The sequence below is a fragment of the Mus caroli genome, unplaced genomic scaffold (genome assembly GCF_978045245.1).
Source record: "Mus caroli unplaced genomic scaffold, Mus_caroli_1 scaffold_1, whole genome shotgun sequence".
In the NCBI taxonomy this organism is placed as follows: domain Eukaryota; kingdom Metazoa; phylum Chordata; class Mammalia; order Rodentia; family Muridae; genus Mus; species Mus caroli.
Window position 1 is genome coordinate 3,327,557 of NW_028227256.1, and position 144,179 is coordinate 3,471,735.

The 144,179-nt window shown below is 38.8% G+C and overlaps 1 protein-coding gene and 1 pseudogene across 4 annotated transcripts; one reads left to right on the plus strand and one right to left on the minus strand.

The window, feature by feature from the left end:
• Positions 1–19,971: 19,971 nt before the first annotated feature.
• LOC147005995 (uncharacterized) lies at positions 19,972–24,841 on the minus strand (annotated as a pseudogene). Its single transcript, XR_015046658.1, has 2 exons — positions 23,975–24,841; positions 19,972–23,297 (listed from the first exon to the last, which is right to left on the minus strand). The product of XR_015046658.1 is annotated as an uncharacterized LOC147005995 (transcript).
• Positions 24,430–85,703, plus strand: Rb1cc1 (RB1 inducible coiled-coil 1). Of its 3 annotated transcripts, none has more exons than XM_021181217.3 (24): positions 24,430–24,707; positions 39,365–39,474; positions 41,364–41,478; positions 47,129–47,255; positions 47,391–47,561; positions 51,283–51,485; positions 52,916–53,342; positions 57,496–57,666; positions 58,185–58,369; positions 58,549–58,735; positions 58,816–58,897; positions 58,989–59,050; positions 61,184–61,287; positions 61,534–61,660; positions 61,745–63,636; positions 72,271–72,436; positions 74,141–74,249; positions 74,331–74,571; positions 75,856–75,904; positions 76,876–76,923; positions 80,053–80,111; positions 81,957–82,093; positions 84,184–84,254; positions 85,020–85,703. In XM_021181217.3, the coding sequence occupies exons 3-24, from the start codon at positions 41,408–41,410 to the stop codon at positions 85,095–85,097; spliced, it is 4,767 nt and encodes a 1,588-aa protein (XP_021036876.2). In that variant the 5' UTR covers positions 24,430–24,707; positions 39,365–39,474; positions 41,364–41,407; the 3' UTR covers positions 85,098–85,703. The 3 variants fall into 3 exon arrangements, with proteins under 3 accessions (XP_021036876.2, XP_021036993.2, XP_085691602.1); XM_021181334.3 differs by having other exon boundaries at positions 81,957–82,084; XM_085835476.1 differs by lacking the exons at positions 72,271–72,436; positions 74,141–74,249; positions 74,331–74,571; ... (4 more) ...; positions 84,184–84,254; positions 85,020–85,703 and adding an exon at positions 64,038–72,259.
• The last annotated feature ends 58,476 nt before the right edge of the window (positions 85,704–144,179 follow it).

Sequence of the window (144,179 nt, forward strand, 5' to 3'; positions counted from 1 at the left end):
AGGCTCTCTAGAATCTTAGTAAGTTTTCTGTTTAGTTGAAGTATAGTCAGACAATTTAAAAATGTTTAAATGTAATACAGGCAAGTAAAACTTTTGGAGGGTTAAAAATAGTCTCATGAGCCGGACGTGGTGGCGCACGCCTTTAATCCCAGCACTTGGGAGGCAGAGGCAGGCGGATTTCTGAGTTCAAGGCCAGCCTGGTCTACAAAGTGAGTTCCAGGATAGCCGGGGCTTTACAGAGAAACCCTGTCTCGAAAAACCAAAAAAAAAAATAGTCTCATGAATAAGCAAGCATTCCATTATTGAGGTCTGCCCCACTAGCATAGCTGTACCCATTTTGTTCCATGCCCACGAGCTATTTCAGATTGTTGCTATAATACACGTCAGTCAATAACTTAATTCAGAGCAAGGCCATGCTAACTACATATCCTGTTATGTTCTGTATCTTATTAACTTCCACAACTATAAGCTTTACATAGGACCCATCAAATTAAAGGTCAGTGACTAGTATTTGCATATGAGTTCATTATGATTTTTGTGGAGTTTGTCTTTATAAGCTGACACAGAACAATGCCCGGGGTTGTAACCTCAGCCCTCAAATTCTGAGCTACAGCCCTGATTGATCAGTCTTAGGGTATGTGTTCAACAAACCATCTCTATCTGACTGAGATTGGTGTTTGTTTTTTGTGGGACAACAAAAATAAATAAATATAAATCTTGTGACTAACACTGTAAGAGTGTTGGAAATTTCTATTAAAGTGACCTCTGGTGTTACAAAGAAAGGTATGCAGTGTGTTAGCCATCCGTCTCTCTCCTGGTTTTGTTTGTTTTTTGAGATCAGAATCTGGCTTAGTAACCAAAGCTGAATGTCTGATCCTCCTATTGCTAAGCACACACTATCATGTCTGGTCAGATCTCTATAATCTTTTGGTACAGGGTCTCACTGTATTGTCTTGACTGGCCTAGAACTTTATGTAGACCAGCCTGGCCTCAGAATTCAGATCCTTTTGCCTCAACTTTCTAAAAATACTGAGATGAGAGACCTAAACAAACCAACAAACAAAAATCATGCATACAGGTTTAATCCTAGATACAATTGTATAATGACAGGTTTTGGTTTTTTGAGACAGGGTTTCTCTGTATAGCCCTGGCTGTCCTGGAATTCACTTTGTAGACCAAGCTGGGATCAAAGGCATGAGCAACGACACCCGGCTTATAACGACAGTTTTTACTCTATTTGTTCACAAATCGCATTGTAATTTTTGTAACAACAAGAATAGGTGATACCTAATACAGTTCTTTCTATTTTTAGGGGACAGAATTCCAATCCCATTGGTAATATTTAATCTTTACCATAACAAGACAGTGGTTTAAGACAGAGTCAGATAAATAACCTTTTAAAATATAACTTATATAAAAGAGCTCAATTTCCTTTTTTGAGCCAGGTAGTGGCCTCAACTATGTGATACCCTTGATTTTTTTTTCTCGAATACTGGGTTATGGATATGTGCCATCTATCGGCACTATCTCTCCAACCCCAAGATTTTCATCTTTACAAACTGTTTTATTGCTTTGTATCATTAACTGGTAAAGAAATATTTGAAAACACAGATGCCTCAGGCACTTCTAGTTTATGATTGGGAATAGAGTAAGTGTTCAGATAAAGGCTGGGTGTACTGATTAATGCCTTTAATCCCATTACTCCTAAGGTTGAGACATGGAGATTATGACTTGGAAGCTAGAATGGGGCTATAGAGACCAGACCTGACTCAGAAAAAAATGAACAAACAAACAAAAATAGACTAGAGAGATGGCTCAGTGGTTAACAGCACTTGTTGCTCTTGCAGAGGACCCAGGTTTGCTTACCAGTTCCAGGGAATGTAATGGGCACAGGATGTACCATGTGCAAGAAAAACATTAATACATACGAAATAAAAATAAATCTTAAAAAAAGCACAAAAACAAAAATAAAAACAAAATGAAAATGAGCATAGGAGGAACATACAAATGGTTTGCAATTCTGTGAAGGTCCAGACAACAACAACAAAAAAATGACATGCAGTTGGTAGATAGATACCCCACTCCACCCCCAACAAAACAAAACAAAATGTTCCTGGATTGACAATTTTGAGGGCACAAAGAGTTCCAGAAGAGCACATGCTGAATACTGTCATGTATTTGAAAGAGGAAAGGGTGTTTATCTCACTAACAATGGCTGGCTATGTTAACAGAGCACCTACTACATGTGAGGTGCTACATTCAACTCTTTATAAATATTATTGTTCATAGCACACTCACATTTTAGAGGAGGACAGACTAAGGCATATAAAAAGTGAGGTACTTTTTTGTTTTTGATTTGGAGGCAGGGTTTCTCGGTGTAACAATCCCTGGTTCTCCAGGATTCGATTTGTAGACCAGGCTGGCCTTAAAATGTACAGCCTCTGAGGTCTGGGATTAAAGGTGTGCGCAACCATGCCCAGCAGTTAGGTACTTTTTTTTGGAGATCATTCATCTGCTATTAGGCATAGGTAGAGTCTAGAGCCACCTTCAACTCTTGCTCTCTGCAGTTTTTAATGCATGTAACTTAAGACCACAGCAACGTAAGGACACTTAGAAAACGTAAGAGGCCTGCAGCAAGGTCCAGAGAAGAAGTTTCTCATTTACTGCTACTTATCTTGAGAAGGTAGCTTTGTGAGAAGCCATACTGCTGCTACATACTCTCAACCTTGTGTCCCACCTCATGCCTCCCCTCCAGCCAGGGAAGGTCCTTTGTGAGAGTTTAGGAAAGTCTCTGATGCATAGATTCTGCTTCAAGGCTCGAAGGTTTCCAGGAAGTTGCTCCACGTGCCCAGAGTAACCTCCTGGTAATGAGCCAAGGTCACAGTACTTCTGTTTTCTATAAGTGTCTTAGAGTTAATTATATACATTGTATAAGTTCCTTGGGTTTTTTGTTTGTTTGTTTGTTTTGTTTTTTGTCCTGGATGCATAGGATTTATCTAAAATTTAATGTCTCTACTAGTAATAAACAACTTTTTATCTCAAAATAATATTGCATTAGCAGCTACTGTTCATGCTATTTACTGCAAATGAAATACTTGTGTAGGATAAGCTAGAACTGCTACTTTTAATTTTAATTTAATATTGTAATCAACTGCCAAAGTATTTGCCCTTCAGGCTGCCGTATTTGTATGTTCTCAAAAACAAACAAACAAACAAAAAATCAAAAAAAAACACCCAACAACAACAAAATAAACAAAATCAAAACCATAGTACCTGACTTTTTCATTCTTTCTAATATATCATCTTGCCAACTGCTTTAATTTTCCACTTAAATATGTTTTCTACATATCCATACTGATATATGTAGGTGATTCTGGTTTGTGTCCTTTGATTTATTACAGAGTGGTCTTCAACTGTGTGAATGTACTATGGTTTATCCATATTCCTTATGAAGGACAGTTAAGGTTACTCTTTACACTATGTTTCAAGAGCTCCATTGGGACTTGTTATAGGAGGTGAACAAGGCGACTGCAGAGTTCCAGTATGCTATGAGATGAGGAAAAACATGCATAGCATAGCTGTAATTATAACTACAAGAACACCTGTTACAGTGTCTGATCCATAACAGGTCTTTGTTGAGTGAACTAACCATGAATCAGTAAGACATTGAATGCAGGGCATGCTGAGTGTCATGGTGTGGACACGTGTCAGACGGTGGCTGATATCCTTAGGAACTGCAATGGCTAAGGGAAGTAGTCATAGGTATAGCTGGTGTTCTCCACAAAGTCCAACTGTCTGAGGTTGTTTAAATGCTAAGATGGACAGGTTAAGAAGGAATAGTCTTTTATTTTTGTTTCCAATGGAGGCTTGAATATAGGGCCTCTTATTTTTCAGGTCAGTGTAGTACTACTGAGCCACATTTCCAAGCCCTGTATAACCTTTTATTGGTCTTGGACTTTGGTTACACTTTCAATTCACAACATAAAAAAAAAAAAATCACTAGTCAAAGAAACTACATCAAGAATGGTTTTTCTAGGGGGGGGTGGTGGCGCTCGCCTTTAATCCCAGCACTTGGGAGGCAGAGGCAGGCGGATTTCTGAGTTCCAGGCCAGCCTGGTCTACAAAGTGAGTTCCAGGACAGCCAGGATGACACAGAGAAACCCTGTCTCGAAAAACAAAAACAAAAACAAAAACAAAAAAGAAAGAATGGTTTTTCTACTCTAATGTAAATAGTGCCCCGTGAAACTTTTTTTTTTTTTTTTTGAATAAAAAAAGTAGTCACAGCTCCCTAACAACGACCACAACCAGACAATCACTCTTCACACTCAGGAAACAAAATGGAAATAAGGAGAAGCAGCACCAATAGTTTATTGGTTTTGGTTGATATTATACAATTCAAAGTTTTCTCAGTAGAGTTAAACATCGTGAAAAACATAGGGGGAATGTAACAGATCTGTAGTTTTCTATCATGTGAATAGATACTTTGAAGCTAGGCTAAGGTAGTCAGAAAATGTTTAGAAAAATGCTGTAGTTCTGAGGGGCATGTGGACAAAGACTGATAGGACTGAACTTCCTTTGTTTGTGTCTGGGTCATGGTTTACTATAATTATTTTGAATATGTTATTAAACTCTAGGGTTTACAGTGCTCAACTCAATTCACAGCCTTATGAATTTACTCTATATAACACCACACAGGGAAAGCTGAGTTCTTGTATGTGTGGATCAACTATGTAAGACTTCAGATAAACTTAGCAAAAGAGTAAAATGAGGCAAGGTGTGTGGTTCACACCTTTAATCCCACAGGCGGTTGGTTCACTGAATTCAAGGCCAGTCTGGTTTTCATAGTAAGTTTCAGGACAGCCAGGGCTACACAGAGAAACAAACCTATCTCAAAAAAAAAAAAAAAAAAAGACACAAATATTTAATTGGTGATAACACTAGCAATACAACTCAGCACCAAAAACAATGATTAAAAGATGTGCTAGATCAAAGCTTAGTCACTTACTAATATTCAACAGAAAACTAGGCCATTGGTTTATAAACTAGGCAAGTGGTTCTCCATCCTGTTTTGAATAGAAGAGATATTTGACACTATCTGGAAACAGTAAAGGCTGTTACCAGAAGGAAAGTTGCTACTTAAATTAAATGGTGAGGGGGCTGAAGCACACTTAAGGACCTTAAGTTACGTGAGAGAACTGCCCAGCAAAGGGTTAATAGGGCTATGCAGAAAATGAAATGAGATTTTTTTTTCAGGCACGGTTTCTCTGTAGAGCCCTGGCTGTCCTGGAACTCACTTTGTAGACCAGGCTGGCCTGGAACTCAGAAATCTGCCTGCCTCTGCCTCCCGAGTGCTGGGATTAAGGGCGTGAGCAACCACACCCGACATGAAATGAGATCTTGTCTTCAACTTCTTAAGTATTTTTCAGGGAGGCCTACTTCACTACCCTGCCTGGATGGGTGCCACACAGTCAGCACAAAAGGAAACAGGACCTGTCTTTACTGTTTTTGAGAGGATGTTTTATTCACTACCTATCTCAGTTTGGACTGTGACTGAGGGCCCTACTGATTTCACCCCTAAATGCTGGAATTTATAAGCATGGGCCACTATATCTGCCTCTTCATGACAGGTTAATGATAACTTTAGACAATGTGCCCCTTGCTGGCTATCCATTCCCACACAAAAATCTGGAGTTCTCATTCACTACTCTATTTTGTTCTCTTTAGTGTAGTAGATGCATGGGGGTTAAGTCTAAGCTGTCTTAAACCCCGCACACTGGTGGTTAACTAAGAGTTGACTTAGTAAGGGTGGTTACTGATGTCCAATGAATCTCTTGCTTATCTATTTTTCAAAGCAATTTGAGCACATTTACCATTCACCAGCTAATGTTTTGATGGCTTCTATTCTAAAGACAAGGTTTCAGGGGTCAGTTCTCTATGCTATATGGTTCTGGGGATCAGCCAGTTTACCAAGCTGGGCAGAGCATGCCTTACCTGCTGAATTATTGCAAAAGTCCTTTTAAAATTATTATTTAAAAATTACATTTATATCAAGGCAGTGGTGATATGCCTTTAATCCTAGTACTGAGAAGGGAGAGACTGTAGGATCTCTGTGAGTTCAAGGCCAGTCTGCTCTACAGAGTGAGTTCCATGACAGGCAGGGCTTCAGAGAAACCCTGTCTCAAAAACCTAAACCAAAAAACTTTACACATTATCTTATTTTTTTTATATAGGTACATGAATGGAGGTCAGAGTTAGTTCTTCTATCATGTGGTCTCAGGAGTCCAACTCTGGTCCCGTATTTCATCTGCACCATGGTTGGTATTTTACTAATGTAACTGTTCTGTGTGTCAGGAAATATTGCGTTATCTCAAGCACATTTCATGTAAAAGGAAAAACTTAATTTCTTCTTTTCAAGATTTTATTATAGACTCTGAAACTAGTTCATTGAAGTGTTTATTTTCTTTATTATGCTCATTTAGTGTGTGTGTGTGTGTGTGTGTATAAGTTACAAGACCTGTGTCTGTCATCTTCTTCCACCATGTGGCTCCTGGGGACCAAATTCAGGCAACCAGACTTGGTGTCAAGAACCTTGACCCACTGAGTCACCTTGTCAACCTCACACCTTTTTCTTCTTTCTTTCTTTTTCTTTCTTTCTTTCTTTCTTTCTTTCTTTCTTTCTTTCTTTCTTTTTCTTTCTTTCTCTCTCTCTCTCTCTCTCTCTCTTTCTTTCTTTCTTTCTTTCTTTCTTTCTTTCTTTCTTTCTTTCTTTTCCTTTTTAGATTTATTATTTTTATTTTATGTGAATGAGTGTTTGCCTGCATGTATGTGTTGTGGCTTGCAGAGGCCAGAAAAGGAAGTGAGTGCTGAGAACCAGATCCTCTACAAGAACAGCAAGTGCCCTGAGGTTGGTTGGTTTGTTTGTTTTCCCAAAGACAAAGTTTCTCTGTGTAGTCCAGGCTGTCCTGGAACTCAGTAGAACAAGCTGGTTTAAAACTCAAAAGATCCTTGCTAAACGCATGAAACTCAAGAAGAATGAAGACCAAAGTGTGGACACTATGCCCCTTCTTAGAATTGGGAACAAAACACCCATGGAAGGAGTTACACAGACAAAGTTTGGAGCTGTGATGAAAGGATGGACCATCTAGAGACTGCCATATCCAGGGATCCATCCCATAATCAGCTTCCAAACGCTGACACCATTGCATATACTAGCAAGATTTTGCTGAAAGGAGCCAGATATAGCTGTCTCTTGTGAGACTATGCTGGGGCCTAGCAAACACAGAAGTGGATGCTCACAGTCAGCTATTGGATGGATCACAGGGCTCCCAATGGAGAAGCTAGAGAAAGTACCCAAGGAGTTAAAGGGATATGCAACCCTATAGGGGGAACACATGATGAACTAACCAGTACCCCGGAGCTCTTGTCTCTAGCTGCATATGTATCGAAAGATGGCCTAGTCGGCCATCACTGGAAAGAGAGGCCCATTGGACTTGCAAACCTTATATGCCCCAATACAGGGGAATGCCAGGGCCAAAAGAATGGGAATGGGTGGGTAGGGAAGTGGGGGGGGGTAATGGGGGACTTTTGGGATAGCATTGGAAATGTAATTGAGGAAAATACGTAATAAAAAATATTAAAAATTAAAAAAAAAACAAAAAACAAACAAAAACTCAAAAGATCCAACTGCCTCTGCTTCCTGAGTGCTGGGATTATAGACATGTGCCACCATCAACCATCTGGTTCACTACATAGCTCAGGCTGTCCTGGAACTTGAAATCCTAAATGCTGGATCATAGCCTTACCTTACTGTGCACACCTGAAGGATTTAAGTTTCCAAGTCCTGCCTAGGAATAGAACTGCCTTCTGTTTTAAAAACAGGGTCACAATATCCCAGGCTGCCTTCTAACTACCAAGTATGCAAGGATGAGCTTGAAGTTCTGAACTTCCTGTATGCACCTCTTTTAAGTATTAGGATTATAGGTCAGCCTATGTCTGGGTTATATGGTGCTGGCCTCTGATTCCAGGGTTTTTGCATGAGTACTTTGCCAATTGTTGTGTGTGTGTGTGTGTGTGTGTGTGTGTGAGAGAGAGAGAGAGAGAGAGAGAGAGAGAGAGAGAGAGAGATGGGGGGTGGGGGGAGCCCAGGCAGAGTTCCTTTATGAAGACCTGTTTTTTTCTGGAATTTGCTCTGTAGACCAGGCTGGCCTTGAGCTCACTGATATCCATCTGCCTCTGCCTCTGGAGTGCTGGTATTAAAGGCGTATGGCATTGCCTTGCTTCTTACATTCTTTAAAAAACATAAACCTTACTAGCTGATATGAGGCCCCCAACACACATGACTTCCAGGTCTGTGTTCATTCAAAGATGTCACATCTAACCCTCAAGAAGTCGGAGGCCCCAGGGAGTTTAGAAGTCAGGTGAGGTGGGGGGTCGGGGCATCTACGTGGAGAAGGGGTGGGGAGGAGGTATGGGATCTGGAGCCTTCGGAGAGTAGGATGTCAGGGAATGGATTATAGAGTGTAAAAACTGAATTAAAAAGAAAATTAAATTAAAAAATATAAACCTTTAAAATTGTGTGCATATACATGTGATGGGTATTGGTTATCAACTTGATTACATCTGAAATAAAATCACAGTTGCTGTTTACTGGGTACACCTGTGAGGTTTTTTGTTTTTTTGAACTGGATGATTTGAGGTAGCAAGACCCATCTTAAATCTGGACCACATTTTTTTTTAAAGATTTATTTATTTATTTATTATATGTAAGTACACCATAGCCGTCTTCAGACACCCCAGAAGAGGTAGCAAGACCCATCTTAAATCTGGACCACATTTTTTTTTAAAGATTTATTTATTTATTTATTTATTTATTATATGTAAGTACACCGTAGCCGTCTTCAGACACCCCAGAAGAGATTCAGTTATCATTACAGATGGTTGTGAGCCACCATGTGGTTGCTGGAATTTGAACTCAGGGCCTTCGGAAGAGCAGTCGGTGCTCTTTTTTTTTTTTTTTTTTGTGGTTTTTCGAGACAGGGTTTCTCTGTGTAGCTCTGGCTGTCCTGGAACTCACTTTGTAGACCAGGCTGGCCTCGAACTCAGAAATCCGCCTGCCTCTGCCTCCCGAGTGCTGGGATTAAAGGCGTGCGCCACCACGCCCGGCTGCAGTCGGTGCTCTTAACCACTGAGCCATCTCTCCAGCCCAATGGATCACACTTTCTGATGGCAATCTAAATAATAAGATGTGGAACAAGCTTGCTCTTTGCCTTCACTAGCATTTGAGCCCATTTCTTTGGGATTCTGGTGTATAATGGAGACAAGCTGACATGCACACACGCACACAGATATTCTATCAGTTCTGTTTCTATAGGGAATCCTGTAAGTCTCTGCATGAGTACATGTACACAGGCACCCAAGGAGTCCAGAAGAGGGTGTCAGATCCTCTAGAACTGGAGTTAGAGGTGATTGTGAGCAGCCTGGTGTAGTAGGTTCTAGGAACAGAACTTGGAACCTCTGTTTGCAGCAATATGTGTTCTTAATCCACTGAGTCATCTCTGCAATCCCCTGCTTAAACTCTTCTATCACATATAGTCTGTTGTTTGAACATATAATTATATTTGTTCACCCATTCATTAGCTAGCCTACGTGGACCTTCCACATTTTAGCTGTTGTGAGTTGTATTTTATAAGCATTTATACACATTATTATTATCATCATCAGTATTGGTGTTTTTGAGTCAGGGTCTCTCTACATAGTCCTGGCTGTCATGAATTCACCATGTATTTCAGGATGGCCTGGAACTCACAGAGATCTGTCTACCTCTGCTTCCTAAATGCTGGAATTATAGGCGTGTTCTACCATACCCAGAATTTGTGCCATTTTGTTGGTGATACTTCTCTGGTGGTGGAACTGCTCTTCCATGCACATGATCACAGGGGTACAAACTACCATAGGCATGTCATGTCTAGAAAACAGCATGCACAACATCTTCTACCCCTTAATCTCTGGCTTTTTCCATTCTCTACAATGAAATATTCCTTAACCTTGGAGGGGGTGAGACAGATGTCTCACTTATGGCTGAATATCCGTCACTCATTTATGTTTAGTACTTTGGTCCCTTGTGAGTCCTCAGTCACCATTGGCCATTGCAAAAGGAAGCTTCTCTGATCAAAGCTGACAACCACATTATCTATGGGGAATAAACACAATTATTTAGAAGGGAATTTGTCAGGTGTATCATGTCTATTTAGCAAAACAGCTATAGTTTGCAAGCTAGGATATATGAACTTCCAGCCATGGGCTTTAGCCAGATTTATAATACAGCTGTAAATACCCTCCTCTGGAGCAGGCCTGAAAACTAATCAGAAAGTCATTGGTTAAACTCATAAAAGATTTTCCACTATTATACAAGTGGGCACATGTTACCTGGCTGGTCAGTAATAAACCCTATAGGACCCACAGCTGAGTAAGGCCTGATGACTTCTCTCCTCAGCAGCCTGCATAGCCCTTTCTGATACTATGAGGACTAACCAGCAACAGGGAAGCTTTTCCTGTTTGATCTCTCCATGCTTTACCACGACAGAATGTGAAATACGGAAATTAAAACAAAACCCATTGCAATTTAACGAAAGCTGGCTAAGGTTATTTCTTGTTCATGTGCATTACTTATTTATTTATTTTTAATTTTTTTCTGTGTATCCCTGGCTGTCCTGGAACTCACTCTGTAGACCAGGCTAGCCTCGAACTCAGAAATCCACCTGCCTCTGCCTACCCAAGTGCTGGGATTAAAGGCATGCACCACCACCACCCGGTGCATTATTTTTTAAAAAGTGATCGTAAAATGGGATTTCAAAATTATTATTGAGAACATCATATATGCAAAGAAAAGAAGCAATTGCATAAAACCTGTCTTTGATCAGAAAGATCATAAAACCTGGCTTTGATCACTTCTTCCAGAAGTCTGGGATGGATATAAAAGAATCAAAGATGGGAGAAAACAAAGGTGCCAACCCATTAATATAAATGGGTAAAAAATTATTAAGACAAAATCAGATAACATAACAACAGAATCTGAGGAAATCAAAAAACCTTAGATCTGACTACAAAAGCCTATACTCAACAAAACTGGAAAACCTAGATGAAATGGACAATTTTCTGGACAGACACTAGGTACTAAAGTTAAATCAGGACCAGATTAACGATCTAAACAGTCCTATATCCCCTAAAGAAATAGAAACAGTCATCAATAGTCTCCCAACCAAAAAAATGCCCAGGACCAGATGGGTTTAGTGCAGAGTTGTATAAGACCTTCAAAGAGGACTTAATTCCAATTCTTCTAAAACTATTCCACAAAATGGAAACAGAAAGTACTCTACCCAATTGTTCTATGAAGCCACAATTACTCTGGTACCTAAGCCACACACAGACCCAACAAAGAGAACTTCAGACCAATTTCCCTTATGAATATTGATGCAAAAATATTCAATAAAATTCTTGCAAACCGAATCCAAAAACATATCATTACAATCACCCATCATGATCAAGTAGGCTTCATCCCAGGGATGCAAGGATGTTTCAATATACAGAAATCTATCAACATAATCCACTTTATAAACAAACTCAAAGACAAAAAAACTACATGATCATCTCATTAGATGCTGAGAAAGCATTTGACAAAATCCAACACCCAATCATGATAAAAGTCTTGGAAAGATCAGGAATTCAAGGCCCATACCTAAATATAATAAAAGCAATCTACAGCAAACCAGTAGCCAACATCAAACTAAATGGAGAGAAGCTGGAAGCAATCCCACTAAAATCAGGGACTAGACAAGGCTGCCCACTTTCTCCCTACCTATGCAATATGGTACTTGAAGTTCTAGCCAGAGCAATTAGACAACAAAAGAAGATCAAAGGGATACAAATTGGAAAGGAAGAAGTCAAAATATCACTATTTGCAGATGATATGATAGTATATATCAGTGATCCTAAAAATTCTACCAGAGAACTCCTAAACCTGATAGCTTCAGTGAGGTAGCTGGATATAAAATTAACTCAAACAAATCAGAGGCCTTTCTCTACACAAAGGATAAACAGGCTGAGAAAGAAATTAGGGAAACAACACCCTTCTCAATAGTCACAAATAATATAAAATATCTTGGTGTGACTCTAACTAAGGAAGTGAAAGATCTGTATAATAAAAACTTCAAGTCTCTGAAGAAAGAAATTGAAGAAGATCTCAGAAGATGGAAAGATCTCCCATGCTCATGGATTGGCAGGATAAATATAATAAAAATGGCTATGTTGCCAAAAGCAAGCTACAGATTCAATGCAATCCCCATCAAAATTACAACTCAATTCTTCACAGAGTTAGAAAGGGCAATTTGCAAATTCATCTGGAATAACAAAAAACCTAAGGTAGCAAAACCTTGTCTGGTGGAATCACTATCCCTGACCTCAAGCTCTACTACAGAGCAATTATGATAAAAACTGCACGGTACTGGTACAGGGACAGACAGGTAGATCAATGGAATAGAATTGAAGACCCAGAAGTGAACCAACACACCTATGGTCACTTGATCTTTCACAAAGGTGCTAAACCCAACCAGTGGAAAAAGACAGCATTTTTATTTTGTTTTGTTTTGTTTTGTTTTTTCGAGAAAGGGTTTCTCTGTGTAGCTCTGGCTGTCCTGGAATTCAATACGACAGCATTTTCAACAAATTGTGCTGGCACAACTGGTGGTTATCATGTAGAAGAATGCGAATTGATCGATTTTTATCTCCTTGTACAAAGCTCAAGTCTAAGTGGATCCACATGAAACCAGAGACACTGAAACTCATAGAGGAGAAAGTGGGGAAGAGCCTCAAAGATATGGGCACAGGGGAAAAATTTCTGAACAGCACAGCAATGGCTTGTGCTGTAAGGTCAAGAATCGACAAAAGTGACCTCATAAAATTGAAAAGCCTCTGTAAGGCAAAGGACACTGTCACTAAGACAAAATGGCAACCACCAAATTGGGAAAAGGTCTTTACCAATCCTAAATCCAACAGGGGGCTAATGTCCAATATATATAAAGAACTCAAGAAGTTGGACTCCAGAAAACCAAATAATCCTATTAAAAATGGTGCACAGAGGTAAACAAAGAATTCTCAACTGAGGAATACTGAATAGCTGAGAAGCACCTGAAAAAATGTTCAACATCCTTAATCATCAGGGAAATGCAAATAAAAACAACCCTGAGATTCCACCTCATACCAGTCAGAATGGCTAAGATCAAAAACTCAGGTGACAGCAAATCCTGGCGTGGATGTGAGAAAGAGGAACACTCCTCCATTGATGGTAGTATTGCAAGCTGGTACAATCACTCTGGAAATCCATTTCAAGGTTCCTCAGAAAAATGGACATAGTACTACCAGAAGATAAAGCAATTCCTCTCCTGGGCATATACCCAGAAGATGCTCTAGCTCGTAATAAGGACACATGCTCCACTATGTTCATAGCAGTCTTATGTATAATAGCCATAAGCTGGAAAGAACCCAGATGTCCCTAAACAGAGGAATGGATACAGAAAATGTGGTACATTTACAGAATGGAGTACTATTCATCTATTAAAAACAATGAAATTCTTAGACAAACTGATGGATCTGGAGGATATCATCCTGAGTGAGGTAACCAATCACAAAAGAACACACATGGTATGCACTCACTAATAGGTGGATATTAGCCCAGAAGCTCAGAATACCCAAGATACAATTCGCAAAACACATGAAACTCAAGAAGAAGGAAGACCAAAGTGTGGATACTTTGATCCTTCTTAGAAGGGGGAACAAAATACCCATGGAAGGAGTTACTGAGACATAGTTCAGAGCAGAGCATGAAGGAATGACCATCCAGAAACTGCCCCACCTGAGGATCCATCCCCTAAACAACTACCAAACCCAGACACTCATGCAGATACCAAAAAGAGCTTGCTGACAGGACCCTGATATAGCTGTCTCCTGAGAGGCTCTGCCAGTGCCTGACTAATACAGAAGTGGATGCTCACAGTCATCCATTGGACAGAGCACAGGGCCCCCAATGAAGGAGCTAGAGAAAGTACCCAAGGAGCTAAAGGGGTTTGCAGCCCCCTAGGAGGAACAACAATATGAACTAACCAGTAACCGCAGAGCTCCCTGGGTCTAAACCACCAATCAAAACAAACAAACAAGCAAACAAAACCAAACAAACTTGGAGGAAATTGTGGTTCTAGCTGCATATGTAGCAGAAGATGGCCTAGTTGGACATCAATGGGAGGAGAGGCCCTTGGTCCTGTGAAGGTTATATGCCCCAGTATAGGAGAACGACAGGGCCAGGAAGCTGGAATGGGTGGGTTGGGGAGCATGGGTAGTGGGAAGAGGATAGGGGATTTTCAGAGAGGAAACTAGGAAAGGGGATAACATTTGAAATGTAAATCAAGAAAATATCTAATAAAAATTTAATATAAAAATTACCACATACTTAGAAAAAAGTCAACAGAAAAAATTATTAAGAAATATTTCAAAATTATTTTTAAAATATTGTTTTAAGTCTAAGTCAGTGTTTAAACTCATACACATATAAACACCACAGATTTTAAAAAACTGCTGAGGTTAGTTTCATATTTCAAGGAATAGTGATTTAATTCTAGGGTGTGCTGGGGAATTCATACTTGTTTTTAGAAAAGAAGTGACACCTGTTAAAGACTGTACACGGTTCACCGATTAATTACAACTTCTGTGATTGTGGAGAGTTGAAATGTTGTAGGTGCACAGTCATATTATCAATGGCAATCTTTAGTTCACACATTCAGTGCCCCCAAGCTTCCACTAACCCAAAAGCTGAATCCAGGGGGTAATATTGGAGACCTACAGAAGAGATTTCTACACTTTCCTGTAGCCCAACTAGCTTGATGTTGCTACCCACTTATTTGGAAAATCCCTCGATTTAGGACTTTCTATTGTTTTGGAAATAGAAATGCTTTTTAATCATATCCCCTGGAGCAACCTGAACCCATGTTCTCTGGTGAGTCAGGGTTACATTTCTGAGGTAAGAACTGAGTTTGTATGAATAATTAATAGACAGCTATAACTATATAATCTTACATGTAATGGACAGAATCAGATGACACAAATTTACGTGTTCCCAATATCATTTTAAGGAGAATTTGCAGGATAAGGTGGTGCAAATCTGTAATCTCAGCAACCAAGAAACAGAGATAGAAAATCAAGAGATTGAGCTTAGCCTGGGCTACATAGCCACTCTAAAAGAAAACCATAAACGACAGCAAGAAGGCTTGATAAATTGCTTGCTGCCAAGCCTGAGGACCTGAGTTTGATTCTCAGAACCCATAAGGTGGAAAGAGAAAACCAATGCCACAAGTTGTTCTCAGATGCACACACTTGATATATAAGTGCTTTAATGTTGTTGTTGTTGCTTGAGACAGTCACACTATGCAGTTTTGGCTGGTGTGATGGCTATGTTCACTGTCAACTTGACTATATGTGGAATGAGTGACAGTCCAGAAACGGAGCACATTTGGGATCTGGATCTTGATGCAGATCTTGAGGCAGAAGGCACAGGCTTTCAATCCAGATCTTGATCTTACCATGTTCTCTATCATTCTGAAGCAGCTGGCTTAATACAAAGATAGAATAGCCTTTTGAAGATACAGAAATGGTGCCAATTAGGTGGCAGCAGCCTGGAGGGCTGGGGCAGGCTTTTCCAGAAGGTGGCATATGCTTTGAATCAGCACCCAATATATGGTAGTTTTTCCTATTGCCACAATAGGTTCAGGAATCAAGGGGTTGAAAAGGGAATTCTCACTATCTCCCCTAGTAACCCACTGGGTAAATTTTTGCTTCCTGTTCTCGAAACCCTAGGTTCTGCTGACCTAGAAGCTTTGGTACCAAAGTGGAGAGTGCTCCTGCCAGGAGCTACAAGTATTACATAAACCTGAAGGCTCTGATTTCCTTTGCTCACTTTAGGCTTCTAATGCTCTTAAACCAACAGGCTAAAAAAAGAATAACAGTGTTAGGAGGGGTAACAGACCTAGATTACCATGGAGAAATTGGATTGCTTCTCTAAAACAAACATAAAAAGCATCATATTTGGAATGCAGGAGATCTGTTAGGGCATCTCTTGGTACTACTATATCCTGTGATTAAAGTCAACGGGAAACCACAATAGCCAAATCCAGGCAGGATGACAAAGAGAAGCACAGACCCATCAGTATTTAAGGTATGGTCCACTTCTCTAGGAAAAGGGCTAAAACCTGCTGAGGTGCTTGCAGAGGGTGGAAGGAATTCAGAATGGATAGTAGAGGAAGGTAGTTAGAAATACCACAAGGCCACAAGACTAGTTGCAAAAATGAGGATTATAGTTGACACGAGTGCTTCTATTGTATTTTATTTAAAATAGATTTGTACAGATGTTTGTTTTCTTTAGATTTTTTTTAAAGGTTTATATATTTATTTTTAAATTTGGTTTTTTTGTTTTGTTTTGTTTTGTTTTTTGAGACAGGGTTTCTCTGTATAGCCCTAGCTGTCCTAGAACTCACTCTGTAGACCAGTCTGGTCTCGAACAGTTTATTTATTTATATGAGTACACTGTTCCTGTCTTCAGACACACCAGAAGAGGGCGTCAGATTCCATTACAGATGGTTGTGAGCCACCATGTGGTTGTTGGGAATTAAAATCAGGACCTCTGGAAGAGCAGTCAGTGTGTTCTCAAGTGCTGAGCCATCTCTCTAGCCTTCTGTAGATTTTCTTATCATACACTGTAGCATGAATTAAGAGAATACTAATAGGATGTCCCCCAAGGGACAATGCCACCTATTATAAATTTATATTGCCTTTTTGGTTGTATGAGGGTAGTTACATTATTTTAGTGGTAATTATGACCTAGTTAAATACATAATGTATTTGCAATTGTACATGTTTAGTATTATTATGACCTGGTTATTGTTTTCATTTGGATATTATCCATGACATAAGGAGATATGATTGTGTGTCAAATTGACAAGGGGTAGATTCGTCAGGCGTGGTGGCGCATGCCTTTAATCCCAGCACTCTGGAGGCAGAGACAGGCGGATTTCTGAGTTCGAGGCTACAAAGTGAGTTCCAGGACAGCCAGGGCTATACAGAGAAACCCTGTCTCGAAAACAAAAACAAAAAACAAAAACAAGACAAGGGGTAGATTAGATCACTACTGTTGGTTGTCAACTTGACTATATCTGGGATGATCTAAGGTCCAGAAGTGGAGGGCACTCTTGTGTTCCAGATTTTGAGGCAGGAAAATAACACACCTTTGATCCGTAAAACAGGCTTATGGTCTGGATCTTGAATTGGGAAGACTCGGGCCTTTAATGCAGACGCTAGGTGGGAAGACACACCTTTAATCTCAGCCATACCTTCTGCTGGAGCCTATATAAAAACAATGAAAGAGGAAAGGTTTGTTCTTTCACTGTTGCCCTTGTCTTGCTCGGACATCCACTTCTTCTCTGGCACTGGTTCCTGCTTCTTCAGAATTCCAGCATATAATGAAGACCAGTTGAGAGGACTTTCCATTCAAGCTCACCATTGTTGGTTTTGTTGGCCTGCATCCTGTAAGTCATCCTAATAATTACATTCTGTGTCTGAAGAACCCTGACTAATACTACTGGCCTGTAACCCAGAGATTCACCAGCCTCTTCTGCCTCCCAAATTCTGAGATCAGGGGTATTTACCACCACCCCTGGCACTAAAAATGTGTCCTAATACAAGAAAACAACCAAACAACAAAAATATTTTGATATAGTCCACATGTAAATGGACCCCACCTTTCCCAGATCCTATATCTCACCTAACTTATCAGTTATGTATGTGTAAGCAACGTACATAATTTTAAAATAAGTTTAAGGCAGACTGAAGAATGATAAATTCAAATTCTCAGACAAAATCTATAAAAGTTCAGAAGGATTTGGGAGTAGGTCTGAATTTACTTGAGGTATGCAGTTTAAGAGGGTGTGAGCCATCCATGGCTAAAGGTTGGGAGGTTCCCAGAACTACTTGCATTAACACTTTCTCTGAGAGGGCTGAGAGTGGAACTCAGTAGGAAGATGCTTTAAGCAGAGACTAAAGGCCCTGGATTTCATTCCTACCATTATGCAAAATACACACATGTATACAGGTCTCCCTAGAATTCCTGTCTTATTAGTAGTGTAATTAGTGTGTAACATTCAGAATGGATGCTTTTTAAACAATTTGTTCTAGTAACAACCATAAAATAAAAGTCATAGAAAGGATTAAACTTTTAAGAATCAAAATTTAAAGAAAATCTATAAAACCAAATCATTAAACTATTCAATATTTTTTTTTGTTTTTGTTTTTTTTTAAGATTTATTTATTTATTACATGTAAGTACACTGTAGCTGTCTTCAGACACTCCAGAAGAGGGCGCCAGATCTCATTACGGATGGTTGTGAGCCACCATGTGGTTGCTGGGATTAGAACTCTGGACCTTCGGAAGAGCAGTCGGGTGCTCTTACCCACTGAGCCATCTCACCAGCCCTTTATTCAATATTTTTTGTTGAGAGTTACTATATAGCCCTATAGGCTAAGGTGGCCTCAAGTTCAAGAGTGTTAGGATTAAAAGCAAGTGCTACTACACACTTTTTTTTTTTTAAAAAAGATTTATTTTATGTATATGAGTGCACTGTAGTTGTACAGATGGTTGTGAACCTTCATTTGGTTGTTGGGAATTGAATTTAGGACCTCTGCTCGCTCTGGTCAACCATGATTGCTCAGGTCAGCCCTGCTCCCTCTGGCCCAAAGATTTATTTATTTATTTATTATTATAAATGAGTACACTTGCTGTCTTCAGACACACTAGAGGGCATCAGATTTCATTATGGGAGGTTGTGAGCCACCATAGCTGGCAATATCTTTTAGATTTTTTTAAGATCTGTTTTGTTTTTGTTTTTGTTTCTTTGTTTTTTTTTTTTTGTTTGTTTTTTGTTTTTTGTTTTTGAGACAGGGTTTCTCTGTATAGCCCTGGCTGTCCTGGAACTCACTTTGTGGACCAAGCTGGCCTCGAACTCAGAAATCTGCCTGCCAGCCAAGTGCTAGGATTAAAGGCATGCGCCACCACCACCCGGCAAGATCCGTTTTTATTTTACATTTGCACCATGAATGTGACTCATGCTTGCAGAAGCTATAAGAAGGCACTGAATCCCCCAAAACTCGAGTTACAGATTGTTATAAGCATCTGTATGGATCCTCTGCCAAAGCCGTAAGCACCTTTAATTGCTAAGTCTTCTCTCCAGCCGCTATTTAAGTTTTTATATCTTCCTAAAAGTTATAGCTAACCATATCACTTATTAATTTTTAACATCTACTAATATTTTATAATATTGGGGATCAAATCCAGTGCCTTACACACTACCACTAAGCTATATCCTAGGATCATTACCAATTCTGAGAAAACATCTGCAAAGAATACAATCATGTACTATATCATACCTTTAAAAAACAATTGTTCATAGCAAAATATGAATGAAAGCCAGGTGTGGTGGTGCACGCCCTTAATCCCAGCACTTGGGAGGCAGAGTCAAGCGGATTTCTGAATTCGAACCAGCCTGGTCTACAAAGTGAGTTCCAGGACAGCCAGGGCTTCAGAGAAACACTGTCTTGAAAAACAAAACAAAACAAAAACAAAAACAAAAACAAAAAAGCAAAATATGATCATACTACTGGACATTCAGTTTACGTGGAATAACATGTTCTAACATAGTAATAGTTTTGTGAAGTTTTTGTTGTTTAGGAAAATCAAGCCAGATGTGGTAGCAAATGCCTTTAATCCCAATATTCTTAAGGGAGAAGCAGGATTTCTAAGCTTGAAGCTACTCTGTCTGGCCTATATATAGAGTTCCAGGACAGCTGGGAAAACCACTGATCAAGGTATTTTTTCCTTCTTTTTTTTTGTTTGTTTGTTTGTTTTTTCGAGACAGGGTTTCTCTGTATAGCCCTAGCTGTCCTGGAACTCACTTTGTAGACCAGGCTGGCCTCAAACTCAGAAATCCGCCTGCCTCTGCCTTCTGAGTGCTGGGATTAAAGGCGTGCGCCACCAAGGTATTTTTCAAATTGATGAAAACATTGGTATTATAGTACAGTAGGAGAAGCCTTTACTATAGGTCTGAGATGTTTGTTATCTGATGTCATTCTTTGATTTTAGGTTGAAGGAAGTGAGCCATCTGTTGGGATAATACATTAGAAAATGTGTCACATATGTCACAAGACTGGAAAGTCATACTGAGGTAGGCAATGAATAACTAGTAAGATTGTTAGCCCAAAATAATTTAGCTCTGAAGTTGCACTATCCCAGCTCTCCACAATCAGCAAGTCTCTAATCAATCCTCTATACCCTTTAAAAAAAAAAAAGATTTATTATTATATGTAAGTACACTGTAGCTGTCTTTAGATGTACCAGAAGAGGGTGTCAGAACTCATTTTGGATGGTTGTGAGCCAACATGTAGTTTGCTGGGAGAAAGAGGGGAGGGGGGAGAGAAAGAGCACATCCAGCGAGGGTGGTGCAAAATGTATGGATTATATAGGGAAGAGTCTCTAGGGGAAGAACAGTCCAAGCTCCTAAGCTAGAAAGTTCAAAGTTGGGGGCAGGGTATGCCAGGTAGGGACTGAGGGATGCTGGGAGAAGCTGGAGGCCAGGTCTGCTTTGGTATGTAAAATATGCACTTCAGCCCCTTGTCCTGGGGTCTGAAGACAAACAGTTGTGGCTAGGAGTATCACTGGTATCAGGTGATGGAAGCCAGAGATGTCAAAAATCCGAAAATGTGGGGCTAGAGTGGGCTCTAGACTCAGCCACCTAGAGCACTGGCTGCTCTTCCAAAGAGCATGTTCAGGTCCCAGCACCCATAGCTTTCTGTAATTCCAGTGCCAGAGGATCCAGTGCCATCTTTTGTTCTCTAAGCATGAAGCATGCACATGGTGCACTGTTGTCATACATGCAGAGAGAATACCCAAATAGAATACTAAAATACATTTTAAAAAATCATAACATCCACAGAATGACCTGTGAATTAACTGAGCTATTCGCTGCTCTATGCCCACAAAACAGTTCTATCACTGAGAAACTTAGTTTACTTCTAAACTTTCAAGTTCATACCCTTTTAAGACCTTAGTTTGAATTGATACCAAAGTAAGGGGCAGGATTGTGTAGTATGGTTATGGCCTTAGAACTCACCACCTGGTTTTACTTTTACACTCCGCTAAGGAACACTAATTAGAAGTGTATTGATTGGTCTTCATAAATCAATCCCTCATCTGTAAAACTGAGGGTAAATGATAAAATCTAGATTAGTTAAGACAGCTAAGTAGAACTGTAATATAAAATCCAAGAGACACAAATTTCATATTTTCAATAAAAAAGTACATTTTAAAAATAAACAATAACAAGCACTGCCAGAGTATGAAATCAAAATATAGTATGGATCTCAAGATCTGGCTCCTGTCACAGAATCAAATGTTTTTTCAAGCTATTAGATAATGATAAAAAAATCAATGGTGGGTCAATACTAGGATTGGGAGAATAAAGAATAGAAAGTATTACTGCCTCAGAAGCAACTATCCTTGCACTTTTGTTTGAGTGGCCTTTAAGACATCTGAGGGCAAGAATTTTTCATAGAAACTTACTTGGCTTTAAATATTAAAATTTATACTAAATATTAACATTTAATATTTACAGAATTTATTGCATTCTATAATATGCCTCATAATTTGTGTCATTCTCTCCAGAATCCTATGAATTTTAAAAATCCATCCAATTTAAAGATTCATAAGAAGAGGAGAATTTAATCAAGTATAGTGTGAGATGAGTTGGTACCTAATCCCAATCTAGACAAGATATGTTGTGCTATGTTCAAGTTTTATCCATTTACAAAACAAAACCACTGACAATCCTTAGGAAGGGAAGAGACATAAGTGGGTGGTTCTTGATAGAAAAATAATGAGTGCTAATACAAGGCCAGACAGAAGAAGAGGAACAAATGTTAGTTGGGTGGGGTTAATATTTAAAGAGGAGCTTACAATCAGCATGTTAAACACTTAAAAGATCCAGTTACAGACATGTCTGGTAAAGACTAGGAGACACTGAAGTTTAAGCTGAGAAAAACAGACTTAAAAATTCAAATGATTTGCAGTACTCAGACTGCATAATCCCTCCACAGTTATAAAATTAAAAAAAATTCACTTTAAAAATTACATTTGATTCAATTGATTGCACACACATACATGTGGAGGAATGGAGTCAGTTCTGTTCTTGTTAAAAAGCACTTTTAGTTATTCCTTGAAAATTCACTGAAGCATTGACAGATACTAAATTAAAAATTTAGTGGAAGCCAAGAATATAAGTAGTCTTATACAGAAACCAATCTTCACATCACCCACAGTATATTCTAATTGAGAACTGGGAAAAAGAATACAGTAAATGGATGGGAGTTTACAAGCAATAGGATAGAGATAACACAGGAAGGGGGAAGGCAGAATGGCCCATGCATTAGTAAGTTGAAATGATGTTTCTGCACTCCCCATAAAAGATCATTCTATGGTTCTTGTAAATCTGTTTGAAGTTTCATTGAGAAAAGCCCAGAAGCTTCACATGGTGTTGTAGGAGTTTGTTCTTGTTTATTATGGAGAATAGAATGCTCAAGAGAATGAGGGAAAATAGCTTGTGACAGAAAACTTATGGATATGCATGATTATTAACTTTTATCTATGTTGTTTAGCAGAATTCATGTAACATATTTTCACTTTAGTCTTACTAAGTAATTTGAGATGCATATAAACTCTAAACATTCACTTCAGAGTATAAAGTAATAGACATTTGTATTAACAGTTTCCCAGAGAAGTTAGGGACACGTATACAACATGACAAGTGGTACTTTAACACTTGAAACTGGAGTACATCTCTGCTATTCAATGGCACTTATTAACTGTGAGGAAACACAGCTCTTTAGTGCTCTTTTAGTGTGTGTGGACTTCAAGGAGTGGTTTTCTCCTCCCACGACGTCAGTCCTAGGATGAAACTCGGGTTGTCAGTTTTGGTAGTCAGTAGATCACCTTACCCTCTGGGCCATCTCACCAGCCCTGATTTTACTTTTTCTGTGTAGCCTTGGCTCCCTGGAGCTCACTCTGTAGAGCAGGCCTCAGCTTCTGAGAGAAGGGATTAAAGGTATGTGCTGCCACCACCACCACCCGGCCAGCTTTGATCTTCATAGTTCTAGCTAGACTGCAATATAGCATACATATGTTAATATACTAACTATTTTTCTTCTCTTTAGTCTTGCCAATTCACTACTCTCCCTGGTGCACAAAAATTGAGTGCTTGTTCTTTTTTCACTTTTGCTTTATTTGCTGGTGTAATGTACTAAAATTCCAGTTTAAAAAAATACTCAAATGTATAACAGTGTGCATACAAGATTTTTTTGGGATATGGCAGAAGTGCAAAGTTAAAAACAAAGTGAAATAAACGACAAGCTCCTTTCTAAACAACTCTTAAAACACAACTACTGTTTTTCCAGTGTCTATCACAATAAAGAACTGCAGATCTCAATCAGTTTAATACCCCTCACGTCTCATTTTGTCGGGAACCACTAACTGTTGGTTTAGAGAGACCATTCCTAAACTTTTACCTCTATCAGATATTCCTGGGAATAGTAATTTAATACGTGTTTACGTCACATAATTGATGAGTATGCTTGAAACATCTGCTAATCAAACTCAAGTTTTGTAGCTTCAAGTCCTTGCCTAAGCCCGAATACAAATGCAAGGTTCTCACAAGCTGACATTCTCTTCTCTAATCTTGATGCTGTTGACCTATTATCGACCTCAGTATTGTTCGGTCGTGCCGCTTACAGTACAGTCCACTTTGCTTCGGTTCCTCTTCTGGACGTGTTCTTTACTTACCTGGTCTGACTTTGTGCCGCCCCACCCTTGCACAGATCACAGATGCCAGGCATACTTTCTGAGTAGCCTGCCATTCTGGCAGTCCCGGTACGAGTGGCCCAGGTGACAGTCGGCTGATTTCGGGGCAGCAGATGAGGGCCCCAGATCTGTGCTGGTGCTCACTCTTCAGCCTCCGGTTCCTCTACTGGGGCTGCCCCAGGTTTGGCGAGGTCGGTCTGCCGCGGCCAGAAGGTCGCGCTCACCTTGGGGCCGTCAAAGGCAAGCACCGAAATGCCTTCCAGGGTCAGGGAAGGACAGACAAGTTGCCAGTCAGGGACTACGCTTGCCGACCGAGCCGCGCCCGTCCGGCCAGCCCAGCCACTTCCGGATCTGCGCAGACACCTGAGTCACCCCTCCCCCGGCTGGCTGTTTCCCGGCGTGCTCTGCGGCGGAAAGGCCCAGTCGACAATAACAAACCCCACGGCGGCCGCGACCCAGCCCTGCCAAGCTCTCTGTGCCTCGGCCGGCGGACTCGGGTCCCCGCGCGGAGCCGAGGGGCCGGAGCAGCGGCTGCGCCCGACTCCCATCCTTCCGGGCCTCGCCGGAGTACTCGGCGGCCCGGCGCCGACGGTTGTGTCGGTTGGCGGCGCCGCAGGGGCGGTTGATAGCCGCCGCCGAGGCCAGGGCGGCGGCAGAAGATGGTGCGGAGGGCCGCCGGCTGTGTCGCTGCCGCGGGCGGAGGAGGCGCTGCCGGGTAAGTGCCGCCCCTGCTCCCATCTGGCGGCGGGCTTGGCCCGGCCGCTCAGCACCTGACGGGTTCGCCGGAGCGTCTGGCGGCGCCGGCTCGGAGGGTCGCCGCGCCAGTCCTACAGGGACCGTGAGGCCCGCTGGCCGCTGACAGGATCGCGGGAGCGCCAGGACGCCGGTGCTCACCCGAGGCCTGAATCGCGGCCTCCGTCTCCAGGGCTCGGTGCTCTGGAGTGTCGGGCTCGGGAAACCGGAGAGGGTTTGGGCCAGGGCCGGAGTGCCCAGACAGGAGGAACCTAGAGGTGATGCCTTTGTCCCGACCCCGGAGTGCAAGCATCGGTGTAAAGTTACTCCTTGGAATGACTCAGCCTCGCTCACCCCACAGATGGATTTGGGGTGGGGGCTTATGGGGGGGTACCAAAACTTGGTACAAATGACAGCTTTCGAACGTGCTGTCTGTACTTTCTCTACAGAGTGGTGGATGTGCTATGGTGACTGTTTATGGTTTCGTAATCCTGTCCTTTCCGTCATGAGTCTTTAAAATGTGATAATTCCATGAACTGGTACATAGGACTGATGCCACGAAACACTCGTGGACTCACTTATTGATAAAGTCCCTGCAAGACTTTGTTGGGTGCGGATGTTGACAAGTCTATTATGAGTGTTAAAATTTGTCCATTTTGCTAACCATTTTCTGTAAAGAATTGGTGAGACTTACTTATCTGAGGGTTTGCAAAGCTAGCAAGCAGTTTAGAAGCAGCCTAAAAATGAACCAATCTGTGTTCCTAATCAAATGTTGGTACTGTATTTCAGTAGATGGTTTTTTTTTGGGGGGGGGGATTACTGGATCTATAAATGGACTGTTGTTATGTGTGAAATATTTTATTTAGTCTTAGTACCAAATACAACGCAAATCATCGCTTTCCAATTAAGTTTTCGTTATGTTTTTTAGCGTTTATATCTGTTTTAAACGTTAGCCAAGGCTTAGAACGTAGCTGCTATATTCATCTCAACATTCCAGGAGGCTGAGACAGAAAGATGGCTTTAAGTTATTTGAGTTACACAGTAAGTAAAGGTGGTCTTGGGAATCATAGTGAGAACATGTCTTGAAAAAAGAAAAACAAAATAAGTGGTATTTACATAGTTATGCCATGGGTGTGTCAGGCCCATAATGTATCATTTACATTGATAAATCTATTAATATAATTGGTTAGTGGACTTAGGCAAAATTTAAAAATTTTGTTTTATCTTGAATTAGGGAAGACAATGAAGCAGCCCTCTGCCTGGAGAGAAGAGGGTTTTCTTGGGGTGGGGGGGAGATGGAACAGGCGGCACTCTTTATGGCAAACATCAGGGTTTGAATGCACAGCAGATTGACTTTACACATAAATCCATAAAAGCAAGAGGACAAAAGATAAAAGAACTGATGTCTCCCCCAATTGTATTTGTTTGTTTTGTTTCTTGCCTTGTTAGTGTGTACTGCTAGGGCTAAAACTCAATTTCCAGCATGTTCTGTAAGGTGTAATATCCCTGAGCCACTGTTAGACCTGAGGGGAAAAAATGTTTCAACGACTGGTTGATTAAGAGAGCTTTGTTTAGAGGTGTACATTGTAGTTGAGGTTGAACTTCAGCTCTTGGCCCCCTTTTGCTAAGACCTGACACATCTCAGAGTAAGCTTTGGTAAGTATTCATTAGTGATGCTTTGGTAATTAATTATTCAGCAGCAGGCAAACTCCAGTCTCTTATCATTCAGAAGAAAAGTGAGAACATAAGTGAACATATAAGCAAGCCAAGATTAAGAAGTGTGTGTGTCTGTATTGGAGGGTGGGTTTGAAATTTTGGATAAGCTGTCTTACTGTCTTGAGAATTTAAGAAGCTATGTCTGCTTGACAAAAGGACCCTTTTGGAGGTATGAGAGGGAGAAGAAATAAAAAATATGGAAGGCTCTGATTAAAGGCATATTCCATGAAAAAGGTTACTAAAGATAGAATGCCAAGATTGAGAGGTGGTAGTAGTAGGAAGAGGCATTCTGTAGACATTCAAGGTTTTTTTGTTTTGTTTTGTTTTTGTTTTTTTCTCGAGTCAGGGTTTCTCTGTGTAGCCCTGGCTGTCCTGGAACTCACTCTGTAGACCAGGCTGTCCTCTAACTCAGAAATCCATCTGCCTCTGCCTCCCAAGTGCTGGGATTAAAGGCATGCCACCACGCCCGGCTGACATTCAAGTTTTATACATAGTAGTTTTTTTTTCCCCCCCAGACAGGGTTTCTCTGTATAGCCCTGGCTGTCCTGGAACTCACTTTGTAGACCAGGGTGGCCTTGAACTCAGAAATCCGCCTTCCTCTGCCTCGAGTGCTGGGATTAAAGGTGTGCGCCACCACGCGGAGCTGTAGCTTTTGTTTGTTTGTTTGTTTGTTTTTTAATGTGGCTCACATGGACTCTGCATGTGTAAAGGCACAGAGTTGAGTGTCAGTCGATACAGCAGGTCTGGGAAACAGTTGAACTCGAATGTGTTCCTCACATGTTGATTGATCCTACAAAGTACACCTGTAAATAACACTGAAGTAGAGTAACATAAATCTCATACGTGTGTTTAGATAACCCTTGGGCATTTTAAAGAAGGAAAAATGACCAATATCAATTGCTGGTTTAGAAAAGAGGTTAGGGAAGCAGGCTGTGGGATGTTAGGTTATGCAATGTACTCTTTAGATAAAACCATAGTACTTAGCACATTTCTCTAGTATTCTTTTTGCATTATGGACCTAGGAAACATAGTTTGCTTATCATAAAACTGATCATTGTCTAAGGTCCTAAAATAAAAGCTTTTTCCTTTTCCTTTCACCCTTCTGTTAAGTTCAGTGAGCCTGCAAGTGTGTGCAGAACTTGAGTGGTCATAAGCAGACTTTTATTAGTAGTTTCAGCTTTCTCAGATGTTTAATGAGCGCCCTCAAGATTACTGATTTTGCTGGATTTAATTCTAATATTATTGACTTGTAATTATGAAAACAAAAACGTAGTAGTGATCTGTTTTCATTGTTTGAGACATTAGTTTTTCCTTCACTATCCATATAAAAATTGGTCAGTAGCTGCCCAAAGAATATGTATCCAGATTATAATTCACTACTATTCTGTTCTTCCCATAGCCTTTGGTGACAGCAAATGACATTTGATACTGCCCTGTGTTTATAGTCTTGGTCTGATAGAGTAAAAGCTAAATCAGTATTATAGGCAATTTGGGTTTTGTTTCATAGTTAATAAATATACACTGTAAAGTAAAATATACAATTAGAAAATGTTCTCTGAAGTCATGGATTTTATATAGTTTTGATGAATTAGATAAGATGCCAGAATGAGTAATATGTTAGTGCCGTAGTGCCAAATTATTTCCATGTTATGCAGTTTAGGTAAGATACATGATAGTATGTATGGCATTATGGTGGAAACAAAACTGAATATCATTACTTGTTCTTTAATCTTCACATGTACTGTGGCAAATTGACTCATAAAATAAATGTAATTTTTAAAAATTTGGGGGCTGGAAATGTATCAGCAGTTAAGAGCACTCACTCCTCCAGAGGCCCCCAGTTCGGTTCCAGCACCCACATTAGATTGCTCACCACCTGCTGTAAGTCCAGCTCTAGAGTGATCCAACACTGTCTGTAGAATGAAAGAGAGAGACAGTCACAGACCAACACTTTTTTTTGGGGGGGGGGTGGTATTTTCCTTATTTACATTTCAAATGTTATCACCTTTCGAAGTTCCTCCCCTTCCTGGAAACACCCTATCCCATCCTCCCTGCCCCTGCTTCTATGAGGGTGTTCATCCCCCCACTCCCACCTCCCTGCCCTCTGTGGCATCTATCAAGCCTTCATAGGACCAAGGGACCTCTCCTCCCACTGATGCATAACAAGCCACCCTCTGCTACATATGCAGGTGGAGCCATGTGTACTCCTTTGTTGATGGCTTATTCTCTGGGAGCTCTGGGGGGTCTGGCTGGTTGATAATGTTGTGCTTCCTGTAGGGTTGCAGACCCCTTCAACTCCTTCAGGCCTTTTTCTGACTCTTCTATTAGGGACCCCAAGCCCAGTCTAATGGTTGACTGTGAGCATCTGCCTCTGTATTTGTAAGGAGGCTCTGACAGGGCCTCTCAGGCGACAGCCATCAGACAGACACTCTTAACTATGTAGACCTGGCTGACCTCAGTATTATAAAACCAGATTATTGTGTATATGCATGTGCCTACTCTACTACTTTAAAAGTATTTCTGTTCTGTTTTGGTTACAAGCATGGTATATTAGTTATCTCCATGTAATGCTTACCTGAGCATGCTTACCTAGTGTCAGAGAAGGCAAATACTTAAGATATGAACATTTATGAAACAGGTTTTCTTCGTGAAGAAGATGGCAGTCCTACTGTTTTCTCCTGGTAGCTGTATATGGGGTACATCTGATTTGCAGAGGGTGACACCCAGTTGTTGGTCTGGGCCACCTAAAAGGGGGTACATCTGACTTGCAGAGACTAACACCCAGTTCGTTTTTTGTTTTTGTTTTTTGTTTAGATTTATTTATTTTATGTATATGAGTACACTTTAGCTGTATAGATAGATGGTAGTGAGCCTTCATGTGGTTGTTGGGAATTGAATTTAGCACTTTGGCTTGCTCAGTCCCTGCTTGCTCTGGCCCAAAGATTTATTTATTATTATAAATAAGTACACTGTAGCTGTCTTCAGATGCACAGGAAGAGGGCATCAGATCTCATTATAGATTGTTGTAAGACCCCGTGTTGTTGCTGGGATTTGAACTCAGGACCTTCGGAATAACAGTCAGTGTTCTTACCCTCTGAGCCACCTCACCAGCCCTGACACCCAGTTCTTGGTCTGGGCTACCCATATGGCCTTTGTGGTGAATGTTATTTTCATTGATGCAGAAACCAGTCATCATCACTCAAGAGTGGTAGAATTGCTAAGAACTGCAGTTTGCAGAATTAGAAACGAGATAAAATTACTTCAAATTGCTTTTCACCATGAGGCCTTTAGTTTGCTTTCTTTAGTAACATCCAGATCTTGTGCTCTATTAAACTTGAAAACAACTTGAAAGTATTTCTATTCCTAGCAACCAGTACCACGCCTGGATTATTTAGATCTCCCCCATTCCTACCCCAACCCCATGTATTCGGAGTCTGAGTGTTTACTTTGAAAATCTTGAAAACCTTGAAATGTAAGAAAGCCAATTCTGAGGTTTTCCTAATTTAGAAAGTTGGTGGTAAGGCTAGAGGGGTGGGCCTTATTATCACAGTGGTATTTGTTCAAGAGGAATTTTTAAATTACCTCAGTTGAAAAGTTGGCTGGACAGTTAAATTAATTTTGAAACAAATTCTCACTATGAAGCTTTGGCTGGTTTGGAACTTGTTACGTAGACCAGTCTGGCCTCCATCTCTGGGATTTTACTACCTGTACATCCTTGGGGCTGGGATTAAAGGTGTGCAGGTGTGTACTGCCACACCTGACAAAGCAAGATGAATTTTTTTCTGAGATGATTTCTGATTATTTTGTATAAACATGGAAGTCAAACATCACCCATATATTCTGTATAAATGTAATGGGATCATTTTTAATTAAAGATTTTTGTTTTAGATTGTTTTATATGGCATTGGATACCCTGGAATTGGAGTTGTGGAGAGTTAGGAATTGCCATATGGATGCTGGGAACATTGAAAGAACAAGTGTTCTTAGCAGCTAAGCCATCTATCCAGCTCTTCCCTCCATCGTTTATAGCCAACTAAATGGGAAGGACCACCTAAATTGCTGGGCTACACACCCAGCTCAGAAATAATGTTAGGACCATACTTGGACTTAAAAAATTTAGATAAGCAGAGATTGGAGGAGGGATTTTTACCTGGCCTAGAAATGCAAAGGGTTCGTATAGTTTTCTTCATGTGTGGGATCCTTTGATGATACTTATGGAAAAAGGAACTGGGGTGAATTATGAAGCTATTAAACACTGAAGCTTAATACCCACCACTTTTAGTGATTTTTTTTAAATACACTCCAGGACACTGTAAAAGATTCTAATGTACATTATTGTTCTCCTCCTTACCAACTCCATAAATGTATCATTGTCAGTTTGAAGATCATAAACTGAGATGCTAAAGTTATTGAGTCCCAGTGAAGTAGATAGAATCTTAAATAGGGATTAATCTTGTTCCAGACACTACCTTTCTAGGTTAATTATGTATCAGAGTTGTCAAGTACATAAATGTATTGGGGTTGCCAACTTTTTTTGTTGTTGGTTTTGTTTTGTTTTGTTTTGTTTTTCGAGACAGGGTTTCTCTGTGTAGCCCTGGCTATCCTGAAACTCACTCTGTAGACCAGGCTGGCCTCGAACTCAGAAATCCACCTGCCTCTGCCTCCTAAGTGCTGGGATCAAAGGCGTGCACTACCACGCCCGGCTGGGGTTGTCAACTAAAGGAAGTAAGTGGGATCATGTAGGTTGCCTTCTCTAGAATTGCCTTTTTACTTACTTTGCAGAGTGATTCCGTGAAAAGGAAGAAAAGCCTGCCTTGAAGAGAGCAGGGTTTAGCTAACATTATAGTACATGAATGGTAGCTTCAGAGAAGGCAGGGAAAGACAATGAGAAGCAGAATTTGAGGCCACCTGGTAGGAATGTTGAAGGAGTGGAATAGAAAGGTAAAAGAGAATTTGCATCTAAAGGTTCTGCCATGATGGACAGAACTAAACAGAAATGAGTTTGGATACCAGGAGAATGATAGTTTTGTCTACAGTAAAATGAAAGCAAAGATTCAAAGGAAAGGCACCAAGTTGAAAATTGGATGTTTTGGCTGAGTATGGAGTTCAGCAGTTTATGTGGTCTTGGTTTTTTGTTTTTATTTGTTTTAGACAGGGTCTCATGCAGCTCAGCTTGGCCTTAAACTCACTGAGAATAACCTTGAAGTTATGATCAATCATCTTGTCTCCAGTTCCCAAGTGTTATGGTTACTGGGGTATGCTGTACCTGGCTTATACAATGTTTGGGAGTGAACCCAGAAATTTCTCTATACTCATCTGGTCAAGCTCTTTACACAGGCAACCTTTTGAAGGCAGTTACACTGTGATGCTCAAGTGTACTTCTGTGTCTCAAGTCCTAAGATTCTTGACATGCACAACTGTCTCTACCAGTGAGCATACACTGGACTCAATCCCCAAAACAAGGGAAAAAAAATACATTAGAAACTTGTCTAAGTTTTAACAGTAGGATTTGCAGTTGGAAAGATTTAACATTTGCCAGTACTATTTCTGAGTATGAGACAGGTCTGAATTGATACTGACATTGCTCCATATGAAAATTATTTCTTGGGAAATAGGTCTTTTCTTATCAAATGAAAACTGGTAGATGAACCCAATCAAGGTCATATAGCAGGGCAGAGCTTGACTATTGGTTTTCTGAGTCATCTGTTTTTATTCTTCTGTCTCCCTAAAGATAAAAATTAGAGGAGTAAATATGAGTTCCCATTTAGGGGAGACAAGGTGAAGCAGAACAACGTAGTGAATTTCAGGACAGCTAGGGCTACATAGAGACCCTATGTATGTCATCAAGCAAGCAGACCCCCCCCCCAAAAAAATATCAAGCAGCAGGTGTAGGAGCATACACTTAATAGCATCCTTAGAAGACAGAGTCAGGGGGGGTCAGAAATGAACTTGAGACTTACCCTGAGACTCTAAAAACAGACAAGCAGTTCTTTGTGCATTTTTAGTACACAGTGCAGGTTAAGTCTCTTTAAGAGTTAAACAAACTTATATTCCTGCCAGTATAGTAGGTATGGTGGGTGGTACAGACCACAAAGAACGGGGATTAGGGGTTCAAAGTCAGGCTTCCTGGAGTACATGAGACTGACTTTTTTTTTTTTTTTTTTTTTTGTCTCAAGAGAAAAAAGATAAGAAAGGGGAAGGAACAAGAATGAGGAAAAAAGCCAATGTGCATTGTTTTTTACCTTTTCAACACTTAATAGTTAGTGGCAATCTGAATGCTAAAAAACAGTGTCTTGTACCCATCTTAGTTCTCATTTTTAAGTTTAGTTTGCACATCCTGATTTTTTTTGATTTTGGTTTTTCGAGACAGGGTTTCTCTGTGTAGCCCTGGCTGTCCTGGAACTCAAACTTTGTAGACCAGGCTGGTCTCGAACTCAGAAATTCAGCTGCCTCTGCCTCCCAAGTGCTGGGATCAAAGGTGTGCGCCACCACGCTCGGCTTTTTTTTTTTTTTTCCTATTTTTTGTTTTGAGATAAGATTTGACTGCATAGTTCAGGCCATCCACATACTCCAGGATATTTGATTTCCTGTATGCTGGGGTCACACAGGTGCTACATCATCCTAGTACTATCATTTGAAAACAAAAAACCTTCTCTCCTCCAATTGAAATTCTAAAATTCACTAGGATAAGCATGACTGACATGTTTTGGTATTTCTCTCTAGTGTTTTCTTAGTGAAATATAATTTTGTGTTATTGACTGGAAACTAATGACAGGACTTAGGCAGGTGGTCAATAAATAGGAGTTGGGGTGCGGAAGAGACGGCTCATCAGTTAAGAGCACTTGTTACATTTCTAGAGGATACTCAGGTGATTCTTAGCACCCACATGAAGGCTCAGCGCCACCTGTGACTCCAAGGGGATCTGACACAGCTTCTGCCCTCTGAAGGCACCTGGCATGTTTGTAATAATGCAGGCAAAACACCTATGCACAAAATAAAAATAAGTTTTTATAAAAAATGAGTAGGTATGGTGGTACATACTTGAACTTTGACCTCAGGCAAGAGTCCTGAAAGTTTAGAACTAGAGATAAGAAGTAGTAGGCAAGCAAGTGTGCTATTACTGTATATAGTCTTCCAGTTATAATTCCCTCAGCAGTTCATTCTAGGAACTGTTTACAAACATTTACACTGTAGTAGATTAAAACACATAGGAGGCTGTATGTCAGGTGAACATTATTACACCATGTAGATTCAGGACTTGTTACTGAGATTTGGCTATTCATGGGATCATTTCCCCAAGAATAAAGAAAAAAATGACTATTTTTTTTATGCTAGTTCTGAAAATTAAAGGCAACAAACAAGTTTAGTTCATAGAAGCAACTCATGGAATTAAGGATTTTTACATAAATTAAGGGCAGATGTATGAAATGAATAATGAGCAATTCCAAAGTCACAAGTTAATAAGAGCACTAACTCTTAATTGTGTGTGTTGAGGTCAGAGGATAGCATCCTCTCTCACCTTGTGCTCAGCTACTGTAGGTGGCTGCTGCTGCATTTCCTTCCTGAGCTCCCTTGCCAGGCTGCAGTTGTTTTAGGAGTTAGTGTGTGAGGTAATGTGCTCAGTGAGGATACTTAGTTTCTAATTGGAGTTGGTTTTATATATGCAGGTTTCTGGATTTGGTTAATTGAAGAGTTTGTTGTGGGCTTACAGTTTGAGTGGGTGAGACCATAACAGAGAGCACGACAGCAGGCAGCCATGCACGGCACTAGAACTTTATTCTAGTGTACAAGCCTAAGGTAGAAAGTTGCCATTTTTAAAAATCATACCTTCTTTGTGTGGATTCTTGTCTTTTCCTTCTTAGGATAACATTTGCATACCTCCTTTCTTGATATTTAGTCATTTTGTATGTTGAGGTCTTTTTTATAAGGATTTTTTTAAAAAGATTTTTATTCATTTATTATTATAAGTAAGTACACTGTAGCTGTCTTCAGATGCACCAGAAGAGGGCATCAGATTCCGTTACGGGTGGTTGTGAGCCACTGTCTGGTTGCTGGGATTTGAACTCAGGACCTTCGGAAGAGCAGTCAGTGCTCTTACCCACTGAGCCAACTCACCTGCCCCCGAGGTCTTTTTTTATATAAATTTTTAAAAAAGATTTATTTATGTATTTTATATAAGTACACTGTAGCTGTCTTCAGACACACCAAAAAGGGCATCAGATCTCATTGCAAATGGTGGTGAGTTCTGTGGCACATTAAGATGTTCTAAGCATATGTGATTGGGATATTATTTTGCTTTAGACTTTTAAATTCAGCCAATTTTAATAGCCCCCTTAGAAACCACAATGTTGAGTGTTCAGTGAGTATACCCAATTCTAAAGTTAGAAAAGGCTCTGAAGACTGTCTCTACTCTGGAGACAGACTGCAAGCATAGTGATCCGCAGACCCTCACCCCCAGCTCCTGATGAGCACCTTTTCTGGAATAGCTCACAAACTTAGAAAAGCACTGTACTTAACTACAACTTTTATTATAATAAATGATACCAATTAAAGTCAGGTTATTGCTTATAGAGCTGAAACCCTACAGCTTCCGAAGTCGGCCTGCTCACTTTCTGAATTACTCAAAGCATTATACCTTTCCTTCTTCTGTCATGTTTTAAGCATGTTCTCCCAAGCATTTTGGAGTTCACTTTTCTAAAGCTTCCTACTTGGTTCTGTGGCTACTTGTCTGCCTTGTAGCTGACTTCCATGCTCGGTTAGCTTAAATGGCATAGCCTTTTTCTTTACTCCCTCTTCCAAGCAGCTATTGACATTTACTTGCTACTGTGAGATTTTTTTTTTTTTTTTTTTTTTTTACTTTTCAAAAAAAAGAGGGGTAAGTAGAATTTAGAATTTGGAAAGAATCCAAATTTGGAGACTGGGACTCTTCTCTTGCTGTCATCTTCAGTCTGTAATACTTTGTGGTGTCAGGAGGTCTTCAGTTCCTTTAGTCATTAGTTATTTGAAGCCCATTAGATGTAAATCCCTGGGCCTAGAGATTATTTGCTAGATGGTGAAGACAGAAATCAGATCTTTCAGAAGAGGATGGTTCTTCACCACAAAGGCACACAAAGCTGTTTCGCTGCCTTGCTTTTATTGATGCTATGAAAAATACATATCCTGCAAAGGGCTATAGTCACTGTTGATATTAACATTTCCAGATTCATCTCCCCCAGACCCGTGTAGTTGAACTAGGACATTGGCAAGCATTTCTACTACTGAGCTGCATTCCTCTGAAAATGTTTTGTTTTGTTTTTAAATAGTACTAATATTGAATATAAGACCTGGCTGTGCCGGAATTGCAAGTGTGTAAGTGCCAACTTCCCTAGTTCCAGCTGCTATGTGGTTGAACTTATGTAGAAAACTGACTTGGGTTCAGCCCCTGGAATTTTTATTTGTTGTATTTCTAATTCCAAGCAGGCTAAGTACCTTCTGAGTCTTCATTTGCAAATAGAAAAAAAGTAGTAATATTATCTTACATGTTGTGATAAATGATGCAATGTATATAGAGCTATTTAGTATAATGATTGTAACAGTCTCTTGGTGAGAGCAGTGATTGCTAACTTTCTGTACATGCATGTTCTTGGATGTGTGTCGCGTCCACTCTCGACCAGCAAGAACGACACGACCACCCGTTCTTCTAACAGCAGTTTATTCAGCAAGCTTCAGTCTTCATCTCTCGCGTCATCTTTTTCTTCTCTCATCTTTCTCCCTCTCTCTCGAACCCCGGGCCTCTCACTCTTATATACTCTCAGTCCCCATCCACTCACAGCAGGCCACGTCACCTCACCAGGCACGCAGCTTCAACCAATCAGGGCGGCAGGGGCATGTCTCCACCAAATATGGACTTGTTTAAACCGAGAGCATCATGGTGCACCTGCGCAGCTCTTAAGATGGTTGTGGCTTATTTTCAGGTGTATGAGGAAGTCAGGTGCAAGTCATAAGACTTAGCTGCAGTCCCAGGCGCCATCTTGGGACTGCTGCCACACCTGCTCCTCACATCTCCCCCTTTTTTCTTCTTTTTTGGCAGAGAGAATGTCTGTCTTAGAGGGCCCCCTGCAGCATGCCCCTGACCCTTCCTTGGGAGACAAACAGCATTGGTTTGATCCCTGTCTTAGGTTGGTGACACGCCCAGGGAGTCTTATCCGTCATTGACTACTTCTCTGTCATGCCAAGCCACACTTGAGGAGATTGTCCTGTCTGCATGCAGCAGGTGCACCAGAAGGCCAGGACGCTGATTAATCTATGGCCCGATTTTGATTGCTGCAAGCAAGCCTCATGGGTGAAGGTAGAGGTCTGATCCCCAGTGTGCAAGCATAGGGGCCCTACACAAAACCATCCCTTGAGCTCATCACCCAGAGAGGTCTTGGCCAGCTCCCGTGTCGTTTTTCCTGGGGGAAGGGAACTAGGACACTGAACCTTCATGCAATCAGACGTGACTTCCACAGGATGCAGTAAGCTATCCTCTGTGCAGTGCTTAGCCTCGCAACCCACAGCATAACGCAGCATTATTCCTTTAGAGCAGCAAGCCAAATCTGAGGAGATTGTCCCACCTCCACTGCGGCAAAGGCCTGTGCCACCTTGGCGGAAGTGCGGGCCTGCACACACTGCACACATACACCAAACACACAACACACAAACTATTACAAGCATACATCCCAGGGCTCCCATCAGCCCTGAGGCAAGGGATCAGTGCAACTACCATTCACCCAACATAACAACCATACATACAAGGGACACTGCCCAAGGTGGAAGGAAATCAGGAACACTCCTACAAAAAGGAAGGGGGGGGGCCATCTAGGTTGGGAGGGTATAGTGCCATTGCCCTTGGATATACTGGCAGGCCACACCCCTCGAATCCAGGTAGTATTAGCCTTTAGTAGATACAGCTGAACACAATCACTCATCTGTGAAATATTTTGATCATCTGAAAACACAACAATCCCTTTAGCTGCAGCAGCATAGAAAAAAGGCAATTGTAGCGAAGCATTAGATGTAAAGAATTGAGGAAACACTTGAATGCGTCAATGGCATGGGTTTCGGGAACACAGAGCTCTTCAGTTCTCACTAGCAGGAGCATTCCCAGCCACAGGAACATCCACGTCCTCATAGCTCTGCTTGTTTTGAATTGCTCTGGTCAGCCATTCTGGGACCCACAGCTGTTGTCGGTGATCCTGGAGGAGCTCAGGGGATGCTTCTCAATAGATCTTTAGTAGCTTCTAGACTTGAGCTAAGTAGCAAATGTGGTACACAGACACACCCCTACCTCATATTTTTTTTTTTAAACTTTTTTTTTTTTTTTTTTTTTGGTTTTTCGAGACAGGGTTTCTCTGTGTAGCCCTGGCTGTCCTGGAACTCACTTTGTAGACCAGGCTGGCCTCGAACTCAGAAATCCGCCTGCCTCTGCCTCCCAAGTGCTGGGATTAAAGGTGTGCGCCACCACGCCCAGCTCCTACCTCATATTTTATACTTTGTGTGTGTGTGTGTGTAGCCTTGCCTAATCTTTAATTAAGATGGCCCTAGCAGTGGAGTTTGTTTTTTTTTTCCCTAGCGATTGAAGTTTACAGTAGTTTAGAGACTATGTTTATCCTGGTCATTGCATACTTATACTCTAATATAGTGCTTAATGTGTTTAGTGGGTATCTTAGTGTTTGTTTGTTTGTTTGTTTGTTTTTTGCTGTGAAGAGAGACCGTGACCAAGGCAACTTTTATAAAGGAAAACATTTAATTGGGGCTGAGATATAGTTTCAGAAGATTAGTCCATTATCATCGTGATGGGAAGCATGGAAGCTTGCAGGCAGACATGGTGCCGGGAGCCCAGATTTCTATATCTTAATCTGTGGGCAGCAGAAGGAGACTGCCACACAGGTCATAGCTTCATCATAGGAGACCTCTAGGCCCACCCCACCACAGTAACACACTTCCTCCACCTAGACCACATCTACTCCAACAAGGCCACACCTCCCAATAGTGCCAGTCCCTGTGGGCCAAGCATTCAAACACAAGCAACTATAGGGGCCAAACCACTAGATTAGGGAATCTGTGAATGAGTCTTATTGGCAGTCAAAGATGGCATGGAATATAAAGAAGTGAATTATTACAGGGGAGGATATGATAGTGTAAATGGATATATGGCCCGAGGAATATGGGTTGGTAAAGGCACCAAGTTTGTAATATATATACTCTAGTAACTGAAATACTTGAATGTTCAAGTCAGGACTAGTGATGTGTCTCGGTAATCCCAGTGCTTGGAGCATGAGGCAAGTTTAAGGCTAGTTTGAACTGAGTAATGAGACTATTTCTCAACATCAAACAAACCAACAAAAAAAAAATGAGTGTTTTGATGTAGCAGTTTTACTTCTTTTTTTTTTTTTTTTTTTTTTTTTTCCGAGACAGGGTTTCTCTGTATAGCCCTGGCTGTCCTGGAACTCACTTTGTAGACCAGGCTGGCCTCGAACTCAGAAATCCACCTGCCTCTGCCTCCCAAGTGCTGGGATTAAAGGCGTGTGCCACCACCGCCCGGTGTAGTTTTACTTCTTAAAAATTAGTCTTTTTTAGAAATAATTCTGAATACAAGAAATGAATGTATTCTGTGACATTAAACTTTGGAAGCTAATAAGTAAAAATTGTGGAACCTTGAAGGGAAATATTTTGTTAGACATTAGTACTTCAGGCTATGAAGCATTCATGATAATTTGGTGACTTTTGTCTTTAGTGAAGCATTATAGGTCTGCATTACAGTTGTGGATTCAGTAAATATGCAGGCAGAAAAACTGGACCAGGTAGAGAACTATTATTATAGATGGCAGTTTTAAAGGAAAAGAATGATGTTGTTTTGACATTGAATTATTTCTCTATAATGACTTTGAAATTTCTCTTTTCCAGTTCTCTGAGTTTCACCAGTAATGCCACTCAGTTGCCAATATCAAGCAAGCGCATATAAGACACTTGTAATCCTTTAAGAAAAGTAGTAGTTCTCTTCACAGTATCTGGCGGTAAGTCATACTTAAACCTTTATAACTGTGTTTTTGATCCATTGACATCATAGTTTTCAAACCTTTATTTACCTTTTCTTGCGTGAAAATTTTATTTTATGACTCAGAAGGGAAGAACATAAACCATGCTAATCTCAGAGGTTACTTTTATCAATTTTATTTGTCCATAGGATTTCGACTACCTGCTTCTAAAAACAAATAAAATAATGAAGGAAAAAACAAAGCTAAGATCTTACAGTGCAGTCGTGGTACTTCATTATGGAGTGTTCACAAACGACTTTAAATTGAGCAAGTTAATGGCAGAGCACCTTTAAATAATTTCATTTCAAGATCCATAGTCATTTATAGTTAGTGGTAGAAGGTGATCTTTTGTTTTTAAGGATGTGCTTATTTTTATTTCTGGGTATAAGTGTTTGCCTGCATGTATGTCTGTGCCTGGTGCATTCAGGGGCTAGAAGAGAACATTGGATCTTCTGGAACTAAAATTACTGCTAGTTGTAAGTCACTATGTAAGTGCTGGGTATTGAACCTGGGTCCTATAAGAGCTGCAGTAGTGCCAAGCGTGGTGGCACATGCCTTTTATCCCAGCCCTTGGGAGGCAGAGGCAGGCAGATTTCTGAGTTTGAGGCCAGCCTGGTCTACAGAGTGAGTTCCTGGACAGCCAGGGCTACACAGAGAAACCCTGTCTCAAAAAAATAAAAAAATTAAAAAAAGAGCTGCAGTGGTCTTAACCACTGGGCCATCTGTCCAGTCCCTGGCTGCTGGCTTTTGGGGGGTAGGAAAAGGGTTAGGTTTTTTTGTGGAATAGTCTAGCTCATTAAAGAGACAGAATATAGACTAAGCAGCAACCAAGTAGGAGGAAGGTGTGTGTGCGTGTGTGTGTGTATGTGTGTATGTGTGTGTGTGGTATTTCTTTAACTTGAAATCAATAGCTCTTCTCTGTTTCTGGGCAAGGGATGTGCACACAGTTCATGGTGTATATATATATGGTCCTGTATCCTGGAGTGGAGGCAAGAGTTGGATGTCGTTTGTCTCTCTATCTCTCTTCTGACTTATTTTCTTGAGACACAATCCTCCTCTAAACCTGGAGCTAGGTTGGGACCTGCAAGTCCCAGTGAGCTTTCAGTGTTTTCCTTTCACATTATTTGGATTCTCAGCTTTCCCATGACCTGCCCTACTGTTTATATGGGTCCTTGGGATTTGAACTCTATCCTCTTAAGTAGTGAGTACTTTTGACCTGTGGAAACATCTTCTTAGCCTAATAATGGCCAATTAATTGTATTTTTATTTGCTCCCTGAAACAAGAAGGCAGAGCAGTGCCTTTGGAGTTTTGTTTTGAGATTAAAATCACTACTTCTTGGGCTGGCCTGGAATTTAATATGTAGCCCAGGCTGGCTTTGAACTCCAAGCCATCATCCAGCCTCAGCCTCCTGAGTACTGGGATAACAAACAGGTAACTGCTCCTCCCCTCAATATACACGTACACACTGTTTTATGTTGTTTACTCCTCTGTTAAGGATTAAATCTAGACCTTTTTTGTCTATTGCATGCAAATCAATTATTCCGTTGAATTACTCCTCCAGCCCCTAGCCCCTGGCAATTTTTTATTTAGAGTATAGAAAACAAGAAAAATTATACACATTACTTTTCTAATGGTAGGCCTGTTTTCTTCCTGCACAAAAGCTGTCTGTAAGGTGTAGAACTGTTAATACTTTTCACTAGCCTCATTTAAAATAAAACAAAACAAAACATGAGTTGCTTGCATAGTCCAATGTAGTTATCTTAAAATCAACACACATTTTATTTTTTGTTGTATGGTAAGACTGTTTATCATAGTGATGAAGGTATTCAACCTTATTCTTAAATGATTCCCTTTGTTTTTCACTTAGGATCAACACTGGAGGGTGAGGTATCAGATTCCAGAAAGATCATCATGAAGTTATATGTGTTTCTGGTTAACACTGGAACCACGCTGACATTTGACACTGAGCTAACTGTGCAAACGTGAGTTATATTTCACTTATCCTTTGGTTTTCCAACTTAATGAAAAAAATTTATTTTAAGAAAATATTCTACCATGATAAGGTCAAGTGCAATCTGAATTTAATTCCCAAAGCCCAAGTCGAAACGACAGTTTAACAAGTTGTGCTCTTGTTATGGAAGTTCAGGAAAATCCCTCTGGATAGACGGTCTAGCCTAGTTTGGTGAAATTCAAAACAGTGACAGACACTGTCTTCAAGGAGGTAAATCTTCCCAAGGACATGCACACACACAAAATATACATTTACATGCACATACATACATTTTTAAAAACGCTGCTTCTTAAACAGTATGGGGCTAGGGAGTTGGCTTAGCAACTTAAAGTCCAGTTGCTGTTGAAGAGAATACAGTTTGAGTCCCAGCACCCACATGGCAGCTCACAACCATCTGAATCTTCAATTTCAGGGAATCCAGTGCCCTCTTCTGACCTCTGCAGCACCAGGCACATATAGTGCACAATGAACATAAAAATAATAAAACCAAATCTAATTTTAAATAATTAATTAATTAAAAAGCTTACTTAATTTAAGGAGAAAAAGTAACCAATATATATGAAAATAAAAGATAGCCAGCTGGGGATGTTAAACACAAGTTGTGCCCCCACTCCCCTTGGAGGTAGACAGAAATCTGAGTTTCATGACAATCAGGGAGACTTAGTGAGACTTTGTCTCAAAAACAGGAGCCATATAGTAAATCTCAAATCGTACGTAGTGTATTTTCTTACTCATCATACATAATTCATGATAAAATGCTAAAGTTAATTTCTGTAAATTGTGCTTTCTCATTTTTGTATAACTGTTATTCACAATTTTAAAAGGGTAATTCTAAACTAAAAGTTTATTAGAGTTTATTAGGCATCACTGCTATTTTTGGTAATTTTGTATTACATTTTATTTGTGTGTGTGTGTTGTGTGTGTGTGTGTGTGTGTGTGTGTATTTATGTATACGCTTGCACATGCAAAAGAGCATGTGTGGAAACTAGAGGACAATTTATGCAAATCGAGTTCTCTTTATCATCTAGATCTTGGGGATTAAATTCAGGTCATCAAGCTTGACAGTAAAGTAAGTTCCTTTATCCACTGAGCCATCCTGTCCATTTGTTGTTTTTATTCTGGTGTGAATTAAGTCAATGGGTTTGATTTGCTTATTAATGAGAGAATAAAACAAATGGACTATTTTTACCTAATTTAGTGAAGCTCATTTCTAGTCATTTTCTATTTGGTTAGTGTACTGGCTATTTTTGTGTCAACTTGACACAGCTGAGTTATCACAGAGAAAGGAGCTTCAGTTGAGGAAATGCCTCCATGAGATCCAACTGTAAGGCATTTTCTCAATTAGTGACCAAGGGGGAAAGGCCCCTTGTGGGTGGGACCATCCCTGGGCTGGTAGTCTTGGGTTCTATAAGAGAGTAGGCTGAGCAAGCCAGGGGAGGCCAGCCAGTAAAGAACATCCCTCCATGGCCTCTGTATCAGCTCCTGCTCCCTGACCTGTCTGAGTTCCAGTCCTGACTTCCTTTGGTGATGAACAGCAGCATGGAAGTGTAAGCCGAATAAACCCTTTCCTCCCCAACTTGCTTCTTGGTCATGATGTTTGTGCAGGAATAGAAACCCTGACTAAGACAAATTGGTACCAGCAGAGTGGGGTATTCCTGTGACAACCTGACCATGTTTTGGGGAGGACTGTGGAAGGACTTTGGAACTTTGGGCTTGAAGACCCATCCTTGTTAAGAGCTCTGTCGGATGTTGTGTAGGAGCCTGGAAGATAATGTTGAGAACACTGCAGAAGATGGAGGTCTGGTTTGTGAAATTTCAGAGGGAAAATTAAAGACTCTTTTCAGGGCCATTGCTGTTTTGATTGTGAAGATTCTGTAGTTCTGGTTAGCTGGGGCTGAAGAATCAGCTGTGATTAACAAGATACCAGAACTACCAAAGCAAAAACTTTGCATTACTGGGACTATTGATGCTGGTTAGCTGGAGCTAAGAAATTAGCGGTGATTAAGAAGAGACCAGCATCATTGAGGTGACATCTTCTGGGAAGTGTTTTCTGAAAGCACAAAGAGGCTGTGTTCCAGAGATGGCCAAGGTTGTACTCCTGCTGCAGCGGGACTTGGTAATATGTAAGGGTCACCCAGGTGGTACTGGTTTTGAAGGCATGAAGGGGTCATGCAAAGGAGCTGAGGCTCGGCACTGTGAGAGGCCATGGAAGGCCATTGGTGAAGGTGCAGCCTCAGTTGCAATTGAAGGCCCAGGACTGAAGGGGTCATGCAGTGTTTTGGAGATGCCAGTACCATGAGGTGACCACCAAGAGCAGCAGCAGCAGTGGAGTACAGGCATCTGGAGCCTAGAGGATGACGCGTGTGCTACAAAGGGCATGGCTGGAGAAGTGACCCAAGCCCTTGGAGGAGCCCAGAAGATCGTGAGTTGGATCCCAGACATTGGACGGTTGGAGATTGACTTTTGCTTTTGATTGTGACTGTGCCCTGATATTTTCCCTCTTGAAGGAAGAAACTGTTTTAGTGGAGCCCACAGTTAAGAGACTTTTAATTGTAAAAAGACTTTACATTTTAAAAGAGATGGATATTTTAAAGAGATTGAAATTTTAAGAATATGTAAAGACTGTGGGACTTTTAAAGTTATTTAGATCTTGGGGATAAGAATGTAAGGGTTGAGGCTTACTAGTGATGTGTTTGTATGTCAAGTTGACAAGGGGTCAATTGTACTGGCTATTTTTGTGTCAACTTGACACAGCTGAGTTATCACAGAGAAAGGAGCTTCAGTTGAGGAAATGCCTCCATGAGATCCAACTGTAAGGCATTTTCTCAATTAGTGACCAAGGGGGAAAGGCCCCTTGTGGGTGGGACCATCCCTGGGCTGGTAGTCTTGGGTTCTATAAGAGAGTAGGCTGAGCAAGCCAGGGGAGGCCAGCCAGTAAAGAACATCCCTCCATGGCCTCTGTATCAGCTCCTGCTCCCTGACCTGTCTGAGTTCCAGTCCTGACTTCCTTTGGTGATGAACAGCAGCATGGAAGTGTAAGCCGAATAAACCCTTTCCTCCCCAACTTGCTTCTTGGTCATGATGTTTGTGCAGGAATAGAAACCCTGACTAAGACAGTTAGGATATCAAATATTTGAATATTCTCATAAGTTTATAAAGTATAAAGGTTAGTTCTCAGGGCAAGGAAAAATTAATTTGAATTCTCATAGGAAAAAGAAACAAGTAGCTACATACCACTTTCAAGGCTATTTATTTTATTGTAACAATTCGATAGCACTGCAGAGTAATCTCATACTGAAATTATTACAAATAATTTGAATAATTTCTATTTAGAAAATAGCAGTAAGATAGCTGGAAAGATGGCTCATCAATTAAGAGCACTGTTGCTCTTGCAGAGGATCTAGGGTATATGATGCTGTCTTCTGCCTTCTGGGCACGACACACACACAGACACACAGACACACACACACACACACATGCATGCATGCGTGCTTGGAAAGCACTGATATACAAACTAAAAAGGTTTTTTTTTCCCCCCATGTTTGTTGGTTTTTAGTTTTAAATGGTACTGAGGTTAGGAGAGGGCTTCATGAAGTTCTGCCTGTCTCTGAGAATCTATAATTAGTTCATGAGTACTGGAGGCAGAAAGATATTTTCCTTAGAAGTGTCTCTGCTAAGTTGCTTATATACTCCTGTATATAAACCCCTACCCATGGTCTTGAAGCAACCCCAGTTAAACCTTAAAAAGAAAGATCAGCATGAGAGTAGAAGAAAGATGGCAAGTAGCTGGAAAGAGGAAGGATACTAATGAGAGTATAAGGGAGAAAAGAGAAAAAGAGAGAATATAAAATTTGGGAAAATGTTGAATGAAACAACATATGTAGTATTAATATGTAAATTAATATGTGCTAATAAAAAGCTTTTTAAAAATGGCACTTAAAGGAGCTGGAGAGTTAGCCTTGGAAGTTTTTGCTATGCGAGCATGAGGACTTGAGTTTGGAAGCCCAATGCCTGACGCTTCAATGTGTGCATGTAACCTCTAGAGCCTGCAGAGACAGATGAATCCATAGGCCTTGCTCTACAATCAATCTAGCCAACTAGTGAGCTTTAGGTTCAATAGGAAATCCCATCTCAAAACGTGGTGGAAAGCAATGGAGGAGGACATTCAGCATTAACCTCTCATGTCCACATACAGGCACAGGTGAACATACCCAGTATATACCAAATACACATAAATGCACAATTATTTAGTTTCATTCATGGTGTGAGCTTATGAATGTTGGTCATGTGTGTAGATGTGTCTTGTCTTACTCTGTCACCCCCATCCTTTTTTTCACCATTGAGATAGGAGCTTTCATTGACTAGAGCTTTCTGACTTGGCTAGCCTGCCTAGTCAATACATCCCAGGGGTCTGGAGGTATCTGAATGTCCCCTTGCTACCCTAGTGCTTGGACCAGCACACTGCCTTTATATGAGTCATGGGAATTTAAACTCAAGTCCTTTTGCTTGTACAGTTAGCACTTTATCCACCCAGCTGCCTTGAATTCACATTTTAAATACATTCATTTTGTTTGTTTTTATTTTTTGTTTTTTGAGTTTTTTGTTTGTTTGTTTTTTGTTTTGTTTTGTTTTTGAGACAGGGTTTCCCTGTATAGCCCTGGCTCTCCTGGAACTCACTCTGTAGACCAGGTTGGCCTGGAACTCAGAAATCCGCCTGCCTCTGCCTCCCAAGTATTAAAGGCATGCACCACGACTGCCCGGCCAATCCATTCATTTTTATTGATGCAGTTTTTCTTCTAAAAGGATGTTTTCTCATTAACTAAGCCCAGGCTTGCCTTGAACTTGCCCAGGATCCTTCTAAATTAGAATTTTTAAAAAAGATTTATTTATTTACATTATGAATATGACTACAGTATTGCTGTGTTCAGACACACCAGAAGAGGGCATCAGATCTCATTACAGGTGGTTGTGAACCACCATATGGTTGCTGGGAATTGAACTCAGGACCTCTGGTAGAGCAGTCAGTGCTCTTAACTGCTGAGCCATCTCTCCAGCCCTTCTTCTAGAATTTTAACATGGTGGCTATAGGAATTTTTTTTGAAGCAATTTTTACATGGTTTAGATTTAATGTACTTTCTATAATGTATTGTGAAAATCTCTGTTAAACATACGCGTATGTTCGTTTATACCTTTCACCATTATTTAAACCCCCCCAAAATTATTTTGTATGCTGCCTGTATTTTATGGGTTCACTTTTATATATGAAAAACATAGGCAGCCGGGTGGTGGTGGCGCACACCTTTAATCCCAGCACTTGGGAGGCAGAGGCAGGTGGATTTCTGGTCTACAAAAGTGAGTTCCAGGACAGCAAGGGCTATACAGAGAAACCCTGTCTCGAAAAAACAGAAACAAAACAAAACAAAAAAACCATAGGCATTTAATTCATTTAATTCACAGCCAGTTGATTGTGGTATCTAATTTAAAAAACAGAAAACTTTTACTACTATTTTTTGAGAAAAGCCTTAGAACGAAATTTACTAGTCTTATGGTGTGTGTGTTTTATGAAGTGTTTTTATAAAGGTACTACAAATATGTTAATAACTGGATTTTATTTTTCTAAGTGTGGCTGATCTTAAGCATGCCATTCAAAGCAAATACAAGATTGCTATTCAGCACCAGGTTCTAGTGGTCAATGGAGGAGAATGCATGGCTGCAGATCGAAGAGTGTGTACTTACAGCGCTGGGACGGTAGGTGTCAAAGATCCTCTACTGCATAGTCTGCTTTCTTAGCAGATGGGAGCAGGGACTTTGTATTAAGGGCAGTGCACAAGTTCACCATTTATAACACTTACATTTTTGTCATTTCTGCATTTTTTGATGTAGGACACAAATCCAATTTTTCTTTTTAATAAAGAAATGATCTTATGTGACCGTGCACCTGCTATTCCTAAAACTACCTTTTCAACAGAAAATGACATGGAAATAAAAGTTGAAGAGTCTCTTATGATGCCTGCAGTTTTCCACACTGTTGCTTCAAGGACACAGCTTGCAGTGGTATGATATAAACAATTCCTTTAATTAATTGCTTCTAAAAGCATTCCAATCTAGATAACAGAGAAGTTAAAATTAAGCATAGATAACATGAAAAATACTCCCCTTACAGGTTTTTGTTTTTTTTTTTTTTTAAATTATGTGTGCACTTGTCAAAGAACAAATAGTGGCAGTAGGTTCTCAAAATAGTTGCAGGAATTAACTTGTCTACTCGATAGTGTGTGCCTTTACCTAATACCTGTCTTATAGGCCTCTTTATAAAGACAGACTTCTTTATAACATCCTTCTCTACTTAAGTGTAGGGTTGAGGGTTGTGGCTATAGGTTGATTATAGTTTAAGAACATGCATTGTTCTTCCAGAGGACCTGAGTTTGGATTCCGGGATCCATTTTGGGTGATGCACAACTGTCTGAAATTCCAGCTCTAGTGTATCTGATGTCTCAAACTTCCATAGAACCTGTACTTACTTGGTGTATACACATATACAATTAAAACTAATAAAAAATCTTTATATTTTATAATTAATATACTAAGTTTTAGATAAGGAAGAAAAATGTTTCTTAGAACCTGTGAAGTAACCCAGTTTATATTTTATTTTAAAAGGGTAACATTTAGAAAAGTTTCAGTGATGGTTACTAAAACTTAGGAATACATTTTGATGTGTTATATAATACTGGAGAAAAGATTCTTGTGGCAGGAAAACAGATGAGAACAATTTGCACATTGCAGTCGGAGTGGCACATTGGTTTATTGGAAGCAGAAGGGAATGTATGCTGAGGAAGCTGCTCTTCAGCCTACCTAATAGGGAGCCACAGACTTTTATTTGGTTTTCTTGGAGTAGGTTAACCTTTTGATATTTGTCCATATATTTATTAGTCATGGACTTTAAAGATGCTTTTCTACAAGCATTTCTTGTCTACAAGCATTCTCACTTTGTAATTGGCTGATAGTAGGAAGTGACTTAACCCAGGATTGCTGGATCCATTTTGTTGCTAGTGTCATCATCATGTAGACTTGGAAGTGCTTGAGTCAGCCTGAGACCCTCTTGGTGGTGCCATCAAGGAAAAAAATTCAGAGGGATTATACTTAAGTATTAAGGATCATACTGTGGGCTGGGTGGTAGTGGCAGCAATGCATACTTTAAATGTCAATACTCAGAAGGCAGAGAAAGGTAGATTTCTATGAGGCCAGCCTGGATTACAAAGCACGTTCTAAGTTCCAAAACAGCCATGGCTACACACACACAGACCCTGTCTTGAAAAAATAAGGAGGGGGTTATGGGTGAGCTGAGATGATTTCTTTATTGTAGATAAAAATGTATTAAAAAATTAAATAGTTGGGCCTGAGAGATGGCTCAGTGGTTGAGAGCACTGGCTAATCTTCCCGAGGACCCAGGCTCAGTTCCCAGCACCCACATGGTAACTCACAACTGTCTGTAACTCTAAAGATCTGACCCCCATGGACATATATACATGCAGACAGAACACCAGTGCATGGAAATAAAAGTAAAAGTCAATAGTTGAGATGAGAGTAAGGAACATTAGTACTGAAATTCAAAATACCAGACATTGCTATTGAATAAAGACAGCTTAGAAACATCTTCATTCTTTGGGGTCTTGTGCACTTTTATGTAAGGGAAATTTTTTATTACTTTTAAAGATAATTTCTAAATACTTTAGCAGATTAGGTAACTTACCTTTGTTAAAGGAAATTAGTCAGATGTTTTCTTACTTGTAGAACTGAGATAAATGTCTCCACTATCACTCCTGTGACTATAGATATTTTCTGAATATTTTGTTGTTGTTGTTGGTTTTTGTAGGGGTGTGTGTGTGTGTGTGTGCTTCATAATACCGGGTTTCTCTGTTTAGCCCTGTTTGTCCTGGAACTCCCAGTGTAGACCAGGCTAACCCTGAACTCTGAGATCACCCTGCTTCTGTCCACCAAGTGGGATTAAAAAAATGTACCACCACACAACTATCTTCTGAATATCTTTATTTTGTGCTGTTTTATTTCCTCATTTCTAATTTTTATCATATGTATTATATTTATTATCTGTATTGATTCAGCAAATGCCATGTTTGATCCCTGAGTCTGTTTGTTCACTTATACTTTTCTTTCTTATTTTGCCCAGTAATAGTAGGTTCAACTAGGTCTTGTAAGCTTCCAGCCATGGACTCATCACCAGGCATGGTGTTTCACAGGCATGTTTCACATTATTCACAGGCATGCATGTGTTTTCTTCTGTGGAACGAGCCTTAAATCAGAAAGTGATTAATTACCCCAGTAACATTTTGCATCTAAATCTTCATTGATGTTGTAAGATCAGTATTCTTACCCAGTGATCATAGCGGTTCACAGAGTTTCCAGCTGGGTAAGAGTGTTGCTGTCTCCTACCCCTCTACAGCAGCTGCTTGAATAGCAACTTGTAGTACTATGAGAGTCAGCCAACAGAGAAGCTTCCTGGTCAGTGCTATCCTTTCTTCATTTGTTTTGATGAGTGTGTGAGCTGTCTTCAGCGTAGGGTCCTAGAGTCCTACCACAAATGCTCACAGACAACTAAGAGCAGTGATTGTGTTTGTGTGGGGGCTGCCCCACACACTCCTCCACTGACCTCTTAATATGCATAGCCTATATGCAGGGCTATGCTTTAACCTATATTGTGTTTGTGTGGGGGCTGCCCCAGCACACTCCTCCACTGACCTTTTAATATGCATAGCCTATATGCAGGGCTATGTTTTATAATAGGAACTTGCTCTCTTTCTGTCACTTCCCCTGACACACATTGTATGTGTCTAACTACCTGTGTTCCTCATACTTTTGCCTCTTTAATGTTAGTATTACACGTGTGCACCACCATGGTGGCCCACAGTAAAATCTGATTGATTTTTGGTAGCATTTTGTGAGATTTGTAGCCCTCTCTTCTCTTTCTCTTTTCCCCTCTACATTATTTGTTATTAAGTAGTTACATTTTTACATTTGCTATTTTTTCCACCTAATTACTTTCCAGCCTTTGGAAAACTTCTTTCTTAATTTATGTCCATATTCTCTTTGTACCTTCATATTTGGTCTGAACTTGTGAAAGTGGTCACTTTAACAGAGTGTTATTTGTTTTCTGCAGGAGCAGAATTTTTTGTGACAGGGAACTTTTTTTCAGAAATCTCCCACATTGCTTTTTGGTTTGCACTTGATACTTCATTCTTTATAATTGAATTCCAATCATCTGTTTTTAAAAATCATCTGATTCTTGAGTGGTCAGTTAGAAAGAACCTTGCTGGTGAAGCATGAAGCATTGCGTGTACAGAAAGCTGGGAATGATGGCATGTGCTAATCCTAATCCCAGTATGGGCAGCCAGTAGACAGAAGTGTCACTGAGGCTTGCTGGCCACCAGCCCAGCTCTAAGCGCAGACCTTGATTCAAAGGAATCAAATGGAAAGTGGTAGGATACCCAGCATCTTTTTAAAGCTTCCATGTTCATATATGTATAACATATACATAGCATAACACATACATAGATATATACACACAAACACAGTTTTTTTATATTTAAGGACTCCTACTTTATTTATAATTTGAAGATGATAATGTATTTTCAGTCTTTCATGTTTGACAAAAATGTTTGTGAAAATGTATGTTTATGTGTGTATGTATATATATATATATATGTGCAAACATACATACAGACCATTGCTTTCTTTATTATTTTCCTTTTTAATTCTCAAACAGGAAATGTATGACGTTGCCAAGAAGCTCTGCTCTTTCTGTGAAGGGCTTGTCCATGATGAACATCTTCAGCACCAAGGCTGGGCTGCAATCATGGCCAATCTGGAGGACTGTTCAAATTCATACCAAAAACTTCTTTTCAAGTTTGAAAGTATTTATTCTGATTATCTTCAATCCATAGAAGACATCAAGTTAAAACTTACTCAGTAAGTTTATCATTATGTTACTTTTCTAGTGTCTGGATGTTGGTTGGAGGCTGTGTTTATTTAAATAAGTATTTTTAGTCTCTTAAAGCATTTTTATTATAATTATTATTATTGTTTGTGTAAGTACAGGGATGTGTGTTTCAGAGTGCTTATATAAAAGTAAGGGGGCAACTTTTTGATGTTGGTTCTCTCCTCCGGCTGTGGGACTCAGGCTCTTCCTGTTACCCACTCAGCCATCTCTCTGACCCATCTTTAATTGTGCTCTTGGTTTCTGTTGTTCAATCTATCTAAGAATCTCTTCCTAACTTTTGCCCAATTGAGAAAATATAAATGGGGGACAGGGAAGACCAGAACTCACAGACATGGAAAACTTAAGTTAGGTCCTTTACATATAAATCAAGTGTCGTTGAGTTTTGGAAGGAAAGTACTAAAATAATGTATAATTAATATGCAAGTGAGCAATACTTCAACCTTAGAATATCTAGTAAATGCTATATAAATACTAGTAAATGTACTTTTCAGATTTTGTATTTAGGGTTTTTGGGGTTTTGGTTATTTTGTTTGTTTTTTTCCGTCTTCTTTAAATTTACCTTAGAGGTGATAGCATGTGTATTCTTTTCTTTCCTTAATTTTTCTTTTTTTTTTAAGTGATGCTTGGGAACTTAACTGTCACCTTTTCCTGTTTCATACAAGCAATTTTGCACCCCAACCCCCATGACTCCTTCTTTTCCTCAGTTCTTTTAATATTGTAGATTGACTATTTTAAGACAAGTTTTGCTCCTTAGTTCTAGACTTCAGAAGAAATATTGGTAGGAAAGAGAATGAAAAATAAGTAATAGTAAAAGGATCATTTTAGTTGCTTATTACAATAATCTTTCCAACTACCTATCTTGGAGGGAGTCCTTCTGATCATATCAATTTACTTTAAGGACCTGAACCTATTAACATACAGTTTTATGATATCTTAAAGATTACATATTTTCCTCCATATTCTTTAGCAGCTAACCGCTCTCAGTCCATTTTTGATGTAGTTAATATAAGAGTTATCCTAAGGTTAAAATTCTTAATTTAATCCTATATTTTCAATATATTAAATATATTTGATTGTGATAAAGCCAATTATAGTGTGAGGGACTGCTATGGTCAATCTTCATAAATTTTAATGTTTTTTAAGTAATAGTTTGTATTTTAAACAAATTTGAAAAGTCAGTGTCTACTTCTTTAGTATAATCTAGCTAGCTTTACTTTAAATTTGTATTTTAACGTTAATGATCACCTCTCTACTAAGCTGTACTTTTAAATGGCTAATAAAGGAGCTTATATATAAAGACATGGAGCAGTGGTAAGGCTGGTGTTTTGAAGTACAGTGTGATTTCGTTGGATAATACTAGAACACACTCGTTTTACTGACTCATGTTTTGTATCTTAAGTTTAGGAACTGCTGTTTCAGTAATGGCCAAGATTCCACTATTGGAGTGCCTAACCAGACATAGTTACAGGGAATGTTTGGGAAGACCGGATTCTTTGAATGAACATGAAGGCTCAGAGAAAGCTGAGATGAAAAGATCTACTGAACTGGTGCTCTCTCATGATATGCCTAGAACAACTAACACATCCTTGTTAACCTCATTTCACAAGTCAATGGAGCATGTAGCTCCAGATCCCACCGATACTGAACGTGGCAAAGAACTTAGGGAATCTTGTCAAAGTACTGTCCAGCAAGAAGAAGCTTCAGTAGATGCTAAAGACAGTGATCTGCCTTTTTTTAATGTTTCTTTGTTAGACTGGATAAATGTTCAAGATAGACCTAATGATGTGGAATCTCTGGTCAGGAAGTGCTTTGATTCTATGAGCAGGGTAAGTTGTGTGTGTGTGTGTGAGTGTGTGTGTGAGTGTGTGTGTGTGTGTGTGTGTTGGAGCAGGAGAATGATTAACAGCAGAACCTGTGTTGGAGTTTGGAGATTTGATCAATTTATCTGTAACCATGCTCTTGAGTTGATTATAAATTTGGGAATATTATTTGAGAGTAAATTTTTAGTGCAGTTTGAAGGGTTTGTATTAATAGATTTTGAGTAGTTCAAGAATAAATCACTACCAATTCAAATATATTTTTGAACATTTCCATTATTTGGAAAGTGGTCTTTTTGCAGTAAGCACCTCCCTACATGAGAATCTTAAACTATTCTATCTCCTTAAGAATTCATCAGTAAGACATTGGGGTTTCAGTTACAATTCTAGAAGTAAACCCTGGATAAATGTCTCTTCATATTTGCTATGTAAATTAATACAAAACATTTGCATCAGAAAGTAAATTGCTTTAGTGACACAAAATACGAATGTTTTGAAGATTTCAGCTGTCAGAATACGAAGGACTTTGCTTAAAGGGGTACTTAGTTTGAAAATAGCTTTAGTCCTTGATTTATTCAATCTTGAAAAAACAAAACGCCTGAATATTTGGTCTAGATACCTGGAACAGCATGTGCCTACCTTATTTAAGTAATAAGTAAAATGAGAACTTTAAGACCTTGGCTTCCTAATATGTTCAGTATCTTTGTCCTTGATAACATCTGATAGATAATTATTTAATTCAGTTTAAGGCACTTGCCTCAGCAAGAATTGTCAAATGAATGAAAGTGAGACTAGTATTTCTGCTTAAATACTAATATCTTAGTATCTGAAAGTTCCATTTATGAATGCATGATTAACCATATAAGAGTAGTCCCAATAACCAGTGTCATTTTTATAATAACAACTGTCCTGGAATTCAGAATGGTTTTGCATAAAACCTGTTGCTTGCTAGGGAAGTCCTCTACTACTGTTGTATCTTCTGAACTATATAGGCAGAGTTAGCTTTGCCAGGCTGACTTTGAACTCAGCTGTGCAGTCCAGTTAAGTCTTTTTACAATCCTTCTGCATCAACCTTTTGAGTACCTGGGACTATATAGGCCTTGCTGCCAGACCCACCAGGAGACCTTTTGTGATTAGTGAGTGCTGTTTATCTCACAGCCGTAGTTTTGATTGCCAGCAGTGTAATAAACAAAAGGTGCTTAGATTTATTTTTGTTTGCATTTTTGATTCTATTTAGAGCCCTTAGTTTCATAGATTAGTCCAATTTCTGTTGTTTCATAATATATATTTATAATGTATAGTGTGAACTCCCATAACTGCCTCAGGAAATGAGTTGGGACATAATATTTTTTGGAATTTAATGTTTGCAATTTCTGAATTCCAGCCCGGACACTTGTGGTTTATGCTTTATAAATTTCTTATCAATCTGAATCCCTAATTTTTATATTTGTTTGGACTGCTAGATAATTTCATAGTAGTTTTGTTTGCAACCCAGTTTTTATTTATACAAAATATTCTATAATTACTGATTTTTTTTTGTAGACTTCTGTTTCACAAATCAGAGGATTTATTTATTTTTTGAGTATTTCTTTTATTTACTTACTTTTTAATTAGGTATTTTCTTCATTTACTTTTCAAATGCTACCCCAAAAGTCCACCATACCCTTATTTCTTTTAGTTTTATTCATATATATGTATGTGTTTCTGTGGGTGCCTTCAGAGACCAGAAGAAGGCATGGCATCTGTAGAGATAGATATACACATGGCTGTGTGCGTCTTGATGCGATGCTAGCAACCAAACATGAGTCTTCTGCAATAGGATTGTGTCTTTTTTTTTTCTTAATTTTTTTTATTATTTAAATGTATTTTATACATCAAACATATTTATTTTGAGAATCGAATAAGCCGGGCGTGGTGGTGCACGCCTTTAATCCCAGCACTCGGGAGGCAGAGGCAGGCGGATTTCTGAGTTCGAGGCCAGCCTGGTCTACAAAGTGAGTGCCAGGACAGCCAGGGCTACACAGAGAAACCCTGTCTCGAAAAACAAAAAACAAAAAACAAAAAACAAAAAAAACAAAAAAAACAAAAACAAAAAAAAAAAAAAAAAAGAGAATCGAATAATACATAAAAAATTATTCATCTTTTTAATTCATATCCTTTCATACCCTAAAAATATCATTAATGAATATTTAATACTATCAGTAACCGGGGATTCTATATCTAATGTTGAATACTGAATTGTTTCAAAACATACAAAATATTCTTTTGGGGTTAAGCATAGTAAAAGAGCATAAAATATTAAAAATGAATCATTGAGAAATATATTCAAAAGCCCTTACATGATACCACCTGACATAGTGGGAGACTATTTAAAACACATTATATATTTGTGTACATTGTCTAACAATCAATTTACTTAAAAAAGATTATCACTGTTTCTAGGAGAGAAATTATTTTATCAGTGAGTATATTTTAAAAAATTTAAAATAGCAAAAACTCTTTGAACTTAAACATTAAGAAAATGCTAATTTCAAACACTTGAGAAAAATTATCAATAATACTTCTATGATGTTTGTAGAACATGATTTTAATATTTTCAAATCTTTGGGAAATTGGAATAAAATTATCCACAAAATATTAAATAAATTTTTATTACAGTAAGGTTTTTTTAGGAGTTATGTTAAAGGTAAATCCACTGTTTTTCTCTTCCTGACCATTGTTCACATCACTTGAATTATCTTCCTGTTTTATCCTTCCCTAACCTCATTTAAAGGGCCTAGTCAAATTCCTCCTTTACACATCAGAAAGACAGTCAAAAAGACCCCAATCAGCGAGATGAGTCAGTGGGTAAAGGATATCTGAATATGATGTTTGAGTCCTAGATGGCTGCAGAAGGGAATTGATTCTCACAAGTTGTCCTTTGACCTGCATGTATATGTCATGGCTTTTGAAAGCTCACAATCGTGCCCAAAATAAACACAGTTGAAGAAATAACTTGAATGATACCTGCATGTTGATATTGGCAGGTATTCAAAATCCCTTCTGAGGCATGAAAAGCTGAACTAGTTTTCATCCATTGAAAGTTGAACTTAGGATCTGACAAGGTGACCCAGTGGGTTAAAGCCTGAAACCTCATTTTAACCCCCAGGACTCATTGTGAAAGGAGAGAAGGCATTTGCTCATGCCCTTTTACCCACCAAGGCTCTAGGTTTAGTTACCAGTACTGCAATGTCAATAATGATGATGTAATAAAATGTTTTTTTCAAGTTATTGATGATAGTTCACACATATAATCCCAACACTGAAAATTTGAGACTAGCCTCGGCAATGTACTGTAAGTTCCTTGAATGAGACCTTGCCTCAAAATAAATAAATATGTTATGCTTAATGAAAGCTAAAACCATACAGAGTAATCAGAATGTGAGGAGAGATCTGTGAATGAAGTAGCAGAACCTGAGGGTGAGGAGATAAGCAAAGGTAGTATACTATGCCACAGTTCCAGGAGCCTTTAATGAAACAAGGTCATTTAATATCTGTGACCAGATTTACTAGAAAACAGTCACCACCAAGGGCATCATATAGTTAAATGTTACACTACAAACACGTAGAACTAAAGGCAGAGGACAGGAAAAATTAACTATTAAGACATCTTATTGACCAAACCATTTCCTTTCAATAGAGATTAAGTTTAAGCTTTCTGTCCCATTTGTTAAGGAAAAACCTTGCCTTTTTAATTCTACCTTGTTTGCTGAGTTCTGAATTACAAACATATGCCAGCATACCTGACTATGGAAGACGCTTCGAGAGAAGATGAGTTGATGAGTTACTACCAAAGAATGGGTTTGTCATTAGCTCCACTTTATATGACCTTGATGACATTGAAAACAACATATCCTTAGGGATACGGAGAATTGTTTAACTTGAGATTTGTGATTACTGAAGTTATGGTCTGACTTTTGTATTGTGATTTGTTTAGCACCAGTTGTTTGTAGGATGGGGTTCATACTATTAACCTTCCTTTGGAAGTATAACTTTATTTCCTGTGTATTTTTCTGTATCATTTTCTATATCCTTTGTATCTTACTCTGTATCTAGTTACTGTGAAATATAGATAAAACTATTTCCAGAAGATTTTACTCATATATGTTTCCTTCTCATTTAGCTTGACCCAAAGATTATTCAACCATTTATGTTAGAATGCCATCAGACTATTGCCAAACTTGATAATCAGAATATGAAAGCCATTAAAGGGCTTGAAGATCGGCTATATGCCTTGGACCAGATGATTGCTAGCTGTAGCCGGCTGGTAAATGAACAGAAAGAGCTTGCTCAGGTATTGTGTTTATGACCACTTGATTTGTAGCTCCCAGAGCCAAGCAGCTGAATTTCATTTTGTGCTAGTATCCCTCTCCTCTCATTCCCTTCACCTTCTCCCTCCCACTTTTCCTACTTGATGGACTGGAGTTTTCCTGTTTAGCCCAGGCTGTCTTCCTGCTTAAGTGCTGTGGTTTCTGGTTGGTTGTTATGTGTTTTTTATTCCTTGTGATGTTGATGTTTTATGTGCTTATTTTTAATAAGAAAACAAATATTATAAAAGTTTAAGATAGCTTAAATTTTGTGTTTCCATGACATTTTAAAGAATTTGTTTGCTTTTGGCTTGTGTTTGTGTTAATTATTTTAGTAAAGCTATCAAGCTACATATTGTTGTAAAGTGGCTTTCCGTCCTTGGAATAGCCATTTCTTTTTAACCCTCCCCCCTTTAATGTGAGATAGGAATTTTAGGAATCTAAATGAAAAGTGGTTCCTTGTCAGTTTTTCTCTTGAGAGCTTATGCCATTTTCCTTCCCACAGGGATTTTTAGCGAATCAGATGAGAGCTGAAAACTTGAAGGATGCATCTGTGTTACCTGATCTGTGTCTGAGTCATGCAAATCAACTAATGATTATGTTGCAAAACCACAGAAAACTGTTGGATATTAAACAGAAGTGTACCACTGCCAAACAAGAGCTAGCAAACAATCTTCATGTCAGACTGAAGTAAGAGATTCCGTCATATTTCACTCCTTGTTCTTTTTAATCTTCCCAGGAATAACAGTAATTTCATTGAAATGCATATTGACTAACTCTAGGGTTAGACTTTATAGAGCCTTGATCTTCACAGCTTACCTACAAGATGACTTTTAGCAAATGTTGAAAACAATGAACTTTTTCTATAGGTGGTGTTGTTTTGTGATGCTTCATGCTGATCAAGATGGAGAAAAACTGCAGGCACTGCTCCGCCTTGTGATAGAGCTGTTAGAAAGAGTCAGAATTGTTGAGGCTCTTAGTACAGTTCCTCAGATGTATTGCCTAGCTGTTGTTGAGGTTGTAAGGAGAAAAATGTTCATTAAACACTACAGAGAGGTAAGCAATTCTAATTATTTAATTATATATTAACATTCATAATTAGTATATTTTATTAACATAAATGTTCCTCTTCTAAGTGGGCTGGTGCTTTAGTCAAAGACGGAAAACAATTATATGAAGCTGAAAAGTCAAAAAGGGAATCCTTTGGGAAATTATTTAGTAAGTATTAATTTATTTACCCTTTTCCTTCTTTATTTTTTGGCCTTTAAGTAATTTCTAAAATAACCGTGTTCCTGGTTTCTTTGTACAGGGAAGTCCTTTTTAAGAAATCGTCTGTTTAAAGGACTGGACTCCTGGCCTTCCTCATTTTGTGTATGTATTTTTTTTTTCTAACTAGGACTAAATTTCTATATTATAAAGCCTTATTTTTTCAGGGTTAGAAGCATTTATCAGAAACAGAATAAGTTGTGAGTGATAGGATTAAATTAGCATAAAATGTTTTGGGTTTAAGGGTTACCTGGTGTAAGCTTTAATATGTGTTAATTTTTGAGATTTTATTTTAATTAGTGTTTCTCTCTTCCCTTTCTTCTCTCTAAAATCTCCCATATATACTTCCTGATCACCTTCAAATTCATGGACTTTTAAAAATCCATTTACCAATGGTTTATATATATATATACATGTGGATATTTAAATATTCCTAGATATAATCTGAATCTGTATAATGCTACTTGTATGTATATTTTCAGAGTTGACCATTTGGCACTGGACAGTGATTAGTGTGCTCACCCTGGGAAACCTCTCCTGCTTCCAGCTTTACTCAGTTGTCTGTAGTTCTTTGTGTAGGGATGAGGCTTTGTGGGCTTTTTCCCATGCAACTTAGTGTATTCGTTAGTGTCCTCCTTGTTTAGCTCATGTTCAGGTGGTCATGTTGGTGAGACTTTTGGTTGTAGCTTCTGATGTTACTCGAAGACAGAGTCTCTGAACAATCTGTCTGCCCCATTTTCAATGTTCCTTGAGTCAAGTAGTTCCTGGAGTGATGTAGATGTATCTTTTGGTACTGGCTTCCTCAACTCTTCATATTGATTGATTTTAATTTTTTGTAGTCTCTTTTGCAAAAGAGAAGATTCCTTGGTGGAGGGTAAAAATGTGTGCGTCTATGTGGGTATAAGGACAGATATCAATGACTGTTAGGGATGAAGCTGGTTTAGTAAATTAGTGGCTGTGTATTCTCCTACAGTAATCCTGATTTCACTAGTGCTGAATAGCTAGTGAGGATTGCAGTACCAGACATGGTCTGTTGAGCAAGTCTTAAGTTCAGCTAGAGAGCTTTTGCTTACTGCTAAGGTGTGAGGTTTTTTTGTTTGTTTGTTTATTTTGGGGTGGGGATTCAGACAGGGTTTCTCTGTGTAGCCCTGGCTGCCCTGGAACTCACTCTGTAGACCAGGCTGGCCTCCAACTCAGAAATCCACCTGCCTCTGCCTCCCGAGTGCTGGGATTAAAGGCGTGCGCCACCACTGCCCTGCAAGATGTGAGTTCTTTACCACTACTTTATCATCCAAGACCTCAGAGTAGGCTGGCATCATCAGTGGCACCTTTTTAATTTTTTTCTGTTTTTCATTTTATCTTTTTGTAATCTTCCTTCTGTCTGTTGTTGTTTCATCTCATTGTTTCCATGCCACTTCATTATTTGAGTCAGAGTAGCTTGAGTCTTCAGTAAATTTTCCTTAAAATTAAACATGAAAATGCCATCTGATAGATTCATAAGCGCAGCTAGCTGGGTTTATTAATTTCTTAAATGGAAAGAAACGTGTTTCATGATCAACGAAATTTAGGAAATGCTATGTCCTTCCACCATATTAAGTTGTCAATCTCAAACATGTTTCTGCATGGTAGTATTTCTTAAGAATGCACAGTTGTAACTAGAATTTACATACTCATTTATCAATGAACCTATTTTATGAAGATTATCCTGACATATATAAATCTTTTTGACTAGTGATTAAGATAATCAGAGTTACTTTTAAAAGATACCAATTCTTGCCAGTATTATAAAAAATAATTAGTAGGTCTTTACAATTCATTTTTCATTTAGAATTAAAGTTTGAATTCTTCTAAATGAGAAGAGCAAAGAAAAAAAAAATCTCCCTAAGGTGCACCAACAAAGTTTACTATAGAGACATTTTGTGACCATTCATTTTCCCAAGTCAAGGGAAAATTGGAGAATAATGTATTTAGTGTTGATGGAATACTAGAATTTCTGTCAAATGGTGCTAAGACAAAAAGGAAAGAACAAGTATGTTAGTTACCACCAAGAAGCTCAGTTCCCAGACTAGTGTGCCCTGGCATATTTGCATGGTCTTTCGCTTAAGTCTATTAGTGTTCTCTCTTAATTGTGAAGAGAGCATTTGACATGTTTTTGTCAGTCTCTTATAGTGGATTTAATTATCTCAAGAAATCATAAATTCATCCTTTGTATTGGTAAAGTTTTTTTTCCATTTATAGACTCAGAAGCCTCGAAAATTTGACTGTGAACTTCCAGATATATCATTAAAAGATTTACAGTTTCTTCAATCATTTTGTCCTTCAGAAGTGCAGCCATTCCTCAGGTAACAGCCATGAATACTTTTGACTTGATCTTAAAATGATGACAGTTATGATTTGCTTTCTTATGGCTTCCCTAGCTTGTTATACTGTTTTTGTTGTTGTTTTGTTTTTTAGTGAGTATACAAGCTTCTTTCACTTTGCTTCTCCTTGCTTAAGAAGGACTGACTTTGCTGTTCATTGTTTTTAAGAGAATGAAACAATTTGTTTGCAGTTTGTTAGAAACTAAAAAATCTATCATTCTTTTTCAGGGTTCCCGTACTTTGTGACTTTGAACCTCTACACCAGCATGTACTTGCCCTACATAATTTGGTAAAAGCAGCACAAAGTTTGGATGAAATGTCACAGACTATTACAGATCTCCTAAATGAACAAAAGGCAAATTAGTTGTTTTAAATATTTTTATTAATATAAGATGTTTGCACTGTTACAGATTTTTAAGACTTTAACTCTGTGTTTCAGGTATCCACAAGTCAGGCATCCCCACAGTCAGCTGCTTCTCCAAGAATAGAAAGTACAACAGGCATTACAACTACTACCTCACCAAAAACTCCTCCTCCACTAACTGTTCAGGATACCTTATGTCCGGCAGTGTGTCCCTTAGAAGAATTATCTCCAGATAGTATCGATGCTCATACATTTGATTTTGAAACCATCTCCCATCCAAACACAGAACAAACTGTTCACCAAGCTTCTATAGACTTGGATTCATTAGCAGAAAGCCCCGAGTCTGACTTTATGTCTGCTGTGAATGAGTTTGTGATAGAAGAAAACTTATCGTCTCCAAACCCTATAAGTGATCCACAAAGTCCAGAAATGATGGTGGAGTCACTTTACTCTTCAGTCATCAATGCAATAGATAGTAGGCGTATGCAAGACACAAGTACTCGTGGAAACGAGGGCTTTGGGGATCGGGCTGCTCTACATGTCCAGCTAGAGAAATGCAGAGCTGCTGCACAAGACTCTCACAGCAGTATACAAACCATCAAGGACGATCTGTGCCATTTCAGAACATTTGTACAAAAAGAACAGTGTGACTTAGCAAATTATTTAAAATGTACAGCTGTAGAAATAAGAAATATTATTGAAAAAGTAAAATGTTCTCTAGAAATAACACTAAAGGAAAAGCATCAGCAAGAACTCCAATCTTTAAAAATTGAGTATGAATGTAGACTTGATGCTCTAGCAAAAGACAGTGAAGAAAATGTAAATAAAATTTTAAAATTGAAAGAAGATTTAGTATCCCTTGAAGAGGCTTTACAAAATAAAGACAATGAATTCACTTCGATTAAACATGAAAAGGATGCTATTGTCTGTGTGCAGCAAGAAAAGGATCAGAAGTTGTTAGAGATGGAAAATATAATGCATACTCAAAATTGTGAAATTAAAGAACTGAAGCAGTCACGAGAGATGGTGTTAGAAGACCTGAAAAAGCTGCATGATGAAAAAATAGAGTCATTGAGAGCTGAATTTCAGTGCTTAGAACAAAATCACCTGAAGGAATTAGAGGACACACTGCACATCAGGCACACACAGGAGTTTGAGAAAGTTATGACAGACCACAATGTGTCTTTGGAGAAATTAAAAAAAGAAAATCAGCAAAGAATTGACCAGATGCTAGAATCTCATGCCTCAACCATTCAGGAAAAAGAGCAACAGCTGCAGGAGCTGAAACTCAAAGTTTCTGACTTGTCAGACATGAGATGTAAGTTAGAGGTTGAACTTGCACTAAAGGAAGCAGAGACAGATGAGGTAAAGCTCTTGTTGGAAGAGAGCAGAGCACAGCAGAAGGAAATGCTGAAGTCTTTACTTGAACAAGAGACTGAAAATTTAAGAACAGAAATAAGTAAACTAAACCAAAAAATTCATGATAATAATGAGAGTTACCAGGTGGGTTTGTCAGAGTTAAGAGCTTTAATGACAATTGAAAAAGATCAGTGCATTTCAGAGTTAATCAGTAGACATGAAGAAGAATCTAATAGACTTAAGGCTGAATTAGACAATGTTACATCTTTACATCACCAAGCGTTTGAAATAGAAAAAAACCTGAAAGAACAAATAGTTGAATTGCAGACTAAGTTGAACTCAGAATTGAGTGCTCTTGAAAAACAAAAAGATGAAAAAATAACCCAACAAGAAGAGAAGTATGAAGCACTTATCCAGAACCTTGAGAAAGACAAGGAGAAATTGGTCATGAACCACGCGCAAGACAAAGAACAGTTAATTCAGGAGCTTAATTTTGAAAAAAACAAAGCTGTTCAAACTGCACTAGATGAATTTAAGTTGGAGAGAGAACTTGTTGAGAAAGAGTTATTAGAAAAAGTTAAGCATCTTGAGAATCAAATAGCCAAAAGGTAAGTATTAAGTTTGGAATGTAATTTACTATTTCAGATGTATGTGTTAATTATAATACCTTGATTGGTTGATTTTCTAGGATATTTTCTGGGATATTTTCAAAAAGTGAAAAAATTTTACCTTAGAATAATATTTCTTACATAAAAATAGCATTATGTAAATTTATTATTGCTGGAGCTAGGTGTGATAGCTTATACCTGTAATCCAAGTACTTGGGAGGCTGAGGCAGGAGGATTGCTGTGGAGCCAAGCCTGGGCTACAGAGTGAATTAGTTTTAGGCTAGACTTTGCCTTAAAAAGAAAACAACAAATCATTTTCAGAAAAATGTTTTGAAACACGTGATTTGTACCTTTACTAAATTTTTCAGTTGAAATTGCTTTTCTTTTCGTATATTTTTTAGGGTTATGTCGATGGGAATATACAGAATGGTCCTCACTATTGCTTTCTTGATACTACAATTTCATTTTTGTTTTCTCTGGTTGGAAAGCTAATGTTTTTAAATTCCATACTTTTTGCTTGTGTGTTTTTTACTTAAATTTTGTAATGTCTGATTTTGTTGTTGTTGCTGTTTTGTTACCACAGATGGGTTTGGTATTTTCATTTTGTGGTAGGATTTTACACAGTGTGGTAAATCTATTGTTTAGTCCTACCATTAGTTCTCAGCGTGAATATTGTATTGTGCGTGCATATATGTGTATGTTTCTGCCGGTGTTGTAATGCTGATTTTAAAATAGCTCTTTTTGTATTTGTGGGAGGTGAGAGCCTTGTGGAAATAGAACTTGAAGACAAAATGTCAAAACACTGTAATGACTGAAAAAGCTCATTAAAGAACTGGATGGTAAAGTGGTAATAGCAGGATATATTCAGGAATTATTGCAGTGGCTATGCTGTAACACCGAGTTTTGTTCTTAGTACAGCATGCACCAGTTCACGTTTATTCTAGGTCACAGGGTCAGGATCAGGAGATCAGCCTTATAAAGACAACGCAATCAAACGAAAGGAAATTTTAGCCTTTCCAGCTGACCTTCCAAGGTGCTTGTTGATAGCAAGGAAGAGTGATAAGAAACCAAGAGTAAGAGATGAAAAATTTGATCCAGTATTGAAAGAGATCAGATTGTAGGAGTGGGAAATTTTCTCCAAACTAACTTACAAACTTCATGCTACAGCTGAGCAATACAAGCTTGACAAGAACAGTTGTCAAGGCTGGAGTCTAAAGGGCCAAAAAGAGACTGACTAAAGTTTAGTGAGACTTTATCAAGCTCTAAGTGAAATATCAAGACATCCTCTGAAGTATGCACCAAAGTTGATTCTCCATGGCTCACTGGGAAGCTGCCACAGTACTCAAGAACCTCTTAAAAGCAGCAAATACTGGCTTAATCTACAACATAAAATGAGTAGTTCTCAGTTCCGGGTGAGGAAGTTTTTGTGAGACGACCGGCTACAACCACTTCTGGAGAATAGGGCGGAGCTCTCTTGTCTCCCAAACCTTGCAGGTGTTCTTTTATTGCATATTTGAAGCTCTCCAAGGGATTTGGGGAAATGTAGAATCTCTGCCTTGAAGTATGTATAAGATTGCAAAAGAGCTGGTAGCAGTGTTGTGGGGGAGCACAGTCTAGCATTGTACCCTGTTTTAAACTTAGTAGTCAGATGTCGGTATTTCTTTATTCATATGGAATGCCTAAATAAAAACACTTCAAATAATATCATTTGTTTCACATGATGCAACGTTTGTCCCACATATGCCTGAGATTTCCTTACCCTCTCTGTTTTCAAAGGTAAGACTCAAATTGCTGTTCTTGTATCCTTCCTTGATAGAACATTTGTCCCCTTTTTGTTTTGTTCAAATCACTGCCATTCTGTAGGTTAGAAGCTGAAAAGAAAATCAAGCATAACTACCACTGTTTTACCTTCATAAAGTGTAGGAGTAGAAGAAGGAATTGTAAAGCCTTAGGAAGCATTAAAAAAAAAACTTACAAAACGCCATTAAAAAATAAATGCTGTAGGGTGGGTAGACTTAATTACTAGCCTTTATTGCTGTAATTACTCTTGCAACTGATATATATATTATCAGTTGCAAGAGTAAATAATATATATGCATGCAGCTTCCTTCTATTATCTACTCCATTCATTATCTTAGCCGGTTCTTTGTCTGGTGGTCACTTTTCCTGACAGGCACCCAAATCTTTGTAAGGAGACTACCATTTACTTCTATAATACAGTTGCCAAAAAGTTTTTAATTTAACTTTTTAAAAAGTATCTAAACCCAGAGTTTTGTACATGCTAGGCAAGTACACCACTGAGCTATAATTCTACTCTTAGGAGGTATAGTTTTTCATTAGTTTCCTTTTTGTCCCCTCTATTACTAGACATGGTAGTGTGCCCAGAGTCATCCCAGGGAAACTGTGATGTATTAATAGTTTCTTTATGTCCTTATTCTACTAGACAGTATGAAATTAAACCAGCTATATAGCAGATAACAGTTTTACTTATTGGTTCACTGGGCTCAATGGCCAATTAATAGCATAATTTTAAAAATGCTTGGGGAAAGGGTCATACATGTATTATGCCACATGTAGATATCAAAGGACAGCCTTGATTTCCACTTTGTTTGACACAAGCCTCTTATTAACATTCACTGCTGAATACTCAGAATAGTTATCCTGCAAGCCTCCAAAGATTCTTATATTTCTGCTTCTCATGTTACCAGTAGTATGCTTGGATTACAGAGGTATGCTACCACACTTGGTTTTATATAGTTTCTGGGGAGTTCCAGCCTAAGTCAGCATGCTTGTGTGGCAAGTACTCTACCCACAGGGCAGTCTCACTCTCAAGAATTGCTTCCTGTAGAAGTAAATCACTTCTAAATAAGCGTAGGCAAAATGTCTGTTGCTTTTCTTTGGAATAATATTTGTACCAATTTCGAGTTCTGCTATTGTGACATAACTGGAAGAATTGTCGCAAAATGGTCTTAGGCTCACAGCTCTACTGCATTTGGACTTTACCTCATCCATGCAAAATGGCCCTCTTATACTATGAATCTAAAGTAAAGTATTCCTTAAGTTGCCCTGCTCAGGGTGCTTTATCACAGCAACAGAAAAGTAACTAATATAGACAGTACTTTATGCAAAACAGCCATGGTCTCTCATAGTAATTTAGGAGATTGTAGTAAGGTTTTTAGTCTTTACAGGGAACAAGTAGAGCACTTGATGATAAACTTGGCAAAAGGAAAATACTGATTCCCTGTCTATAGGGTCTTAATTATGATTTTCCTACAGCATGCTGCAGATTTCTATGTATTGTTCATTTCTGTTAGTCACACTTCAAATATCTACTCGGGTGTGTGGTCTAAGGGTTAAAGAAGCTTATATGCTAATCTAGACCTTATAAAAGAGTGGATTTTGCTTTGTTCACTGAACAAGTAGACAGCCTTGGTAAATGTTTTTTGTAAATGGCCCAAAACAACATACTTAGGCAGGGATGTGTTACTTCCAAGATTCAGAGGCTTGCCCAGGGGCCTGGAGTAATGGCTCAGTGGGTAAGAGCACTGACTGCTCTTCCAAAGGTTCTCAGTTCAAATCCCAGCAACCACATGGTGGCTCACAACCATCTGTATTGAGATCTGACACACTCTTCTGGTGTGTCTGAAGTCAGCCTCAGTGTACTTATATAATAATAAACCTTTAAAAAAAAAAAAAAAGAGGCCTGCACAGCAATACCTTTTCCCTTTCGGAGGGAATCCAGACACTGCTGACTAACCCCGAATATCCATAGCCTTTGTACAAGGCCTGCATATGTCTTGCCCAATCAAGATATCTTATAATTGTAAATTCACCCTACAACTCAGGTTTAGCCAGCCATCGCCATTAAGTGTGTTAGATCAGTATGATGTCCAGAATAGGAGGAAGACAAGCATCTCTGGCAACTCGACCTGGAGGAGGGGAGCATTAACTACACAATTCTTCAAAGACAATGAAGTATAAAAACCTTTTGTCATTGACAGTAAACTACTGTGACATCTGTGCAGCAAGGTCAGCTTCTAATCAAGATTCAAAGCCAGACATTTAATGCCTGCTGAACAGATTCTAATAAAATTTGCAGATGATTTATTTATGGCATGGATCCATGAGCTGGAATCTAGGAATCTGTCCATCTTTATAACATGTGTATTGTCTCTCCTGTTACATACAAGCACCGCCCCCCCCCCCAGCTTCCCCATCTTTTCCTTAATTTCAGGAGCATTATGGCACATGATTCCTCTTCTAATGTGGAAGGAAAGTGCCCTTGCTTTTTAACACAGTGGCTACTTACTACCATTTACCTTATTTCATCTCACCAGGTCGATGTTCCTACCTCTCCTGACTTGTAGAGTGAGTTTACTCTGATAGGATATCTTGAGAGGGCACATTTATATTTTATTACAAGACTATATTACTTTCTTTGCCTAATTTGTATGTTAATCTTTGCCTTAGATATTTGTGTATAGAAGCAGTATATAAAGAGTTCATAATACCTTTGCTGCCAGGCATCCCTTGTATGACTTGAGATATTGATCCTGCAGGTGTGGGGGCTTCTGATAACAGCTTTATTGCAATGTGCCATGCACATTCTTGTTTTTGTTTTCAGTGACTGCTTTTGAAAATCTGACTAGAACAGAGACCATTAGGTTAACACTTTTATTGTCTGTACCATAACAGAAGATTTGAGTTCTTGTTCCTGTACTAATAGCTTATGTCTACCACATTGGGTGCATCCTCCACCTTATCTTGCCATGTTTTTGCCAAAATAAATTTGAATAATTGGTGAATGCAAACCTCTTTGGTTACATTTTTAACTTACTTGGATACCTGGTTCGAAAGTCACAGTAGGTCTGGAAGCAACTGAATTCTGCTCCAGAATCTTGTAAAGAATCCGAGTTTTGAGAGTGGAACTGCATCCCTTTGAAAAAGAAGACTCCTGTGCTGTATGGCATAGAAGATCTTTAGTCTTTAAAAAGGCATCTGAGACGTGCCCCAAAGCCCTACCTTCATTGGTCCTTTCATAAAAGTTGTTGTGGAATGCTCTGATCTCCATGTGTTTTTACTTTACCACTAGGTTATAACTAGTTAGCTTATAACTAAGCTCAGTCTGGTTGCACTTAAACAGAACCACTTAATCTTAGCCAGTATGCATTTAAGTTTGAATTTCAATGTGCCCCTTTATATCACCACTACTACTCCTTTGCCATTTCACAACTTTTTGCTTCCCCAAAGCCGGGAAATGGTAGTTTAGAAAAAGAAAACGGAACAAAAGTTGGTTATTATGGCAACTGTTACTGTTTCATTACTGTGTTAGTTAACTCTTCCATCTCAAGAGGTCTTAGGCTTTATTGTTTACCCCGTTAGCCTTTTCCTCATTGTGCAGTATACCTGTACTAATCACTTTTTGGTTCAGGGGATCATAGGCACTTTTCAGAGAGACTGGGTGTGATAGCTTGCTTGACTACAACTCTCTCCTCTACCATTGACATCTCAGTCCAGCATTTATTCAACAATAAAGGTGATACACAGTGATACATAGATTTAAGAAACAATTTAGAAATGATAGGTATTTGCCCTTGTGCACACACACCCTCAGTCAGGCAATTTGAATGATACTGTTTCATTCTTAGCAATACAAACCTCCTCTACTTATTTGCTACATGTTCTTTTCCTTCAATATAGCATCATTCAGAAAGCATTTTGTCTACAGTAAAATTTGAATTTGTGACTGTTGCCAGTTGTAGCCCCACTTCAGTACATTCCATACAATGCTCCCCTTGATTATCTAATCTGGCTATGACTTTCTATATTCTAAATTACTGCTATGTACCCTCCAGCTGCACTGGTAGTTCTTTGTTAACTGTTAATTAGGATTACCTCTCAGCCCTGCCTATGCCTAGTTTTATTCATTGTTACAGTCCTGAGTCCTTTGTGTTTCTCATTAGCACTTTCTGTATGCAGCTCTGCATACTAGCTTTGATAAAACTTAAACTTGCACAGCAACTTTCTTTCAGCCCCAAGAAGAAACAAAATAGACCCTTCATCTTTTAATGCAGTGTTGGAAGATCACAACCCGTTTGCACTCATAAATCAGACTTAAGTGCTTAATTAAGGAGGAATATTTATCTGAGTGTTCAAGTTTGGGTTAGCTTTATCTGTAAATTTGGGTGTATGGGTAAAAGATTCCCAGTGATCTTGTACATAATTTCCGTTGCTATAGTAGTAATTGCACATTGCCACCATAATTATAACAGAAAACGAGGCATGAGCATAAAACCCATAAACTTTAACTGACCCTCTTTATAATTTTCACCTCTCTTCCAAAAGCATTCCAGTGTCTTTTACAATCAACCAAATGCACACTGAAAGTTTATTTTCTAATAGAAACACAACAGCCTCTAATTGAGATTGAGACAAGAGCCTTGCCATGTGGCTCAGGCTCACCTGACACTATGTGAAGCCCACCGCTGCTATGAGTAAGAAAACTTGCAGTGCTGGCATGAACCACCATGCTTGGTTTGGCTCAATACTTCAAAGGCAATATTTTTGGAATCTTTGAAAGGTTGAAAGCAAATTAAGATCTAAGATTACATGCTGACCACCAGTTGAACCAGCATCATTTGTTGAAAATGCTATCTTTTTTCCTCTGGATGGTTTTGGCAGCTTTGTCAATGATCAAGTGACCATAGCTGTAGGTTTTTTTCTGGGTCTTCAATTTTATTCCATTGTTCTACCTGTTTGTTTATCACTATTGCTCTGTAGTTCAGCTTGAGGTCAGGGATGGTGATTCTCCCAGTTCTTTTATTGTTGAGAATACTTTTTCTGCTATCCTGAGATTTTGTTATGCTAGATGAATTTGAGAATTGCTCTATCATTGTGAAGAATTGAGTTGGAATTTTGATGGGGATTGTGTTGAATCTGTAGATTGGTTTTGATAAGGTGGCCATTTTTTTACTGTTAATCTTGCCAATCCATAAGCATGGGAGATCTTTCCATCTTCGATTTCTTTCTTCAGAGACCCAAAGTTCTTGTCATACAGATCTTTTACTTGCTTGCTTAGAGTCACACCAAGATATTTTATATTGTGACTGAATGGTGGTGTTTCCCTAATTTCTTTCTCATCTTGTTTATCATATATATAAAAGATTTGTCTCAGTTAATTTTACATCCACCCACTTTGCTGAAGTTGTTTATCAGGTTTAGGAGTTCTAGTTCTCTAGTGGAATTTTTGGGGTCACTTAAGTATACTATCATATCGTCTGTAAATAGTGATATTTTGACTTCTTCTTTCCAATTTGTAATCCCTTTGATCACCTATTATTGTCTGATTGCTCTAGCTAGAACTTTGAGTACTCTATCAATTAGATAGGGAGAGAGAGGACAGCCTTGTCTAGTCCCTAATTTTAGTGAGATTGCTTCAAGATTCTCTCCATTTAGTATGATGTTGGCTACTGGTTTGCTGTATATTGCTTTTCTTATGATCAGGTATGGGCCTTGAATTCCTGATCTTTCCAAGACTTTTAACATGAAGGGATATTGAATTTTCTCAAATGGTTTTTCAGCATCTAATGAAATGATCATGTGGTTTTTCTTTTCTTTTTTTCTTTTCTTTTGAGTTTGTTTATGTAGTGGACTACATTAATGGATTACTATCCTTGCATCCCTGGAATAAAGCCTACTTGGTCGTGGTGAATGATCACTTTGATGTGTTCTTGGATTCCATTTGTTCATTGAGAATTTTTCCATCAGTATTCAAGTGAAATTGGTCTGAAATTCTTTGTTGGGTCTTTGTGATTTAGGTATCAGCTTAGGCTTTATAGAATGAAATAGAAAGTGTTCCTTCTATTTCTGTTTTGTGGATTGGAGGCCCTTGGTCATGTAGAGGCTTGATGCCCCAGAGTAGAGGAATGCTAGAGTGGCGAGGTGGGAGTGGATGGCTAAGAGGGGGTACACCCTCATAGATGCAAAGGGCAGGAGGGATTTGATGGGGTGTTGAAGTTGGGAGACCTAGAAGGGGGGACAGCATTTGAAATGTAAGTAAATAACCAATAAGAAAATAAAAAAGATTTAAGATTACTAGCCAGTGTGTCATCATTCACCGGGTTTGCTGTGCTTCACTTGGCCATTCTCATCTCTGCTTCCTCGCCTAGAAGATGCCGAGTTTTGACTAAAGTGAATCAGTTTAAGAATACATAGATTTTCTTGTATGGAGAATTCATTTTTTAGCTTCGTATTATTTACCACTAGGCATCAAATTAAGCCAAAATCTATTTTATGGAAAGCAAAACTGTCTCTAAGAAGTCACCAGGTATGTGTTTCCTCTTCAATTTATAGGGATAGAAAAGATGAATATTGAAGTGCCCAACAAGTATATTGGTTTCATAGGTGCAAATGGAAGCCCTGATTATGCCACATTTGTTGCTGTCATCAGTCATGTCACTTCAGATATTACATACTTCATTGTTTACCTTCAGTCAGAAAGACAGGCTTCATGAATACAGAAATTCATTTCTCATTATCTTGGGTTTCTGGGAGGTAAATAACCTAAGTATGATATTTGATATATATTTGATCATCTGTTACTGGTTTATTAAAAGTGTCTTTTCAATTTTTAAGTCCTGCATTTGAGTCAGCCAGAGAAGATTCTTCAAGCTTAGTTGCGGAACTTCAAGAGAAACTTCAAGAAGAAAAAGCTAAGTTTCTGGAACAACTTGAAGAACAAGAGAAAAGAAAGAATGAAGAAATGCAAAATGTCAGAACCTCTTTGATTGCTGAGCAGCAGGTGTGTTTGAGATCTGAGGAAACCTGATAGAAACTAGCTGAGCTCGTTCTCTGCAGTTGATGGTTCTTGCTTCCATTATTTGACCTTCTTCTTTTTTTTTAAGATTTTTTTATTATTATGACTAAGCACACTGTAGCTGTCTTCAGACACACCAGAAAAGGGCGTCAGATCTCATTTCAGATGGTTGTGAGCCACCATGTGGTTGCTGGGATTTGAACTCAGGACCTTCGGAAGAGCAGTCAGTGTTCTTAACCACTGAGCCATCTCTCCAGCCCTTATTTGACCTTCTTAATGTTTGATCTTTTCCATAATAAATGCATTTATTTTAAAAAGAAAACTTGTAACAGTGTCACAGGAATGTAGTTAGCAGTTTATGTATGAATTATCAATTCACATAGACCTGAAATCTGCTTTTGAGAATTGCAACGTCCTTGGCACAACTTAGTTCACATGTAATTGGGCTTTTTCTCTGCAATTCTCACTGTGGTCTTTTATAAAAACGTACCCAATTTCAGATTCCCATAATGAATTAGGATCTGAATTAACTTTAAGAATTCAAAACTCGGAAGCTAAAAACTCTCTGAGTTATCCTAAAGCTCCAGTTTGCTTATTGTAAATTGTGATTATCGCCAGGCAGTGGAGGCATATGCAAGCGGATTTCTAGTTCAAGGCCAACCTGGTCTACAGAGTGAGTTCCAGGGCAGCCAGGGCTATACATAGAAATCCTGTCTCTAAAAACAAAACAAAAATTTGTGATTATCTTAATCCATTCATATTACAGAAATAGCATAGTTCATGAAGATAATCAATGGTTAATGTACTTTTACATGTGCTAATTTTCTATTTGTAAACAGAAATTACCTAGTAGTAAGCTGCATTGGTAACATTCCCCCTTTTTTTCTGCAAAAAAAAAAAGGTTTTTTTCAAATTCTAGGGCTCTTCAAATATTCTTGGTAGCCTGAAACTTTTACTTTGTTCTTTGTTGTTAGATTTTGTCTGAAACTGTCAAATGATTTTCCTGTTAAATCTGTCTGTTGCCATTTACGGATTTCTAAAAGGTTTTGGGTAAATGCTAAGCAAATTAAAGAATCATGTTAGATCATTTTCTCATGTAAGTATTTGTTATATTTTAATGAATGGATATGTTTAATGAGTATAAATGAAATGTTTAACAAATTTAATCTTCTTTGTTAATTAAAATGCAATTAAAATTGCCAGTTATCTGTCAGATCCCCCTAGGCAATTGAATATGTGAACTTCATGCAGTGGGTGAAACCTGGGGAGTAATAAGTGTCGTCGCTATAGAGGCCCGGAGGGCATTGCACATGTTCAAATAAGAGGAAGATAATCACATACTAGTATGGTAATCAAGAGCTAGCCAAAGATCAAAGATTTCAGACGAAAGTTTCCCAAAGAAAAAGTCGTGTATCCAACAGCACTCTATTAACAGCACTGTTAATCATTTAACTTCCTTCTCTAAAATCTCAGGCGTTTGCCTTTCTGACAGTATAAACAAGGAGAAAATTTTGTTTTCAAGTACTGAGTTCAAACAAGGAAAATAGTCACCTTTCCTGGAATACGTACCATTTGCTTAGTCATGTGACTCCATAAAGGTACCTCAGAAAAGATACATTACAGTCTTATTTCCATAGCATTGTCTCCTAAGTGTATGCAGTTGATTGACTATTATTACTGTTGTTTCAGACCAACTTTAACACAGTCTTAACAAGAGAGAAAATGAGGAAAGAAAACATAATAAATGATCTTAGTGATAAGCTAAAAAGTACAATGCAGCAGCAAGAGCGGGATAAAGGTTAGTGTTGTCTTAATATGATTTTAAAAATACTTTGAAGTGTTTTCAGCATGTAATGTGTCTTTGAATTTGGGGTCATAGATTTGATAGAGTCGCTCTCTGAGGACCGAGCTCGTTTGCTTGAAGAGAAGAAGAAGCTTGAAGAGGAAGTGAGTAAGCTACGCACTAGCAGTTTTCTTTCCTCGGCCCCTGTGGCTGCAGCCCCAGAGCTTTATGGTGCTTGTGCACCTGAGCTCCCAGGTGAGCCAGAGAGATCAGTCCTGGAGACGGCAGAGGAAGGAAGAACGGATTCAGCGATGGAGACAAGCATGATGTCTGTCCAGTAAGTAGGCTTATTTTCCATTCAGTTCATCAGAGGCTTTTATATTCAGCAGGGCTTGACACGGGTGTCGTTGGTCTATAATCCCAACAGGAGGATCACAAGTTAAAGCTCTCTTTGGGTAACAATGAACTCAAAGCAATTTAGCTGAGGCCTGCTCAACATTAAAAAAAAAAAAAGAAAAAGTACTGCTATTCCATTAAATTATAAAATTCTAAAGAAAGGAGGTATTTTTAACTTTACTAATTGTTCTTAGCCCATATAAAAGTAGTTTTAAAAGGCAGTGTAGAAACATGTTAAGAGAATGTGGTAAATTAAAATTCATAAATGACAGAAATTAATCCAGAGTGAAAAAGTGACCTCTGGAGGGAAATAAACCCAGCTGTCTTCTATGTACAGGAGAGGCAGTTAAAACAAAACAATATAGGAAGCCCAGTATAAGGTATAAAGTATGACACGCATCTAATATCTTCAACCTGATATTGGTGGGGTGGGGGCCAGAGGCAAGCAGATCTTCAGAGCTCATTCTCCAGCTATTCTAGAAGAATTAATGAGCTCTAGGGTCAGTGAGAAAACTCAAAAAAGGTAGCAAGCAGTCTCAACGAAGACTCCTGATGTTGACCTGGTTTTCACACATGTGTATACATATATACAAACACATGCATAGACCACACAACCACACCAAAAAAAAATTAAAAATGACAATCAATTTTCCCAACGTTTGTTAATAACAAAAAGATGAGTTTGTACAATTGGAAATTTTAACACATCTTTATTCAGATGTATAGCTATTGATGCCTCTAAGAAGGATACATATGTATGAACACTGGTATATAAGTAGAAATTGGACTATTCTAGAGTAAACAAGGATCTAAAACCAAGTATAATCAATATAATATTCTGAGAGAGCTATATAACCTCATACATTTCTTTCAGAATTAATTATGGAAAAGTGTTTACTATCTGAGAAAGTATGAATTTTGTAAAAATTACCTCTAGGTAAAAACAAAGTTTTATTTATAGTCTCAACAAGTGTCTAAGTCTGAACACAGAGTATCAGCTGTTCTGATAAATATAGGCTACCTTTGAAAATTAGTACAGGCTCTTTATCAAAGTTATCGAGTCTGGGCTCAAACTCAGAGATCTGCCTGCCTCTGCTTCCCAAGTGCTGGGATTAGCCACCATGCCCAGCTAAGCTTCTAAAATCTTGTTGATGAATGTACAATTCAGAGTGTACATTCTGTGAAAATGCTTAAACCTTAAAAACAACCATTCTTTCACTTTTAGAGAAAACATGTTATCTGAAGAGAAGCAGAGGATCATGCTCCTAGAACGGGTGAGCAGACTCTCTGTGAAGTACTTGCTTTATGTGATGACTCTGGGGAAAACATTTATATGCCTTTTGTTTTAAAGACATTGCATTTTGACTTGCATTTATGAATTAAGAATTTATGATTAATTTGAGAGGGCCTGTCATTGGTGTTCCTAGTAGCTGAATAATTGTAGGATCAGGTCTCACTATGTAACTTTTTCAGTGATTGACATCTCCAGAAAGCAAAAAGGACTTATTTTTATAAAATTTTACCCAATAGCAAAAAGGACTTATTTTTATAAAATTTTACCCAATAACAGCTCAGAAAACAGCAATATAATATCAGTAAGAATTTCAATATGTTTATTTTTTTAAAAAGTAGATTTTTTTACAAATGAGCAAGAATATAAAAATATTAAGATTGCAGTAATGAAATTTTTAATAATATTAATTGAAATAAGGAAAGAACCTTCAGTTGCATAAGAATTGTGTACATCCACCCACAGAAACATACATGGATCACACAAATACACCAAAAATAAAAAGGTAAGTATTTGGCAATTTTTACGAATTAAAAGTACTTTGAAAACAGAATGAACCCTCAATGGCTAGTTTCATTCACCTACTCATGACTATTTTTACCAGTGTCTTTGTTGTATACCAGTTTAGAAAATAATCCAGAGACAAACTGTCCAGTTTAACTCAAATGTATTAGCCATTCTCTTCCTGTTTTGTGTTTAACACCTTAGGATCAGACAAGTTGTAACAATATGTTGCAAATGCAGGTTGTACCTCTGAACTAGCAAATTTGGGTGGGATAAATGCAGCATTTATTGTGTGTTTATAAATTACACAGCTAATGACAAGATTTGAAAACTTAAAATGGTTAGTGATGAGAACAGTTACAATAGACTCTCTAGTCATGTTCTCTATTTGAAGATGAGAACCTTGCTAATCATCCCAGAATAAACCACAGGTCTGTTTTTTCCCTGTAGACATTGCAGTTGAAAGAAGAAGAAAATAAGCGGTTAAATCAAAGACTGGTGAGTTCTTTTGGTTATGTCTCTTTTTAAAAACTTTTGTATTTTGGTATAGACATCATGTACCTAAGGATATATATCCTTTCCTAATTTTGTTTTTACACTTACTAATAAGAGAATGGAGCATGTATGCCATCATAGTGTCAGTATGGATTCAGAGGACAAAGTCAGTTTTTTGCCACCATGTGTGCCTGGGCATTGAACTCAGGTCACCAGGCTTGGTGGCACCTGCTTTTAATCTGCTATGTCATCTTTCTAACCCAGAATGTGTGTGGTTTATTCATACTTGTGTTAAGGCGTATTGTACATTGGCCATCACTGGCTCTCAAGTGATGATGGAATCTGGTCAGAGTTGCTATTTTGATTGATTGTAGAATCACCTGTTCTGCCTTTTTTGTAGATTTATTTTGTGTGTATGAATGTTTTGCCTGCATATATATATTTATGTGCAACTTGTGAGTGCAGGTGGATAGTTGGGATCCATCACATGAATGCTGGACCTGAACCCCAACCCTCCATAAGAGCAGCAAATGCTCTTAACCCCTGTGCCCGTATCTTGGTTTTTTTTGTTTTTGTTTTTGTTTTTTACTTGAAAATAGTGTACTGTACTAAGAATTTAACAAAGTAGACTGACTACCTTACTTTGACACGTAGGAAAAAAAAAAGAAAATATAGTCTTTATTTTTAAGGAACTGCTATTTCTTGGGATTCCATAATTATGCACATAACCCTTGTATGTTTAATTCAGTGGGTTAGTGCTTTGTAATCTTTTGAAAATTTATATTTACTCTGGTGAAATTTGAAAGTGAAGATAAATGGCTGTGTCCTGACTTGTGTCTTTTTTTTTTTAATTCCTCCAGCAGCCCACTTTAGAGGCATTCATGTTTTAATAGAGCAATTACTTAATTTCCCCCTAAATCAGATTGAATTTCTAGCACCTAAAATAGTTATTTTCTGATAATTGCATATTTCAAAGGATACATAGTTTCAGGCTTATGTTTAGTGGTTTAAAAAAAAGGAGAAATACTTTTCATGCAGATACCCATATATCACAGTCAATGTGTGGAGAGGTAAAAGGTCAAATTTTGACATAGGCTCATTCCACTATAGTCCCAAGGACTGAATTTATGAATATAGATCACCAGGGTTTATGCAACAAAGACTTCTATTATATATTTTATATTTTTCCTTTCTAAACTTGCTATGCTTGTTCAAAACACTCTTCATGAGACTTAACCAGAGAAAAAAGTTTCTGCTGGGCTTTTTTGTGATTTCCTTTGTCTGTGTAATTAATATAAATCTGCTTACCTTAGCCTCAGCTAGACTCTTCAGACAAGGGCAAAAATCAACCTCATTCTTCACCAAAATCACACAAAACCAATCTCTAGGCCACATATTGAAATCCTCCACTGTAACCTCTTGGACCAGTTCTGTACAGTTCAGTTACAAAGTTTTTTTATATTCCTATTAGAATTGCCAATTAAGCCCCACTTAAAGATATCCACTGCTTTCCAAATATAAAACCCCCAAATCTACATTCTTCCAAACAAAAGCATCGTCAGGCCTATCATAGCAATACCCCACTCCTGGTACCAACTTCTGTTTTAGTTAGGGTTTTATTGCTGTGAACAGACACCATGACCATGGCAACTCTTAGAAGGACAACATTGTATTGGAGCTGGCTTACAGGTTCAGAGGTTCAGTCCATTATCAAGATGAGAGCATGGGAACATCCAGGCAGGCATGGTGCAAGAGGAGCTGAGAATTCTACATCTTCATCTGAAAGCTGCTAGTAGAGTACTGACTTCCAGGCAGCTAGGATGAGGGTCTTAAAGCCCACGTCCACAGTGACACACCTATTCCAACAAGGCTACACCTCCAAATAGTGCCACTCCCTGGGCCAAGCATATTCAAACCATGACACCAACTGAGCCATTTCACTGGCCCCTGCAATTGATTATTTTTAATAAGGAACAGTGAGCCAAGTGTAGTGACACACATCATTAATCCCAGCACTCAGCAGGCAGAAAGAAGAGGGCAAATGTCTATGAGTTCAGGGCCAGCCTAGTTTACAGGGAGTTCGAGGACAGCCAGGGCTACATAGACCCTGTCTCAAAATGTACAAACAGATAGGAGCAGTGAAGCATCCCTCTCTATTTTCTGTTTCTGTTTGTTTGTTTTGTGACAGGATCTCTCTAGTTGGCAAGGAATGCATAGTCCTACCTTCAGAGTGTGATGATTCCAGCTAGGCATGTGCCATCATTTATTGCCAGCCTCTGTTTTATTCCTTTGCCTTTACACAAACTAAAATTAGGTGTTCTATACTGGTAGTATTACTAATTAAGAAGGCTTTAAAGAAGAGTGACCTATTCCAGATGACATCACCTAATACATTTTTTTATGGAGAGTCCCCAAGGGAATATGAGCCCTCTTTGGCTAAGATTTTTACTAATATTTTGTTGTTTTTGCTTTCATATAGGGCAGTCAGGTTCAAGAAACATTTTAAAACTGCTTTTTTCTAGCACCTAGAATAGTAGAACCAGAGAAGTAGAGATGCTCCCGTGTGACCCAGAGAGCTAGCACATGCAGCTGTGTCCAGAGAAGGGTGCATTCCCACACATTTACTGTCTTTACACAGAAGCATCGACATGTTTTTCTCCAAGCTTGGATGTTTTTTGTAGAGTGAGCTTTCAGAATATCTGAATAAAATTGAACATGTGTTTAAAATGACTTAACTTCACTGGTAGGATATATGTCACTTTTCTGGGTAATTTAATCAAATCTCTGAAAGGCATTAGGCCTTCTTAGTCAGATAATTCTATTACCAGTTCCTTGCCTTTGGACAAGATAGTCTTTGGAATGGAGTGGATGAAATTTAATGTACAGATTTAGTTAGATTTCAGTGTTTAATTGATGAATGTAAATAAGAATGTATGTAAATTGTGAATGTACATACATGTGGTCTCTTCACCTTGAACACAGATTAAAACATGTATAACAGCAGAACTTTGTGATGAGTATGGTACTGTGTGTGCAGCTAATGCATGATTCAACATGTATAACAGCGGAACTTTGTGATGAGTATGGTACTGTGTGTACAGCTAATGCATTGATTCCACTTTTTTGTCTCAGATGTCTCAGAGTTTGTCCTCCGTCTCTTCAAGGCATTCTGAAAAAATAGCCATTAGAGAGTAAGTATCTCATTTTTATTTTGTGTGTTTTGCATCAAATTGTTAATGAAAATACGTTGTAATCACCATGATTATTAGATCCATGCTCATTGAGCCAAGTGCCTTGTGCATAATGATAAGATGATTAGAAAGCAAGGTTTTTCACTGTTGGAGCTTTGGGACTGTATTCTGAGTCACCCCCATTAGAGTTCTGTCATTCACACAAAAGGCCAGGAAGCTTTTCTTGACACTGGCTAATATGTCAGCTGAGTGTCCACCCTTAGCTTCTTCGTCCTCACTTGAGATTGGAAGAACTTGATTTTAGGTCGCTATGCTTTGTTTCTCCTTTTTATGTTTTTATGTGCTATAAATTCATTGTATAATTTGAAAATTTCGTCAAACAGTTTAACATTATAGCTTTCCTGGACCAAATTACCTCATAGAAGTTGTTGTCTCCCCCGGGCTTGTTTAGCAGGAGCTTTGGAATAATAAAGAAAAGCATCATAGCAGCTCAGTGAACCCTGTTGTGCAAAAACTATTGAACTTGACACACTTGGTTGGCTTACCATGTAGCCCATTCTGGCCTGCCATACACCATTTTCTTGCCTTGCTTCCTCGAATGTTAGGATTAAGGGGGTGGATCACAGTACCTGGTTTCTGGATTAAGTATTTGAGAAGATCCTTATTTTATGTATAGTAGATTTTTGTTATTAATTGGTTTGAAGGATTTTTGTTTGTTTTGTTTGATTTGTCTAGGGTTTTTGTTGTTGTTGTTTTAACAAATCTCAGATATCCTTGTTTATCTTCTCTAACTGAGACCAGTGTATTAATCTTGCTGCTTCAAAAGATCCTTTACTTCCTTTTAATATATTAGGCTTTGGTGTTCAGTCGGTGTACAGTGCTTACACCATAATTGTAGCAGCATTTAAAACTCTTCCGAGACTGCTCATGGCATCCACATGTAGTCCCAGTACTGAGAAAGTGAAGGCAAGAGGCAAAGTCAAAGGCTATTCCATATAGCAAGTGTCTAAGAAAGGAAAGGGAAAAAGGCTTCATAGTTGACTTTGTCAGCTGGAGAACCTAGCACATAAAATTACTCTGGTAATTAAATCTGAGGTTGATCTTCAGAACCTGTAAAGATTTTGAGCACAGTTTGAGAGGTAGACACTAGTTAAGTGTACATGTAGGTAGTTATAAATATTTCTTCCTGTGCTATTTAAGATCTGTATTGAGCCTTTTTAAGGCCAGATTCAGCACATGGTGTAGCCGCCAGCAGCCACGGGTTACTAGGTTCCTGAAAGGAAAGATGGGGTTTTGGATGGGAAAGGCTGTGAGAGAAATAACAAGGCAAGACAAAGTTTTCTGATCAAGGCCAATGTTTACTTATGAGTTTGAGCTTATAAAAGGTGGGTGGTGAGGAGGACCCATCCCCCACCATGACAGGATCGCTGCTTTGTCAGTATATTGTCAGAACAGGTTCAGCCTCTCAGCAGGTCATGGTGTCTTGGAGAAAAGCTGCAGATGTGGCAGGACAGTAGACTTTACCTAGTTCAAAAGACTCCACCATAGGTGGGCTAGCACCTGTGGCAAGCCAGGCCTGAGCAGCCTGCTCAAGGCTGGGGGAAGGGCACAACAATGATTTGATTCAGTTGCTTTTTCTTTTGAAATGAAGAGTATCACATTTAAGAATTGAAATTCCAGAAATGTTTCTTGGTGTAAAATGGAAGATTGGGGAAAAAACTGAACTGGTATTTTTTTCTACTGCACACAAGTAGTGGGTATATATAGAACCCCCAAACAGTGAGCCAACTCAAGTTTGTAGCATGTAATTAACGAATGCTAAGACAATAACCTACTTCTCCTTAGTTTTCAGGTGGGAGATTTGGTTCTCATCATCCTAGATGAGCGGCACGACAATTATGTGTTGTTTACTGTTAGTCCTACTTTATATTTTCTGCACTCAGAGTCTCTTCCTGCCCTGGATCTCAAACCAGGTGAGGGAGGTAAGTGCACATACACTTGTCCAGTACTAATCTTGAGTGGAAGACATGTATTTCCTCCTGCTGTCATTAGGAAAGCCTGCCTTTTTAAAAAATGAAATCTGGGGCTGGAGAGATGGCTCAGCAGTTCTGGAGGTCATGAGTTCAAATCCTAGCAACCACATGGTGGTTTACAACCATCCGTAATGACAAACAAATAAGATAAGATATGGATAATATATGGATGGAGCAAGCCAGGCCAACGCAAGAGGCAGAAGGGAAAGGGGTGGGAAATGAAAAGTTAAAAAGAATAATAATAAAATTTTAAAAATGAAATCTACATTATCTACATATTTTTATGAACTTAATTGATAATTATAAATTTGACTGTAATATTCTACAGTAGATCAACTGCTCACACTGCATATATATTCAAACATGATATAACCTAGTAATTGCAAAATTACTGTCAGAATTTTGATGTTCATTTTGTTGATAATTAATATATGCTTATTTGCTGAAAGATCTTACCAGTGTTTTTCAGATAAGTAGTTTAAGTAGTGCCTTTCCTGTACGATTTATGATTTGTTTTCCTATCTTGTTCATTTGTTCATTGATTCATCATCATCATCATTATTGTTTTATGGAGTTTTATTTTGTAGAAACTGAGCTTTGTTCATCATGCTGAGTAACAACGCCCATTATTTATTAGCTCATTAAAGAGTTCAGAGAGAAGAGAATAGCTATTCTGGAATTTTTTTTTTTTTTTTTTTTTTTTTTTGGTTTTTCGAGACAGGGTTTCTCTGTGTAGCCCTGGCTGTCCTGGAACTCACTCTGTAGACCAGGCTGGCCTCGAACTCAGAAATCCGAATGCCTCTGCCTCCCAAGTGCTGGGATTAAAGGCGTGCGCCACCACGCCCGGCCCTATTCTGGAATTCTTAGACTAAGTAAAACTGCTTAGAAAATTAGTTTACCCCAAGCCAAGTGTGGTGGAACAGGCCTTTAATTCCAGTACTCTGTCTCAGCCAGACCTAGGCCCTGAAAAGAAGAGGGAAATCAGTTTCCTCACATGATTTGATGGTCAAACCCCATCCATGGGCTAGGGCAGTGTCACTTGACTACCCCGTCATGGCTTTTGATGGATGGCCTATTTAGAATGTCTGTGTGACAGCAGTTATATAGCCATGAAAAGTGAAAAGATAAATTTGTTTTCAGAAATAGGCTGCATTTTTCTTATCGTGTATTTTTGGATTTTTGACACAGTCTCATATATCCCATACTAGTTACAAACTGTCATGCATCTGTGGTTGATCTAGAACTCCTGGTTCATGTCCCTGTACCTATCCAATTCTATGTTTCCAGTCATGGAGCACTATGCCCCAGTTCATCTTTCTGCCCTCTAGCCTTGTTCCTGTTTCACTTGTTTCCTTGTATTTATTTAAGGGGTGTTTGTTTTTCACAGTTTGGGGATCAAAGCTAGTGTCTTGTGTCTCTAAATTTTATCCCAGCTCTTTACATTTGTAGATGAAAATGATGCAAACCCATATATTTACTCAGACTTGCCTGTTAACATTTTACCTTATTTCTATTATTTCTTATGTTTTTCTAAACATGTATAATTGAAAATGTACACTACTAAAGTAATGAATTTTAAAACAAAGTGCTTGTCTTCTCATTGGTGTTGTAGTCCCGGCTGTTAGCAGTTTCTGCACAGGAAGTCCACTTTTAGACTTCATTTGGTTTTTATTATTAATTGCTCATGGAGTCCAAGTTGTGTTGCTGTTGCTGTTGCTGTGCTAGGCACTGGTTACAGTTCCATCACACACTGAACCTCTGCCACTCACAAGTCTGCAGGTATCATTAGTTCCTCCAGTAGGTGGCAGTGTTGAGTTAGTTATTGGTTCATCACTCCTACTTAGATTACTAGTGTTCCTTGAATGAGCATTTTCAAAAAAGCACACATATTTATATATTGGATTTTTCTTCAATAAATAATTTGGATTTTACTGGTTTTTAAAGTGATTAAACATTCTTTTGAGAACACCATTACTGTTTTGATTCTAAAGTTCTTTTTCTCCTGAATGAACTTTGAAACTATATTACCAATTTATTAGCTTCAGGTGCATCTAGAAGACCCTGGGTCCTTGGGAAAGTAATGGAAAAGGAATACTGTCAAGCCAAAAAGGTAAGAGTAACCCTGTAATAGTGCACTTAGGGATTTTAGTATATGGAAATAGTTACTAGTGTTTTCTGATTTTTGTTCACCTAGAGCTTGAATTTTATTAAATTGAGTTTAACCCAGAAACTTAGTAAATATTGCTATTATCTTTAGATAGAAGTAGATTGCCAACAGTTCATCCACCTATAAAGGAAAACAGCCAGTGTAACTCATGTTGAAAGCACTAGAAGCAACAGTGAACTTTATTTGTACAGTTGGTCTGTACTCATTTTTATACGTTACACCATTGATTAAATTAAAAATGCTCTCAAGTCTTTATTTGGAGGCTAAAATGAAACTGACAAGCCAGGAGTGGTAGTACACCTCTAACCAGAGCACTTGAAGCCAAGGCAGAGATGGAAGGATCTATTTAGTTCCAAGTTATCCTGGGCTATGAATATATGGGCACGTTATCCAAGCCTTTGTAAGACAGGGGAAGGAGGGATGCTACAAATTTGAAGCCAGTCTTGTCTACATAGTGAATAGCAGGGCTTCCAGGGTATATAGCCAGACTATAGTAGACAGGGGAGGGGAACTACACCATCCTCCCCACCTCCAACACTCAGTGAATGTTAGTTCATTCTCCTCACTTGGCCAGGAACCTATCTTTTACAGTTTGGTAGAGAGTAGAGACTCCACCCTCTTCAGTACTCTAGCAGTAAGCACTGTGGTAGAAGGGTACTTGTAATTTGTTTCATGCATTCAGTGACTCCTTTTCTCTTTCCTTCTTAGGCACAAAACAGATTTAAAGTTCCTTTGGGGACAAAGTTTTACAGAGTGAAAGCTGTGTCATGGAATAAGAAAGTATAGCCACAGAAGAAATCTCTACATCTCATACCCATTTTTGATTTGTCCTCCAGTGCTGATAAACTACTCTAAAAACAGCTGCCCATCGTTGTTGGGTTTTTTTTGTTTGTTTGCTTTTTTGTTTTTACAAAAATCAACATAACAATATACTTCATTGGTGGACTGCACTTACCTTTTAAGTGGCTACATCTTAGGAACAATAAATTTATTAAAATTCTTGGCTGAATCAAAATGGTTTTGTTTTGTTTCCACCCAAATAACTAGAAATTCGGACCAAAGTAGATGTTTTCCAAGGGCAGAGCCTGCACTGTGGCTTGTGACTAGCCTCATTAATTGCCTGCTAATAAACATTAGCTGAATAGTTACCATGTTGTTACCAGCATTTGTCCTCTTGTGAATTCAAGAGTCCTCCACTCTTAGCGTGTTCTTTATAAAATGTATAAATCCTTCCCAACTATTACCGAGGAGTGTCATTGCATGCAGATAATCGTAATTGTGAGTTTGCCTCAGAAGACTACTAAAGCAAACTTGTTCATTTTTTAAAAAATGCCCTTTAATGTTTCAAAAAAAAAAAAAAAACAGTGTAATTTGACTGACTTTAAGATCAGCCATAACTAATGAGCAATCTTCAAAAGCACTTTCCACACAGATCATCTGGGCTCCAGGGAGGGAGAGTCTGTACCACACTGATGTGTTCAAGTGCAGGACTCACTGAGACCTCTCAGCATCTTAGGACTGCTTCACATAACCATAGCGATGAATTCGCTCGTAACTCATGGTTGACCTTCAGAAGAAGATATTCATTGTATATTAACATTTAGAGGCCATTTAAATAACAAAAGTCTGTATTGTAAAGGACCTGTACAATTTTAAGACAATAAAGAATTGAAAGTGTAAATGTGTGTGCCTTTTAAAGGTTACATTTTAAATATATTGCGTGATTGCTGGGAAAGGTGAAAAAATGTTCTGTATCAAAGAGAAACATGTTTAATAAAAAAATGTTTGTTTGTATCCTATGTAACAGGGTGAAGTGGTGTTCTGTGGAACACAACCATGTAAACTCAAGGCTCAAAAGCTGGCACTGAACGAAGATATTGAAGTAGCTAGGCTAGTTGATTGGAAAGCGTTTCTTCAGGGTTGTTAGCAGTAATAAATGATTCTTTTTCAGAAATATTTAATTTCTCCATAAAAATAAGTTGGATATTTTTATAAATATGTAATCTAATAGAATGAAAATGGAATAAACATCATAGTGTATAGAATACCTAATTCAAAAACATTAATGAATAAACGAACAAATGATTTCATATGTTTCTATCCAGTCCTTCAATGACATCTTTATATATAGACTACAAGTGTAACATGACTTTATGTATTTTTAAAACAGTTGTATTTGTGATTGAGTCTGCTAGTGCAGTTCATTTAACTTAATTGGTGCTCTTCAGATTTAATATATGGGTTTGTGCTGTGGAAGGAATTACTGTGTGTTCTGACACACTAACTCTCTTTCGTTAATACTGAGCTTTCATGTTGTGGTCGTTGATTGTCTTTGTTACCTAGTGCTTTCATATTCATCTTACCAGTGTTCACACATATGTTCCAAGCAAGCGAGAACTAAAATGATTTTGTTACAAAGAAAACAAAACAATTCCAGAAGCCTAAATTCATTGAGCTTTTGGTTTTACATAATTAAAAGCAATATGAACTTTGCAGCTAGAATGCCTGACTTTCAGTCTCAGATATGACTTTTAGATAAAGTTCCACAAATGGACTCATTGTCTGATATTTAAAACAGGGTACTGAAACCTATGTAATATAGTTTGCACTTTCAATGCAAAAATTTTTAGGCATGTGTTCAGTACTCAACATGTTAACTATTGTAAAGGTTTATATAGTATAGTCTTGAGGGGGACAAAAATGTATAGGGGCCACACATAGTTCCAGCATCACAGGAGGCTGAGGCAGGAGTATTTGAGCAATAGAGAAAGACAACATCTGAAGAACAGGTGGGGGGAAAAGGGCTTTTACTGTGAACTTTTTAAGAATGCTTATGTTACATATGTTTATTGTGACAGTGGTAGTTTAATAAAAACATTATATATGCCTGGCTCATGCCTATAAATGCAGCACTCAAGCATTTGAAGCAAGAGAAGAAGACCCTGTGTCTCAGAAAAATAAGTAAAAGCAGTGTATAGAACTAAAATTAGTAGTTTTGAAAAAGTGAATAAGGTATACAAGTAGTTTTTAAACTTTTTATTGTAGCCCCTAATGTTTTAGTTTTTTCATGTCACACTAAATTATACATTCTTTTTTTTTTTCCTTTTGAGATAGGGTCTCTCTATGTATCTCTGGCTTTCCTGTAACTCACTGTAGACCAGGCTGACCTCAAACTCAAAGAAATCCACTTACCCCTGCCAAGTTCTGGGAAGAAAGGCATGCCCCACCATCCCTGACTAATGTGAATTTCTATGTTCCCTTCATTCTGTTTCCATGCCTCTGTTCTAACTATGAGGGTTTCTATGTCCCCTTCATTCTGTTTCTATGTTTATTTAACATTGATGTTGCAAGTGTTGGAGTCTGAGCTTTACTTGTTTCTTTACATTTAAGAACAATATATTAAAATCTGATAGTGAATTATAGTTACCTTTCTTTTGGCTGTTAAAAAGCCAAGGCAACCTGTAGAAGAAAGGGTGGTGGTTGGTGTATGGTTTCAGATGTCCATGATGGAGCAGAGGTGGCAGACAGCTAGTTGGAGGAGCAGCAGCTGAGAGTTCACATTTCAACTGTCTTCCAGGTTCAACTATGTTATGACATTATTGACCCCTCTAGATCACAGCTTCTGTGTGGTGACTCCGAGAAAACCCTTCCAGAAGATTTTTGCCTCTGATGCTGGCCTCTTTCACATTTGATTCTTAATCCACTGCCAAGCAGTATCAATTGTTGCAGCAAACATTTCGTGTTAGTGTAGCTAGTCATTTTGTAGTCAGACAGCTGATTGATCCTTAGCCCCAGCTGCAGACACCACAGATTCAAATTGCCCTGAAACTTACCAGGCCAAGACCCCATCATCTATATTGCTCATACCATTCTTCTAAGCTCTCACATTAAGCTCTGAACACTTCTTGTCTTCGGGTTTTTAGTGCTATGAACAGACGCCATGATCAAGGCAACTCTTAGAAGGATAACATTTAATTGGGGAAGGTTCAGAGGTTGATGAGGATCAGAGGTTGAAACCATTCTCATCAAGGTGGGAATATGGCAGCTTCCAGGTAGGCATAGTGCATAAGGAGTTGAGAGTTCTACTAAGCCCAGGCCTACAGTGATAGACTACTCTAACAAGGTCGCACCTTGTAATAGTGCTGTTCCGTGGGCCAAGCATATTCAAACCGCCACACTATTCAGTGGTTTTTCTAGCCCAGAATTCCAACATCCTTTCATAATTCTACCAAAAACATGTTCATGTCTGTCACAGCAATATCCTACAAACATGGTGACGTTTTATTTTTCTTTTGCTGTGATAAAACACCATGACTAAAAGTAATATGGGGAGGGAAGGGTTTATTTCATTTTACAACTCTCAGGTCACACTCCATTATTGAAGACAGTAAAGGCAGGAACTGAAAAAGAGGCCACATACTAGCTTGTTCCCCATAGCTTGCTCATCTTGTTTTGTAGTACAACTCAGGGCTACCTACCCAGGGGTGTTACCACTCCTAGTAGGCTGGGCCCTTCCACTTCAATCATTACTAAAGGAAATGCCCAACAGGCTTTCCTAAAAAACCAAACCAGTGGAAACTTTTCTCACTTGAAATTCTTTTCTTCCCAGATAATTCTAGCTTGTGTCCTGCTGATGAAAGGGTTTTTTTTTTTTTTAATATGTTTATTACATGTATTCAGTGGTGAGGCACCAGTAGGATTTTAATAGAGATCACATTAAGAATGTCATCAGTAGGGAGCAATAGTATTGTGTTCATTTGGCCACAGAGGAAGTTTTTCATCTTGTCAGTCTCAAGAGTGTTTTATAGTTTTAGTATGCTAGTCCTTCCTTGGACACTCCTAGGTGTTTCATGCTGTCTAATGCCACTGTTTTGTCACACTTAACTAATTTTCATGTGTTGCTCTTATATTCTGAAATGTAACTGTTTGCTTGATGGTGGGGTGGGGGTGGAGGTTCTCAAGGCTTTCATGTCCCCTGCCAGTATAGCTCCACTTCTTCCTTGGTTGCTCTCTAGAACATCTGTATTTTGTTATGTAGATGTCAAAGTGGGCATCCATGTCTTGTTTATGGTGAAAAAGCTTTGCCTTTCACCATTATCATTAGTTAAATCATACTGCAGACCTCTTGGAGTGATAGTTTAGTATGAGGAAATAATTGTAGGTGTCACTTTTTCAAGCTCAGAGTAGTGACATCTTAACAGAAGACCTCAAAAAGGCATATGGTAATCCACACAACATGCATACTCAAAATCTTCAGTTTGCTGAGCCCAACTCATTGGTCCCTGAGTAGTGTCACAGATTGAACATTTCAGTATTTGTTTGCTTTCTGTCTTGCCTTGTTTCACTAAGACAGTTAAAATAACCCAATTAACATACCTTGCACATGTCTTGACAGCCTTAGCAAGGATGGCAGTTTTGCTAGTGTGGCCAATTGTTTTTGCTGTATTTAACCATAAGTCTCCACATTTCCAGTCTTCAACAGCATTTTCTCAACCTTTTTGACCTCTACTAATAAATAGTCTGTTCTCTATTACAGCAATATGTGCTGGTGTTTTGTTTCATCCAGATCTTTCTATTAGAACTTCAATATTAGATGTGTGTTGTGTAAATGTTCATTTTAACACTTTGGGGCCTAAGATAACACCATTTATTTACTCATTTCACTGGAGATGTGTGACAATGGCTGGGATCGAATAGTCCATATGGCCATGTCCTCACATATTTGATTTAGGAAAGCCTTGTATAGATAGCCCTTTTGATAACTGATGCTCACAAAGAGACAGCAACATCCTAGTAAGAGTGACAACATAGGTCAGAAGTTTTACCACATTCTTTGGGTCAAAATCAGAGTCAACACGGAGTTAATATCCAGGGATACTGAGAGAAAAAAGTTGGAAAATTGCAGTCCTTTTTAAAGCTAGGTCTAAAATAGCTATTGTCTTTTAAGATTTAGGTTTACAGATATACATTGGCTTTTAAAAATATGCACCTGGGGATATATCTTCATTGGATTGCTTGCCCATAGTGAGAGCTTGGGTTTGGTTCTCAGCAACACAAAAATCAAGCAGAAATCATGTGGATGCATGTGGACTAAAGCCAAGCAAAGTTGGTAATGCTTAATTTTCATAAATTTAACTGCCTTGATAATTATTTAAAAGCTAGGAAGCAAGGCTTATTAATTCTTACTAACTGGTAGCTCATATGTTCCTCATACCCTTGGTACATTGTCTTTAGCCAAAAATTTTAAGTAGTACAGTTTATAATCTTTATGGGTGAGATGGAAATTCTCCCAAGCAGTTCTTAACATAGTGGTAAAGAGACCAAACAGTCAGCTGTAAGCTATTTGGTTTACATACTTCTTGGGTGTCTCAGACTTGGCAGCCATTTAGAGTAAGCAACACCAGTTTCTTTCATTCCTATCTTAAAGCTTATTAGCAATGTCATTTCCAATGTTAGGAAAAGAGTAGCAGCCCTTAAGATTAACTCAGGTTCCTCCCTCACTTAGCTTCCAATCTAAGCAGTTGCAGGCGTGTGTCCTGTTAGAATGCAGCCAGGGCTGCCTTGCTATGCATACCTTGCATCCCATGGCAACACTGCTTAACCATTTTACACACATCGCCACTTTATGTCAGTGTGCTGTTAATCTTTGAAGTTGGTTCAACTTTCATTTTTACCATTTTAGGAGTTTCTGGTGGATTCCTTAGCTCTTGACAGTCTTTTTGTTTTGTTTTATGAATGTTGGAGTTTATTTCTGAACTCTGGTTTTGTGGCACCTTTAAAAAAGAAAAAGGCTTCTGGGAATCTGATTCCAAAATGATGTTGTAATTCTCCTTAACTGCTTTAGAACTGTCATCATCCAATTCCAGTAGAGCTGGAGAGTTCATGTTGTTGGTGTCACTTGTAATCTCTCTGGAATTCTGCTCTGCAAGTGAATATGACCTTAACTAGCCTAGGAGATGAACACGAATGCTTATGTTCTTAACCAACAACTCTTCTGAAAATGCATAGCCTGTCTCACAAGCATAAACTGTGCATTCCCAGCATTTTCTCTCATCACAAATTACAGTTGAGCTCCCTGTGCAACCTGTTTCGCTATAGCTTCTGGGTGTTTCATACTGCCTTTAAAGCAGGTTGAGTTTTCTAATAGGAAGCTATACTTTTCCCTTCTGCCTTCGTCCACTTAACAGCTCACAGAAGTACCACATTCTCATGAGTGTTCCAGTTTAACCTCGGCCAAGGGAGTGAGAGCAGCTTCCTGTGAAGCTTGATATTTGTTATTTCATCTTCTGAAAACCTCCACTAAAGGGCTTGCCTTATAGTCATAAAAGCAATGCACATATTTGTAAATACAGTGAGATGTTCTAGAACAGTGCCCTTATAAATAATATCAAGAAATGCACTTTGCATTTGATTATGCATTTAATCATCAGTCCAGTCCTAATAAGCCCACATAGGCTGGGAATAGCAGATCCTCTTCCAGTTCTAGGTCCTGGTTTGCCAGCAGACCTCCACTTTAACCAGTGGTAACCAGAAACATACATGCCCCTCACTGCTATAAAAGTCAGCATAGCCTTTGTCTACTGAGATCATTAAAATCTCACATCATAAACTAGCTACAGTACTTAGGCCAGAGCATCAAGAGCTAGGTAGGATTTATTGACCTTTTGCAATGCAGTAACAGAATGCCCGACAGAATTCTTTTGGCTCCTGTCTTCATGGTAGGAGAAACTCAGATCATAAAAGCAAGAATATGTTGGTAAAGTTGTTCACATTAGGCTGACCAAGAAACAGAGTGAAGCATGAAAGGGGCAGGGATAACCTGTCCCTGAGAACTTTCCTCCGGGAACTCACCTCTTTCGGCTCATTTCTACTTGACAAAGTCTACAGAACTCTCCCAAAATATCTGGGCCCAAATGTTCAAAATGTGATCCTTCAGAGGATATTTCAGGTTCAGCATGTAACATTATTGTTTATGTAATAAGTTGAAATGACATGGTTGTATTTAAGAGATAGTCATCACTTTTATCACTTTTATAGAAAGAGCTATTACAACCTACAAATATGTTTAGTTTTCTGAATACTCTCATGAGTAAGTATTCATGTATTAATTTTGTTATTTTTTTTCATAAATGCACACTACACTTGTAATAGGTTGCCATGAAAAATATTAATGAATTCTCTATCCCTATTGGAAAGTAGATATTGGATGAAGCTTAAAAGTTTTTTCTAACCTGGCTAGCTCCCAAATAATTGAATCTGAGACCTATTGAAATATTTATTCAACAAGCTTTAAGCACAATTGACTAATTTTCCTAACCCTCTATGCTTATCTAACTACTTCCCAGCCACATGCCCCAACTTACTTGTATTTAGTCTCTCCCTGGTTTGCTTTGCTGTAGCTATCTGTCCTTATGGAGAACTCCCTTGGCAACTCCTACTTATGGAGACCTTCATCTTTCTCTACCTGTCTCATGGCCCTTCTTCTGGACCCTCACTTGCCCTGTGGCCAACTCCTTCTTCTGGTTCTTCTCCCTTGGACCCCTGGCTGGGATGGGAAGTCCAGCCTTTCTTTCTCCTCTGCCCAGTCACTGGCTATTCAGCCTTTTATTAACAAATCAGAAATAATTGGGGAACATGCTTTACATTGATACAGGAGATTCTTCAATACTCATGACAGTGCCTTTGGAACTATAACTAGATTTCAGGGCACAGAAATCAGAATGTGAATACACAGTTGTCAGATTGTTCTTGATTACTGTCTAGAACTTGATGGGAAGACCTTGTTGCTGAAGACACCACTTGTTTAAGTCATAGAACATGTAGAAATCAAGGTAGTCCTGACCTGAAACTTCATCCGTACTGGCTAGCTTTCATGGTACTGGAAGGTGTAATAAACACTACCAGAAGAGAATAGTACTTATTTTTTTAATTAGGTATTTTCTTCATTTACATTTCAAATGCTATCCCAAAAGTCCCCCATATCCTCCGCCCCACTCCCCTACCCACCCACTCCCACGTCTTGGCCCTGGCATTCCCCTATACTGAGGCATATAAAGTTTGCAAGACCAAGGGGCCTCCCTTCCCAATGATGGCTGACTAGGCCATCTTCTGATACATATGCAGCTAGAGACAAGAGCTCTGGGGGGTACTGGTTAGTACATCATGTTGTTCCACCTATAGGGTTGTAGACCCCTTTAGCTCCTTGGGTGCTTTCTCTAGCTCCTCCATTGGGGGCCCTGTGTTCCATCCAATAGCTGACTGTGAGCATCCACTTCTGTGTTTGCCAGGCACTGGCATAGCCTCACAAGAGACAGCTATATCAGGGTCCTGCAATGGTGTCAGCGTTTGGAGGCTGATTATGGGTTGGATCCCCGGGTGGGGTAGTCTCTGGATGATCCATACTTTCGTCTTAGCTCCAAACTTTGTCTCTGTAACTCCTTCCATGGTTATTTTGTTCTCTATTCTAAGGAGGAATGAAGTATCCACATGTTGGTCTTCCTTCTTGATTTTCTTGTGTTTTGCAAATTGTATCTTGGGTATTCTAAGTTTCTGGGCTAATATCCACTTATCAGTGAGTGCATATCAAGTGACTTCTTTGGAGATTGGGTTACCTCACTCAGGAGTCATCTATTGGATGGAACACAGCGCCCCTAATGGAGGAGCTAGAGAAAGTACCCAAGGAGCTAAAGGGGTCTGCAACCCTATAGGTGGAACAACAATATGAACTAACCATTACCCCCAGAGCTCGTGTCTGTAGCTGCATATGTATCAGAAGATGGCCTAGTCAGCCATCATTGGGAAGAGAAGCCCCTTGGTCTTGCAAACTTTATATGCCCCAGTACAGGGGAATGCCAGGGCCAAGAAGTGGGAGTGGGTGGGTATGGAAGCAGGGTGGGGGGTGGGGTGAGAGGGCATAGGGGACTTACAGGATAGCATTTGAAATGTAAATGAACAAAATATCTAATAAAAATTTGAAAACAAAATCCTACTCCACAAGATGGAGCCAACACATGGTTTGGTATTGATCCTAAGAGCCTGTGACTAGATAGGTTATAGATCTAGGGAGAATCTACTAATACTATTCTACTAAATGGAAATAGAATTATAACAATTTCTGATGACATCACTATACCTATAAATTAGTATACCCCTCAGCCTTCATCAGAGAAGCTTCATCTAAAGTAAGCGGCAGTTAACACAGAGACAATTGCAGAGAGAGAGAGAGAGAGAGAGAGAGAGAGAGAGAGAGAGAGAGAGAGAGAGAGAGAGATCTTTAGAGTGCTCAGCCATAAATGAAACATCTATAACACACTCTTCCTGGCAATGCCCGGTATCATGGAGAAGAGCGATTTGAAAGATTGCAAGAGTCAAGGGGCATGGATGACCAATAGCAAATAGCGTTTCGTGGACACAGCAGGGCCTCTGACACATGTGAATTCACAGCTATTGTGACAGTATACACAATACTTAGTAAAATGGAGCCAGACAGAAATCCCAGCATGAATAGGGAAAGTGGGCACGGAAATCCCTCTAGCTGAAAAGCTATTGGCAGTTGGTAGCTGCTTAGAGAAGAAATTGGTTTTCTCTAAGGGTGTTGACCACTTGGAGTCTGACCACTTTTCAGGGCAGGCCCTACACTCAAAATTATTTGGTCAGCATGGTTGGACTCCATAAGTTTTTTGTTTGCTTGTTTGTTTGTTTGAGACTTGGCCTTTTTACATAGCTCTGTGTGCCCCAGAACTCATTATGTAGATCTGCCTGCCTCTGCCTTCTGAGTGCTGGCTTAAAGATGTACACCATCATGCTCAGATGACTCTATATGTTTTTAAAAAATGAAAGGACAGGAAGTGGGAGTGGATCTTGGGGGAAAGGAGTGTGATCAACATTTTCATGAAGTTTTCAAAGATTTAATAATATTTTGAAGGAGAAGGGGGTGCCTGGAAAGCAAGAAATAAAGGCAAAGGGTGAGTGGCTGTGGCAACCTGCTGGAGAAACATCTGGCCTTGGGCACACCTTCTCAGGACTGCTCAGGCAAGTACATAGTAACCTTCTTCTCTCTGTGCTCTTTTCTTGGGCCCTTCTTTGACCCCTTTCTTGTTTGCCGCCAATTTCAATTGTCCAGGGTCTTGAGATGAATAGCTGTACTGTCTCTGATAAGCCTTGGTCTTGGCTAAGCTGCTCATTCTTTTAGAAGTCACATCCCCATAGACCATTCCTCCAGTTTGCCAGTTACTTTTCCAATTTTTTTTTTCAGTTATTTTTCCCAGACAGAGAGGGTATCTGGCTTTCTGGGTATATTCTTCATGCATATTTTTACATATAATAAATCCACATGGAATTGGGAGTGGCCCAGATTATTTATACATATCTTGAATTTTGAGCACTTTTAACAGCTTATATCATTTCTATTTTATAAGTACAGATGCTGACAGTAAAAGCATATTAGAATGATATTCAGAAAATTCCCATTAAATAATGCCTGACATTAAAGTTGACTTTTTAGTGCTCATGTGCAGGGAAATATAAAACATTTATTCTGACTGAGTTCCAAATACAACTACAAGATGGAAGATCACGTATTCAAGATTACTGTAAACCAGAAGTGGGAGTATCTACCTATGATCACAGCACTCTAGAGGCTGAAGCAAGTAGAAAATCACATTCAAATTCAACCTAGGGTACTCAGATCACATTGTTAAAATTAACAAACAGACAAGCCCACAAAGAAAGGGGCTGAGGAGATGGTTCAGTTGATACAGTGTTTGCCACATATGAGGAACTGAGGTCAGATCTCAAATACCCATGTCAAAAATAAAAACAAAAACAAAAACAAAACAACAGCAGCAACAACAACAACAACAAAAACAGGCATAGCAGCAAATACCTGTAATCCCAGTGCTGGACACAGACTGTAGCATCCCGGGAGTTTATTGCCAGCCTGACTAGCTGAATCAGTGAGCCAGCTTCAGTAAGAGACCTGATTAAAAATAAAGTGGAAAGCAACTGAGGAAGATGTGATGTATCTTCAACATCCATATTCATGTTCATATTAAAGTATGCCACTTGTACACACAAGTACACATGAATACCTACAAAGAAATAAAGCAACCCTACAAAGTTCACTGTAGTAGCAAACCAAAGTGGGTGTTACTGGAATCGACAGTGATTTTCATGATTAAGAAAACAACCATATCTTGTAAAGGAGTCATGAGTCGTGGGAAATGACAGAGTGACAATGTCTTCTCCATGGGCTTCTCATGACAATCTGAGCTGCTCAGATAAAGCCTACACTTTCAAAGCCAATAGATATTCAAGAAACTTGATTTTCTGACCAGACTTTGTACTTGAAAGAAATATACATTTTGCTTTAAGGAATATTCTGGGTAAGAGCAAACAAGGTAAACCATTTACACATTATAGGACAAAACACAAAGATGCTGATGTCTAAAGATTGGGACACACACGGAAGGCTACACAGAAACTGAGTGTGACTAGAACCTGCAGTCAGCCACTTCCAGTTCTCATTAGGATCCCATACTTTACCTTGGCTAGGCTTATCAGAGATCCCACAGCATCGGTGCCCATTCCAAACTTCATCCTCAACTTCCTTGAAAAATCTCAAGATTTGTTTCCTATAGAAAATTCCAGTGTCTTTTGCAGAAACTGCTGTAAGGAACAGGGTATCTACTTAACAGAATTGCTTTAAAAATGGACTCCAAAGGAAACAACTTTAATATATACAGTTTTTTTTTTCAATCCCATTTCTCTCAACCTTGAATGTACTGTAGCCACAAACTTTATCTGAAACACATAAAAATGTTTATGAAAGACATTGTTGAAGTAAATGTGAAAAGTAAAATATGTAGAAGAAATAGGAAAATACCATCGTATATTTGAAAAAAAAAAACAAATTTCTTACACAGATCAAAAAAAGATACACGTATAAAGAGGATCAATACATTGAATTTTATTTGCATATTTGACTCATAGTCCTGACAAATGTATTTGAGACTTTATTGTTAGGTGGATTTTGTTTGTAATTATTTTATCTTTTTCACATATTTACCATTTAGTTTTGTTTTCTGTGATACTTTTACCTTCATTTTTTTTTTTTTCTGGGGCTGAGGATGTAGCTCAATTGGTAGAGTTCTTAGCTAACAAGCTCAAAGACCTGGGTTTAATCCCAGGCAGTGCATAAGCCAGTGGGGCAATTTATGCCTGGGACCCACACACTCAAAGGTGTAAGCATAAGATCAGAAGTTTAAGGTCAAGCCGGTCGTGGTGGCGCACGCCTTTAATCCCAGCACTCGGGAGGCAGAGGCATTCGGATTTCTGAGTTCGAGGCCAGCCTGGTCTACAGAATGAGTTCCAGGACAGCCAGGGATATACAGAGAAACCCTGTCTCGAAAAACCAAAAAAAAAAAAAAAAAAAAAAAAAAAAGAGACCTTATTTCAAAAAACTCTATTTATCTCTCTACTATCTATCTGCATACATATAATATACAAAATATAATATGTAATATAAAAATATAATTTTTAAATCCTACCCTCATTTTCTCCCCATTCATAGTATCTAACATAATTTTTTCCTCTTGCACTGTTTTTTTTATTGTTTTTTTATATTTTTTATTAGGTATTTTCCTCATTAACATTTCAAATGCTATCCCAAAAGTCCCCCATACCCTCCCCCTCCTCACTCCCCTACCCACCCACTTCCACTTTTTGGCCCTGTCGTTCCCCTGTACTGAGGCATATAAAGTTTGCATGACCAATGGGCCTCTCTTTCCAGTGATGGCCGACTAGGCCATCTTCTGATACATATGCAGCTAGAGTCAAGAGCTCCGGGGTACTGGTTAGTTCATAATGTTGTTCCAACTATAGGGTTGCAGATCCCCTTAGCTCCTTGGGTACTTTCTCTAGCTCCTCCATTGGGGGCCCTGTGATCCATCCAATAGCTGACAGTAAGCATCCACTTCTGTGTTTGCTAGGCCCTGGCATAGTCTCACAAGAGACAGCTATATCAGCGTCATATCAGCAAAATCTTGCTAGTGTATGCAACGGTGTCAACGTTTGGAGGCTGATTATGGGATGGATCCCTGGATATGGCAGTCTCTAGATGGTCCATCCTTTTGTCTCAGCTCCAAACTTTGTCTCTGTAACTCCTTCCATGGGTGTTTTGTTCCCAATTCTAAGAAGGGGCAAAGTGTCCACACTTTGGTCTTCATTCTTCTTGAGTTTCATGTGTTTTGCAAATTGTATCTTATATCTTGCGTATCTTAAGTTTCTGGGCTAATATCCACTTATCAGTGAGTACATATCATTTGAGTTCTTTTGTGATTGGGTTAACTCACCCAGGATGATGCTCTACAGGTTCAACCATTTGCCTAGGAATTTCATAAATTCACTCTTTTTAATAGCTGAGTAGTACTCCATTGTGTAAATGTACCACATTTTTTTATCCATTCCTCTGTTGAGGAGCATCTGGGTACTTTCCAGCTTCTGGCTATTATAAATAAGGCTGCTATGAACATAGTGGAGCATGTGTTCTTCTTACCTGTTGGAACATCTTCTGGATATATACCCAGGAGAGGTATTGCAGGATCCTCCGGTAGTACTATGTCCAATTTTCTGAGGAGCCTCCAGACTGATTTCCAGAGTGGTTGTACAAGCTTGCAATCCCACCAACAATGGAGGAATGTTCCTCTTTCTCCACATCCTTGCCAGCGTCTGCTGTCACCTGAATTTTTGATCTTAGCCATTCTGACTGGTGTGAGATGGAATCTCAGGGTTGTTTTGATTTGCATTTCTCTGATGATTAAGGATGCTGAACATTTTTTCAGGTGTTTCTCAGCCATTCCGTATTCCTCAGGTGAGAATTCTTTGTTTAGCTCTGAGCCCCATTTTTTAAATGGGGTTACTTGATTTTCTGGAGTCCACCTTCTTGAGTTCTTTATATATATTGGATATTAGTCCCCTATCTGATTTAGGATAGGTAAAGATCCTTTCCCAATCTGTTGGTGGCCTTTTTGTCTTATTGACGGTGTCTTTTGCCTTACAGAAGCTTTGCAGTTTTCTGAGGTCCCATTTGAAGATTCTTGATCTTACAGCACAAGCCATTGCTGTTCTATTCAGGAATTTTTCCCCTGTGCCCATATCTTCGAGGCTTTTCCCCACTTTCTCCTCTAAAAGTTTCAGTGTCTCTGGTTTTATGTGGAATTCCATAATCCACTTAGATTTGACCTTAGTACAAGGAGATAGGAATGGATCAATTTGCATTCTTCTACATGATAACCGCCAGTTGTGCCAGCACCATTTGTTGAAAATGTTGTCTTTTTTTCCACTGGATGGTTTTAGCTCCCTTGTCAAAGATCAAGTGACCCTAGGTGTGTGGGTTCATTTCTGGGTCTTCAATTCTATTCCATTGGTCTACTTTTCTGTCGTTATACCAGTACCATGCAGTTTTTAATCACAATTGCTCCGTAGTACACCTTTAGGTCAGGCATGGTGATTCCACCACAGGTTCTTTTATCCTTGAGAAGAGGTTTTGCTATCCTAGGTTTTTTGTCTAACATAATTTTTATCTTTTTGTATTTATTTTGCTTTCCTGTAGAAAATATATTGAACATATTTTAAGCATGTGTTTTATTGTTATGTTGACTTTATTTTCCCAAGAGAATTATAGTTCTTGAGATTGTATTCTGCTTTCCTTTTGCCTCCATGTAAAAGCCCCATACATTGAATGTTTTCCTGCTGGCCATTTCTATTTTATTGAGTCCAGTTTATATGGTTCATTTTCCCGTAAGTATCTATATGACTTTGTCTCTAGTCATGTCCCACTTCCCAAATATATTGTTAACAAGCATATAAGACCCCCTGGTTTCTCTTGATATTGTTTCTATTAATATTTAAGGATTTTGATTCCAAATTATTTTGACTATCTATCTCTTTTCTAACATTTCAAGGATCTCCACTAACTTGTGAAGCAGATTTACTATGTTTTTCAATCTGAGTAGCATCTTTCAGTGTGCTTCCCCCTATACATTTGCTGAACCTCAAAGAGGTTGATCATACGTGATGTTAATTACCTTTATATTGTTGTAATCAAATGCCACAGCAAAACATCTTAAATGGGGATTATTTGTTTTAGTTCCTGACTATTAATTGGCTCTTTAATCTAGATCTGCAGTACAGCAGAAGACCATGATAATTAGGGCACAAGGCAGGAACTACTCACTCCAAAAGACAGTAAACAGAGGATAGGCATCTAGGGCAGAGTACAGTGCTCAACAACTATACCCAATAACCTATCCTCTATCTAGGGAGGACTTTCAAATTTTTCCAAAAACTTCAGTACATGAATCTTTGGGGAAGAATATTTCATCCCTACAAAAGACATTGTTCAAATGAATCATTTGTTATTTTAAAAATCCAAATTAAAAATGTACCATATAGCATAGATGAAGCCTAGGCCAGGGATATTATATAGTGGTATATTTTTATTTCTTTGTTTATTTAGAGACAAGCCTTAAACTCATGACATTCCTGCCTTTGCTTTTTGAGTGCCAAAATTACAGATATCTACTACAGTACTAGCTTATTTTGATTTTTTTGTTGTTTTGTAATATTTTTAGTGTGTGTGTGTGTGTTTATGCACACATGTGTAAAGCTCCCTGTGAGGCCAAAAGAATGTGTTGGCTCCCACAGAACTATAGTTACAGGGAACTGTGAGCTGCCAGCCATGAGTATTGGGAACCAAATTCTGGTTCTGTGGGAGAGCAGTAAAGATTATTAACTACAGAGTTATCTCTCCTGCCCCTTAGTTTGAACTTTTAAAGGCAGGGTCTCCCCCATCTTTCTGGGAGTACCACAGAGTAGTACACAGGAACCCAGCCCCAGCACCACTGTCCTCCACCTCTTGACTACAGGTGAAGAGATTCTGTTCCCCCTGGCTCCAGCTGAAGTACCACCTAAGTCTGCAGCACATCAAAGGGAAGAAATCTGACTCTACTGATGCTCTTCCACAGGGTATAGAGGGGACATTAAGAAAATCTATCTGCTGTCTCAGCTCAGATGGGAAGACATTGCATTACCTCTCAAAATAAATCGTCTGCTCCTTGCCTCATTCATACTCCAAAATAATGCAAATGTGTCACTTTTTATAGCCAGATGTATGCACAGAATATCGGGGAAATAAGTATAATCAATGTATATGTAGGTCAAAATATTTTTAAATTGCTAAGGAACTCTCTAAAAAAAACCCTAGAACCTGTTTTTGCAATTTTTTTACATTTTTATTACATTTATTGATTTGTGGGGTGAGTTTGTGTGTTCCATGTATGCAGGCATGGTGTGCAGCTGCATGATACCATGGTGAATGAACAGAGGTTTGAGGACAACCTGTGAGAGTTGGTTCTCTCCTTCCACCTTGTAGATACCCAGGACCATACTTAGAATTCAGGACATCTGGCTTCAAGTATTTTTCCCCTGAGCCATCTCAATGATCCATGGGGTTTTTTGTTTTGTTCTGTTTTGTTTTATGTTGTTTTGTCTTTAGAAAAGAGTGAATTTCAATGAAGTATTGAGCTGTCTGAGCCAGCAAGATGGTCTCCATTGAGGATATCCCAAAAGATCTGTGTAGGGTCACCAGGGAACTTCAGGCATTTGAGCTCAAGAGAAGTGCAACAACAACAAGAACAACAATGAACTTCTCATATTTACTACTAAAGCAAGCAATACGTGAGGTGATGTTTAGAGTCAGCTTTGGCAAATACAAGTTCAGTATGGGAATACACCGGGTGCTATGTTTTATTATCTTTGGCCATGTGAAAAGAGCCAAGAATATTCTTTGCCTTTGTTGCCTACAGAGATAATGTGTACATGCCAGGGCACTCTCTTTGTGTCCTTGACTTCAAGTGCATTCACTTATCATAGTTTATATAATTCTTTCTAGAAGACCACCTGCCATAGAAGGCCACATTCTATACCGTCTCATTTGTAGTTCAGAGTAAGTTCGCTGCTTTCTTACACAGTCTTCCTCAATGAAGCAAATAATTTTCTCTTAATCAACGTCTTAAGTCACCTGCCTCTTTAGGGGTTTTGAATTACCTTCTGGGGTGAACTTCAGCTTTTAGTGTATGGAAGTTGTTACAGCAACATGCTTGGTCTACTTTCTGCTTGTGGTTTTACCTTTGGTAACTGGTATTTACAGAAATCCTTGGTGACTAGTCTTTAGCTTGTTGCCTGCCCCTCAGTTGTTTTTATTATTTGTTGCTTCACATCTCATCTGTAAGGCTGTCCCCTGCAGTGACAGTAGGGCTGAGCCACCCGGGAGACAGACACAGAGTTATGTCAGAACCTTTGTTTGAAGTGCAAAATTACAGGTGTTGTAATAAATTTAATGGTATTTGCCTTCTCATCCAATCTGAGTTAGTCTGTGTTGCACAAGTTGTTCAGTCATAGTCACTGAAGAGTTTTGGGAACTGTCTCTTCAAGGGTTCCAAGTACCTGCACTTATAGGCTTTAGAGCAGCTCAAGGGCTTTCCATTTCTGCACAAGGCTGGGCTCTCTGAAGCCTGGGTGAGACTCCCCAGGCTGCCTCTTCTGTTTTCTATCTTTGGAAATTTTGTCCTGCCCGTCTCCTTTCAGCTTGTCTTATTGAATTCACATTCAAAACTCATTGCCACCATCAAGGAGGAAAAATCTGGAAAACAAAAGTGCTCTGCTATCTATCATTCCAAGACCAGCTTACAGCAGCCAGAAACACCCAGAAAAGCATCTCAGGAAGCTGAAATCAGTCCTCAGAGCTAATGCCAGGAAAGGGCTCTCTGTAAAACCAGTAACGAAAACACCAAAGGAATGTGTGTCTTACACCTGTCCTATATAATTTATGAACAATTCTAAAGCAGACATACTAAGATTTAAAAATTTTAATTGTCTTAAACTAATAAATCATTCCATAAAGGGAAAAATGCTAACTAACCTCGTGAGCATCTTGGCACAGGAAACACAAACCACTAAGTGAGCTCCTGTCTAGTTGGGTTATAATTGCCAACTAGACACTAACTAGTATGTGATTTGTAGCAAAGGGCACTCGTGTACCCTGGAGGTTCAGAGGCTCCAACATCATGACAACAGAGTATAGGAATGCTGTAGGAGTGTGTTCCTAGTATTGTGCCTCAGACAATCACTGGCCAGAAAATGGTGGCAATTTTGTGGCTGCTGCTGCCTAATAGCTCACTCTGCTTGCTGGAAAGTGAGAGTACTTTATTATCTTAGCTGCTGTGTGAGAATGAGTGCAGCCACACCAAAGAACTAATTGCTCATTTTGTAGTGGTGGGAATGTACTATCTGTAGACAAGCAAAGCCAAGTGAATCAAATCTCTTAAGTGCCCTTCCACATCATCGGTGGGGGCCAGGGAGAACCTAACATGCAGAACTGGTGAAATATGGTTTCTTTAGATAATGAGGCTCAGCAAACAAACGAATGCTGGATAAGGAAACTAGCTGGGTATGAACAACGCGTTCAGAGCATGAAGTGTAAAGAAGCCTGCCAGAAACTAATTCTGCCTCTGTTGTTTACCAGTTCTGACCTTCAGCCAGAGATTTGATCCATCATTCAGTTCCTCTACCTGTTGAATGGAAATGGAAACATTAAACCAGCAGCTTGAAGGGCAGCTTTGAGGGTGAGGGCTTACCATATGCAGTATTCACAGTGTCTCTGGCATGGCTTGTGAGCTGGCAAGCTCTGCCATAGCAGAATCCTGCATGAGCCTTCTTTGTACCGGCAAGGGTACACATTTCAGCATGTTTTTTATCTAACTTATAATTCATATGTTACCCTCAGATTCTTATATCTTAGTAGCAGAGGAATTATGATGTATTTCGATGCAACCTGCATGTTCACAGAGCATTGGAGACAATTAACTTGAAAGTGCCTGAAAGGAACTAAAACTTACTCTCAGTTTTCATAGTTTGACTTAATATCTACAAAAAAAAAATGCATTTCAAATGATCTAACCATAGCTATTGATTCAGTGAAATGACAAACCTGATGATTCTAAGATGTTCTAGAACATAAGTTATAGACTAGTGGTATTCAATCATACTTACATTAATAGACACATTCTCATGGATATATTCTTTATTTTCATTTAAAATTAGCTTTTCACTAATAAAATTATACAAATTATTTTTGCATTGCATTAAATTCTTGATGAAACTTATAAAAGAAATTACTTGTTTTGCAGACAGACTCAGGGTCATATGTACCATGTACTTGGGAGGAATATCATATAAGCCCAATCATGTGGTAAAAGGGAGTCTTCATCTTATTGTAGACAGGAAGGAAGGGTCCAGGAAAAGATGAGTCCTCAAGGACCTTCCCTCAATGACTTGCTTCCTCCAAGAGAGCCCCAACTACTAAGCTTTCCAAAAGACTATTGCTACAAGCTGAGAACCAAGGGCTCCCTTTGTAGAAACAGTAAATGGTCAACAATAAAAGAATATTCTTTTACAGAAATAAATTATAATTGAAGTTATTTTCACATAATAAGATAGCATTCAGTCCTTTGAAGGTGTTTTCATTTTAATTTCTTCAGAGTCCTAACAAGCCATGCCAACTTACAAAGAGTTCTTAAATATGCATTTTAAAGTATAATAGCAGAGACGTGTAAAAAGGCATGTCAATTATTAACTATCAGGAAATGCAGCTGAGATTCTAGCATCTGCAACAATGCCTTGTAGACGAGATATATTCCATTAAAGGAAATAGGAATGTCTCAGTCATCTGAACTCCTCTGACGGGATGATGAGGAACTATACAAGTGAAAGGGAATGTAGATTTTGGGTGACACATTTAGGAAGCATGCATTATTACTGCCCATCTGCTACTCTCAAATATGCCTGGACCTGTTTCCGAGTGGCAGAAGGGGAGTCTAGGCAAAAATCTCACGATTGTCAGAGTATGGTCCCACTGAAGACAATAATTCTCATTCTAAAGTAAGTGTTGTAAAGCAGTTCAGCCCCTCTCCCTTACAAGTGTGGTAGGTTTCAATAATTGATAATTAAGCTTATAATATTCTATTTTCTCTCTTCATTCTGAAACCTATGAGCACTGACTACAAAAGCAACCATTGGTTTAATAATTAGGCTACAAGAAGAGCATATGAAGTCAATTTGTCACTTGAAACTGGCTATTTTTAATGATACAGAATGATACAAAACCCCACCATCCAAAAGGATTTCATTGATGTTGATAGGACGTTCTACCTGATAGTAGAACAATGTGTGTGTGTGTGTGTGTGTGTGTGTGTTTAAATGTGAATGAAACATGCACAGATGGACAGTGTTGTGTCCCAGAAAATAAATCTTATTTTCTATATTATACATCCTGACTTCATCCTTTCTTCCTTCCACTCTTCTCAGTCCCACTTACCTCCAACTCCCCTTTCCCCCAGATCTACTGCTTCTCCATTACCCTTCAGGAAAAAGTAGTCCTCCTAAGGATATTAGCCACATGTCATAGCAAAAGACAAAAAACATAACAAGCCCTCACATCAATTCTGGGTAAGGCAACTCAGTAGGAAGAAAGAGTCCCCAAAGCAGGCAAAAGAGTCAGACAGAGACCCCTCACTCCCATTGTTAGGAATCCAACAAAACCCACAAGCTAAACAACCACAACATGTATACAGAGGGCCCAGCACAGAACCATGTGAGCTCAATGGTTGCTCCTTCAGTCTCTGTGAGCTCCTATGAGCCCTGCTTAGTTGATCCTGTGGGCCATTTTCTCCTGGTCTCCTCAACTTCCATGACTCCTACAATCCTTCCTTCCTATCTTCTTCAGGGATTCCCTGAGCTCAATCTATGTTTGGCTATGGATCTATTCATTTGTTTATGAATCCTGTATATATATATTATTTATATAATATATTATTTATATAATACATAATGTATAGTATATAATATAATAAATTAATACCTAATATATAATAAACATTATATTAAAATTATATTTATATATAAATATGTAAAAGAATCCTGATGATATTCTGACACAGACACAGACGCACACACGCATGCGCACACACACAAATACACACACATAATTTGCCAGTCATGTTTGGCTCTACCTTATGTCTCTGGGCCATCCAATTTCCTCTTCCTGGCAATCTAGGCAGTGTCAGGCATGGGCTCCCTCTCATAGCATAGGCCTCAATTTTTAAAAAACTTAAATGAACAAACTGTGTCTCTTAACATAATGGAGTTAACCTAGAATTCAGTACAGAAACAGAACAAGGTAACCAAAACCTGGAAACTAAACTAACTAATTAAGTTAACTAAACACTACTGAATATATGAGGCTGTACTATAAATTTCAACTTCCTTTTCTTTAATATCTTTATGTGAGTAGAAGGGATACCTACCCTGACCACATCACCAGTGTAATCAAGATGGTTTCTACCTCAAATTCTTACATTTTCCCAAAGTCTAATGACAGTGAGAATCACTGGTAAAATCCCACCATGCACTATGCTTCTATACCCTGCTCTGATCTGTAATAAAGATACCTGCTCCTGGTTCTTCACTCTGTTTCCTCACCTGCTTTTTGGAGACTTCTGCCTCAGAGCTTTCCCCATAGGGCTCCTGCATAGCTGTCTCTTCTTAGGACCCACAATGTTATACATTTTTCCAACTTAATATGTGTCTCAGAGTGCAAAGAATTTCCTTGTCCATGTTGTAATAATTCTTAAAGATCACATAAAAGGGAACTAATGTCACCATTCACAGTAGAATTTTTATAGGAAGTCTTAAGGAAAAAATTAATACACATTGAACTGAATGAAAATATATATTGAATCCAATGCAGCTGAATCATTGCTAAGGAAAAAATTCATTATGGTAAATGTTTACCTTGGAAAAGAAGAAAAGTATAATATAAATAATAGAAACTCAGAACTATCACTACAGAAACTGAAGACATTGAAGGGAGAATAAGGGAATGCTGTGAACTGTTCTAGACAATGGTCTTGTTAATTTAAGTGAGATGGAGTAATTCCTTTAAAAATCTAAACTACTACAATGCTCCCAGCACAAAGTGGATATTTAAATATTCCATGAGTATTGAAGTATATGCATTCATATAGGAGTCACATAAGAATGAAATGTATATGAAGAAAAGAGTTTGCCATAAAGATATCTCTAGTCTCAGTGTTGCTACAAAACAATTAAGAAGAGGTAAATACAATTTCTTTTAAAAAATAGACAAGAACTCATCATTGCCCAATATTCTTCATATTTTCCAATAAAGTGAGTATTACCTTGACTTCCTAAGAACAGAGTTCAAGAAGAAGAGGAATGATGAAGAATCATTAACCAGCAGCAAAAGAGATGTCCATTTATTTCTTCTCCCTATTATTCTTTTTTAAGAGTGATTTTAACCTTTCTTTTTAAGTTCTTCAAGGTTTCCCCTGATTTTTAAAAAGTTCTCTTGCCAACCACCTCTCTTCTTCCTCAGTAATTATATATCTTTTAGAATACATGATAACATAGTAAAAAGAAGTTCACCATGAGTTTGTATAAGAATTCAAATCATAAAGTGAATAAAAAGCTTACAACTGAGATGTTTACATATATATCCATTAAGACTAGACATTCATTATCTTTCACTAGCTCTTCAGGTTCATGGAGAGTAAAGGACCATGACTAAATTATCACCGAAGTTTTGTATAGATAAACCCAGTCAATATTTTATCATTTATCCTTGCACCTTACTCTCTTTTTATGACCCTGGGTTAATTGTTTTATTTTTTAATTGGATATTTTATTTATTTCAAATGTTATCCCTTTTCCTGGTTTCCCCCCTGCAAACTCCCTATGCCATCCCCCCTTACCCTGCTTCTATGAGGGTGCCCCCCCAACTCCTGCCTCACTGCCCTAGCATTCCTCTACACTGGGACATCAAACCTTCACAAGACCAAGGACCTCCCCTCCCATTGATGCCAGATAAGGCCTGATCAGCTTCTTCAGTACTTCCCCTAACTCCTCCATTGGGGTCCATGTGCTCAGTCTGATGGTTGGCCATGAGCATTCTCATCTGTATTGGTCAGGATCTGGCAAAGCCTCTCAGGAGACAGTGGTATCAGGCTCCTGTCAGCAAGCACTTCTTGGAATCAGCAATAGTGTCTGGGTTTGGTGTCTGCATGTAGAATGGATCTCTAGGTGTGGCAATCTCTTTGTCCCTGTATTTCCTTTGAACAGGAGCAATTCTGAGTTAAGATTTTGGAGATGGGTAAGTGGCCCCATCCCTCAACAGGGGGCCATGTTTAACCTTTGGATAAGTTCTTAACAGGTTCCCCCTCCCCTTTTTGGGGTATTTCAGCTAATATCATCCCCTTTGGGTCCTGAAAGGCTTTTGCTTTCCTGGCATCTGGAGCTTTCTTGTTGCTATGCCCAGTTCCCCATCCCCCATTGCTACACAACTCTGTTCAATTTTCTGACCCTCTGCACATCTCATCCATCTCCTCCCATGCCTGATTCTGCCCCTCTTTTCACCCTCCTTGTGTTCTCTTCCTTCCAAAGTCCCTCCCACCCTCTACTTCCCTTAATTTTGTTCCCCCTTCTAAGTAAGACTACCACTCTTTGGCCTTCCTTCCTCTTGAGTTCATGTGGTATCATGGGTAGTCCATGCTCTTTGAATAATATTCACTTATAACTTTTGGTTAAAAGTTGATTTTTTTCCCCGATATTAGAATGGCTACTCCAGCTTGTTTCTTGGGGCCATTTGCTTGGAAAATTGTTTTCCAACCTTTTATTCGAGATACTGTCTGCCCTTATCATTAAGGCGTGTTTCCTGTATGCAGCAAAATGCTGGGTCCTGTTTATATATCCCACAATGGGCCCTTACACCCTTGATCACTAATTGAGAAACTTCCTTACAGATCAATCTTATGGAGGCATTTCCTCAAGGGAGGCTTCTTTCTTTGTGATAATTCCAGCTTGTTTCAAGTTGACACACAAAACTAGCCAGCAGACACACCAAATCCAAGAACACATCAAAAAGATCATCCACCATGATCATGTAGGCTTCATCCAAGAAATGTAGGAATAGTTCAACAACATTTTTTTTTTTTGAGGCAGGATTTCTCTGTGTAGCTCTGGCTGTCCTGGAACTCACTCTGTAGACCAGGCTGACCTTGAACTCAGAAATCTGCCTGCCTCTGCCTCCCAAGTGCTGGGATTAAAGGCATGTGACACCACTGCCTGGCGTTCAACAACATTTTAATTTTTGAGCCAGAAATACACATTGGAATTTAGCTAGTGGTATTGGTTAAACTGGATATTGAAGAATGCAAATAGACCCATTCTGTTCACGCTGCATAAAACTAAACTCTAACCTCAGCATAAAGGGAGATACAGTGAATATAATCACAGAGAGATTTCAGAATAATCTTGAACTTGTTGGTACAGAAAAAGACTTCCTGAACAGAACAACAATAGCACAGGTACTATAAACAATTAATAAATGGGACTTCATGAAAACCTTGTGTTGGCAAAGAACATCATTTAGAAAAAAAGTGGAAGTCAACAGTATGGGAAACAATTTTTACCAACAACATATCTGATATAAGGCCAATATCTAAACTATATGAAGAAGTAAAAAAAAACCTGGACATCAAGAAAGTAAATAACCCAGTTAAAAATTGGGGTACAGATCTAAACAGAAATGCAAAAGCGATAAAACAAATAACAGCTCATTCTGAGAAGGATGTGGGGTCAGGAAAACAGTAGTCCATTGCTTTTGGGACTGCAAACTTGGACAGTCACTATGAAAATTAGTGTGGCAGTTCCCCAGGAAGCTGGAACTAGTTCTATCTCAAGATACTATATCACTCTCAAGCATATACCCAAAGAATATTACATACTATTACAGAGACACTTACTCAACATTGCTGACTGCTACACAATTCATAATAGCCAGAAATTGGAAATAGCCTAGACATTTGTTAATGGATGAATGGATAAAGTAAGTGTAATGCATTTACAAAATGGAATCAGAAAAAAAATCAACCTGAGTGAAGCAATTCAGATATAAAAAATATATATGGCATGTCTTTGCTTATATGTGAATATTAGCTGTTAAGCCATCGATAAGCAGGTTATGATCATTACATCCCCATCAGGTAGGTACAGAGTAAGAGTCTAGGGTAGAGGGAAGAATGTCTCTAGAAATAGAAAGTAGGATACATACTTATGGATGGACAGAGCAGAGGGTTGAGGACTTTGAAATGGAACAGGAAGATTAAATGAGTAGAAGGAAGGAACAGGGGATAAAGGAGGGACTGTGGGGAGGGAAAGCTAAAACTAAGGGTTATTTGAGGGGTCATATGGAAGTCTTATACAGTAAAAGCTTCTTAAAACATAAGCATATACAAAGCAGATCTAAATGAAATCTTCAAATACCAGGGAAGAAAAAGTCCCAATTAAACTTATCACCAAATAAAACTAACTATACTGAGAACAGGTTACATCTAATTGAGTTGTTGACCGAAAGGCCCCTGATAGAAATCACCAAACAACAGGCCCTGTTTCAGGCTTTCATCTTCTGCCAGGAGGCATATCCGATCAATAGATATCTGTGCACCTTCTCTGAAAGAGGAGAGCTTGCCTGCAGAGAGTGCTCTAACCACTGAAACTCAGGAGAGAGCGGGTCTCCCAGGTCTGCTGGTAGAGGCTAACAGAATCACCAAAGGAACAAGCTCTAACCAGAGACATCTATAACAACTGACTCCAGAGATTACTAGAGGGTGAAAGGCAGATGTAAGAATCTAACAGAAACCAAGACCACTCACCGTCATCAGAACCCAGCACTCCCACCTCAGCCAGTCCTGGGTACCCCAACACACCTGAAAAGCTAGACCCGGATTTAAAGGCAGAGCTCAAGATGATGTTAGAGGACATCAAGAAGGACTTTAATAACTCACTTAAAGAAATACAGGAGAACACTGCTAAAGAGTTACAAGTCCTTAAAGAAAAAGAGGAAAACACATACAAACAGGTGATAGAAATGAACAAAACCATACTAGACCTAAAAAGGGAAGTGGACACAATAAAGAAAACCCAAGTGAGGAAACGTGAGACTATGCCGGATCCTAACAAACACAGAAGTGGATGCACACAGTCAGCTCTTGAATGGATCACAGGGCTCCCAATGGAGGAGCTAGAGAAAGTACCCAAGGAGCTAAAGGAATCTGCAACCCTATAGGTGGAACAACATTAGGAACTAACCAGTACCCCAGAGCTCTTGACTCGAGCTGCATATGAATCAAAAGATGGTCTAGTCGGCCATCACTGGAAAGAGAGGCCCATTGGACATGCAAACTTTATATGCTCCAGTACAGGGGAACGCCAGGGCCAAAAAAATGGGAATGGGTGGGTAGGGAAGTGGGGGGGGGGTATAGGGGACTTTTGGGATAGCATTGGAAATGTAATTGAGGAAAATATGTAATAAAAAAATTAAAAATTAAAAACAAACAAACAAACAAAAACCAAAAATGGACGATTATGGTGATTGGCTAAAAAAAAAAAAAAAAAAAAAAAAAAAACCCTGGGAAAGAAATCTGGAAGCATAGATGTGAGCATCAGCAACAGAACAAAAGAGATGGAAGAGAGAATCTCAGGTGCAGAAGATTCCATAGAGAGCATCTGCACAACAATCAAAGAAAATGCAAAATGCAAAAAGATCCTAACTCAAAACATCCAGGAAATCCAGGACACAATGAGAAGACCAAATAATAGAAGTAGACGAGAATGAAGATTTTCAACTAAAAGGGCCAGCAAATATCTTCAAGAAAATTATAGAAGAAAACTTCCCAAACCTAAAGAAAAATATGCCCATGAACATGCAAGAAGCCTACAGAACTCCAAATAGACTGGACCAGAAAAGAAATTCTTCCTGACACATAATAATCAGAACAACAATTGCACTAAAAAATGATAGAATATTAAAAGCAATAAGGGAAAAAGATCAAGTAACATATAAAGGCAGGCCTATCAGAATTACACCAGATTTTTCACCAGAAACTATGAAAGCCAGAAGAGCCTGGACAGATGTTATACAGATACTAAGAGAATACAAATGCCAGCCCAGGCTACTATACCCAGCCAAACTTTCAATTAACATAGATAGAGAAACCAAAGTATTCCACGACAAAACCAAATTCACACATTATCTTTCCACGAATCCAGTCCTTCAAAGGATAATAACAGAAAAAAACCAATACAAGGACGGAAACCACGTCCTAGAAAAAGCAAGAAAGTAATCCTTCAACAAACCAAAAAGAAGACAGCCACAAGAACAGAATGCCAACTCTAACAACAAAAATAAAAGGAAGCAACAATTACTTTTCCTTAATATCTCTTAATATCAATGGACTCAACTCCCCAATAAAAAGACATAGACTAACAGACTGGCTACACAAACAGGACCCAGCATTCTGCTGCTTACAGGAAACCCATCTCAGGGAAAAAGACAGACATTACCTCAGAGTAAAAGGCTGGAGAACAATGTTCCAAGCAAATGGCCTGAAGAAACAAGCTGGAGTAGCCATTCTAATATCAAATAAAATCGACTTCCAACCCAAAGTCATCAAAAAAGACAAGGAGGGACACTTCATACTCATCAAAGGTAAAATCCTCCAAGAGGAACTCTCAATTCTGAATATCTATGCTCCAAATGCAAGGGCAGCCACATTCATTAAAGACACTTTAGTAAAGCTCAAAGCACACATTGCACCTCACACAATAATAGTGGCGGACTTCAACACATCACTTTCATCAATGTACAGATCATGGTAACAGAAACTAATCAGGGACACAATGAAATTAACAGAAGTTTTGAAACAAATGGATCTGGCAGATATCTACAGAACATTTTATCCTAAAACAAAAGGATATACCTTCTTCTCAGCACCTCATGGTACCTTCTCCAAAACAAACCATATAATTGGTCACAAAACAGGCCTCAACAGATACAAAAATATTGAAATTGTCCCATGCATCCTATCAGATCACCATGGACTAAGGCTGAACTTCAATAACAACATAAATAATGGAAAGCCAACATTCGCATGGAAACTGAACAACACTCTTCTCAATGATACCTTGGTCAATGAAGGAATAAAGAAAGAAATTAAGGACTTTTTAGAATTTAATTGCCACGCACTCTGGTCAAGTCAGCTTGACAAGCCAAGAGGCTTTGAAGCTACTCACGAGGCAGCAGAGTTTCACGGAAACTCACTCCTGGAGTCTGGCGTTCTCTCTAACCCATACATTAATATTCCATTCCCGTGTTGGTCTACTTTATGGATCCACGTGCTCTCTTTTAGTATTATCCTACTATAAGTGCCTTTTAAGATTGAATTCTGACATAGCTAAAGCCTTTGCCAGTGTTCCAATATCCTAGAAAGTCCTTGAGCAGACCATGGACTTGGAAATTAAGTAAGAATGTTGCTATTCAGTGACATTCAGAATTGCCTCTGGTACTACACTATCACTTTGAATAAAAGCTAGGTCACTGCCCTACTCAGGAATTTACCATCACCTAGGAAGAAGAAAGTTTCAGACCTAAGGAGAAACCAGAATAGATACTTAGAACTATAGATAGCTGAGTTACACCCATACACACGTATTTACAATGGCCTAGGGGGAAGGTGGACTATACAATAGACTACAGTAGGAACTATGGCAAGGGCATGAAGCCCTTGACCCTGGCTTCTAAGATTAAGTGAATCTTAGATGGAGCCCTTGTTGATCCCAGTTGTTAACAATAAATTCTATCCCAGCTGGTTCCTGTTAGACCTTCTGTGTTTGCATTCCTCTGTTTTATGTAAGAATCCAGTAACCTCTTTGTACCTTGCAGGTATGTCACCCAACTTACTTATTGTCTTCTGTATAAAAAGTTTGATGCTCAATTTGACAAATTACATTCAGATTCTACACAACCTCTCCTGTGTGCATCTGTCTGTCATTCCATCCGACGCTTTTCCCACTGGAGACTAGAGACCCATTACACGCAGAAAAAGGGGCTCAGAGGGTCTGCGGCATTTATTGAAAATGAAGCCACAAGATATGCAAACTTATGGTACACAATGAAAGCATTTCTAAGAGGAAAACTCATAGCTCTGAGTGCCTCCATAAAGAAACTGGAGAAAGCACACACTAGCAGCTTGACAACACACCTAAAGCTCTAGAACAAAAGGAAGCAAATTCACCCAAGAGGAGTAGAAGGCAGGAAATAATCAAACTCAGGGGCAAAATCAACCAAGTGGAAACAAAAAGAACTATTCAAAGAATCAACCAAATGAGGAGTTGGTTCTTTGAGAAAATCAACAAGATAGATAAACCCATAGCTAGACTCACTAGAGGGCACAGGGACAACATCCTAATTAACAACATCAGAAATGAAGCGGGAGACATAACAACAGATCCTGAAGAAATCCAAAACACCATCAGATCCTTGTACAAAAGGATATACTCAACAAAACTGGAGAACCTGGACGAAATGGACAAATTTCTAGACAGATACCAGATACAAAAGTTAAATCAGGATCAGGTTAATGATCTAAACAGTCCTATATGCCCTAAAGAAATAGAGCAGTCAATAATAGTCTCCCAACCAAAAAAAGCCCAGGACAAGTGCAGAGTTCTATCAGACCTTCTAAGAAGATCTAATTTCATGGAATAGTTTGTGCAGAACTGGAATTAGATCTTCTTTGAAGGTCTGATAGAACTCTGCACTAAACCCATCTGGTCCTGGGCTTTTTTTGACTGGGAGACTATTAATGACTGCTTCTATTTCTTTAGGGGATATGGGACTGTTTAGATCGTTAACTTGATCCTGATTTAACTTGGTACCTGGTATCTGTCTAGAAATTTGTCCATTTCATCCAGGTTTTCCAGTTTTGTTGAGTATAGCCTTTTGTAGAAGGATCTGATGGTGTTTTGTATTTCTTCAGGATCTGTTGTTATGTCTCCTTTTTCATTTATGATTTTGTTAATTAGGATGTTGTCCCTGTGCCCTCTAGTGAGTCTAGCTAAGGGTTTATCTATCTTGTTGATTTTCTCAAAGAACCAACTCCTCATTTGGTTGATTCTTTGAATAGTTCTTTTTGTTTCCACTTGGTTGATTTTGCCCCTGAGTTTGATTATTTCCTGCCGTCTACTCCTCTTGGGTGAATTTTCTTCTTTTTTTTTCTAGAGCTTTTAGATGTGTTGTCAAGCTGCTAGTGTGTGCTTTCTCCAGTTTCTTTTTGTAGGCACTCAGAACTATGAGTTTCCCTCTTAGAAATGCTTTCATTGTGTCCCATAGGCTTGGGTATGTTGTGGCTTCATTTTCTTTCTTTCTTTCTTTCTTTCTTTCTTTCTTTCTTTCTTTCTTTCTTTCTTTCTTTCTTTCTTTCTTTCTTTTATTACGTATTTTCCTCCATTACATTTCCAATGCTATCCCAAAAGTCCCCCATACCCCCCCCCCACTTCCCTACCCACCCATTCCCATTCTTTTGGCCCTGGCATTCCCCTGTATTGGGGCATATAAAGTTTGCAAGTCCAATGGGCCTCTCTTTCCAGTGATGGCCGACTAGGCCATCTTTCGATACATATGCAGCTAGAGACAAGAGCTCCGGGGTACTGGTTAGTTCATCATGTTGTTCCAACTTTAGGGTTGCAGATCCCTTTAGCTCCTTTGGTACTTTCTCTAGCTTCTCCATTGGGAGCCCTGTGATCCATCCAATAGCTGACAGTGAGCATCCACTTCAGTGTTTGTTTGGCCCCGGCATAGTTTCACAAGAGAGAGCTATATCTGGGTCCTTTCAGCAAAATCTTGCTAGTGTATGCAATGGTGTCAGCGTTTGGAAGCTGATTATGGGATGGATCCCTGGATATGGCAGTCTCTAGATGGTCCATCCTTTCATCACAGCTCCAAACTTTGTCTCTGTAACTCCTTCCATGGGTGTTTTGTTCCCAATTCTAAGAAGGGGCACAGTGTCCACACTTTGGTCTTCATTCTTCTTGAGTTTCATGCGTTTAGCAAATTGTATCTTATATCTTGGGTATCCTAAGTTTTGGGCTAATATCCACTTATCAGTGAATACATATTGTGTGAATTCCTTTGTGATTGTGTTACCTTACTCAAGATGATGCCCTCCAGGTCCATCCATTTGGCTAGGAATTTCATAAATTCATTCTTTTTAATAGCTGAGTAGTACTCCATTGTGTAAATTACCATATTTTCTGTATCCATTCCTCTGTTGAGGGGCATCTGGGTTCTTTCCAGCTTCTGGCTATTATAAATAAGGCTGCTATGAACATAGTGGAGCATGTGTCCTTCTTACCGGTTGGGACATCTTCTGGATTTCATTTTCATTAAACTCTAAAAAGTCTTTAATTTCTTTCTTTATTCCTTCCTTGACCAAGGTATCATTGAGAAGAGTGTTGTTCAGTTTCCATGTGAATGTTGGCTTTCCATTATTTATGTTGTTATTGAAGATCATTCTTAGTCCATGGTGGTCTGATAGGATGCATGGTACAATTTCAATATTTTTGTATCTGTTGAGGCCTGTTTTGTGACCAATTATATGGTCAATTTTGGAGAAGGTCCCGTGAGGTGCTGAGAAGAAGGTATATCCTTTTGTTTTAGGATAAAATGTTCTGTAGATATCTGTTAAGTCCATTTGTCTCATAACTTCTGTTAGTTTCACTGTGTCCCTGTTTAGTTTCTGTTTCCACGATCCGTCCATTGATGAAAGTGGTGTGTTGAAGTCGCCCACTATTATTGTGTGAGGTGCAATGTGTGCTTTGAGCTTTTTTTTTTTTTTTAAAGATTTATTTATTTATTATATGTAAGTACATGTAGCTGTCTTCAGACACTCCAGAAGAGGGCGCCAGATCTTGTTACGGATGGTTGTTAGCCACCATGTGGTTGCTGGGATTTGAACTCTTGACCTTTGGAAGAGCAGTCGGGTGCTCTTAACCACTGAGCCATCTCACCAGCCCCTGCTTTGAGCTTTACTAAAGTGTCTTTAATGAATGTGGCTGCCCTTGCATTTGAAGCATAGATATTCAGAATTGAGAGTTCCTCTTGGAGGATTTTACCTTTGATGAGTATGAAGTGTCCCTCCTTGTCTTTTTTGATGACTTTGGGTTGGAAGTCGATTTTATTCGATATTAGAATGGCTACTCCAGCTTGTTTCTTCAGGCCATTTGCTTGGAACATTGTTCTCCAGCCTTTTACTCTGAGGTAGTGTCTGTCTTTTTCCCTGAGATGGGTTTCCTGTAAGCAGCAGAATGCTGGGTCCTGTTTGTGTAGCCAGTCTGTTAGTCTATGTCTTTTTATCGGGGAGTTGAGACCATTGATATTAAGAGATATTAAGGAAAAGTAATTGTTGCTTCCTTTTATTTTTGTTGTTAGAGTTGGCATTCTGTTCTTGTGGCTGTCTTCTTTTTGGTTTGTTGAAGGATTACTTTCTTGCTTTTTCTAGGACGTGGTTTCCGTCCTTGTATTGGTTTTTTTCTGTTATTATCCTTTGAAGGACTGGATTCGTGGAAAGATAATGTGTGAATTTGGTTTTGTCGTGGAATACTTTGGTTTCTCTATCTATGTTAATTGAAAGTTTGGCTGGGTATAGTAGCCTGGGCTGGCATTTGTATTCTCTAGTATCTGTATAACATCTGTCCAGGCTCTTCTGGCTTTCATAGTTTCTGGTGAAAAATCTGGTGTAATTCTGATAGGCCTGCCTTTATATGTTACTTGATCTTTTTCCCTTATTGCTTTTAATATTCTATCATTTTTAGTGCAATTGTTGTTCTGATTATTATGTGTCAGGAAGAATTTCTTTTCTGGTCCAGTCTATTTGGAGTTCTGTAGGCTTCTTGCATGTTCATGGGCATATTTTTCTTTAGGTTTGGGAAGTTTTCTTCTATAATTTTCTTGAAGATATTTTCTCGCCCTTTAATTTGAAAGTCTTCATTCTCATCTATACCTATTATCCTTAGGTTTGGTCTTCTCATTGTGTCCTGGATTTCCTGGATGTTTTGAGTTAGGATCTTTTTGCATTTTGCATTTTCTTTGATTGTTGTGCAGATGCTCTCTATGGAATCTTCTGCACCTGAGATTCTCTCTTCCATCTCTTTTGTTCTGTTGCTGATGCTCACATCTATGCTTCCAGATTTCTTTCCTAGGTTTTCTATCTCCAGAATTGCCTCACTTTGGGTTTTCTTTATAGTGTCTACTTCCCTTTTTAGGTCTTGGATGGTTTTATTCAATTTCATCACCTGTTTCGTCATGTTTTCTTGCAATACTTTAAGGGATTTTTGTGCTTCCTCTTTAAGGTCTTCTACCTGTTTAGCAGTGCTCTCCTGTATTTCTTTAAGTGAGTTATTAAAGTCCTTCTTGATGTCCTCTACCATCATCATGAGATATGCTTTTAAATCCAGGTCTAGTTTTTCGGGTGTGTTGGGGTGCCCAGGACTGGGTGGGGTGGAAGTGCTGCGTTCTGATGATGGTGAGTGGTCTTGGTTTCTGTTAGTACTATTCTTACTTTTGCCTTTTGCCATCTGGTAATCTCTGGAGTTAGTTGTTGTAGTTGTGTCTGGTTAGATCTTGTTCCTCAGGTGTTTATGTTAGCCTCTATCAGCAGACCTGTGAGACTAGCTCTCTCCTGAGTTTCAGTGCTCAGAGTACTCTCTGCAGGTAGGCTCTCCTCTTGCAGGGTAGGTGCCCATATATCTGGTGTTCTAACCTGCCTCCTGGCAGAAGTTGTGATCCACTCACAGAGGTCTTAAGATCCCGTGGAGGGTCCTGTGTATACCTTACAGGTGGCCGCAGACTCCATGCCCAAGGTACCCCTGTGCTGGCATGGACTGGAAGGGACTTGTGCCCCTGATCAGGCCGAGTTTTCTGCTTCCCTAATTAATTCAGTCTCAGGTTCCTAGGGATTGGATTGGAGAAATAGCTGTGTTTCACTCACCAGAGGTCTTAAGTTTCCATGGTGGGTCTTGTGGGTAGCTGGTGGGTGTCAGCCGACTTGACGCCCTAGCTACCCCGGTGCTGGCTGGACCGGAAGGGCAGTGTGAATCTATTGGTTAAATAAAAATGGCTACAGCCAATTACTGGGTAGAATAGAAAGAGAAAGAGTTTCAGTTACTGGACTGGGATTGCAGGAAGGGACCATGAGGAGAAAGAGAGAGGAGAAGAGGGAGAAAGGAGGGTAGGAGAGGAAAGATGGAAAGGACAGAAGGACTCCACAAAACGTGTTGGACCAGAAACCGAAGTGAAATGGACCTTGAGGACATACTAATGGAACAGAAATGCCCCAGGAAGACTCAAACTGCAGCTACTTGTGTGTAAACTACAACTACCATTATACAATGGAGTAAGTTGGGCATCTTGCATACAGACCTCTCTGCACTGCTGTCTTTCTTACAACATCACCAGGGAGATGTAAGGAGCCACTTTGAGAATCACTGCTCTGACCTGTACCACTTTTAGGAAATTAACTTTTTTTTTTAAACTTCTTAAATTAAGTCCAGAGTTAGGCGAGTGGAAGATAAGAAGCTCAGCAGAGCTGAAGAAAGTATAGACTTCTGTGATAGAAGTAATGGGAATAATGGAGGTCTCAAAGTCCTCATGAGGAGACCTTGTGAGGTAATGGGCAACCTAGAAAACACTTATAAAAGTGAAAGGTTATTTAATGACAATTTTCTCTGAAGACAGAAAACAGCCTCGTGATTACTGTATGTTTTTAACTCTCAGACACTACAGGTGGGACAGCAGGAACATCAGTCTTCTCCAAGAGCTGTTGCTGCTTTGATGTTGAGATGCACTGTCCATCAGCAATGCTGACACTATTGGGACTAAGGAAAGGCTGCTGGCACTGGCGTGGGTGGTGTCTGCAGGAGACAACTGGAAACAGACCCAGATCAGCATTCTGCAGCCAACCATAAAACAGGAAAGAGCTAATCCTTCAAAACTGCCAGAAATCTCATGATTCACTCTCATGATTTACAAAGAGATTAGCAGATACATCAGACAACTTTTTTCCTTAAAGGGTGTGAACTGGTTTTATATTTAGACTGTTTAAGAAGATTGAAGAGAGCAATGTAAATAAATTTCATGGCAGGCTTACCATACCTCCAGCACTGGAGACCTGGAGACCTTCCTGTTACAATGTTCTCAGCTGCATCATTGATCACACTCAGGAAAAATTCACTCATCGAAATAATCATAACATGAATGGTTTATTTAAAGCAATAAATAATTACTTCTATCTATAATATGGAGCTCAAACCGTATTTCTTAAAGTTTATTATAAACACTATATTTCTGAGGAAATATATAAAATAAAAACAAGAAATAGCAAGTGAATCAGTAGTCCATCAACATGAGGAAGCTGATTTTATTATTATTCACATCATATTTAACATTTTTTACAATCTCGGTAGAACATAGCACTTTCTTCAGAGCCCCAATAATAAAAGTTTCAATGCCCTTTATTTCTAAGAATGACAATCAGGTAAATCCATTTAAGGTTCACAGTAACTGAGAATGTTTGTTATGTAGTTCAAACAACATATGTTTTTTTTGTGTGTGTTCTGATCTCACTAGAACCTCCCTAGTAAGATAAATCTAAAAGGAAAAAAGAAAGAATCAGGATCCAGTGTACTAATCAATTTTTACCAGAAGATTCTGCTGCCACTTATTCTTCTCTTCCTTCCTCATTTTCCTCCTCTTCTCCTTCTTTAAAACAAAAATATTTGCTTTTCTTGTTGTGTGTCTTTGCCTGCATGTACCTGCATATACTAAGTGTGCACCATCCCCTCGGAGAACAGAGGGCATCGTATCCTCTGAAACTAGTTATAGACCATTGTGAGACAGCATATAGATCCTGGAAATCAAATCTAAGTCCTTAGCAAGAGAAGAATTGCCCTTTAATGCTGAGGTATCTCTCCAGCCCTGGAACCTCCTTGTAATAGGCAACTGTTAGTATAAAGACCCACCATTGGTCAATGAAAACAGAGAATAAGAGATTCTGAGCACTCAACCCTAAATTAGAAATTTATACTACATTGCTCCCCTCAAGACTCAGAGGTCTACATGGAAGAGGGGACAGAAAGAATGTAAGGACCACTTGGTCCTGTGAAGGCTATATGCCCCCATATAGGGGAATGCCAGGGCCAGGAAGTGGGAGTGGGTAGGTTGATGAGCAAGGGAGGGGGTAGGAGGTTTTTTGAGAGGAAACCAGGAAAGGGTATAACATTTGAAATGTAAATAAAGAAAATATCTAATTTTTAAAAAGTTTAAAATAAAAAATAAAAGTGTAAGGGCCAGAGTTAGATGACTTCAAGGTAACAGTGTTTACCACACCCAACAGGGCAAACGAACATATGAACTCACAGGGATTGTGACAGCATGCAAAAAAAAAAAACCTCACAAGCTCAAGCCAGACAAAATCTCAGCATGGAAGAGGGGTTCTGACATGAAGACTTAGCTGAGCTGATGCAGCTATTGGTATCAATTGATGCTGGCAGTAGGAGACTCAGTTTCTGTTAATGGTGCTATTCCCGGTATATTGACAATATTTAGGGTTATGCCTTAATGTAGGTTATCCACTAGAGAAGACTGGTTGGACACATGTTGAAGTCAATAAAAAGTCTTTATTTGCTAGAGGGCAACTATAGTAGGTGTTCATAATCTCATGAAGCTGTGAGCCTTTCTCAGGCTGAATTTTTTAAGCACGAAACCATTTACCAGGTTGACAAACTTCAAGTAACAAGAACAGTTATCCAGAAGTAGTACTGAAGGAGCCAAAAAGCAAAGTTAGTACATTTATAGACTTTTCTAGAACTGTAGACTTTGATAGAGTTTTCTTTTCATTTTGGCAGGTGGTGCTGTCTACATGCTGAATTTTATGGCCTATATGGTATATGTTCATCATGAAGTCAGTTGTCCTAAGTTCTGGGATTCTACTAACCATCTGAGACTCTATTACAGATCCAAATGTAGTCCAATAAATTGGACTTAATGGGAGAAAGAAGGCAAGGGACAGACAGAGGCAAAGATGGAGAGTAAGAGAGAACACGAACTTGGGTGGGAAGGAAGGTGGGCAAGAATCTGGTAGGATTTGGGGAGGACAATATATTTCTTAAAGGATTTTTTTTTTTAAAAAAGACATAGGATCTACCTTAGTCAGTGTTTGATTGCTGTGAAGAGATGCCATGACCATGACAACTCTCATGAAAGAAAGCACTTAATTGGGACTTGCTTACCATTTCATAGCAGGGAATGTATGGCATGAAGGAAGATATAGTGCTGGAGAGGGCAAGAGTTCTACATTTAGATCTTCAGGAAGCAAGAAGAGAGAGACACTGGGCCTGGTTTGAGTTCTTAAAACCTCAAAGCCCACCCTGCATGACACACTTCCTCCAATAAGTTCACACTGCCTAATCCTCCCAATTAGTACCACTCCCCTATGCCTAAGATTTTAAACATATGAGCTTCTAGGGGGTCATTCTTCTTAAAACCAACCCAAGATCCATTAATTTGATAAGTACTTTTTACAAAAGTCAGCCATTACCTTAGGTTTAAAAGATACAAAAGTGTATTCCAAACAAATAAAACTAGGAAACAAGCAAGAATTACCATTATAATATCTATAAAAAAAAGACTTGAAACAGAAGTAATCTGAACAGAAAAAGAAGGCCATCTCATTCTGATTTGAAGATCGGTTCACAAAGAGGACATTATGATTCTAAACATACATACACAAGTGCAGACAATTTCATGTCATATGGCCATTCAGTGATATGGAATTATAGACATATACACTCCATATAGATCATGGAGGCAGAAGAGAGGTGAGCCAGCAAATAATACAGGTCAGCTGCCAAGAATTACAATTCCAGAACAAAGCTCCCATTGCCCATAGTGCCTACAGTGCCACACAAGCCATGCTTCACCATCAAGAGTTTCAAATTTTTCTTTCAGTCATGACCCTCACCCATAAAATAAATTCACAAGAGAAAAACAAGATTTAAAACTATGTTTCTATCTTAGCCATTCTGACTGGTGTGAGATGGAATCTCAGGGTTGTTTTGATTTGCATTTCCCTGATGATTAAGATGCTGAACATTTTTTCAGGTGCTTCTCAGCCATTCGGTATTCCTCAGGTGAGAATTCTTTGTTTAGCTCTGAGCCCCATTTTTTAATGGGGTTATTTGATTTTCTGGAGTCCACCTTCTTGAGTTCTTTATATATATTGGATATTAGTCCCCTATCTGATGTAGGATTGGTAAAGATCCTTCCCTAATCTGTTGGTGTCCCATAATCAGCCTCCAAACGCTGACACCATTGCATACACCAGCAAGATTTTGCTGAAAGGACCCTGATATAGCTGTCTCTTGTGATGCTATGCCGGGGCCTGGCAAACACAGACGTGGATGCTCACAGTCAGCTATTGGATGGAACACAGGGCCCCCAATGGAGGAGCTAGAGAAAGTACCCAAGGAGCTAAAGGGGTCTGCAACCCTATCGGTGGAACAACGTTATGAACTAACCAGGACCCCCAGAGCTCGTGTCTCTAGCTGCATAAGTAGCAGAAGATGGCCTAGTTAGCCATCAAGAGAGGCCCCTTGGTCTTGCAAACTTTGTATGCATCAGTATGGGGGAACGCCAGGGCCAAGAACTGGGAAGCAGAGGAGGGGAGTGGGGGGGGGGGGCCTGGGGGACTTTTGGGATAACATTTGAAATGTAAATGAAGAAAAAACCTAATTAAAAAAAAAACCTATGTTTCACCACCAATAGGTCCATCCAATATATTCTTCTAGATGTGGTCCTAGCCCACCAAATAAATCCCACAAGAGAAAAATAACAACAAAATTTGAAGCTCTGAAGTTGCTAGAAGAAGTAGAAATAACGCTTAGGTAAGGGCTTAGGTGAGGACTTTCTGAAAAGGAATCCAACCACTTGGGAAATAAGACATTAAATTAAAGTTTCTGTTCAGCAAAGGATGCATAATCACGACCTATAATTTAAATGGCAAGTAAGCATAAGAAAAATGTTCAGAGTCCTTAGCCATTGGAGAAATGCAGGCTAAAAGTAGATTAAGATTCCATCTCATCCCAGTTAGAATGTTTGTCATAAAGAAAATGAGTAACAAGTACTTGTGAAGTTTAAAAAAAAAGAGGTGGTGGTGGGGGGTGTAGGACCATTTCACACTGCTGTTGTGAATGTAATTAATTGATTCACTATTCAATCAGTATTCCCCAGTAAACTAAAAATAATACTACCATATGACTCAGATATACTGTGTCTGGATATATTCCTGAAGGACTCTTTAGTTCATATATCACAGAGATACAAGTACATCTTGGCTTATGCTAGCACTATTTATGAACCTCAAATTTCAGGAGTAGTCTAGGTATCTGTGGTGGTGTGAATAACAGTGGTCCCCAAAAGCTTATATTTGGATGCTTAGTTATCAGGATGGAACTGTTTGGGAAGGATTAGGAGTTATAGCCTTGTTGGAAGAGGTGTTGGAAGAGCAGTAGGTTTGGGGTTTTTAAAAGCCCAAACCAGTCTTAGTCTCTCACTGCTCTGCCTGCTGCCTGTGAATCAGGATTTAAGGCTCTCAGCTACTGTGAAGGAGTATGGAAACTTTTGAAGTTGGTCTAAACGCATTTTGCATTATGATATGACTACCAGCCAATTAGAGACAGGGAATGGAATGCGGAGACTTGAATGGAATGGCCCCAGTACATAGGCTTACATATTTGAATACTTAGTCACTAGGGAGTGGAGCTTAGACAAGAATTAGGAAGTGTAGCCTTGTTGGAGGAAGTATGTAACTGGAAGTATGTTTTGAGATTTCAAAAGCTCACACCAGTTTTTCCCTCCCTCCCTCCCTCCCTCCCTCCCTCCCTCCCTCCCTCCCTCCCTCCCTCCCTCCCTCCCTCCCTCCCTTCTTCCCTCCCTCCCTCCTCTTCCTGCTCTTCTTCCTTCTCCTCCTCCTCCTCCTCCTCCTCCTCCTCCTCCTCCTCCTCCTCCTCCTCCTCCTCCTCCTCCTCCTCCTCCTCCTCCTCCTCCTTCTTCTTCTTCTTCTTCTTCTTCTTCTTCTTCTTCTTCTTCTTCTTCTTCTTCTTCTTCTCTCTCTCTCTCTCTCTCTCTCTCTCTCTCTCTCTCTCTCTCTCTCTCTCTCTCTCTCTCTCTCTCTCTCTCCTCTCTCTCTCTTACCTGTGGATCAGTATATAAAGCTCTTAGCTACTGTTCCAGATATGATAATCATGAACCAATGCTCTAATACTGTAAGCAAGCCCCCAAACAAATACTTTCATTTACAGAGTTGATTTGGGCATGATGTCACAGCAATCGAACAGTATCCATACACAAATGAATGGATAAAGAAATGTGTCATATAAACACAAAGGAGTTTTATTTAGCCATAAAGAACAATAGAACTATGTCATTTGACTGAAAATGAATGCAACTGGAGATTGTCATATTAAGCAAAACACTATGGCCTCAGAAAATAAATAAAACAAATACATATTTTCTCTTATTTTCAGGCCCTTCATTTCATCAGAAACAGTTACTCATTCTCTCTCTCTCTCTCTCTCTCTCTCTCTCTCTCTCTCTCTCTCTCTCTCTCTCTAAGAGGGAGAATTTAAAAGGAAACTAGAAGGAGAATGTGAAAGATGTGAAAAGAAGGGAGGGGGCTAACCAAACCACAACAGGAAAAGTGAGATGGGATGTACATGGTAGAATATAGTCAAGGAACATGATGCATGTGAAAAAAAAATCCTGCATGAATCCCAGTAGTCTGTACTATGATTTTAAGCCAATAAAAAGAATAACAAGAAAATGAAAGCAAAATCAAGCAGAAACCACAAAACTGTGTATTATTGATGTTCTTGTTGGATTGAACTGTCAGAAGCCTTAGAAATAGGCTAAAACTCTGAAAAGCCCAAGGATATTAATCAAGTAGCAAATTCAAACCATCTTCGAATCACAGTTGAAACTAGATAAGGTGCATGACTACAAGGAGATACCAGGAACACGGTGACACTACACAAGGTACTCAATTACAGGGGTGTGCCCTGAACACAGTGAAACTATACACTGCTCGTAACCACAGGGGCATGCTGGGAACAAAGTGAAACTACACAAGATACACAATTACAGGAGTATGTCCTGAACACAGTGAAACTACACAAGGCACATGATCACAGGGGAATGTTGGGAAAACTGCACACGTTGCAATGGAACCCTGAGTGGCTGAAAGGAGGGGTGCAGGAGCTGGGTAGAGAAGTAGGGGACAAGGTGAGAATGGCCACACAGATGCAGAGTTCACTTGAAAAGAGCAGGGGGCGTGTCATTAACACCTTATACTCCTGGATTCCAAGTAATATAGAGACTAACTGCCTACTGCCCAAGATGGGTGGGGTGGGGCCAGGCTGCTTCCCAGGCAGTAGGGATAGGACTCACAGATGAAACTGGCAGAGGCCAAACCTGTAGTTTTAATCATGACTTTTTCCTTCTAAATTTCTATTTTAACTTCATATATTTAAGTTATTTTTCAAGTATTTGTTATATGTTGTACATATTTCTGACTTCCCCCTTCTCCCTTCCCCATCTTAGTGCCCTTGGTCCTTCTAGACTGTTTTATTTCTATTTTTTGTTATTTTTTATTTTGGTGATTTTCTCAAAAAACAAAAACAAAAACAAAAACAGCTCCCGGTTTGGTTCATTCTTTGTATAGTTTTTTTTTTTTTTCCCCACTTGGTTGATTTCAGCCCTGAGTTTGATTATTTTCTGCTGTCTCTCCTCTTGGGTGAATTTGCTTCCTTTTCTTCTGGAGCTTTTAGGTATGAGGTCAAGCTGCTAGTATATGCTTTCTCTAGTTTCTTTTTGGAGGCGCTCAGAGCTATGAGTTTTCCTCTTAGGAATGTTTTCTTTGTGTCTCATAAGTTTGGGTATGTTGTGGCTTCCTTTTCATTCAACTCTAAAAAGTCTTTAATTTCTTTCTTTATTTCATCCTTGACCAAGGAATCATTGAGTAGAGTGTTGTTCAGTTTCCATGTGAATGTTGGCTTTCTATTATTTATGCTGTTATTGAAGATCAGCCTTAGTCTGTGGTGATCAGATAGGATGCATGGGATAATTTCAATAATTTTGTATCTGTTGAGGCCCTTTTGTGACCAATTATATGGTCAGTTTTGGAGAAGGTACCATGGGGTGCTGAGAAGAAGGTATATCCTTTTGTTTTAGGATAATATGTTCTGTAGATATCTGTTAAATCCATTTGTTTTATTACTTCTGTTAGTTTCACTGTGTCTATGTTTAGTTTCTGTTTCTAGGAACTGTCCATTGATGAGGGTGGGGTGTTAAAATCTCCCACTATTATTGTGTGAGGTTCAATGTGTGCTTTACTATAGTTTCTTTAATGAACATGGATTTCCTTGCATTTGGAGGATAGATGTTCAGAATCGAGAATTCGTCTCGGTAGATTTTACCTTTGATGAGTATAAAGTGTTCCTCCTTCTCTTTTTTGATAACTTTGGGTTGGAAGTCAATTTTATTCCATATTAGAGTAGCTATTCCAGTTTGTTTCTTGGGACCATTTGCTTGGAAAATTGTTTTCAAGCCTTTTACTCTAAGGTAGTGTCTGTCTTTGTCTCTGAGTTGGGTTTCCTATATGCAGCAAAATGTTGGGTCCTGTTTATGTAGCCATTCTGTTAGTCTATGTCTTTTTATTGGAGAATTGAGTCTATTGATACTAAGAGATACTAATGAGAAGTAATTGTTGCTTCCTGTTATTTTTGTTGTTAGATTTGGAACTCTGTTCTTGCAGTTATCTTCTTTAGGTTTGTTAAAGGATTACTTTCTTGCTTTTTACTAGGGTGTAGTTTCCCTCCTTGTGTTGGAGTTTTCCCTTTACTATCCTTTGAAGGGCTGGATTCATGGAAAGATATTGTGTGAATTTGGTTTGTCATGGGATACTTCGGTTTCTCCATCTATGGCAGTTGAGACTTTTGTTGGGTATAGTAGCCTGCGCTGGCATTTGTGTTCTCTTAGAGTCTGTATAACATCTGTCCAGATTTTCTGGCTTTCATAGTCTCTGGACTATGAAACTGGAGAAGTTTGGTGTCATTATAATAGGTCTACCTTTATATGTTATTTGACCTTTTTCCCTTACTGCTTTTAATATTCTAACTTTACTTAGTGCATTTGTTGTTCTCATCATTATGTGTTGGGAGGAATTTCTTTTCTGGTCCAACCTATTTGGAGTTCTGTAGGCTTCTTATGGGTGTCTCTTTCTTTAGGTTAAGGAACTTTTCTTCTATGATTTTCTTGAAGATATTTACTTGCCCTTTAATTTGAAAGTCTTCATTCTCATCTATACCTATTATCCTTAGGTTTGGTCTTCTCATTGTGTCCTGGATTTCCTGGATGTTTGAGTTAGGGTCGTTTTGCATTTTTCATTTTCTTTGATTGTTGTGTCCGTGTTTTCTACACTTCTTCTGCACCTGAGATTCTCTCTTCCATCTCTTGTATTCTGTTGCTGATGCTTGCATCTATGGTTCCTGATTTCTTTCTTAGGATTTCTATCTCCAGAGTTGTCTCGCTTTGGGTTTTTTTGTTTGTTTGTTTGTTTGTTTTGTTTTGTTTTGTTTTGTTTTGTTTTTCATTGTTTCTACTTCCATTTTCAGATCCTGTATGGTTTTGTTCAATTCCTTCACCTGTTTGATTGTGTTTTCCTGTAATTCTTTAAGGGATTTTTGTGTTTCCTCTTTAAGGATTTCTACCTGTTTTGCAGTCTTCTGTATTTTTTAAGTGAGTTATTAATGTCCTTCTTAAAATCCTCTATCAGCATCATGAGATATGATTTTAAATCTGAATCTTGATTTTCAGGTGCGTTGGGGTATCCAGGACTCGATGTGGAGGGAGTACTGGGTTCTGATGATGCAGAGTGGTCCTGTTAGTAAGGTTCTTATGTTTGCCTTTCGCCATCTGGTAATCTCTGTTGTTAGGTGTTCTAGATGTCTCTGGCTGGAGCTTGTTCCTCCTGTGATTTTGTTAGCCTCTGTCATCACTCCTGGGAGTCCAACTCTCTCCTGAGTCTCAGGGGTCAGAGCACTTGCTGTAGGCAAGCTCTACTCTGGCAGGAAAGGTGCACAGAGGTCTAAGGATCAGCTTTGCCTCCTGGTTGAGGATGAAGGCCTAAAGGGACCCTGTCCAAAAAGTTCTGTTACTTCTGTGGCCTATGCACTCTCCTGCCTGGACTGGTCTCTGAGAGCCCCCGGGATAGAAGATGATGATCTTGCCTGAGTCCTGGGGTCAGAGCCCTCCCTGGAGGCCAACTCTCTGCTGGTGAGGTAGGTGCACAGAGGTCTGAGAATCAGCTCTGCCTCATGGCTGAGGATGAAGGCCCATAGGGACCCTGTCCAAGAAGCCTACTTCTATTTTCATGTCATGTCATACATACATACATACATAGATGATTTTGTATCTATATAAAATCTAGGACCACCAATGAGAGAAAGCATGGTATCTGTCTCTCTGTGACAGGACTTGGGTCAATACAATAATTACCAGTTGTGTCTATTTCCCTACAAATGACAAAATTTCATCCTACCCTATCTTGTTTATCAGATAACTGTTAAAATTCTTCTTACTGTTGGGCTGTCCTTTGTAATATTTGGTTACAGATGCTGGCCCATCAGTGGGCAGTGTTTCACAGATGAGGCTCATGTTGTCCATACCTCTGGACAGTCTTTCAGGATCCAGTTATGTATGGGTGCTGGCCCCAAGCTAGGTGGCCCTTGTGTGCTTTTGGAACTTGTGTATGTTTTTCTTGACAGCCTGGCATAAATTTCTTTCTAGGTTTTTTCCTGATGGTCTTACCATCAGGTAAGTATTCTGGTGGCCAGGTTTCAGGGCACAGACATGTAATACTTATTCTGAGTTTCCCAGCACTAAAGTTCACATTGGGTCTTAAAATGCTAGGCTGCTGTCATAGCAGGGTTTTTTTTTTTTTTGAAATGGCATCCCACACTCGTTGTGGTTGTGTAGAGTACCAAGCAGAGAGTTTCCTTAGCATTCTGTTCTGCTCATGCTTCTGATGCATATTGTATGTCTGGCTTTGCTGTCTTTTCCCACTCTTTAACATGCCCATTACTGAAAGAACAGTACAAATTTTTCAGAGCTTGTGTAGTTTAGGCTGTGGCTCATGCCATCTGCTGTTGATGCTGCCTCTCACTGGGAGTAGAGAGCCACTCAACTCAGCCAGACAATCTGGAATGGAAAAGAGACTTTGCTGCTTTGTAACACTCCCTATTTTATTTTGTTACTTAAACTAAAGATATTTGGATGTCATCCACTTTTGATAGCTGTTATTCAACTTTATATATTCCATGGAGACTCCTCTGTACTTTTTATTAAAAATACAATTAAAATTTATATAAGCATAAAGGTATAACAGCACATACATTTCTTATCATAAAGATAGTTTATCTTTGAAGTTTGACACACACATGTGTATATATATATATATATATGTATATATATATATGAAATTCCCATTATTGTTTATGTAATAGTGGATGAGATAATCAGATAAAAATGGCTGTCATTTAGAATAAAATAAATTGAAACTGCTTATATTATTCTTTTCTATTTACAAATCATTGTCAAAACAATTATAATTCCATTAGCTTGACCATGACCAAGCGTATAACCACCTGTGACTTCATTTATTCACTGGAAATGGGAGAAGAGTCAAATTACTTCTGAAGAGAAGTCAAATGCTGTCAGGTTTCTGGCTGTGATTCTAAAAGTCCCAATTCTAATTTATTTAGAGATGGCATCTACTCTGAATGAATGGTTAGGATAAAAGTCCACCTGAGGAAGGGTAGAAGGAAACCTCACAGTGAGGACAGATTCCATTCCACACTGAGGTTATCTAGAGCAATGTCTTGGTGGGAGGCCATCTCTAGAAGCTTCATACGTGTTTCCTAGAGGAGAGGGAAAAAAAGGAGCACCCTTCTCATTGAAAGGGTTTTTGGATCTATTGGAAACAATAGACCAGGAATGGAATAAAGAGCTGAGGTGGTATAACAAGGGCAAAAACAGATGCTTCGATTATTCATCAGAGATAGAGCATGAAAGTGAGGGAGTGAGAGTGAGAGAGAGCTCACATGAGATTACCAAGGTGTCTTCACTAGTTTTCTGTCAATATGACATAAGCTAGAGTCAGTTGAAAGGAGGGACCCTTGATTGAGAAAATGATTCCCCTAAGACCCAGCTATAAGGCATTTTCTTAATTAGTAATTGATTGAGGAGGGCCTAGTCCATGGTAGGTAGTGCTATCCCTGGGCTGGTGGTCCTTGGTTCTACAAGAAAGCAGACTGAGCAAGCCATGGGGAGCAAGTCAGTAAGAAGCACCCTTCCATGGCCTCGACATCAGCTCTGTTTCAGGGTTCCTGCCCTGTTTGAGTTCCTGTACTGACTGCCTTCAGTGGTGAACAGTGATGTGGCAGTACAAGCCAGTTGCTTTGGTCATGGTGTTTTATTGCAACAATCCTAAGACATCAAGGTCACTTTTTGGTATCACTTCTGTTGGATTCCACATCTGAAAACACTGGCCTGTGCCTTTATTTAAAGGAAGCCTAGTAAAGCCTCTGCCAGATTTAGAATAAAATGTGCTTTATTTTTATAGAGTAGGGCTGTATTGGAATGTGGTTGGTCTGATGAAGGGTTTCTCATCTCGAGTTCTTGTTCCTATAGAGGCAGTGAGGTTCAGTGTCAACAAGTACTGTCTGAGAGCGAAGATGATCTTAACAGTTACAAGTGAATGCTCCTTCATTGTTAATCTGATGGTGCAGAACATTCCCTAATATGCCCTTTTCCCCTTTGTCTCCTCTTTCTTCTCCTCCTTCCTTTCTTCCTTTCACCATTCTCATCTTCCCTTCCTCTCTGCTCCTCTTCTTCCTTCTCCTCTGTGTTATCTTTCATACTTATTCTTATTTATTGCTATTGATTTCCACTTTTTGTTTTGGACTGGGTTTCACCTTGTAGTCCAGGCTGGCCTGGAACTCTAAGTGATCTTCCTAATGCAGCAGGCCCTTCCTCAGTCCAGAGGTAAGTGTTAGTCATCAGAACCAGCTTACTTCATCTTCTTGTAGAAGCTTTTTCTGGCTCTCTTAAAACTGATGATTGCTGTTTACATTCTCATGTATTAATCCTGCAAGTCAGTCTTCATTAACCTGAAATATCTTGGGGGTTATTTTGGCTTAAATTGCTGGCAATCTGGGAGCTTTGTTTAGAAAATCTGCTGTAGATGGAGTCTTTTTTGAAGAACAGCCATTCATTCTGTGTGGAATGTTGAGACATCTCATAGTCTTTTCTCTGGAAACAGAATTTCATCACCTTTCAATTTGGACCTCCCAGCCTTTCTTAGCTTGCATCCAAATCCCCTGCTTCTGTTGACTCTTTCCCAAGTTTGTGTGTTTTACAGATGACTCTGGGTCTTCATACATTGCATGTAGTCTACATTTATATTCAGAGTTCAGAGAATGGTAGAGCAAAACAGGATTCTAATTGATTGAAACTCTCTATAGTATCAAGAGAATAATAAAAAGGTCAACAATAATAACACACAGGATCAATTTCCATGAGAAATGTTAGGGATTATGATCTGGTCTTCACACAACAATGCCACACCCTGCACAGTTCTTCCAAGACCAGTACTAAAAGGGTTTTTGGGAATTCCTGGGTTCTTTCCTTTGTGGTGCTAGACTTCTGGGCATCTGGTGACAGCCAGGACATAATAGAGAATATAAAATACCTTGCATCATCTCCAGAACTGCACACTCTGGATGGTGGTGATAGTGAGAACAAGTATGGAGCAGGTGCTGTGGGGCCAGGTTTGAGCTGGGGCTGCCTGGGAGCTTCCATTGCTTTGAAAATGTTTCTTGGTCAGGCTTTTTTTTTCCTGAGATCCACAGGTCTGAGCTTTCCACAAAGAAGCCTGAGCTTTACTGTCCCATTACCACCCTTTTGTTGTATTTCTAATGTTTTCACATTCTGGAGTATAGATAGAGTATTTTGTGTATTGTATGGATGCATCACTCATCAATTAAAAAACCCTATGACCTATAGGAAAGAGTAGAATAGAAGATGTGACACGACAGATGAATGGTACCTGAACACAGGCTTATTCCATTATCACCATTTTGGATAGCATGGTGGCACGCTGGTGCTGGAGAAGTAGTTGAGAATTCTATATCTGGATTCAGAAGTGTGATACACTTCCTCCAACAAGGCCACCCCTCCCTAACTTTTCTAAAGTAGTGCCACTCCTTAATGACTAAGCATTCAAATATATGAGCCCATGAGGGACATTCTTTTTTAAACCATCATACCCATCACTAGTAACTTTCAATCAGTGCAGATTTGTTGTATGAGAATAAGCTGCATGTTCCTTTTAGTGAGCAAGAGCTCAGTACCTGAAGCATTTCTTTATTAAGAGATTTGATATTTGGAGCAAGACACTGACATTTAATCTGCAAGGTTGTATGTGTGTGTGGGGGTATATGTGTGTGTGTTTACTTATATTGGTTAAATCACAACAATAACTCCCATGCAATGTATTAATCTAACTCAGAATCATGTGTTACCTGCAAGCCTCATTTGAAAATTCTTGTAAGTCTATGAAAATGCTACAGCAGACATTGATATTAATTGGAATAATAGTAGTTTAATAGTCTTTGGGAAAAAGTTGTGAAATCACAATGATGCTTTAGATTATTATTAACCTACTGTACAGAAAGTAGGCCTAGTGTATGGATCACTAGAATTGACTTGTAATTTAGGCTTATATCAAAGTTCTTATTGTTAAGAAAATCTGATTTACAGAACTCCAAGTACTCTCCAAGGTTTTCTGTCACAGGCCCTATATCCTGCTTCCAGGATCACCAACATTACACACTCACATGGGAATTTGCCATAATAAATCAACAGTATTGAAAACCATTGGCATTCTCTACAGTCTGCACTTTACTCAGTTTTTCTCGGTGTTCACAGGATGCTCCCTTTTCTGCTCTCAGATTCTACTCAGTATCCCAGAGCTGACCATTGTACTTCCACAGGGTCTTCTTGGCTGGTAGATTTTCTCAGGTGGTCCTTGTGTTTGATGACATAATTAGTCAGCATCAAAGGCTTGTTTCTTACTTCCTACTAATTGAATGATTCAGTTATTCATTTATGGGCTGATGAGATGTCCCACTGAGTAAAAGTGCTTGCAGAATAAGCCTGTTGATAGAAGTTGAACCTACTGATCCTGTGTAATGGTGGAAGAAGAAAAGAGACTCCACAATTATTTATGCCAATACAGATTTACAAGTATTTTTTTAAAGACTCTGGATTATACTCTAACCCTATGGTGAATCCAAGGTTCCAGCTTTGACTTTTGGGAGCTTTTCAAGTTGGATGCTCTGTTCGAGGGGACACCTTCACATCCTTGCACTTTAGAAATACTTACTTTTGATACTTTAAGATACTTTAGACTTACCCTGTGTGTTCCCTGCTCCAATCCTAGTATTACCTGTTTCTCCAAGGAATCTGATTTTTTTGTTGAACAGTAGCTTTCCTCATGTTGATCTTAGTGGTAGATATGTGAGGTATGAGTAGTATGCCTATACTCGTTTTGAGAAGGTAAAACAAGAAATTGTGTTATATTATGATATGTGTATATGTGCATATCTAATGATCTCTGCCTATATTAAGCTAAAAATAAAATTTTACTGAGGTTTGTTCATGAGTCTATTGTCACAGCTATAATTCTAGCATCTTTGTTTATAAACTCCACTCCAACACTGAGAGGCCTTTTACTATCCACCATCCTCTTATTTAGTAGTTGAATCCAACTCTACACATGCAAGTGGCATCAAACCTGTGTGTGACCTTATGAGGGACAATTATCAGCCACCATGCCACAGATCTTACAGGCACGTTCTTTTATATTTGTAAACATAGTTCATTTCCATAGTTACTTAGGCTGACATGCCCCTCTCATCTTTTTAACTAAATGTACTGGGTTTACATCTTGGCATAGCCAATACTAAAAGAGCTAAGACTTACCACATGGAACAGGTAAGTACAGCACAGGAGATTATTTTCAAAATAATCCCTTCATCAAAGAAAGGAAAATGGGGAATTTATATACTCAATGTATGAAGCATTTGGGGCATGAGTACATATCTAAGCATGCTCAGTAAAGGTATATGTTCTTGAGCATGCCCAGATTAAGGTCATAATTTAAGAAGAAAAGATAGTAGGTATATTTTTAGTCATACAAGGGTTAAAATGGTGAGTGGGAATGCATACAGGTTAGCTGAAAACAAAAGAAAAGATAACCTGAAAGAAGCTTAATATAGGAGCTTGCCCCGAGCAGTGTCAACCTCACTCAGTTGGCCACACCTTCAGTAAGCCTATGCCATATATGTTTCATGTCACTTAATTTTGCTACATGCAGTACTCTATTATAGGGCCACAATCTTCTATGATTATCCCTCTCCCTCTCTCCCTCCCCCTCCCTCTTCCTCTCCCTCTCCCCCCCCCCCCTCCTCTGTGTTCCTGGGGGTGTAACTCAACAGATCCTTCATGCAAGACAAGCATTCTATCACTTAGCCATATTGCCATATTTCCTCTTTATTGTTAGTCTGTAAGTGTTCTATTTGGATCTTTATGTTGTTGTTCTTTTTTTGTTAAGTGAAGGTATTGTTTCATACTCCAGACTGGCCTTTTGCTTTTGCCTTAGCTTCTCTAGTGCTGGGATCATAGGTGTATAACACTGGACCTACCTTGGATATGTTCTCTTAATGCACAATACTTTATTCTTCTTTTATAACTATATTATAATTCTTATAAGAGTATCTTTCACAAAGCTGAAAATTTACATTTTAATTAGGTCTAAATGTATAATTTTCCATTGATTGTACCTTTGGTGTTGAATCTAAAAATATCACCATTAAACACAAGCTATTTCTAAGAGTTATATTTTATGCTATTTGTGAAAAGTATACAGTTTGTGGTTTGTATTTATCTTTATTTTTTTTTTTGTACATGAGAGTCCAATTTCTTTATCAGCCAATTTTAAACAGACTACTCTTTGCTTCTCTCAATGCAGGATTGGTTATAAACATTTAATTATATTCTCCCTCTTCCTTTCCCATGAATTCATATATGTCTTCTCTGTTTGGAAGTTCATATTTTGAAAATAAACACATGTTCCTCATATAATCTTAAAAATAATTCTAACGAAGTAAATAGAGTTAAAGAACAAAAGACTTTGGGGACGAAGAATGGAGATAACAATCCCAACTGAGCAGGCTGTAGAGAGTAGACAGAAATAAGAAGAAAACAAAGAATATATGTGGTATGTTTTATAAAGCTTATGTGTATTTATGTACATATATAATATAGCTATATACAAATGTAGTTATCCTTCGTTATCTTGGAAAATTGGTTCCAGGATCACATTCTATACCAAAACTCAATGATTTTCAAGCCTCTCATAAAATAGTACAGAATTTTCACAGTACATAAATATCCTCCTGTCTGTTTTAAGCATCTGTAGATTTCTTAGAGTGCCTTCTGTTAGCCTGGAAATTACCTTACTCTTGTCTTAGCTTACCACTGTGTATGTTCCACTAGGCCAGTCTTGGATATTTTTTCCTAGTTTTTTTTTTTAAAGTGAAGATTGAATTTTGGTATGCAAATAGTCGATATGGTGAATTTTTAGGGAATAACAAATGATAATGTATTCACTTGTGATACAATATTTAAAGTACATTCTTTTATAATTTTATACATGTATATAAAATACACCGATCCACCCATTATTCCTTTATCCCACTCCTTCTCTTACTAAGGCCCTACTACTTCCCAGAAGGGAAGTTTCATGTTGCTTTTTTTTTTTTTTTTTTTTTGTGTCTCACTGCATTTAACAAGGTTTGCCTGCATAAGCATGGGTGGGAGCTTATTTACTCAAACCACAGCAGTCCAGTAGAGGTTATACTACTGAGGAATATAACTGTCTCTGCCCTAGAAATTAACTTGCCTACCATTTTCTAAGGTGGGTGAGACCTAATGAACTCTAATGAACTCTCTCATGTGAAAGGATGCTGCTTAGCACTGTTTGTGTAGGTAACTATTGCTGTTGTCAATCCATCACTGCATGTTATTGTGTCATAGTCAGAAGACAGTGTTTCACCACACTCCTTCAGTTCTTTCTACCAACTCTTCTGCAATGTTTCCTAAGCCTTGGAAAGGGTGATATAGATGTCCCATTTAGTGCTGAGCCTTCAACAGTCACCTATTCCCTGAACTTTAGTGACTTATGAGTCTCAGTATTAACCATTACCCACTGCAAATAGAAGCTTCTCCAACAAAGGCTGAGAGCAGCATTTGTCTATGGACATAAGCATAAATATTTAGAAAGCAGTTTGGTATCATGTTTATTTGGCAGAACATCAATAGTAGGTTCCGCTATAGGCCCTATGACCTCCCCATGCATATTTTTTAAAACCAGGTTTACAGTACTGGTATTAATTTTCTCCTGAAGAGTAATCCTTCAGTCTAATTAAAAGAGATGTGGTTGTTGCCCTTTAACATTCATGCCACTGTTGCATCTGTATATATAGATTTCAGACACAGTTTAAAAATTAGTTACTATCTAAAGTTGACTGAATTCACAGATGTGGAACAGTCAGATATAGAAAGTCACCTGTATGTGTGTGTGTGTTTGTATTGTACATTCTAAAGTTATATCAGATTCAGAATGGTGAGGATCATTGCTTGAAGGAAATGTTTAGAGTAACATGTATAGATAGTGCATTTAATAGTAATAATTAAATAGGTTCAAAATAATGTCGTCATTAAAAAATACTTTGGATGATTTTGATTAGTATTGTAAGCCATGAGGTCATCTTCCATATTTGAGTACAGGACTCACAACAATCTTACCACTTATATGAACTCACAACAATCTTACCACTTATATGAATGTGGTTTGGAAGAGATTGGAGACTAGCATTAGTTAAGCTTTAGTTAACTTTACCTCAACTTTGCTCATGCAGTGTTTGTTGCATAGGACACTAGCAAGCCATACCTCAGAGAGATAACAAAGACAGTGGTGGCTGGGAAAAGATGCATTGTAGAAAGCCAAAGTGAAATAGCCATTTTTTTTTTAGCACTTTACTGCTTTTCTACTCTAATAATCTGTCCAGAAATTAAATCAGCACTGCCATCTATTGGTGGATATGTTTCCCAAGCTAGTTCTTCCATACACTAACATTTTATAGGACAGTAACCGTACCTAATCCATGGGGAATGTAATCCAAGATGACCAAGAGAGCTGAAACCACAAAGTGTGCAGAATCTTATAATACACACACATACATATGGTGTGATATATATTATATAACATATAAATATAGAATATCATATTTTTATATATACATGGCTCTAATAAAGTTTAGTCTACATATTAGGCACAGTAAGAAGAGAATAACAAATAGGGCAATAGAACTATCATAAGAACACACTATAGTACAAGTGTGTCAATGTGTTTCCTTTTTAATTATTTAAATGCATTTTACACATCAAACATATTAATAATATGGAGTATCTTGAGAATCAAATAATACATAAAAATTTGTTCAACTTTTTTATTCATATCCTTTCATACACTAAAATATCATTAATGAATATTTAATGCTATCCATAGCTGAGGATCCTATGTCTAATGTTGAATACTAAATTGTTTCAAAACATAAAAAATATTCTTTGGGAGTTAAGCATAGTAAAAGAGCATAAAATATTAAAAATGAATCATTAAGAAATGTTTCAAAAGCCCTTATATGATACCACCTGACATAGTGAGACAATATTTAAAACATATTATATATCTGTGTACATTGTCTAACAATCCATTTACTTAAAAAATTAGCAGTGTTTCTAGGAGAGAAATTATTTTATCAGTAAGCACATTTTAAAAATTTCAAAATAGCAAAAACTTTTGAAGTTAAACATTAAGAAAATGCTAATTTCAAGCACACCGAGAAAAATTATCAATAATATTTCCATGAAATTTGTATAACATGATTTTAATATTTTAAACTGTTAACATTCAACAAACAGAATAATTATTTTAAGATGTATTTTGTTGTTGTGTATCCCTGTACATTTCTGGTTTTATTAATTTTGATACGCTCTCTGTGCCCTTTGTGTTTAGTCTGGCTAAGGGTTTATATATCTTGTTGATTTTCTCAAAGAACTAGCTTTGAGAACCGGTTTTGTTGATTCTTTGTATAGTTCTTTTTGTTTCTATTTGGTTGAGATTTCAGCCCTGAGTTTGATTGTTTCCTGTGGTCTACTCCTCTTGGGTGTATTTGCTTCCTTTTGTTCTAGAGCTATCAGGTGTGCTGTCAGGATGCTAGTGTAAGCTCTCTCCAGTTTCCTTTTGGAGGCACTTAGAGCTTTCACTCTGTCCCATAAGTTTTGGTATGTTATGTCTTTATTTTCATTAAATTCTAAAAAGCCTTTAATTTCTTTCTTTATTTCTTCCTTGACCAAGTTATCATATTGAGTAGAGCACTGTTCAGCTTCCATGTGTGTGTGGGCTTTCTATTGTTTTTGTTGCAATTGAAGACAAGCCTTAATCCATGGTGATCTGATAGAATGCATGGGATTATTTCAATCTTCTTATATCTGTTGAGGCCTGTTTTGTGACCAATTGTATGGTCAATTTTGGAGAAGGTACCATAAAGTGCTGAGAAGAAGGTATATTCTTTTGTTTTAGGATGGAATATTCTATAGATATCTGTTAAATCCAATTTGGTCCATACCTTCTGATAGTTTCACTGTGTCTCTTTTTAGTTTCTCTTTCCATGGTTTGTCCATTGGTGAGAGTGGGGTGTTGCAATGTGTGTGAGTTGCAATGTGTGCTTTGATACTTTAATAAAGTTTCTTTGATGAATATGGGTGCCCTTGCATTTGGAGCATAGATGTTTTGAGTTGAGAGACCATTTTCGTAGGGTTTTTTTGTTTTGTTTTGTTTGTGAGTATGAAGAGTCTTTCCTTATCTTGTTTGATAACTTTTGCTTGAAGGTTGATTTTATTCAACATTAGAATGGCTACTCTAGATTTTTTTCTTGGGACCATCTGATTGAAATTTTTTTCCAGCCTTTTACTCTGTAGTGTCTGTCTTTGACATTGAGGTGTGTTTTGAGTATGCCACAAAACGCTAGGTCCTGTCTATGTATATAGTCTGCTAGTCTCTATTCTTTTTATTAGGGAAGTGATTCTATTGATGATAAGAGATGTTAAGGAATAGTGATTGTTACTTCCTGGTTTTTTTTGTTTTTTTTTTTTTTTTCTGTTAGAAGTGGAATTATGTTTGCGTGGCCATCTTCTCTTGGGTTTGTTTAAAGTAGATTACTTTATTGCTTTTTCTATGGTATAGTTTCCCTCCTTGTGTTGGTATTTTCCATCTATTATCCTTTGTAGGGATGTATTTATGGAAAGATATTGTGTAAATTTGGTTTTGTCATGGAATATCTTGGTTTCTCCATCTACAGTAACTGAGAGTTTTGCTGGGTACAATAGCCTGGGCTGGCATTTTTGTTCTCTTCGGGTCTGTATGGCATCTGCCTAGGATCTTCTAATCTTCATAGTCTCTGGTGAGAAATCTGGTGTAATTCTAATAGGTCTGCCTTTATATGTTACTTGACCTTTTTCCCCTACTGCTTGTAAAATTCTTTCTCTGATTAGCCTATTTGGTGTTTGATTATTACTGTTGAGAAGCATTTCTTTTCTGGTCCAATCTATTTGCAGTTCTCTAGGCTTCTTGTATGTTCATGGGCATCTCTTTATTTAGGTTAGGGAAGTTTTCTTCTATAATTTTGTTGAAGATATTTGCTGGCCTTTTAAGTTGGGAATCTCACTCTCTTCTATACCTATTATCCTTAGATTTTGTCTTCTCATTGTGTCCTGGATTTCCTGGATGTTTTGGGTTAGAAGCTTTTGGCATTTTGCATTTTCTTTGTTGGGTCAATGTTTTCTATGGTATCTTCTGCACCTGAGAGTCTCTCTTCTATCTCTTGTATTCTGGTGGTGATTATTGCATCTATGGCTCCTGATCTCTTTCCTAGGTTTTCTAACTCCAGGGTTGTCTCCCTTTGTTATTTCTTTATTGTTTCTAGTCCCATTTTTAGGTCTTGGATCATTTTGTTCATTTCCTTCTCCTCTTTGATTGTGTTTTCCTATAGTTCTTTAAGGGAATTTTGTGTTTCCTCTTTAAGCACTTCAAGCTGTTTACCTGTGTTCTCCTGTATTTCTTTAAGGGAGTTATTTAATTCCTTCTTAAAGTCCTCTATCAAGATCCTGAAAAGTGATTTTATATCCGACTTTTGCTTTTCCAGTGTGATGGTATATCCAGGAATTGCTATGTTGGGAGAATTGGGATCTGATGATGCCATGTAACCTTGCTTTCTGTTGCTTATGTTCTTATGCTTGCTTCCCACCATCTGATTATCTCTAGTGCTACCTGCTCTTGCCATATCTGACTGGGGCCTTACCTTCCTGTGATCCTGGTTGTGTCAGAGCTCCTCAGATTTCAGTTCTCTCTGTGATCCTGTGATTCTGGGATCCTCTGATCCTGAGATCCTGGGTGTGTCAGAGATCCTGGGAGTCAAGCTGCCTCTGGGACCCTGAGATCTTGATGTGACCAAGCTCCTGGGTTCCTGAGATCCTAAGATCTTGTGGTCTCGGGAATGTTAGAGCTCCTGGGAGTGGAGCTTCTTCGTGGTGTTGTGGGAATTGCTGTGGAGTTAGCTCCCAAGGACTGCTCAGGGCACTGGCTCAGACCTGAAGGAACCTGTGCCACTGGTCACGTGGAGTTCCTGGGTGCCTGGGTCCCAATGGCCCCAGTTACTTCTGGTGTTGGGGCAGTTGTGTCCTCTTCCATCAATGTGTTTCTTTCTGTTACCTGGTATCTTCCTATATAGTACTTGCCCTTCTAGTGATGGTGAGATGGCATGATGCTTATGAGATGGAGTCATGATCATCAGCATATAATCCAAATCCTGGGCAGAACAGAGGAAGTTGATGAGATTTTCCCCCACTTATAGAATGGCACTTATGTTAAAATGTATTTTGTTTCTGTTATTCTCCATTTAATATTTTCAGTCAGTGACTGACCATAGAGTAGCTGAAACAAAAGAAAGAAAACTCTGTAAGGGAACATTGATAAGTATTGATGTTTAGGTCTCTTATCCTGCCTGGCCCTAAATGTTTGAGACCCCATCAGTGTTCTATGATATGAAGTAAAATGCACATTCTTCAGGCTGGAACAGTTGGATAGTAACACATGCAAACATATCATATGTAATGTATGCTGACATATCAAATGCAGTATGATATCCCAGGGAGGAATTTAATGGGGGTAAGTTTTCTTTGCACTGAATCGAGTGTCCACCAGAAAGAAGACTTACAGAAGGCAAGTGTTAGAGTTATCCAAATATAAACCCACATGAACACTGTAGTTAAAAGAACATTCAGTCTTAGACTTTTGTATGTCTAACAATTTGTTTAAGAGTTAATTACACATGCTTTAAGCAGTGGCATTTTCTGAGAAACATTAGAAAGCAAAAACATATTTGCAGTCAAAAGCCTCCCTTGGACATCTCCATAAAAGTAGAAGTTATGTATCTATGAAAGAATCAAGCAGAAGTTGAAGCAGCCGTTTTTTTTCCAGTCCCAGCAGAGGACAGCCAACCCTGAATGGTTATCTGTACACAAATGGCTGTGGCCTTCTGGAATTTCTGCCTTTGCACTTATTGTAAAGTAGTCTAATATTAAGCCTAGCCTAGGTATGGGAAATGAGTGGTGTATTGCTCTTGTTTTACATGGAGGTTTCTGAGGCTTGGAAATCATATAATCACTTGAGAGGCAGTTGAGATATGTAGACTCATTTGTGAGCTAGCGTTCTTAATTACCATGTTGACTACTTATATTTTACTCTAATATGGCTTAACAGCAGCTAAATAACATGAGTTGTTGGTCCCTATATTATGACTTTTTCTGTTACTGCAAGTACAGGACAATTGTTAAAGCCTTCAAGAGCAGTGTTAGTAGCAGATCTTAAGGTAATCACACATAGGAAAATCGCAAAAATTAAAAATGTTCATTAGATTTATTTAATAATGTGTGCATGTATATGCATATGTTTGAGTACATGCATGCAGATGACAACTTTTGGAAATCATTTCTCCTCTTCCATCACTTAGGTCCCAGAGATCACACCCAAGTCCCCAGACTTGGCACCAAGCACTGAGCCATCTTGTTAGACCCATAAATATTATTTTAATGATGTATATCTTATTTAGGGTTGCTATTGCTGTGAGAAGACTCCATGACCAAGACAACTCTTACAAAGGCAAAAATTTAATAGGGCCTGGCATATAGTTTCAGATGTTTAGTACATTTTCATCATGGCAGGAAGCATGGCAGCACATGGGCAGACATGGTTCTGGAGAAGGAGATGAGAGTTCTTCATCTTGATCCAAAGGCAGCCAGGAGAGGACTGGTATCCTCAAGTAGCTAGGAGGAAGTTCTCTTCCACAACAGGTAGAGCCTGAGCGTAGGAGGAGACCTCCAAAGTCGACCCCCACAGTGAAAAACTTCCTCCAACAAAGCTACTTCCTATGGGGCAAGCATATTCAAACCACCCCAATGTGTCTATACTGTATTTCTGACACTTG

What these genes read in the sequence shown, in the direction of transcription:
- Rb1cc1 (XM_021181217.3), top strand. Translation starts at nt 41,408, where the DNA reads ATGAAGTTATATGTGTTTCTGGTTAACACTGGAACCACGCTGACATTT. An exon ending in CAAGGACACAGCTTGCAGTG is followed by an intron (nt 47,562 to 51,282) that starts GTATGATATAAA and finishes ATTCTCAAACAG; the next exon opens with GAAATGTATGACGTTGCCAA. An exon ending in ACAAGCATGATGTCTGTCCA is followed by an intron (nt 74,572 to 75,855) that starts GTAAGTAGGCTT and finishes TTTCACTTTTAG; the next exon opens with AGAAAACATGTTATCTGAAG.